The sequence below is a fragment of the Haemaphysalis longicornis genome, unplaced genomic scaffold, assembly GCF_048455015.1.
Source record: "Haemaphysalis longicornis isolate Haplotype H1 unplaced genomic scaffold, Haemaphysalis longicornis Haplotype H1 scaffold_12, whole genome shotgun sequence".
Lineage (NCBI taxonomy): Eukaryota > Metazoa > Arthropoda > Arachnida > Ixodida > Ixodidae > Haemaphysalis > Haemaphysalis longicornis.
Genome location: NW_027526225.1, coordinates 98,744,831 through 98,860,483, shown reverse-complemented (window position 1 = coordinate 98,860,483; position 115,653 = coordinate 98,744,831). Strand labels below are relative to the sequence as shown.

The 115,653-nt window shown below is 49.2% G+C and overlaps 2 protein-coding genes across 2 annotated transcripts; both read left to right on the top strand.

Annotated features, from left to right (window-relative positions):
* The first annotated feature begins 7,976 nt into the window (after positions 1 to 7,976).
* On the top strand, positions 7,977 to 80,782 carry LOC144163058 (ATP-binding cassette sub-family A member 17-like). Its single transcript, XM_077693849.1, has 27 exons — positions 7,977 to 8,285; positions 12,673 to 12,909; positions 13,898 to 13,977; positions 14,708 to 14,857; positions 15,258 to 15,498; positions 20,151 to 20,345; positions 26,806 to 26,984; positions 29,235 to 29,363; positions 31,731 to 31,848; positions 36,994 to 37,148; positions 38,069 to 38,224; positions 40,622 to 40,832; positions 43,645 to 43,900; positions 46,619 to 46,677; positions 47,744 to 48,006; positions 52,892 to 53,070; positions 55,074 to 55,302; positions 56,562 to 56,838; positions 58,395 to 58,520; positions 59,452 to 59,730; positions 61,926 to 62,187; positions 66,934 to 67,162; positions 69,462 to 69,649; positions 70,462 to 70,635; positions 71,863 to 72,079; positions 75,637 to 75,891; positions 80,527 to 80,782. Exons 1-27 carry the CDS (start codon positions 8,000 to 8,002, stop codon positions 80,644 to 80,646), a joined length of 5,250 nt encoding a protein of 1,749 aa, XP_077549975.1. The 5' UTR covers positions 7,977 to 7,999; the 3' UTR covers positions 80,647 to 80,782.
* A 3,030-nt stretch (positions 80,783 to 83,812) lies between these two features.
* Positions 83,813 to 106,769, top strand: LOC144163059 (E3 ubiquitin-protein ligase KCMF1-like). Its single transcript, XM_077693851.1, has 5 exons — positions 83,813 to 84,309; positions 84,394 to 84,478; positions 85,089 to 85,296; positions 85,392 to 85,638; positions 104,931 to 106,769. The coding sequence occupies exons 4-5, from the start codon at positions 85,580 to 85,582 to the stop codon at positions 106,348 to 106,350; spliced, it is 1,479 nt and encodes a 492-aa protein (XP_077549977.1). The 5' UTR covers positions 83,813 to 84,309; positions 84,394 to 84,478; positions 85,089 to 85,296; positions 85,392 to 85,579; the 3' UTR covers positions 106,351 to 106,769.
* The last annotated feature ends 8,884 nt before the right edge of the window (positions 106,770 to 115,653 follow it).

The window sequence follows — 115,653 nt, the reverse complement described above, 5'->3', positions numbered from 1 at the left end:
GTGCCCATTTTGTGGGCTAGCTGCCTACGTTGAAATCATTATGCAAACTAAGAGAACTGAACATTAAAGTAAATGTCCTTCCTCTGTGGGTTTGATGAAAATCCCGTGCCTGCTCCAAATACAGAGGTGGCTGCTCCAAAAGCAGATTTTGCCTGCTCCAAAAGCTGCTCCAAAATGCCTGAGGGCATTCCCACCACTGTAGTGTGGTATGACATCATAGGTTCTGTTGCGGGAAATGAGCTAGTGGGTCGCATGGCCATTCTCTTTTTTCCTAATTATGTAGCTTATTTGAGCGAAGTTTAGGTTAAAAGTGGTGTCAGTATGATTCTTAAGAGGCAATCTTTTGAATGAACCAAACTTGTGTTTTCCCTTGATGGTTCCTTTAAACAATACTGTACAACTACCAACTACTCAGTCAGCTCAGCTCTCCTGTGTTCAAGAAACAGGTTGGTCTGCAGCCGCATTGACGGCCCATGCCACGCAGGATGAGCGAACCCAGGCGGGAACAATCCCGGAATGCCCACCAGTGCAACCCTACGCAAAATGCGATCTGGAGAAATTAACCGCTGGGAGTAAAAGATTAAATGAATACAATAGCAGAATACGAAAGAGAAGAGAGGAATCCTCTTTGGGTGCGAGCCGAGGATTTCATGTTCGCACCCAGCGCCATCTACTGCTCCTCTAGAAACACTCCTGTTCCCATAGAGATAATATACTCCTGTTCCTTTATGCAAATGCCAACGTTTTTAGCTAATCTAAAAACGTTGGCAACTGCGAAAGGAGCTGTGCTGTTCTGCCCAACGTTACTAGAATTGGTTCTGCCTCTGTACCCTATTCATACCAACGTTTATAGATACTTTTTTTTTCAGTTTCGTAACTGCGCCTTCCAAAGCGGGCGCGACTTTACACTATACTCGGTTACAACTCAACATGCAACTCAAGAACGGCACCACCTCATGTAGTGTATCACTCCGCCAAAGCGCCGGACCCGTGACGTCAGTGCGCGCGCGTTTTGAAAGGGGTTTGCTATGAATGCGTGATATCATCTGCCTTGTCTCACGCAGTTTGTTTGTCGTCACTGGAGTCGTTTATAAGCATATTAAGTCCAAAAAATCACGGGAACGGCTCACGCCATGTTCAAAATATTCCCAGTAACGCCCTACTTTGCCGCGCGGAGAATTATCTGGCTACGGTGATCGGCACAGCGGCTATAGCGGCAATGGTTTTCAATGACGCTACCGCCGACGTAGTGTCTATCCAGCAAGGCGAATTACCTAGAGTCAAGGAATATAAATATTTGGGAGTGTGGATAAACGAAGGGGATAGCTACTTAAGTACTCACGAGGAGCAACTTAAGGTTAAGGGAAAGCGAAACGCAGCTATAATGAAGCATAGAGCTCTGTGGGGGTATAACAAATATGAAGTAGTAAGAGGAATGTGGAAAGGAGTAATGGTTCCGGGTCTCACGTTTGCGAATGCTGTACTCTGCTTAAAATCAGACGTTCTATCACGCCTTGAAGTAAACCAGAGAACGGTAGGACGTCTGGCCTTAGGCGCGCATGGAAAAACAACTAACGAAGCAGTTCAGGGAGATATGGGCTGGGCGTCGTTTGAAGTTAGAGAAGCTCAGAGTAAAATATGCTTTGAGATGAGGTTGAGGGCAATGGATCAACGAAGGTGGGCAGCTAAGGTTTTTAGGTACCTATACTTGAAAAGCGTGGACACGCAGTGGTTAAGAAAGACTAGAAGGCTAACGATGAAATACGGAAAGAACTGTGGGGAATCCAAAACAGCCAAGGTAACCAAAAAAGAGGCAAGGCAGATTGAAACGAATAAATGGAGGGAAAAAATGGAAGCCAAAACGTCGTTAGAGATGTACAGGGCTGAGAAGATGAACATCAGAAAGGAAAATTTCTACGATAATTCCCAGGGCAGTGCTTTGCTTTTTGAGGCTAGAGCAGGTTGCCTGCGAACTAAGAGTTTTGTGGGGAAGTATTCACAAAATGATGGGGTATGCGTGGTCTGCGGAAAAGAAACAGAAACTATGCGGCACATCGTGCTAGAATGTGAGGGTATCCATCCAAATCTACATGAAGGGAATATTGGGCTGTCAGAAGCCCTAGGATTTAAAGGTATCACAGAGGAAGTGAACTTCAAGGCTGTCGAGGGGACGAAAAGAAGATTAGAATGCTGGTGGACGAAAAGCAGAGAGGGGAATATTGCCTAGGACAGTTACCACTTGTAACAGAAAAAAAAAGTATTTTGTGCCTAATAAGCTTTTTGTGCCTGCCCTAAGCAGCGCTAGTATTGAACCAAAAGTGTAAAACATAGGTATATTAGTCTTTTTTGGTAAGATGACATGTCATCACCCCGATACAAAGGGGAAACCAATAGAAATCATCATCATCATCATCATCAGCCTGGAATATACAGTATATTCTAGGCACTATACAGCGGCAACTTGCGGTGCCGTTCTTAAGTTGTCACCGAGTATACGCCTCGAGCGCGGCCTGTAGGGGCGCCACTGAAATCCCCCTAGCGGCCCGTTTCGAAAGCAGGCGCGGGAGTCCCCGGCCCGTTCCGCCCTGTCGCCGTTGCTTTTTGGCTCGTTCAAGACAGCGATTTACCGTTTGTCCGCGTTCGAAATACCGAATAACGTGGAGCAGGCACTCTGTTTGCAAGCGTGGTGTGTTCGCGAGAGTATAAACGTTTATGACGCGATCTTAGTGAGATCTATATGATCACCGGGCGTGTGTCACAGGCCGGCGCCCCGAAGCCAGCATTTGCATGCAGCTGATTGCAATTCCGCTGCCCCGAAATTTAGTGGCAGTGTCTCCGTATGCGGCCGTATACACACTATGATTTAAATCGACTTTGTGCACTTACAAAATCCAGCGGAGCACTCATACCTGACAGCACGTAAGTTACGCCTGCCAATATCACATATCAGATATTGATCAGTACCATGAACAAGCCAATGCGGCATACATTTCACAAACACTGTACCAAAGAAGTACGATAGATAATGCAAAATTACACCCCGGAGTCAGCACACGACGACAAATTTAATGATGGGTCGTCTTGTCCCGATGTGAGCGCTCGCAAAGATTCATCTGTTACATTTATCCTCCACGAGAAGCGCGAAGATGGGCTTATAGAGTAATCCGCGTCCGCGTCAGACTCTTCTTCGAAACATCGTCATATGACACAGTGAGACTGCAGAATCTAGCATAAACCGAAATCAGAGACCCTTATCAGATACGACACTCTTCCAACGAGCCCGTGTGTACGAGATTTCGGCGCACGTTAAAGGTGGTCAAAATTAATCCGGAGCCCTCCACTACGGCGTGCCTCATCGTCTCCGTTGCGTCAGCGCGTTAAACCCTGCAATCAATCAATCAACTCTTCCAAAGACACCTCGTATCGCTTGTGAACTGCCTACCCTGCATTCTTCAAAAAATGCGTTCGCCGAGTGATCAGCCGTTCGTTGAAGGCAAAAAACAAACGAAAAGTGAACACGCAGCTTGTGTGTGTGATTACTAAAACGTTCAGTCGTTGATTTCGCTCCGCATTTGTAAACAAGGATAGTTGAGCGTCCTCCTCCTCCCCCCCCCCCCCACCCCCCTTGTCTAGCGAAATATCAGTGCATTTCGCATCTATAGTTCATCTCACAAGCTAGCTGCAGCACTGTGGAGGCTACATTGTTATCAATAGTGCGCCCACTGAGGGCGCCTAATCCGCCGTGAAGGGGGTCCTGAAAGGACACTCCCTTCTCCCCTCTCGGCAAGTGGCACCGCACGGCCCCGGCGCCTTTTGTCGCTTCCTTCGCGGTGAGTTAGGCGCCCTGAGGGGGAAAACAATGTAGCCTCCACAGTGCTGCAGCTAGCTTGTGAGATGAACTATAGTTGGTCTGGTGAATACTACCTTGCTCAAACAAACGTCTTTAGCATTTCAGAAGCTGCACGCGCTGTTTTTTTTTTCATTCCCGTACGAATATTATATTTATTCCTGACTTGCAGACCATTAATTTTCCCGTGGTTTCATTAACATATACCTTGGTTCTTACTATAAGGCATGAGTGGGCATATATCTGACAATGCACAGCCTTTGAGTGCACTTAACATTTTCGCGTGGCTTATATTCCCAAAAAGGCACAAGTTTTTGTCAGCTGTTGGGTTATCACATCCCCGAAACATATTTTTCTACGTCGTACATATTCGAAGCAAAGCCGCATTTGTTGTCTGCGCCGCAAAACGAACCAACCTCTTACAGTGCCAATATCAGGCCTAAACGAGGCGACAATAAATAGAATTCACTTGTGCTGACGTGTTCGAAGGTGACAGCGGTGGTATGCTGCTGCCGTCGCCGACGCCCACAAGAGTGGCCAAGACGCGCGCAGAACCGCCTCCCCGGGTAGCTCTTTTTGGCGTTAGAGCGCTCTACCAAGACGCAGCTGTTTTTTTAAAGTGCCCTAAACATGCAGTTAGCTTACAGACGTCACCATAACAAGTTGTTTAGTGCGCGGAAAGGCAAAGAGAAGCGAAAGAGAACCAAAACACTGCATGACCACCTATCAGCCACGCAGCGCTAATCCCGCTAACGCCGCGGAGAAGCGGCGGCAGGCGGCGCAGCGATCGCGAATCTCGAGGCGTATAGGCGCTGAGAGAGCGCTCCGGTCGCGAGTTGCGCTGTGTCGGTGGCTCCGGCCGGCGGCTGTGTGACGGCGTGCGCGGCCGGTCCGCTGGGCTCAAAGTTGCGGCCGCGGTGTGGTTGCGTGTCTGCTCTACGAGTTTCTTCTTTTCGCTTGCGTTTGTCTTCACCCTTGCCCGAGAAATTTCCCTTTTCAGTGGATTCGGTTTGGGATGCTATTGAACAGTGCGGCCGCGGGTGAAATCATTTCGTGACTCCATCAACATGCTGTGTTTTCTTCCATGTGCTGGGCTTGGTGCAATGCCGACTTGCTTAATTCGCAGTCGGCTGTACGAGATTTTCGAGCCCACTTTAGCAGTGATGCTTTTGAGGAGGCTGGGCACATGCATCGTTCATGGGGCAAAACTGTGAGGAGGAGGACGGGATGTACTATATAGCTCCTCATGCTAAAGAACTATTATTAAAACAAAACAGACTAGTGAACAAAGACACAAATTCTTAATGCTAACAACATAACCAGAAAACATGCAATTCAAATCTCAATACAAAACTTCCCAATTTATCCAGGATTTCGGGTTAGCTTATAACCGGCGGAACAATTTGATTTCTTTGAAACTACAAAAGATACGCGGATGTTTTTCATAAAGAAAGCATGCAATTTCTGCGCACGGCTATCAGGAAATATCATTTGTGCTGCAACGAATTTGCGCGATTGGCATGGCAAGCGAAATCGTGTGCCCACTTGACGGCTACTGCTACGTGAAAATTCATTTAAAATGCTCTCGTTCTTATTGGTATTTTAGCCCCTCGCTAAAAAATCACTGGGCGTACGTACATCTTCTTGCATAATAGGCCCGGTTCAAATTAATCGCGAACTGGAATAGCGCGGCAACAACGTTGAGCAACTTCCGAGAACAGTTTTTTTTTGAACGCCTTAGACTTGAACTAAAAACCAGGTTTTCTTTCATTCGGTGCTAGCTGCCTTGGCAAAGCAAGCAAAGACACTTACTTCCTCCTTCCCGAATCCATCATGGCTACTGGAAGAATTGTATGCTAGCGGATTCGTACAATCATTTATCTAGCCCCGCCCCTAAGGAGTATAGATTTTTTGTCATTAATTTCCAATTCTAAAGAACAATTTTTGAATTATTAGACAAACCTCAAGCATTGACCAATCCCCCTCAGTGGGTACGTGTCATTATCAAATGGAGAAGAAGAAGAAATGCAGCGCGTGAGCTTGCACGAGCAGCGAAGACGAACGACGACAGGCTTGTTCGCAGCTGTTCCCCGACAACGCTGTGTTCCGAGGCCCCAAACGAGCCCCGCAGTCGGCGCAGCAGATGATAACAGGTAAGCCAGGTATTGAAGCCAAATGCTGTAAAGGCTGCACGGCTCTGGGCCAATCCGCGTCCAGTGGGCGATCGTACATGTCTAGCCCGCACCTTACCGACCAGACCCTTCTGGTGGAGAGGGCTGCGCTTGCAAAGGCGGCAGAAGGATTCGTGAACTGAGGGACCACTATCGGCGAATACCACGTTCAGTGAACAGTTTACCTCTTTCTCTAACTCGCCGTGACATTAACTCTACAGAGGTCAGCTGCCCAGCAAGGGGCGGTGTATGGGGGACGGTATACTGAAATGTCTTTTCAAGACCCCGACGACTCTTTCCTCTTTACTTCAGGCGGTCTCTGCAGAGTATTAGACGCGGATTAGCCCAGAATTGCAGCCTCCACAGTGCCGCCGCGGATTGTGAAGACTTGCGGCTATCCAGGCGCAGATGCGGGGTTAGGTACGGGAGACAGCCAATCTTGCGCAATACCTCACGTATGTCCGAAACCGAAGCGAGGGTGAGGACATTTTTTCAAAAAGAGAATGTCTAGGAAGTGCTCGACCCGCCCTATGTTTGAAAAAAAAAAAAAAATTGGAGGCCATTGCGTCCTGTGAAGGGGGTTCGCTAGCGAGGCTGCACTGTGCATACCACAATTCCACCATTAATCTGCGCACAGGCCATTGCGTCCTTTGAAGGTGATTCGATAGCGAGGCTGCACCGTGCGTACCACAATTCCATCATTAATCTGCGCGTTGCACAGATCAGCGCAGTCAACGCCCTCATGCAACTTTTGCCCTTTGCGCATTGCTCTTGCCCTTTAGATACACCGTGACGTCACACGCCAGCGAGTCCGCGCGCAATTGCCACACACCAGCCGAGTTTCACTGTCACGTTGAAACAGCGCATGTCCATGCTTCCGAGATACACAACAGGGGTATTACTCTTATGACGGCATCGTGCGTAAGACAGACAGCAATTACGCCCCTCCTGTCGCTGCGCGGCGAGCGCTGACAGCTGTCATTGCTCATAGGTAGTGTCTATTATCCCGAAAACCATGAGAATTACCGTCAGAAATTTCTCACGGCAGTCGCCTCTCATTGGCTAAGCACGCTACGCGGAGATTCTATGGGATAAATATTTCATACAGAGCCGCGTTTGCAGCTGCTCAGTACGACTGTTACTACACGAAGTTGTGAAAACAAGGACAAGGCCAATTCCGGAGTTACGGCTGGCCGCCTTATGCATTGTATGTATTGTACCAGGTTTTGTTATTGGTACCTTTTCTTGTCTGTAGCGTGTGTGTTTATTTGTAAATGACCGACAATAAAGAAACAAAAGGTCTGTAGCGCTGTGTTATAGTACTTGGTTTTAAACGAGAAAGCTCAGGTTCGAATCCGCCCAATGCCATGTTGTTTTTTTAACTTTCAGAATTTTTCGGTCATCGGGATTTTGTTGACTTTTTTTACTCGGGTTTTTACTATATCAACAGATCGACGCGCAGGACTTCAAGAATGGGTTGAATTACGTTTATATAGGCTGTGTTCTGTGTTGTTTGGCTGGGTTAGATTAGGTTTGTTGCAGTTGGGCTGGATTTGAGTAGGTTATGACGCGTTCGGTTACGTTACGCTAGGTTCAGTGAGGTTATGTTAGGTTACGTTGGGACGTAATATTATTCCGCAAATTTTAGGCCAGCCAGCTTTTATGGAAACTGCCGTGAGAATTTCCCGGAGGTAATTCTCACGGCTGCCGTAAGATTAGACGCAGCCTTGATCATATGCAAGCAAGAACAACGGCCTGTCTTTATGAGTAGACCTCTGACTCCTATTCATCAACCTAGCACTAGCTGAACGCTGACGCGCAACCAAGAACAGTGGCCTGCTTTTACAAGCATATTGATGAGAGTTTTTGCCCACGGACACGGAATGACATCCGAGCCGTACACAGCTTCGCCGCAAAAAATCTCAGCAACACGGCCCCTTTTGCAGGTGAGGAAGGCGACCAGAGTACCGCTGCCGGTGCCATGACAGCCAGCAGCCACGCGACGGTGGTCTTCTGGCGAGTGCTGATCGTGCAACGCCTCAAGCGCCACTACCTGGAGGCCCTGGTCGAGGTCGCCGTGGTGCTAATGTTCGCCTTCGCATACTTTCCCGGCAACATGGGGGGCCGCCCGGCAAACCCGGAGGCCTCGCAATGGCAGCAGCCCGTCGTCTCGCGCCAAAGGGACGAAGGGCAAATCAGAGCGGCCTACTTCCGCCCGAACACGAGTCGAGCCGCCAAGCTCGTCCGGGAGGCTTATCCCGGGAACCGTGAGTGGGCCGTCCTGTGGGAGATGAATTGAACAATATTAATTGGTGCCGAAAAAAAAAAAAAAAAAAAAAGAAAGGAAAGTGGGTGGCATCTTCCTAGTCTGGACAGTCGCAGGCCGTACCCGCTGCCCTAGCCCGAGAAGATCATGGTGATGCCAAAGCTAAGGGCTTGTCAGTCCGCATTCCCACTGTTCCGGGGAAGGGAAAGGGTGGGATACGCATGGTTGGCGCATTCGTGTCCAAACTGATAGGTAGCGTAAAGAAAGGGACGTGCGAAGAGAAGACAGACTGGAGGCCACCGTTCCGAGCTGCTCCTTCTTCTTTCTTGACTACTTCATCATCTATCTTTTTCTACATTCTCTCCATGGGCGTCCGGAAGGGAGGGCAAGGGGGGGCAACTGCCCCCCCCCCCCCTCCCCGCCCCCGGGAGATTCGGTTATTTTTATGCACTACAAAAAAGCTGCCCAGCTTGGTTGGCCCGTATAATTAAAATAACTTTGCCCTGAAGGACGGAAGAGAGGAGCGACGTTCTCTTTAGCTCAAAGCTTTTTTAATTATGTACGTGAACCAACTAGCCCAACAATCCACGCTACTCAAATGATTAGCACACCTGGGTATCCGTATGGAACGCCCTTCAGGACTGCGGTCAACATTGCACTAGTGCACTAATTAGACACTGACTAACGTTGCTGGTCATGTGACGGCAGTGAAACAGACTGCCTGTGCTGGCTATTGAAGATAGCGAACAATTCTGAAAGATTTGACGTTTTTTTTGTTTTTTTCTAAACTCTAGATTTATGCAGTCTTACCGCGAGAACTTCAGTTTTCGGACAATATCAAGCAAAAAATCTTCGCCGCTACACTTAGTAGGAAGGGTGTAACATCCTCCCATGCCGTCCCATCACCTTGTACACGCTTTACTTCGAAATTGCGAAATGTAGGCACCACCCAAGCCCCGAAACAAAACCTATAAATCAGCCCCTCAAAACGCATGTACGCATGTACTGCACTGAAAGTCAGGGAGGCCAGTAGTATCTTTATTGTGTGAGCCATTTCAACATACTTCATCACACATGCCATCTCGCAATTTGCCCAGAAAAACCCGAGGCGTCTCCAGCTGCTATTCAAGGAAGATTGACGGAGTGCAGTTGTATGTATGTGAATGTATTGTGCTGTGTGCTGGTGATCAGTTGGTGTGAGTCGAGAACCCTCACGCAGCGAGACTGGCCACTCATCTTTACAAAGTGACAGTAACTTTTTGCATTCTCTTTATTAGCTTTATTTCTTTGTTCGGTAATAATTAATCCAATGTGTATTCTCCAAGTCTGGTTCTAATTCGCTGTTTGTAATTTTTGTAACCACCGTACCCCCCATCCCCTACCCCCCTCACCCCCCCCCCCTCCCCCGCTAATGGATGCCCCCCTTGCAAAAAGTTCTGCGGACGCCCTTGATTCTCTCCCCTCCCCCAGGAAGATGTAGGCCCAACCCCATGAACCCCTGTTCAACATCCTCCCCCCTGCAGGATTTATCTTAGTAATTGTAATGTTCAGACCCCTCACTGTCTATATGAGCGCCCATCTTGCAAGTCCGTTTTCGTCACACCGTCGTTGTCTCAGAAAAGCTTGACCAGATTTTCAGCGCCCTTCTTCGCCAACTCCTCCTGCGAGACCAAGTTGTATGGATGAAGCTTGAATACCTTCTTGAAAAGCATCTTCCGCAACTTTTGTGCTTGTGCTAGGGGTAGATGTCCCAGCTAACACTTCTTGCGTCCCGGTAAAGCCATTTCTTCCTGGCGTGCTTCCATGAAAGCAAGGACATTTGTGAAGAGTCTGTTTCCTCGCCACACTCGGTTATACCGTGGTGGCACTTCTTGCAGTATTATGGTGATGCCTTGCTGTCAGAGCAGTCTTCAGAGCCGACCCTGTATTCATGTGCACGTTTTGCCTTTCTCGCCTTCCGTTAACGTGAGCATGGCGTAAAGGCGGGATTTTGGAACACGTTTTCCAGCTGAAACATGGATGAGGTCATCTTTCGGTGCGTTTTGTCGAATCTCGCTTGGATACTTGCTGACTCGGTCCGTGAAGGCTCACGGGCGAATGGCGATTCTTCATTCGGGTAGCTTAGACATTACATTCCCGGTGCTGCTTCGGCGGGGACGTTGGTCGGCTGATAAAACGTTTCATCCCCGCTTTCAATGAAATTTAGCTGTATCGCCTCCCAACCGGCCGGAACGTTTCGGTTAGTGACATATCGCTCGGTGGCTGGTTCACTCTGGGTATAGTGCATAGAATATCTAGGCACTATACTCTGTATATACGACGGGCGCCATTCCTTGCTTTGGGACTGAGTCCAATCGAGACATGTAACTTGGCAGCGATCAGCCAGCGATGGTTTTGAGAGATGGCTCCGCAGCCGTCTTGTCCGTTGTTGGATTGCTGGACGCATCCGTGATAGAAGTGCGTCTTTGAAGCTGTGATTGCCTACGGCGCTCAAGCCGGGCCTACGGTTCAATGCGCGGCGCTGTGCTGCCTCGCTGATGGGAAGAGTCACCAACGCTTCCCGTTGATGTTCGGAATTCGGAGGCACAGGCTGTAGAGTTTTTCACTTGCGGTTTCTCCCTTGTGCTGTGCACAACGCTTCCCGCAGAAAAATAGACGATTCCGGGGGCGTTGGCTGGTTACTCGGCTGCTGCGTGTCCCTCCCACAGTTCAGCACCGATTGGCACCCTCGTTGGCACCAGCAGGAAGGGGTGCAGCTGTGGATCACCGGTCGTTAGCATTCCTTCTTGACTGAAGTGCATAAATCTGGCTACTGGTGCTCCTAGGATGCGTTCCCAAGGCGGCTCTAGCAAGACTATCTTAGAATGAAGTTCGGCCGGCATCTCGAGGGCCAGGTCGGTGTGCTAGACTATAGCCTCGAGCCCGGTACCATCCCCCGTAATACGTAAGGCAAACTCACCATAGATCCTGACGATCTCGGCGTTGCTAGCAAAGAGTCTATCGTGCATCTCGAAGAGTTTGTCGGTGTCCTTTTCGTCGTCGAGCATGCTGCGAGCCTCATTTAGCTGTCTGACCAGTCGGGGTACTCTCGTCGAAAGCTTCATCTTGAGGCACTCCATCGTTGTGACGTTCAGGGCCGTACGTTCCAGACTATTACGCTCCCACTCGCAGCGCGATGAGGCGGAGTAGACAAAGAATGAGGCCCCACCATTTGTGTGTAGAGAGAAAAGACCTTTTCCGCAGGAGATTTCGGCACCAAGTGTTAAGAAAGGAACGGGCGAAGAGAAGACGGAGAGAATGAAGGCCACCGTTTCGAGCTGCTCCCTCTTCTTTCTTTACTACGGCATCATCTTTTTCTACAGGTAGTATTGGGTGTGCTGCATCTTGTATGGGTATGTCTCATATTGGGTGTCATAGCGGATATGTAATAGAGGACGGTCGAGTTGGAGCAGGTATGAGTAAAAAACCAGCGCCATAGTATGTAGTCGTTGGTATGGGGCGGGCGGGGAAAGGGAGACAAGGCGGCTTTGGCGATGTGGTGGGAGATGCCTGCGTCAAGATTTCGGCACATGATTAAAGATACCAAGTGATTTAAAGTGATTCCTTGCCCTCCACTACGGTATATATACGCATCGTAGCTCGGGCGTGGCTTGGAGATATAGCGCCTCGATTTCAAACGCTTAGAGCGTGAGCTATGAATCTCGTTTGCAAAATTCTGCCGCGCCAACACAGCACATGTGGCCTGCGTACCGTAAAGGCTGGGTACACAACTTCGCCAGCGCGAATAATGTGGAGAAGGGCCTGTGCACTAGTGAAAGCTCTAGGAACTATAAACTTGAGAAGCGAACTATAAACTTGAGAATGTTAAGTCATGCCACAGGATAACTCACGTGACCTTCAACGAAAGCATTCTCTACAAGGCGTCCAAACTCCAAAATTCTTAAACGGTGAAAAAAGGTTTTCAGGCGACAGGTTCTACGGACGTATTTGGCTAGTTTTGATAGTTTTGAAAACAGAAAACGTACGTCGCCTTCAGCTAGGGTTTCTGTAAAATGGCGTTCTATCAAATAATCGTAGACTAATCCTGGAGTGAAGACTTTTAATATTCTGCATCACATCAACATTTGTAAAGGGTGCACCGTCTAAAAGGCACTGTCACTGCGGCAAAGCATATCAGTTGCATATCTTCACGCTTCATATTCGAAATCCTGGACCAATGTAAAATGACCATCACATCTGCTGAAGCACCCGGCGGCCACTATGCGTGTTTCAATCGCGGACTTTATTTGCTGCAACCGTTACTCCTGCCTTTGACTCCTTCAGAGTCGCAGGGATGTGGTGATAGATGGTCACCCAAAAGTGCCACTCTTCGTGCGTAACCCTTGCAGGCCTGCAAGGATTCGACGACCTACACGACCTCATAATCACTTGCGCGGTGACGGCGAACGAGGTGTGCGTGAGCTTCACCGACTTCAGCGAGGGCCCCGGGCCGGGCGGCGTTGGCCGGCGGCTCGAATACACGCTCCATTACAGCCGCACCCAGGCCGACGGCGGAGATTACGAAGTGGGCTTTTACGCCCCCGACGACGTCTACCCTGACGTGTCCGTCGTGCAGCCGCTCTTCCGTGAGTCACTGACACCTGCGTTGCATCTTCTCCGGTGACTCCTTCCGACAAGCGCTTAGCTGTTGTTTATATTTCTGCTACGGGGTGCACAGACATCCAGGAACAGATTTGCGGCAAGTATTCAAAGCGAAAGGCGTACCAAGGCAGGGCTTTGAGAACTCAGGGGAAATCCCTGACAAGTGTACGGCTCGCCGGTTCTATTTACCTTAATCTCTGATTTTGAGTTCTTGAAGGAATTTACAGAATACCGCAAGTAAAAAAAAAACTAAGGGCGGCTCAACATATGCCAAGAGTAACGCTCAGGGACGGGAGACGATGGAGCTTCTTATCAGGGAGCAAACTCGGGTGGAATGCATATCACCGTTCAAATTAAGGGAAGAAAAATTGAATTTAAAAATGAATAAATTATTAACGGCTGGACACGAAATTCAACGAAATTACAACCGGCGGACCACCGGGGTTACAGAGACTACCGAGAAACGGGACTATAAGTAGGGGAAGACCACTAACTCGATAGAGGGACACAAAAAATTAGGAGGCAAAGAATGGAGTCGGGAGGCGCGGGACAGGAGCGGTTGGAGGTCCATGGGAGAGGCCTTCGTCCTGCAGTGGACCTAGTGAGATGATGATGATGATGATGATGATGATGATGATACAACAGCCGGGTTCCCCACGAAGGGAGAGAAGCCACCAGATCGGCTGTTTCTCCAGACTTGCATCGCCAGAGAAAGCTGCACCCATTTTTACTTTGTTTTTACGACAAACGGAATGATTGCAATGGCGGACATGGTGACGGCGCATGACTCACGGTGCAAAGCGCAGTGCAATGAGGCTGCATGCTCTTCGTAGCCGCGTTTCTGTACACGTTCCAACGAGGTGGCAGACGTTGCTTCTTAGAGTTGATGTGTTAGAAGGCTTGGGTGTCGGAAAACGGCAGGAAATGATGCAACACTGAAGCCTCCTGCTGTCTTTTGTTTATTTCTTACAGTGCAAGCGTTCTGGGACGCAGTATACATAAACAGCGCCTACATTCGCCTCGAGGCAGGGGCCAACCTGAGCGAAGACGAAGTACGTGTCCAATTTCTTGCACACGTCTGATGGCGCTAACTATTTTAATCAATGCTATCGGGTGCAGAAGGAGTTTCAAATAATCGACTCTCTTATAAAATCAATACATTACTGCTCAACCTTACCGCCATCTGTACATTACCGCCATCACAGCCACCCTCCAGCTAAATTGTCCCAACCATGCTAGATTATTTAACTCAGTATTTGGCTTAAATGTTTCCCCCAGACAAATATATGGTGTTCGCAAGCCCGTAGATGGCATGCATACTTCAGTAGGGTGGAGTATTTGTACAAACAACAGTAAAATTTCCGAATTAAAAAAACCAAGATCCTTTTCGAATAGTAGAACATACAGACAAAGGCCAGAGCACTGCCGATATGTGCCAACCTTGTTCTAACCTTCTCGAATTTTCCCCCACGTCAGTGCCTTAACTCGAACTAAGCTCTGAAGCAAAAAAACTTTGAGCCTTACACCGGGTGGTGCTTTATCAAGACATCACACATTTTTCGTGCACGTAACAAAGCAAGTGTTCTATTTAATTTTGCAACAATCCCATCACATTCCAATTCATCCGGGTATTGTCATAAAAAATTCGGCCAGCCAAAGCTCCTAGGTTAACATTAGGCAGCGATTCTTCTAGATGCTAAACAAACCTCACCCAAGCAGGATATCGGCAATCTGTCGTCGTACCTGCCAAAAGCCAAAAACGCCACGCTGCTTTATTTTCAGATTTCCGTGAAGCCCTTCCCATCTCCCAGTTTTCCCCAAAACGTGTCCTTCTACCGGACAGGCGTCATCTGGTTCTTCGTCTTCGTCTTCCTTTATCCCGCCGGCATGCTCATCAGCCGAATAGTCACCGAAAGCACCACGGGCATCAAGGTAATCAGATGTCGCTGGAACGCTGAGCTTTTGCGACAAATGCTCAAGTCCTCGGACAGCGAACACATTAGGTTATACGGGGTCATGGAAGGTTGAATTGATCATGGTATAAATATACAGCACAATAATACATAATTACTACGCAAACATGCACAAGTACAAGAGAAAGAAGCGCTGCACGATCCTAGACTTCAACTAGGACGACGCTAGGCAGTGGAAGTCTAGCATCGTGTCTTTGTTCCTGTTTCGGTAGTAATCATGCTCTATTATGCTATGTAACGACTAGCCCAACTTTCCGCCTTTAATATGCAGGGTACACATTTGCTGATGGTTTGCATGACTGCAAAGGCATGGCCGTTGTAGATGATTGTCCAGCTGATGGTCATTCTCCCTCTTGAAGGAGCAAGAACGGCTGATGGGCTTGGAGGACATGTCTTACTGGGTCGGCAACCTGGCGGCCCAGATGGTCTTCTTCATGTCAGAATCGCTGGTTATCATGTACGTGGCCGTGGCTCAAATGGGATTCACCGGGACCGCCTTCCTCGAGGACACCGACCCGTCGCTGGTGCTCGTCACGCTGTTCACGTTCGCCTGGCTGCAGGTGCTGCAGGCTATGCTCATTGCCTGCGTCGCCAACTCGGGTGAGCGTATCTCGAGCACGCTCTGGGTTACTTAACTATTGACAAGTTCTCTTTTGGTTAGACACGATTAAAAATACGGACCAAAACGAAAGGCGACTGCAAACGCTTAGAATTGTCACAAAAATACAGCAGGAGATGTTGCTGGAATGTTTAGTAGATGCTTGCGTTATTGCACGGTAGAAAGGACTTCTCAAATTTCTGGATTCTGTGGCGATGGATAGACAGCGCACTTCTGAAGCTGCAATCGTAGCAGGGATAAGACCAAGAAGTGTGGTAATTCTAGTGCTAGGTCGTCCACGGTTAAAGAATTACATTTCACTGGCAACAAATACGAGAGACCAGGCGTTTGCCATCCTTTCGCTTGTGTGACAGCACCAGTATTCATCCAGGCTCATTTTATGATCCTTTATACGGGCCTCCTTTTTAAATTCTACGTTTACGAGCCAACGGTGCCGTCGTGGCGTACGCCACAAGAAACTCCCAACCAGGCCAAATAAAAACTACTGGCACCGCCAGGATCGAACCTGGGCTCGAAGAGAAGCGTAGCGAGGGACCGTTGCCTTAGCGACTGAGCTACGGCCACACGTGGAGACGGGGGAGACAGGCGGTGGTTTTGATTCAGCGGCCAAGGCGGGGGAGGGCGCTTTTTTTGACGCAAAACATGAAAGAAGAGTGAGGTAGAGGCAGTGAGAGAGATGACTCAGTAGCCGCGCGTGCCGCCCTCCTCCTCACGCTTTGAAAGACGCTCCTCTCCGTTCTTCTTTTACCCATCATTATGAGCATCTTCATGTTTTAGTCTTCGGGATACATTTTTTAGTCAAAACCATACTCAACTCATACATATTTTATGCCTGAACATTGAAAGACCCCCCAATAGTCTGGCGCTCTTGGGTCATAGGTACCCTTACGCCAATAAACAGATACTACTATACTACTATTTGTGCCGACGCACGGCCAGGCTAGCCCGGCCGTGGCCGACGCTGCTGCGTTCGAGACGCCGCCCCCGTGAATTCCAGGTGACGGCTGGCAGAATTTCTGGTTTCACTCTTTGTAGAGCCACGTGTGTGAATTCAGGTGACGTCGCAGGGGCAATAATTGTGGATGCGGTTACAGCTTCGCCTTCCAACCACCTTCACAGCACGGATTTTGGAGCCAATTTTTTCAAATATAACGGCTTTTTGTAGTTGTGCCGCACGGCGGCACGCGGACTGGTATGCAACTTGATGTACCTAGAGTTTTAATAAATGATTACAAAGGATATTGGCACCATGTTTTTGGCGGATGCTTACTCCTGTGTTTTGCGACACACGATGACAGTGAAAACAAAGCGAACAAGAGAACAATAACTGGAGAATCCAAGCATGAGGAGTGTTTATATAATAATTGCCCATGTTTGTTCTAACAGCAGAGCTGTTTAAGCTTGCGCTTGGTCCGTTGGCGTTCGCAAAAGAAATACCAAGAGAAAAAATTCAGGGAAGCTTACACCCAACCGCAAGACTTGAATGGCGGAGCTGTTGTAGGTGAGCCGTGCCGGACACCATAACTCGCGTTTACATGAATGAGACAGTATCGTATCGCATATTGGTCCGTCGAATCGGGCAAATGCGACGCGTTTGCGTCTACATGCATGCGCATTGGAGACTAGCGCCACCGTGTGTCATATCTGGGAGTTTCGGGGTCGCATTTTCCGGCGTTACCAGCTCCGGTAGCCGGCAAGTTGCTTCTGTTCGTTTTGGCGTCTATCGCGGGTGAAGCGAAACCTCCCGCTCGTTCCCCGATCCACCCGACCAACTACGACGGCCCCTGAGCTAAATTTGTGTACATTCCGCGCGTCGTTCGCAAGAAATGGATACAGTAGGTAATAGTGCCATCTGAAACGGTCCCCGCATACACCGGCTGCGCCTGCCAGTGTATGCGGGGCTCGAACAGGCGCACACCTCGGTAGCAACAGCTTCTCCCCACTCCTCCAAATCCATCTGTTCGCAGAAATTCCACATGCGAAAAAGTAGATGCTAGTGTGCTGAAAAGTTGTGCTAAGGATTGACATCAGCGCTGATTTTAAAAGCGGCGATCAGATATCTGCCGCAATGCTTAGCCTATGCAGACCGGCTGCGAAGATCGACGGTCCGACCCGGCACCGCGGCGCGGTGCGGCGAGCGGCGGAACGATGGCGCTACCATCGCAGAAGAATCAAAACAGGCTACAGCAGATATCTTGGCCACCGATCGCTCAAACGGCAATTAACGCGGAAATAAAGTTCCACATTCGAGAAGGGGGAGATGATGTGGTGAAAAGTTGTATTAAGGATTGTCATCCGCAGTTATACCGACAGCGGCCCCTCAAGTTGCAATTGAGCAACTTTTTTCCGATTTCCCTCGATAAAGATGTGTATGAACATTATGGGAAATAAACTTTCAAATATCCGCCACGATACTACGCCTAAAGCTCCCAACACCCGAGCCGACAGGAGAAATGCGATGCGACTGCTGCTACATGCGTTCGGGAAAGTCGCATTATCGTTCTCGTTCCACACTGGTTTAGCGCATCGGATGCGACGCGTCCCCCAAGCGAATTGTCCTGCTTGCGATACGACGCGGTATGGTAATGCGACAAATCAAATGCGATACGCTACTGTCGTATCCATGTAAACGCAAGTTTCATCGACTCGGGGTATCGGGATGAGCAAGTCGTCTCGGGGAGGATTGGTACACTCGAATCTATGTCTACAATTATCCGTAATGGCTTCGAAAGAATGCGGCGGCCGTGGTGGCATCTCCCAAGCAGGACGTCTTTTCACCTTTAGCATTAGCGCTGGAGGTTTTTTACATGCGCAGTAGCTCTTAATGACAGCGCATGGAGCTTTTCATTTTCTTTTTTTCGCTAAAGCCGCTGCGGGAGCCGGGGACTCGGTTGTCGACGCGAGGTTCACGCTCACAAACGCTTGGCATTTTCTCGCTCCTTGGGGTTTTTGCCAGGTTTTTTGTTTCCAAAGCCACTCGTATGGTCGCCCGGACACACCGCCCTCGAAGGAAACGAAGCGGCTCACGCCGCAGCCCGAGAACATTCACACCGGGCCGTCTCCGAGAGGGAACCACAGCACCAGAGAGATTCATATCCAAAGACTATGCCTCTTCACACATACGCCGAAATATTGTCGCACTACAGACAGTCTCGTCGCAAATATCCAGCGCCGGACCACCGACTAGCCAAAGAAGACTCCACCACGCTACGAAGACTCCAAAAAAAAAAAAAAAAAAAACACTTATCCTCACAACAGCATACTTCACGCCATGTACCCGACACAATACATTGCCAACTGCAAATACTGCCCGCAGACAGGCACCCTATACCACATCGTTTGGGAGTGCTCCCATACGCCGCAACTCACAACAAACCCCAATCCCTCCTTTCAGCAGTGGGTAGAGATGCTGACCAGTTCTGACCTCTCCGACCAGCAAACGTTGGTCGAGAGAGCGAAGAAGGCCGGTAGACTCCAAGGGGTCCTGGACTGAGGACTCCTCTCACCGGGTGGGTGCCCCTGACACCAGCACCTTGCGGTTTAATAAAAGTTTATTCCTCCTCCTTCTCCAAAGCCACTGCGCGTGGCGGGGACTCTTGGCGGTCGCCGCGAGGCACGTGTTCACGAGCGCTCGGAATTTTCTTGGTATTTCTCCTGCAAAAGCGAACTTCCGGCTTGCACAATAGTTCCGCTATTATTACTACTATTATAATTCTTTACTCGGAAGGGGGGACTCAAGTTCTAGTCATGGATGGGGAAGGCGGTGAAGAAGGTGAGGGCGTCTACATCTCTGGTGTATCCCTGTGGTACAGGCGAAAGTCCACTGGGACATGTCTCTTTTGGGTGAGTCCGTCCCAGGGGAGGCGATGCCCACTCTTGGAGGGTTTTTATGTACGGCGGAAGATGGGCTCTTCTCTCCGTCGGGAGCCCCGAGCACTCCCACAGCATGTGCTGTATTGTGGGCCGCTGTTAAACTCACACGACGCCAGGCGCCCGGCACGACCTTCGCCCAGCCGCGTAGGCGGAGGCAAGCCTCGCCTAGCTAGACGTGATCGCGTGCGCCGCCTTTGCTCGACCTTCGGGAACATCCTGCCCAGCGTTCCTGGCGTGATCTCTCGCGTGCTCTTCTACTCGCCGGTTCGTGCCTGAAGCAGAAAGCACAGAAACGCTCGCGCTACGGATGCCGAGCTCGCGAAGGCGGTTGCCGCCGGTTCTAGCGTATGCTAACGCGGTCCACTGTGGGAGATATTTGAAAACCTGCGGACAAAACGATCAGAATCTGCCAGTCATAGAGAATTTTCAGCAGCAAATTCTGAAGTCCATGTGAAATGCAACGACCGGCTCCGACAAAGAGAGAGGGTACCCCAGCTGTGCTGTTTCTCCAGTTTTTGCAATAATGCGAGCTGTGCCTTTTTTTTGCAGAAGAGCGTTATTCTCAATTCTTCACGTTTGCTTTTCCAGCGCTGATGTTTCAGTTTTCATAGCCCAGCAGTTTTCCGCGCGTTCCATTTAAGTTACAGTTCCATTTTAATCGCTAAGTGTGTTTACGTACAGAATGCATTCCCCGTTCGACAAGTGCAAACCTCAGAGGCACGGAACCGGCGACATTTGCTTCGGCAATGCTCTCTCGCAGTGAACCGAGGGCTGCTCGCCGCCGTCGTGCTGCTGGTGCTCCTCCCTTTGTGGGTGGCAGGTGTGGCCCGGCCCACGGGATCCCTGGTCGAGTTCGTGTTCCAGGCGAGAGCCACGCTGCTCCTCTCTGCGCTCGTGCCCAGCGTGTCGGCGTACCACGTCTTCACGCTGCTAGCCATCCAGAACGACTTCGACGGTGCGTGGGCCCTTGATTGATTTACGCTGGTTTAATGTTTGTGTTTTTTGTTTTTGTTTTTCGTTGTTTATTGTTTCTTTTTTTTCTTTTTCTTCTTAGTGTATTGTGTGCTTGTGTCGATCCGCCGTTACTGTGTACTTTTACGGCGAATGATGTGTGCTTACCATTTGCTTTTATTTTTGCCCCGAGTGTGATTTCGTTTATGGCTGCGGTTATTACATTTGCTTTACCAGTTTCTTAAATATTGTTTTATATTTTTGTGTGTACAATCCTTAAACTTTTGTCGCGTGCTTTTGGCGTCTTTTTTTGCTTCTATGTAAGCCCCTCCCCTCTACAATTCTTGTATGCCCTGAGGGTAAAATAAATAAATAAATAAATAAATGCGCCGAATCAACACTTGGGTTATGAGGCGCGTCATAGTGGAGGTTCCCGGACTGTTTTGACCGCCTGGGGCTCCTTAATGTGCCCGAAAATCTCGACACACGGTAGTTTTCGCCTCCATCAAGAAAACAGCCACTGCGCCTGGAAGCGAACCGACGTACGTGGGCTCAGCAGCTAAACGCCTTATCCACTGAGCCCCTGCAGCGGGGAAGTGTGCCTTGAACTGGCGACCTGCATTACTGGGACAGCAGAAGCTACAAGGAGAACTCATGGTTCCAGGATATTCTTTTCTGTCCACCCATAACCTAACTGCAGTTCTGAAGGGAAAGGACCGGGAGCGACTAGTGTTCTGTTAACACGAGTCACTCCCACGTAGTGGCTTCCCTCATAACAGCCCACCAAATAACTGTACATGTGAGGAGCAGGTGTTGTCATCCTTATAGACACGTACTACCGACGCTCCTTTCCACATTCAAACGATCCATCGGGGCGAAATTTGCTCGCCATTAGAGCCTTAGGTCGGCGGTGTCCTAAATGCACAGTTCCTCGTTCTATCAGTGACCAGGTCTGGCTTGAGGTTTCCGCCTCTGAGGTCCTCCTTGACGGTGCCATGGCAACATATGTTTCGTCCTGTCTTTCGTTCCTCAACTTACAGTTTGGTACATTCGTTTACGGTTGCCTTCTTTATTGTGGGGTTGAATGAGTTATTCGTTATGATCTTGTTGCTCAAAGTCGTGGGTCGGCAACCTCGTCGTCAGAACCCCGCTCCTCACCCTGTCACTTCCTATCTGAAGTCACACACGTCAGTTTTGACCTCAAACGAGGTTAGACGTACGGGACGAAGAACAAAGCATTGATCGCTTCCAATTGGCATTGCTCCCGTCTTCACACTTCGTTCGATTATTGCCAATTATTTTCATAGTATTGTCAATTCGCGGACTTTTTCTATTTGCCTGCAAAGCCTTCCCCCTCCTTCCCCCCCCCCCCCCCCCCCCCCCCCACACACACACACAAACACCTCCGATTTGCCGTCCGGCCCTCAGCCGTGTCGGCTTCGTGCAACTCGGCTCTCCACCTCAAAAGGTATCGGTGCCTGCTCCAAGTTGTTCCCCAGCAACCTACTGCATTCAGCAAGGCCTTCATACAAGCTATCGCGCCATGGACGGCTTCACTACACAATGACTACCTCTTCATCTGTGCGGGAATTCTAATCGTAAGGATTTTAAATCGTTTCTAAGGGTTACAATATGAACTGCATGTGCCGCTTTCGTTGTATGGGCACGCAATCCCTGTGACCGACAATTTAGAGGAGAAATTAAAAGGAACAGTTTTATATTGCGTATACTTCGCTTTTCAGAGGCTCGGTTTCGACAAAAAACGGCCTGAAGCATCAATCGGCCGTGAAACAGTAAATATCCACATTCCCGATAGAATGCCTTCCATTACAGTCTCTATAAGTTAAGCCAAGCCTACCTCATTTTTCCACTTACGTCCACCGTCCCTTTTCCTTTATATCCCTTTTCATGTTGGTTCATCTACCCTTGCTAGATGAGGCACATCCTTGAGGTGTTTCAGTTTGAGTTTATTGTTTCAGTTGAAATGGTACAGCGCATAAATTGTGGTACTAACGGAGATGAAACCCTTGGGGGTAGAGGTATACAGCTATGCTGTAAAAGTCTGTTTTTGAAGCACGAAGCTCTCAAGCGCTAGGCCTAAACGAGTGTCCCGGTGTTTAGTGCGCGTTAGCCCTCATTCACACAGCCGTTTTTCACCCCGTCACGTCACCGTCTTCCGTCATGGGCGACGGTTTTGCGGGTGATTTCTCGCCGAAAACGGTGCGACGGCGACGGGAAACTGAGCTCTACGTTTCCGTTCCGTCAACGCGACGGGAGCATGCCCTGTGGTAAACCAGCCAATCAGAAAACAAATTTTTACGGCTAAATCTAGCGAAAAATGAGCACACGTAAAAATCTGAGCCATTTTTTTTACTTTTCAGATTAAGCGCGCTCAATTCTAGGCTAAACTGATCACTAGGCAGACGACCCTGTACTTTGACGGAGAGCTCCACTACGAACGCCACTCCGTTTACGTCTCCACCGCGGTTTCTTGACGTGACGGTGCCGTGACGGAGAAGGTGACGGCTGTGTGAATGAGGGCTTACGAAGCGCGCCAGCGCGAGGTGTAAACGAGTGTTCCGGTGTCTTTTTAGTACGCGTTACGTAATAGCGCGAGGCGTAAACGAGTTTCCGGTGTTTTCATACCGTGACTACATGAGACGACCGACGATTACGACGACGACGTCAGGAGACGCCAACAGCCCCAGCCTTTAAGGGGCTTCGCCTCTAAAACAAAGCAAGCATTGAGGGAGAGAACGATAACAGGGGAAGCCAAGCAGGAAGAGTGTTAAAAATAAAATGTATAATTGCCCATGTTTGATTCAACAGCAGAGCCCTTTTAATCTTGAGGTTGATCCGTTGGCGTTCGCAAAGGAAGCTTATACTCACGCGCAAGACTTGAATGGGCTTAGGTATCTTCATATCTCCATAAATTGTGGTACTTTATATTTACCCGAATATTTAAGAAAGAAAAATTCATTTCCTGCCGGGTGTGGAAAGACAAATGGCATGCTCCAGCCAGCCACTGCCATCATCTCTTCCGCAATTTAAAAAGAGAAACTGAAGGCTTTGCTATAAAACCGCATCCGTGATTTGAAGCGCGACAAAAACACATTGACGAAGAACAGAGTAGACGAGACAGGCGCTATCTCGCTTGGAAAAGATAATGGAGCACATTTGCCCACCCCAATCTCGTGCCTGCGGTTGTGAGCCATGGTTCGAAGAGATAAGAATACTAAACAATAGCAAGAACAGGGCGGTGAGGGAATAGACCTTTCCGGAAAGTTGCGCGCGCCCCCAAACGGCGGCCGCAAAGCAGCCTGGGAACTGTGAGCGCCGCAGCAGCCGCCGCCGCTGCGCCCGGGCCGCTCTTCATGTAGCTCTACCGTGCCAAACCGTGCCGTGCGCGACAGCGCCTGTGGAGGGAGCATTTGTTGACGGTGCAGCTTCGGCGTTTAACATTGTGTGATGCATGCAGAACATCTGCTGTCCTGGACAGCTGACCCGCCGCGGTGGCTCAGTGGCCAAGTCTTTCCGCTGCTGAGCACGAGGTCGCGGGTTTGATTCCCGGCCGCAGCCATAGGCGTGCGCACAGGGGGGGCAGGGGGGCGGCCGCCCCCCCTAATCATCTGAAGGGGGCGCCAAATTTGCCCCATGCCTTGCCGATGTAACACATGAAAGTAAAATTTCTGCTCAGAAATATTTTGCGTGTGTTGCAATTCCATCACATTGAAATAAAAATTTTATAACCATCCCTCTTTGCACTGCGTTCGCACCGCAAGGCCTTCAGTGAGAAGAGGTCGGGAGTTGCTCGGGGGGGGGGGGGGGGGGGGGGGTGCAGCGGTAACCACTTTGCCCCCCCAAATTGAGAACTCTGCGCACGCCTATGGCCGCAGCGGCCGCTTTTCTGATGGAGGCGAAAAGCAAAAACACCCATGTGTACGAGATTTCGGCGCACGTTAAAGATCCCCAGGTGGTCAAAATTAATCCGGAGCCCTCCACTACGGCGCGCCTCATCACCTGCGTTTGCGTCAGCGCGTTAAACCCCATAATCAATCAATCAAGTCCTGGACAGCTGTTTTCTTCACTGGCTTCTTTTTCAAACTTCAGCATTCTTACCACCGCCCGCATTTCTTCAACAAACTGCTGCATTTTGGGGAGTTGCAGTGTGTATCCCGTCCATTCATGCTACACTATGTCTGCATTTGTTTCAAGTACTGGTGCCCAAGAGGTGGCGAGTCTTATTGTGCAATCCTAAGCTCTTTTGATGTTTTCTGCTGTGTGTAAATATGAAAATAGAAATGTTTATTTCAGTCGAAAAAAAGACACGTACACTTTTAATTACTCCGTTAGAAAAACTAACCAATACCGACTAAAAGGTAAAACTGTTCAGAGGGCGCTAATGCAAAACACGCATAGTTGACATTTTGCTTAATTATCAACTGAGAAGTGGTTCATGTGTGAAGTTGCTCAGGTAGCAACAAATTTTCCGTATCCGGTTTGGCTTGTCAGCCATCGCATTTGGGAAAACATACCACGGTATTCTCAAGTTCTTCACTTCTCGAATAACTCGCTCAACGTGTCTCCTTAGGTTGGCGATTTGCCGTGTGCGTGTTTCCTCCGTTACTGTCAGTTGACGCCGACCATTTAACATGGGGGATCTGTTCAATTTAACGCCAAGTTCACGGAGCTCATCTTCGATCAAGAATCCTGGGTCAGCTATGACGAGCTGTCTCCTTTGTTTTCTCACAGGAAGTACACCACACCTTAAAAGTGGGAAATAATTCCACAATGAGCGACCGAAAATAAATAGTCGAAATGCTGAACTTAAACCCCGTTACTCCAATGCCGCAGGAAACGGGCTGCAGGCAGTCGCTGTCGTTGGAGAAACCGCATCGTTGCCTGCTGGAGTGAAAATATTGCTTTATGCCCTGTTACGCCGTTTGTGCTAAAAATCATTACAAAACGGGCGTTGATTACTCTGAGCTGACAGGAGTATCTCGACAGTTCTGCATATCACTAGTTCGTCTTGGATGCCTGGAAGCGGATGCCTGGAATTTACGTCATAATGCTGGGCGTACCTGTCTTTACCGGAGGACACCTCTCGGAGAAGACCCGGTGTGGAAAAATGGTCGCATACGGTTCATGTAACATTTGCGTCTGCTCGCGTTGAAATGGGCTCCACATATCCTGTGATGCGCGGACGGCTCCCACAAAGCGAATCGGCCATCACGACCCTGGCGATTTATCTGGCGAACTTATTCCTCTTTAAGTTTCTTGTCCTTCGGAAACTTGTGCAATGAAACATGCCGGTCTCGTAGCGTATTGTTGTCCCATCCGATCATACAGCACGTTTTTCCGCCTCCTGCAGCTTCCTTGGCGCCAGATCGTCAGTATCGCGTGAACTACAAACGCTAAGGCAGGTCGTAAACGAGTGTAGCTTTACACACGCGGAAATGCATCACGAATAACGTGTGCACACGATATGAGCTTCTTCGTTTTCGCACACAGCTCCCCGCGGGCTACCGGAGGCAAGAGCTGGTTATTTGTATTTTTCTTTGGGAGCTCAAGTGCACATTTGTTTTTTATTTCCTCGTGTTGAGGAATTTCTATTTTCCCGCGGGCAGCAAAAAGCACGAAGACGCTTGCAACTGCCAGCAGCTAGCAGACGACGTTGCTAGCAGACGACAAAAGGTTCTCATGCGGTGCAGGCAGCTTCAGAAGGATGCGGAGTTTATTTCTTATTTTGGGTTCTATGGTTTAAAGAGGATTTAATTGATGCGCAACATAACTTTGCAAGCCCATCCTTTTAAACTTGGTCCTTTGACGGACGCCGCGAACGCGGCGCACGGCGCGACCACCCCGTCGGCGCTCGCCCCGCGCGCGCACGCAGTTCCCATGACGCCTTGCGCGCGCCCGCCAGGGGAAGGAGCGGCGCTGCAGTTTCTGGAAAGGTCTAATAGACCTCTAATAGCCGAAGCGTATTATATCAGGGAGAGAGCGGATGATTCTGCAGGTGATACCTCGATTGCTCTCTACAGTAGCGAAATGGTGTTTCTGGAAAACTTGCTGTAAACATATTTGGTTTTGTTATCATCTGTGTATGTGTACGCTCCTTTTTTCTAGCCCTGTCTTTTCCTAGGGAATATAAGCACATGCGTAGCCGAATAAAATAGCGCCTGTCTCGTCTACTCTGTTCATCGTCCCTGTGTTTTTGTTGCGCTTCAAATCATGGCATCTATTCACCAACTAGCCCAGCCAGAAGTTTTTCTTCTCAAAACCACAGCCACGCTGAAAGCCAGAATATTTTGCTAGCTGAATCCACGGATGCAAACAGCGGTGCCTATACCTTCGCTGTTAGCGGCTCGCAATTCGCTGAATACATATATGCAGCCTGCAGTAAAGGGGGTTGGTCAGGAAGAAAGGGAGTTTCCTTGCTATGTTCATTCTTTGCGCACGCGCAGACGGCGCCCACTGGAGCAAGCTGCACGACCTCGCACTCGGCGTTGGACACGTGAGGATCTGGGAGTTCTGGCTCATCAGCTGGACCGAAGTGTTTGTCCTCGGGTTTTTCATCTTCTACCTGCCCAAAGTGCTGCCATGGGCCACACCCGTCACGCTGCAGCCGCTGTTCTTTCTCTCCGTAAGCGCGGCTAACCCAGAATACATCGTTCGCATGTACGGCAACACCCTACTATCTTACAGGCCTCCTAAAGTTCGTAAAGAGTGCCAGACCCCTATTCTGATGGAAGTTTCATTTTCCGAATGCCTACACCTTTGCAGCCGTCATTGTTTGGAGAAACGTTGCTACTGGCTCCAGCGCCACCACACAATTCCAGCGAAAGTCATTAGCAGTGTGGCGGCTGGAAAGGTGTAGACGTTGCGGCAGGGAACGCCTACAGTTCATTAACTTTGTTTACCAGCTTACATTATACTACATGAGCTACAGGTTTGCTTCATGATGGCAGAATCGAGGACTGCTAGTGAGCAGCATTTTCTGACCCAGAAAAAATTCAGTAAAAATTCAGAGAATTATCTACTAATTCGTAGCATTCTTATGTTGCCTGTCTTGAGTGTGAGTTTTTCCAGCCAAATTTATTGTTTTTTCTAAATTCTATCAGGCTAATTATCTCCAATTACGCTATTATAACTGTTGCAGGTGAAACATTAGCGAAATCTTCATTATTGTCGAAATGCAAGGCGTTACAGCGCTCGCCATTTTCCGTAATTATTTTATATTTTTTCTATTTTTTAGCTCTTCAAAATTTTGTTCGACCGATTATCTCCATTTACGCTATTATAACGATTACAGGTGGAACTTTCGCGAAATCGGCAAATATTGTGGGAATGCCTTGCGGTATACGTTACTCCGCACAGGGGTGTGATGATGATGTGGTGATTATCATGAATGATTTCATTGGGATGAAAGTGCACAAATTTTAACTGTCTGCTTAAGCATGACAAGGTGTTACCCGCCATGGTGGCTCAGTGGCTAAGGCGTTGCGCTGCTGAGCACGAGGTCGCGGGTTCGATTCCCGGCCGCGGCGGTCGCTTTTCTGATGGAGGCGAAAAGCGAAAACGCCCGTGTGTTCGAGGTTTCGGCGCACGTTAAAGATCCCCCGGTGGTCAAAATTAATCCGGAGCCCTCCACTACGGCGCGCCTCATCGCCTGCGTGGCGTCGGCGCGTTAAACCCCACAATCAATCAATCAATCAATGACAAGGTGTTAATAGCATCAACCTAACATGTTAAGCATGTAACTTTCGTGTGATGCCAAGTTAGGCAATAAAGATAAAAAACGGACGTCACAGAATCTTGTTTGTACGACCGGAGGCTGCCCACTTGGGGAAACGCTGTGAAACATGGCTCGGTGACTGTAGTGGGACTTCTAGTTCGCTTTGATAGTATCACTTGAAAGCTAAAATGCGATTAACACACTGATAACTATACGTTTTTAGTGACTTCATTCTGTAGCACGAATTTTTTTTCAGTTAAAACGCGTTTGTCATGACTCAAATGGAGCTGAGTGAGTTGCCAAGTTCTAGTTCTTTCAAATTAAGCAAAGTTGTATTTCGCCTTCAATGGTGCCACAGAATTCACTTCTACAGTAAGCTGTGATCTGAGCCTTCTAAAAACCTAGTAATCTTTTTGAAGGAGTGTTCTTTTGACGACGCGTACTACATTCCTTGCGTTACGCAATCAGTGGCAAGCAACCTGGTGCTCTTATCAAGGGTTTATAACGCACAGGTTCTTTAGTCTGTGTTTTCTGTATACGCCACGTCATCATAGTAAAATCAGTCTTTTTTACTCACTCATTTCTGTTTCGGCAACTCACACTGTGGCACTGCACTTGCGGTCTTCTTCGATATAAGGGGCCGTTAACTTCAGCTCTTAGTCAAGTATTTTGCAGTACGCTTAGACTCGTCAACAACAGTGCAGGCACTTCGAGGGGACAATTCTAGTGTTGAATAGCTTGACATCCACCTTGTGAACATGAAATTTGGCAGCGGTTTTTAGCGAAAAAAAATGAACTTCTCGTTAGAACACAATCTAGTCCTCGCATTTGGCTTCACACTAGATGCCAAAAGTCAAACGTCTTGTGACATCAGCAACATCGCTGTTGGCGAAGGCTAAAAATGACACGTCAATGGTAAGCAGAACGTGGGTTAATTAATACATTTTAGCACATTTAAGTGAGCCGGATATATTTTTAAAGGTATACAGAGTTCCGAGCGGGCCCATAGCCACGACTGCTAATTAACCAAAAGGGCTTATAAAGAGTTGGTAACCTCTAGTACACTATGCGCTGATTACAAGACACTCTACGACAGGAGTCATTGTACATTGAATAATTTTGAAACTTGCGTATTTTATGCCTTTTGTAATGAAACAGCCCAGCTACTGGTTCCCTGTACCGACCGAAGCGAAGAGGGCAGAAACCGGCGAGGAAACAGATCCGAGGCGATTCGAACGGTCAGAGGAAGATTCCACGCCTCTCATTGCTATCAGAAACCTTAACCAGGTAAAGACCCTTTTACGCAATGTTAGTAAAAAGCGTGTTAGTTTGTCGAGTAACCGCAAACAGTGACCAGAACATTTCTATCACGCTGACAATGGCGCCCAAAACACTTGTTGACAACTCGAAGACGACGCAATAAATACGGCTCATCTGACTAATTACAATACTTCCAAGCTAAAAGAAACAAGGAAGCCGGCACGCAGAAACTAAAAGTAAAGCTAGCTTTGCGAGCTCTATGGTGTTACCTGTCGAACCCTCATAAATAAAGTTTAACCTTTACCTAAGGGTCATTGATATCACAACTACTTCACCTAAATGTAATAAGCGCGCACATACTTTTGTGAACTTTTCTATTTACAGCTTATTAGTTTAAACTCTAGATGTAGAAATTTGCATCGTAGATTTTTTATGCTTAGGATATAAAGTGCTAGATTCTAAGAATCTTTGTTACCGATTCAACAAGTGCGGCCATTTAGCCGCACTTGTTGAATCGGTAACAAAGCACTACGACAGCGACAGACAACAACAAACGTATCGATTTGGGAATGGGGGGGGGGGGGGGTAACGCTGTTCGATTGAAACAAATTAACAGTAAAAAGGGAGGAGGAGGAGGAGGTAAACTTTATTTAGCCAAGCTCTGTTACGGGGACGTGGTGGCCGCTGGCTTAAGCCTGGCGGCCCGATTCGTCAGGGAGGCTTGAACCTCCGGATCAGAGCTGCCCAGCGCCCTCTCCCAGTGCTCGTCGCAGGTGATGGAGGGAAAAGGATCATTGAGACAAGCCCACATGGTGTGGGATAAGGTGGCGGGAATGCCGCATGATGGGCAGTTCGGGGAGGGAAATAAGGACGGATTAATGCGATGCAGCAGCGCGTGACAGGGGAGGCTGCCTGTCTGCAGAAGGCGCCACGTGCGTTCTTGCACGTTGTCGAGACTGACGTGAGCAGGGGGATATACACGGCGGACAAGGCGGAAACGTGTCGCTATGTCGTGATAGCTGAGTAGGCTATCTCTAGCTGATCTGGCACCGTGCGAGGGGACGAGGCTGGGGCCGGCTCGGCAAGTGAACCCTCGAGCAGCAGAATGGGCCGCCTCATTACCTCCTAGCCCGGCGTGAGCAGGGGTCCAGATCAGTTCTACTGAGGTGGAGGGGGGATTTTGAGAGAGAATTTTGAGTGCCTGTGGGGATACGAGCCCGTTGGCAAAATTTTGAATGGCCGTTTTCGAATCGGAGTTCACAATTGTGGGAGTCGGCCGGTGCGTTAAGGCAAGCGCTATTGCCGCCTCCTCCGCCGTTGCAGCATTGATGGTGCGGACAGAAATTGAGTCAACTGGCGGGGAATTAGGGCGGTTAATGATTGCTATCGCATACGCATCATAGTGGCGGTAGTCAGCCGCGTCCACATAAAGAATGTCTGGTCGGACGGGGAGTCGCTTATTGAGCGCGCGCACCCTTTGCTCCCGCCGCCCCCTGTGGTAAGTTGGGTGCATATTGCGCGGTGGTGGGCGAACCAGTATATTAGAATGGATATTCGGGGGGATTTGAAGCTTGCTGTCGGTGATTAGCGGAGCTCGTAAGCCGAGTTTTCCCAGAATGTGCCATAGCCGTTGCAGCTGACCTATGCGATGGGCCTCCACCAGCTCCTCCGCGAGGTTGTGAAAAACACGGCATAAGCCTGCACCGATGTGATGGAATAAGACGCAGCGACACTCATTGCTATGGTGACGAATTGGACACAGCTCGCGTCGGGTCAGAAGCCGGTGATAACGGATGCCATAGAACGGCCATAAAAGTGAAGCGCAAAGCGTACTTTGTCTGAGGGTTCGTGCAAAACTTGGCTCGTGTACACCACGTAGGTACTTGTCCCGCCTTACATGGCAGTTAGCTATTGTCTTCTCGGGACATCAAGAGGGAGGCAAAGCATACCGCTGTCCTCTCAACCATTGAGGACGAAGATGATGTGCGTCGCCGGAACGGGCTCTGTCATGACCGCCAGTGTACACTGTGGGGCTCTTCGATTTACAGTGTCGGACTTCCCGAGGAGCAGTCCGACATTCGTTTTTCACCTACATTTCAATGAAGTAAGGAATCCTCGGACTACCCTCGGACTACCCGCAGTCAGTCTGAGGCTGTAAATCGAAGAGCCTCAGTGTAAAAATATCGTTCATCTTTCGCTATCTTGGTTCGTCTAATCTTTGCCTTGCCGCCACGTAAAAATGTGCTCTTTATGAAATTAGGCGCACAAAGGCTTCATTTTCGAATAAACTGCTGCCAGCAAAGGTGCTGAATGAGCAGCTCGACTCCGAACCGATTCAACATTAGCGAAGCAGCTACTTTGGAGTGTGACCAGAGTGGCTTGTCCTTCGCCCAGAACTACGGCGGCTACCAGGTCCTCAAGAACATCAACCTGACCATTTACGAGAACAAATGCACTGCCCTGGTTGGAAGAAACGGGGCCGGCAAGACAACGCTGCTAAACATTATTGCAGGTGGGCGACAATTCCTGGAAATCGGTGAACCTGTTAGGTGTTCTCTCGTCAAAACATTAGCCGTTATCAATGGCTGTTCGAGCGATTAAATACATAAAAAAACTTGCTGTTGCAATCTTCACATATACTCGGTTACAACTCAAGAACGGCACCACCTCATGTAGTGTAACACTCCGCCAAAGCGCCGGACCCGTGACGTCAGTGCGCGCGCGTTTTGAAAGGGGTTTGCTATGAATGCGTGATATCGTCTGCCTTGTCTCACACAGTTTGTTTGTCGTCACCGGAGTCGTTTATAAGCATATTAAGTCCAAGAAATCACGGGAACGGCTCACGCCATGTTCAAAATATTCCCAGTAACGCCCTACTTGCACCGCGCGGAGAAACATCCGGCTACGGTGATAAGGTACAGCGGCAACTTCCGGTGCCGTTCTTAAGTTGTCACCGAGTATAGTAATTTTCTCGTTCTAACAAATGAGTATGAATTAGTTTTAGCTTTGGCATGAAAACCAAAATGAAAACAGAGTAAAGTCCCTAGCTGTGCCTTCTTAAAAAAGAAGCCAGCAAACTATGCCGTATCATGTTCCAGAAAAATCCTAAAATATGCAAGGCATGCATTGGAAAGGCAGACGTCGTGCCAAAGTTTGTCTTCATCTGAAGCGTGCGCAGTCACAGTGCGTACATGTTTAAAATGCATTCACTTGCCAGTTCCTTCTCCTTGCCATATGCTATCAGGTGAAAATGAAACGTTGTACTTACTGGAAAAGCAGCTTCATATGATACACAGCCTCGCAAGGTTTAGCATGGGAAGCCTGGCGGATGATTAATACCTGCCCCTACAAAGTGCCCCTGGAAAGAGCCCCATAGTCGGTATCTAGTCTGCCTGCTTTGCATGATCATTATCATACAGCACTATCGCAGGAGGACGTCGCTGCAAGTACCTTACAGTGTAACATGTTGAGTCGGTGCGTTATAAACAGGAGCAACAACTTAAAGGACGGCCGATACCCTCATAAGGGTAAGAGGAATCGGCAGATTTTGGGTTTGGACTAATCGGTATCAATAGAGCTTCGTGTAGTGTAGAAAAAAAAAAAAACGGACAACCACAGAAAGACCCAAGCGCTAACTTTTAACTGAGTTTTATTGTCGCCAGCACGAATTCAAAATACGAAGGCGGGACAATATTATATACAACAAAGAAGTAAGCATTGGGAAATTTTCACACAAGAGGAGTCGCACAAGGATGTAACGTCAAAAGAGGTGCACAAGGAATTGACTACGGTGGAAGCCACCCCCCGCGATTGAAGCTGTACGCCCCGCTTAAAGTGCTGTGCAGTCGTTGCGCGGATTGCCAATCAGAAGGCGAGAAAAATTATTCAGACGGCTGAGATAGCACGCCTGGGGGACCCTTGCTTGAGCGCACCATCCGTAGCCCTATCCGTGAGGAGATTGGCTCTCTAAATGAGGGGTGGCTTTCACCAAACGCAGTGTCTAGAGTGCCGTCCGACGACATTCGAATATTTAACACTAGGCTAGCACGAGCCAAAGAGTCTGTCGTTGTAGTGCAGACGCCAGCTCTGTCGTTGTAGTGTAGAGGATGAGGATGGAGTGAGTGCCTTATGATGTAGTCATGGCACCGGGTCTCCATAGTATATGGCGCTCTCGTACAGCGTGGTTGTACAATGATGTTGATGCGCGACGTGCAAGTGAGTATTTCAAAGAGAGCATTCGATTTGTTGAAGTTATTTAAGTTCCACCAGGAACTACCGGATTGGCTGCCGCAAATAGAGCAACTAATCAATATGAGGGCATTTTAAATGGACAAAGTCAGCCCTGTAGTGGCTGGCAACTCCACCTCTTGTATGTGTACATATTTGCAATGTTGAGATGTAATCGGTTGTGAAGTGTCAAAGACAGGCAATAAATACAAAAAAGGGTGTAAAAAAATTTGTAGTGTAGAGGTCCGTCTTAGCTTCTTGATCCCAAACTCGGTGTTTCGAGACCTGCTGTTGCCTCGGTTGCTTTTTTTTATTATTTGAGGTGTAATTTTTATGCCCTAGCTTAGTTTTGGTGTTTTAAATGACTCCTTTGTGTGCGTTAGGGTATCTTATGTTATGCTTAGGTTAGGTTGCCTAGCTTAACGTTATCTACAGCTATGGACTGCCAGACGCGGAAATTTTGCCACAAAATGCCGGTGGACGTCCATATAGTGGAGGGCTTATAATACCGTCGGACGGCACTCTAGACACGGCCTTCACCAAAGTCAGTTCCTCGTGCTGCCTGTTTTGACGTTACATCCTTTTACGAATTACTTTGTGTGCAAACTTCATGATGTTTGCTTATTTTCTTTGTTGTGTATGATCCCAAGCAGCAAGAATTGCCGAGCCGAAGCATGGCAAATCATCAGGGGCCATTGTGTCCGAGCTTGGCAGTACCTCGGCCGCCATTATTGGCTGGTGTTTGAGAAAGGTGACAAGCCAACAATTGGCCAAGCTCTGGAAGGCCAATATTGGACAACGCTTGGCAAAGCATCTTGCCATGATAATGCCAATGGGTGGATCCCACGCTATTTTCATGCACATTTTTGGCCTTGTGGCCACTATTTATAGACAATGCCTTTTTTATGAGTTGCCTCGTGGCCCGATTTCTGCTTTATACTTGCTATTATACAGGAAATTATTTAATGCGCACTCGTTAAATAATTTCATGTACCATTGCACGTATGAAACAGACATTGGACCGCGAGGCACAATAAACAAACTGCATCAACTTTGCGAAGCAATCACGGGACTTGCCAAAAACAATTGAGCAACACAACACACCAGGTCTCTGTGCTTACTTTTTTATTATGCACATCAAATTCACAACGAAAAACCTGGCTTAACAGTGGCAAGAATGCGAAATAAGTTTGTACAAAACACAAACACGAAAGCAAACACAAACACAATAGTCGAGAAAAAATGCGCTGCTCATGAAGCGCGATATATGCTTCGTTTAGCTGCTTGAGATGCCTACAAAACGACACATCCTGGTAAATGAAAACAAGAACCTATCCCCGGTAATTCGCCGACCTGCCAACATCACAATATGTCGTTGAACAGCACTATTGTAGAATAGTCCAGCTTCGAAGGCTTGTTCTCTCTGCTGCATCCTCCACTTGTCCACGCGAAACACCGTTGCGTTGTAGCGCCTGTAATAAGTAAAAAAATCGTTCACCACAATGCTAAATGCGCGCTGCCTACGAAATAAAGCACCCAGCACCATCCTTAACACATGCACGTGTGAAAATATTCAGCCTAAACTTTTAGCTTGTTAACACTCGCGATGAAACATGTACTGCACTATTTATTTTTCAATACCGCGTTTTACGGTAGCAGTTAATTGGCTCGTTCTCTAGAAAACAGTCCGGAATTTCACCGGAAATGGAATTCACACTTATTGCAGTCGCGCAAGGTAATATGAAAAAAGTCCAATAGACAAAGCAACACGCCAGCGGTCCGGTGAAATTTTGTTGTGGCTACTGTTGTCACATAAATGAATTAACCGTGACAGAAATGTCGTTTCGTCAACGTTTTATTAGCTTAAGTATTGTTTTCTAACAACACGCGATCAGATTTTGACAAGGCAACGCACTACACAATGAATTCGGAACGCACGAACGTTCGTTTTTTTTTTTTTCAAGACATCTATGCCAACTTGGAGGTAGATGAGAAGCGTTGTGACCTTTCAATGGGTTATATTTTTAAGGAGTAACCAAGTAAAGCGACAATTAAAGCGACGCCACAAACGTAACTGTTTGGGTATTAAACTGCTTACGGTGTTTCTGTCGCCGTTGCTCACTTTTGCCTCGTCAGACACGCCATATGCGAACGGAACCGACGGAGAAGCCCAGCGGTAGTGTAATCGCTTTGTCGCTCGTTGCTCAATTGGGTTGCTTTGGAGAAACGTTTATTGCGCCTGCAGTAAAGCGCAAGAAAATAATGAAACGAAAGCTTCATTTGCAGCTACAGTTTAATGAAGCCAGCTTAATACATCCGCAGCTCTTATACTGCACACGAGTCTTGCTTCAACGCATGCTGAACGTCGTGAACCTCCAGTACGTGCACGGCCCCTTGTTCGGAAAACACAAAGCCGGAAAGACGGTAGCTAGAACTGGCGTCCCACAAATGGAAACACATGTATGTGACCGCTTAATTCTTCGCAAGAACCAACACTAAGCAGCACTCACGCGCGCCAATTGCTCTAAACGACAGCTGAAGTTTTGGCGGGAACGAGCGCAAGCTCTCCCGTACAGCGGAAATAAAAATGAAATGGTGATTCGCGTTTTCAGCGGCCGCCCGCAGCAGGCAAACGATGTTATTCCACCAGTCAGGTATATTCAAACACAACCACCGATACCAAAACGCACATCAAAGAAACGTACAGGAGTACTACAGCGGTTTCAATGCCACAAAAGAGACGCAGTCGTCGGAGCGACGCGTCCATTCACCAGCCCAGCGACGGAGAAAAAGGACGCGCAAAGGCACAACGCTCAAATAGTCCGGCGGACGCCGTTGCGTTAGGACGCACAAATGATCCATTCCTAGAGTACGTATAAATAACACTATCTCGCACGCTATTTTGAATACGCTGCACTTTAGTTCGAGTATGCTTTGTTTCGTGGCACGGTTCTGTGGCCCTTTATGTAACTACTTTTTGCTGCGTTGTTGCCTGTTTACCGCGCTAACCGTCATGTTCGCACGCGCGTGGCCCTCGGTAAGCGCGTGGACAAAATGCGCTTTTATCCGTCTGCTAAAGCTCGGCTTTCGATGGGCTTTCCGTGTGACGTTACTTCCGGTCGCCGTTTGGCGCTCCATCAATCTCTCAGCCGAGTTACCGATGAGTGGCCGGTAGCTCGGAAACCAATAGGGACCCATGGGGTTTCCAATCATTGGCAATCGGCCTCTGCTTCTTGTGGTAGTGTCCCGCCTGTATGTTTCAATTCCTCCCTGTTTGAGTAAAGCTCAGTTGAAAGTAAGTGCCTGTGCCCGTTGCGTCTTTCTGTGGTTGTCCGTTTTTTGCTGCGCTACACGAAGCGTGTTCCAGTGAAAACTAAGCTGGCTGTGCCCGTCTCCCCTGACCTTGCCATCCTCACGCTCTCTCTTGTAGGCCTTGTTAAGCCTACTAGCGGAACAGTTCACGTCTGTGGCTTCGACGTTAGCAAGGATACCGTGGCAGCGCGGAGTTTTATGAGCTACTGCCCGGAGAGAAACATCCTCTTTCCCGATCTGACTGTTTGGGAGCACCTCATATACTTCGGAGCGGTAAGCATGTACTTACAAAGCTGAAGACGTGGAACCATTGTTGAGAAGTTGAGTAGATCGGGCAGTGCTCCCCTGATTTCCATTCAAGGACTGGACGCTACCCGCATGGCACAAGCATAGTTCCAAATCAAGGACTTCTAAATTACAAATACATAAAAATAATTGACTAATTCAATCACTAGGCTGACGGCTGCAACTCTTCTTTCACATTGCGTCCGCCTCAGAGCACAAAACATGTGCAACAAGAAATTTCGGCCTCCTCCTAACCTATAAAAAGCGTTTCCTTAGAGCTCTACTGCATTTTATTTCATACTTTCACTTTCTAATTGTGAACCGCATGATTGCAGCCTTCCTTAATTGAGTACCCAAAAGATAGCAAGTTTATGCGCTTAAACGAATGTCAAAAAGCTTTTCCACCTAATGAGGCCTATTGCAGTTCCTCTCAACTATATAAAGTTGTATAATATATATTACTGTTTAAATTTATAACTGTACTGTTATACTAATAGGTTACAATTGTACAGCTACGTAAATGGACAAACTGACAAATGGTAGCCCAATAGATACCACGAGACGGGCCTAGAAAAAAGGGGAACACGAGTTACTGGATGGAGAGACAAACTGAGAAAATTCGGAGACAACGGATGGACCAGCGCAGGAAAGGAGCGGGTGGTGGTCAATGGGACAGCCTTTCTTCCTGCAGTGAACCTAAATAGGCTGTGTATAATGGTGCTACATACACAACGAAATTTATAAAAACATATGTCACTGATAATCCAGAACCTTTTTAAGAACTAATCGCTGCAGTTGCTCTTTTTTATCCAAAGAAAAGCAGGTCCGAATTATTTTTCTGTTAGGTGCACGTTAATATGGCGTGCGAGATGCCCTAATTGTTGCTGATTAGTTGTACCTCCCTGCAGCTCAAAGGCCTGGACCCCAGGGGGCTCAAAGTGTCGGCCGAAAACGCGCTCAGGATGGTGCATCTTGAGCGGCACGTCAGCGATCTCGTCGACGATCTGGACGCGGGATGTAAGAAGCAGCTCAGCATTGCTGTAGCAGCCATGGGCAGGCCGAAAGTGAGTCTCAAATTTTTCCAAAAAGTTAAAAATCGTTCAAAAAGGACGAGCACATAGACTTTCATATCCACTAACAGCAGCAATCATTGAGCCATCAGTAAATAACTCCCGAGGATGGTCACCATCACCACCATTTATTTCTAAAACTAAGGGCCCTTAATACAAATCATCAACCCTTATAACGCCCTCTCAGGTTATTATTCCGTACACGGTAAGATGGCGACTCATTTAAAAGAGGCCGCCAGTCCACACTTAGCATCATCGGAAGTGGAGGATTGCCGGGAAGCTGGCCTAGAACGTGTTGACATTTATATTTAGAGACACAGTAAGCATCGGTATCTGCCTGTGCAGTCATGGACAATTGAAATACGAACCGCGCAACGCATGGCCGAAGAGACCGGTGCCGTCAGCGGCCGTCGAAAAGAGACGGACATGCGCTGTAGTAATGTCGGGAGCGAGGGAAGCCACCTTAGCTAGGGTGCGCGTCCCACTGCGATATGCTGCCCTCTCCTCGCTCGCACGCTTGCCTTGTAGTCATGACGCAAGAGCGCTGCAAGCACTGGAAGTACTTCCGCCACCGCAGCTGAGGGTGTTGGTCATGCGCAGAGCAACGCGGCCCGTAATTGCTTGCAGCTGCGCTAAGTGCTTGCGCGGGAAGCGCGTGCACGTCTCGGCAGGCATGCTGTTGAGTTAACCACACATTCTTGAAGAAAATCAGCGCACCGAAAGGGAGACAAAACAGCATGCCGCCTAACTTCTGATGGCACTGCAATGTTTTGCGTTCGTGGTGCAGTGGCTCGGGAATAGAACAAGGAAATGGCTGCCAAGAACACGCCTTTGTTTGGCGCATTCACGGCTGAGTCACTTAGCGCATTCGGTGCGTGTAGAAAGCAATACATATACCGCCACAAGTTCCCTCCAATGAGATATATTGACTGCAAGCACTGTGTGAGGTGGGATGATTACTAGCAGAATTGTAATATTAATGAAAATTGAGAAGTTAGGCAGCTCCAACCATTCTATAGGCCAGTTGCCCTTGCACAACAATGTTGGTGGCCCGATCTTTTTCGTTCTTTCGCAGGCACCTCAGTGCTTGTAGAACCCGAGCGGGGAGCATTGCACATGCATGGTTTTGGGCGTGACCCACGTGCCCATCGATATTTGCTCAAGTTAATGCACCAAGCATTCACAGATATGTCGCCAATGTGGCGCCGGTACATATGGGGAGCGGGCGGCGCTCGTTCGCGCCGAGCACGCAGTGCCAGCAGTTATAGCGTTTTAGCTCACCGTTTTAGACAGCCCGCTCCGGTTTCGGCTGCCCGCTCCGAACAACCGCAGCGTCAGCAGCTGAAAGGCTTTTAGCTAAGCGATAACCGTATGTCCCTCGAAGGGGAATCGTTCGCGTCACTGGCCGTGTCCTGTGCGTGTGTAAATCAAAACGTCATCCCAAAGTAAAGATTAGAATTGGTATTTTGCTTGCTCAAATGTAAAATACCATGCTTGGTACCTTATTTCTCCTTTTTAATACAGTGTAGTCGCTGGCGCGGTTAATGGTCCTAAACATTTTAAAAGAAGGCGTTCAAAGTTGGGGTAGCCAAGACAAGGCTGCATAGAAGTACGCTCGTGCCTCGGTCGACGTTTTTCGTACGCTCATTGAGGTGTGTTGCGTGTTTGCCTATTCGGAGGCGCTTTCGCAGCTTCGTCGCTCGTGTTTCAACTCGCCAAACGGAGTTCGCCGTGGCGCGCTCGCCTCGCGGTTGACAGACATGGTGGAATTCCGCGCGGTAGCGTAAGCTGCTTCGACGGTCCGCTAAGAGGCCCCGGCTAGCGGAACGGGGTCCCGCTCCGGTATCGCCATTAGCGCCGTAGCGCGCCACGCATGCGCAGAGGCGCTCCCGCTTGCTATCGGAGCGGAGCGGACCATCAGAAACGGTCAGCTAATACTCTCTATTGCGCTGCATCGCTAACAGAATTGTTTCAGCGCTCTTGCGGCAGAGCCAGAAGACAAGCGTGGGATCTCTGAGAGGAGGGGGCTCCATATCGCAGTGGGACACGCGCCCTCGCCCCCGACACCGATACTGCGCATGTCCGCCTCTTTTCTCCGGCCGCTGCCAGGTGACGGCACCGGTATCTTCAGCCGTGCGTTCCGCGGTTCGTACTTCAATTGTCCATGACTTTACGTCAAAATTGTAAAGTAGCACTGCCGGTGGGTTGGCTGTTGAAGTGACGTGCGAAAAGGCTTGCGCGAAAGCGTACTTCAGAATTTGGCAGCTCTGCCACAGTTCTTGGAGATGACACTCAACAAATTGGCACATTGACGACGCTCTTTGCACTAATCTACTTTGCATTGCAAGCGTACTGAACGAATTCCTTTTGTCTATGTCGCGGCCACACCAGCTCCTGCTTCTGGATGAACCGACGAGTTCGTTGGACACTACGGCCTGCTACGGCGTGCTCGACCTGATTCGTCGGGCGCGCAAGACTAGCACGCTGGTCATCTCGACGCACAACATGGGCGAGGCGGACATACTTGCCGATCGCATCGTCGGGCTCGCCAACGGCAGCCTCCTGTGCGACGCCTCGCCCGCGCACCTCAAGCGAATGTTCCGTGAGTGCCTTCCTACCCTCCGTTCAATTTGCTCCATGTGCAACTTCGATGAAACGCAGCTGGAGGGGAGCGCACATTGGATTGTGAACCTCTGTTGGTTTCCATAAAAATCAAAGCCTATTTCTTAAGGGAGAGATGAATAAACCGCGATGCTTTCTTCATGCAAAACTTATACCCGTGCTACACTAGCGTCCGAATGTCATTTGGACCAAATGTCATTTGACTCAAATGCGAAGTTGCTCCACTGGGTTTTGAAATGCCATTCGGCTCGAATGACATTCGAGCCAAATGAGCACCCAGACAGACATTTGGGGCTTTCAAATGCCATTTCCAGCACTCTCGCGCACAGCGCTCCAAGCCAGCATAAACAAATACATTACTGGCGCACGCGTAAACCAAACAAAATATTCTTGATTGCGGGACTTTGTTTACTTCTCGTTCACTTAAATCATGATATCAAGATGTAATGATTCCATACTCTCAGCACTCGAGCAAGCAACAAACCAGTGTGCCTAGATAGCACAAAACAGAACAAAAAAACCTCGAATGTGATTCAGAATTAAGCGAAAACCGTGTCAAAGCTTACGTTGTTTATAATTTGATATTATTTTAATGCCGAATTCTGCTGCCAAATTTGATTGTTGCATTACTGTGTAAAAACTGAACTCGACAGCAGCAGCGCCTCGCAGCACGGCGAGCGATTGTTAAAGCTTTCAAATGCCATCGAAATCGTAGTGGACCACGGTGGATACCGAATGGCATTCGAGTGTCATTTGAGTCAAATGACACTTGGTTCAAATGACATTCAGACCCTAGTGTAGCCGGGGTATTAGTCAAGCCAAGTCCAAAATGCGCTGTCGCATAGTCCAGAATGTAAACTGCCAAAGTCCAAAGCCAACTTTTCCAAAGTCCAAAGCCAAAGTTTGGCTTTGCCAAAGTCCAAAGCCAAAGTCCAATTAAGCCAAAGTCGAAAGCCAATGCCCGCGTAACGAACCCAAAGAAAATACCGAGTGACCCGAATGCGATGGTGAAACTTTCATCGTAATAATCGATTCTATTACAATGCGAATGGGTCTTCCAATGCCACGCCGTATCGTGTTTGGGGCGTAAAGATTGCCCAATTGTCTCCGTTTGTGGTATGATTGATTTGCCTTTGTGGAAAGCCAATGTGTATAGGCGGCTTTCCTGCAGTGTTTTTGTGTGTTTTGTTGTAACTAAACCGCCATCAATGAAGCATAGAAAGGTTCGCTTCGTAACCACTACTCGTGGTAGCCATAATTCCTGACCTGGATTTGCTGAGCACAAGGCTGACCAACAAGCCGAGCATGGACAACAGAAAAGGGAGCATTCTTTTCCCATGCCTTATATACACCCCTTCTTACTAGAGGCGGCATGGCAAGTGCAACAGCGTGCAGCATGATTCCGGAATTGTTACTGTTTTTTAAGGTTTCGGTGACGTCATAGAGTTTCTCAGAGGAATCTGGCGCTAGCGTCTATGCGGCTCACATCAAGGCCGTCTGTGTCGTCATGGGCCGCGATTATACATCGCGCTCGCCTTAGTTTCATCATTGGCTTGAATTGAAACGTTTTAGTGACCGCAAATTTAAACAAAGTGCCACAGAAACACGAAGAATAGTGTGCAGTGATGTAAGTGGAAAATAAAAACAGGATGTTTTAAAACTAAGGAAAAAGGAAGTGAAACGAATTTTTGCCAGAACGGTTGGGCCTGCTATTCCGCTGGCCAAGGTTGTAGTTACGAACAATGTTAATATTTGGGGGCGGGGAGGGGGGGGGGGTGGGGGTGGAACTTATTAGAGACTCTGATTTTATTAATTTTACCACTTTTCAAATAAAAAGTTGTTTGAAGAGTTTGGAAAGTTTTTTGAGCTTGCCTATGAAAACGTTGCCTTTGTGGTGAACCGGTGCACAGACCGCCAAATAGTTCAACAGTAAAAAGGGAAACGTGGCGTTAAACAGTCGTGCACGATGAAAAGATAGGGCACATACAAGTGCCCGTATCTGTCGTATCCCCGTGGTCGTATCTTTTCTTCGTCGAAGTACGTTTTGTTTCTTCTTTTCGTTGGCTACAAAGTTCGCGGCGGCATATTACCCGCTCAGTCATGCGTCCTTCGACTGCGGCGTGAGCAACGTCAGGTGCGATCACGCACTGCCTGCTGTTTCACCGAACACGGCTACCGCGGCGGCCGCTTTTCTGATGGAGGCGAAAAGCAAAAACGCCCGTGTGTACGAGATTTCGGCGCACGTTAAAGATCCCCAGGTGGTCAAAATTAATCCGAAGCCCTCCACTACGGCGCGCCGCATCGCCTGCGTTGCGTCGGCGCGTTAAACACCACAATCAATCAATCAACCGAACACGGCTACCACAGAACAGGGAGGATTTCGGCTCCCTTGTAGCTCGTAAACGTGTTAATGCATAGTGAAGAAAGCAAATCCCAAAAACCGCTTAAGAATCCAATTGTCATGCCAAGCCCAAGCCAAAAAGGGGGGTCTTCCCATGAACCCCCACGACGACATGGCTTTCTCTAGTATACTTACTAAGAAACTCTATGGGTGACGTGTGAGGAGAAAGACGCCGCGTGCCTCATAAGCTTTATAGCTGCTTTCATAGCTAAACTTCTTTCACGTGACGCCGAAGTTGCAGAGAAGCTCGCGAAGCTCTAGCGCAGAAAAGTTCTTGCGTACTGGTAGGGTCACATCAAGCACCTGAACAGCATTTTAATTTTTTTTTCTCGAATACACTCGGTTAGCCTCTGTGCTGCCGCTAACTGCCCCCGTTCTTTCCCTTTGGCAGATGTGGGCTACAGGGTGAAGATCACCAAACAGCCGACAGTGGACTTCAAGCTGAACAACGTCATGGGCGCCGTGAGCGAGGCTGCCCCGGCAGCCAGCATCGACGAAGACACCGCGGACGACGTGCTCATCGCCCTGCACACTGTCAAGTGCGACGGCTTCGCCAGCATGTTCGGCGTGCTCGAGCGCAATGCTCACGCATGGGGCATCGGCTCCATAGGCGTCACAGTCGCCACCATGAAGGACGTCTACCTTATGTGAGTGCCTCACGTTGAGAACGTAGCCCTCAATTTCGATCCATCTTACACGGGCTTTTAAAGCAAAATGCCACTAGTTCTTACCTTGTACCTTTTCTTCCAGCACCCGCCGCGTTGGCTCAGTTGCTAAGGTGTTGCGCTTCTGAGCACAAGGACTCCGGTTCAATCCTGGCCGCGTTATCTGCTTTCTAATGTAGACGAAAAGTAAGAACGCCCGTGTGTCAGTATTTAGGCGCACGTTAAAGACCCCAGGTGGCCAAAATTAATCCGGAGCCCTCCAATACTTCGACATGCCTAATAGCCCAGACGGCTTCAGCATGTGTACCATCAGCGCGTTAAACCCCCAATATTTCAGTTTGAATTTGAGTTTTCCCTGCAACGCTAAGGTTTTGCTCATCGGCTTAACAATAGCCAGGAAACTGGCGGAGCTGCTGTTGGAGTGCGGAATGAAATGAAGCTGGAGTTTTGAAACTTTCCGCCACTGTACATGCATTTTGTTTCCAAGAAGAAAATCATTCAAGCTGCCGTTTCCCTCACACTGTCCTCTCTGCCTGTTCGCATTGGTCTTCGATGACGACGGCATTGCAACCTGCAGGGAAAAACTAAACGGAATGCGAGAGTGCTAAACAGTGCATAACGCATGCATAAACATGTAACGATTGCAAAATTACACTCTGCTTGTTGTCGTAAACTGTAAAAGATTGCGAGCATTGAAACTAATAAAACCTATATGTTCGCTTTGAAAGAGGAAATGTAGGCGGCAGAGATATTCTGGCACACGTAACTCACATAAGTGCATGGGCTTGGAAGCTTATAAGCAGGGTTAAAGAAAACTGGCGAAATTAATTGACAAATAATGGGAGTGGATTTTGAAAGGTATAGCGGAAGATCATTGTTAGGCTAGTTGGTGCTGCATTTTAAGAGACGAAAACTGCTTGTAAAGAATGGGAGAGGGAAAATAGTCTGGACGGGTGCAGTTCCCAATCACGTTCATATGTGCAACAAGGAAATCGAGAAATTTTGGCCACATACGGACTCTGCACATTACGAAAAGTACTCAAATTGCAAAGCAAAGAACTGCGTCTCGAAAGCACTGCAAAACTGCCAAATAGACCGCTAGCTTAGGCCGTCTGGAGGTGTGATACGAAGATTACAAAAACCTTAAAACAGATTACAGGAAAAGGGAAAACTTTCTCGTCAGGAGGGGTTGTTGCCAAGGAAACACAATATCAAGGAAATTATCTGAGCTTTTCTTGAAGATGTGGGAAGGAAGCTTGGTGGAAGTATGTAAAAAAGCTGCTAGGAATTGCAATCCACAGATGACCCCCTAGAATGATTCATGATTTCTTAAAAAAAGCTCTATGGCAGGCATCACGATAATTAAAAGAATACCAGTACGCGCCAGATCCCTAAACATCAAATGATGAGAAAAAAGGGGTGGACTGCAGCTACGCTTCCATAATTGCCCAGAAAAAAGTAACTGATACATAACCAGGTAAAAACAAGCTTACGGGGGCTGCATTCGGTAACGACTGACAACTAAGAGAAATTTGGCTGCATCACTCTATACAAATGCATGCTTTGAAGGCCCACCTGTTGGTAGAAAAATTATTTGCTCGTTATATATGCACATACGTATATGCACATACCATGTGCATATAAATTGAAGACGGCCCTTTGACCGCTCCATTGTGAACAAGAAACCCGCGGGGGCTCCCAAGCGTCAAACATTCTATTTTGTCTTGGTCAGTGACTGCGATTTGACATTCCCAAATATTACCCCTGACGAGACAAGTTTCGTCAAACACTTGACTACATTCATGGACGACGTAATAAAAGTAGAGCAGCAACTTTAAACCAGGCTATACGCCAGTGACGTTAGACCAGAGAAACTACTGATCGTGGAAACTTAGCTCTCTTTATCCCACCAGTAACGAAAAAAAACGTAAAAAAGCCTCTCAAGGGCGTGAAAAGAGGAAACGCTGCAGGTGACAACGGAATAACCACGATATTTTAAAGGAGGATTGGGATATTGTTCTGGAAAAGCTTGCTGCACTACATTCAGAATGATTAACGACTCTAAAAGTGCCCATAGCCTGTAAAAACGCCATTATTCTGATTCACAAGAGGGGGACACCAAAGGCAGAGCTACAGACCCATCAGCCTACTCTCAGTTGTATACAAGTTGTTCTCGAAAGTATGTATGTAAGTACATAAGTTGCAGCCTAGATTATTAACGACCCTAAGAGCAGGCTGTGCTTAGTAAAGGATGCTCGACAATGATCACATCCATGTCAATCGAGTGATTAAGACATTCTCAGAGTATAACGCGCTCCTTTGCATGGTATTTATGGACTACTGAAATCTTACTAACCCTTCCAAAAGTAACTTGAGAAAGACGGGAAAGCTAGAAGTGCGTTCAACCTTCGCTGAAAGTGCGTTCAATCGACCTTCAAACCTTCAAATACTTGAATTGCAAACGAAGAATGAGCCGCCATGCTATGATTTTTTTTGCACACTAAGTAAACGCATCTACGAACGATATAAAAGTATACCGATGCGTGGTTTATGAGATAACGGTATACGTCGTCATGACCGATGCGTGTATTGTCTTATCTAGAGCAGTTCCTTTTTCGCGATTTTCATGCGTTGTCTAAACAGCTTGTTGGGTATGCGGTGAAAGTTTTCTTCCTTGCATTTTTTTTTCATTTTTCCTAGGCTGAACCTTGGGTCTCCTGCACCGAGCGCATTGTCCCCGGAAGCGACTAAGACACTCTGTAAGAGTCAAAATATGTCTTGTTTACTCTACCTGCACTTAATATTAGTTCCAGGGTACGCTACTCTTTAAGCCATTCTACTATATTTACCCATATATATATATATATATATATATATATATATATATATATATATATATATATATATATATATATATATATATATATATTATTTCTTTCTTTCTTCCTTTCCAAATTCTTTATCTGTTTCAAAGACCTAACACAACCTCCCCTTTGCTTTCCGAGGTTTAGCTTGACTGCCAACCCTTATTTCGGTATATATATATATATATATATATATATATATATATATAAATATCACTTCTGTATTAATTTGTTGTCTTATATTTGCGTAATGTCTTGTTCTTCTTCAACAATGTTGACAAGTATGAACGTTACACCGGACTTAGACGGATAGATTTAGCTGTGACTATATAAGACTATTGCGCAGGCATTGTTTTACTTTGGCCGGGTGGCTGAATCGAGTCACAGACAGACAGACGGACAGACAGACACACAGTCAGACCAAAATATCTGGGTTTACGTAGCCCAAGAAAGACTATCGTCTTTAATAAACTTTTTCTCTAAGAGTTTTACAGATTACTCTCTAACCCTCAATTAGACTCCATGGAGCACGTGCAGGTCGACAGCTTTGTTTTTTCTTTTTTCGGTGATGGCAGAATGCCATGAAAATGACGCCACAAATGACGCCACAAAATGCCATGATAATCCCTCGTGCATTAGAGGGCTTCCTCTGATGCAGGCCATTGCGTATCTTCCCCCTGCGACTTAAAGGCGTGTTACCGAACTCTTAGTGAAGTCGATGCTTTGGTTCCCAAAGAAAACGGCCAGCTGCACACCTTTGTGGGCGTGATTGTAAACGGCAGTGAAGTGACGCCCCCTGACAACTCGCCTGTTAGCTGTCCCGCTCACTATTGTTCTGGTCGGTTCACTCACTCCAGAATCGACGTCTTGGCGAGCGTTATTGTTAACGCCCTTGGATTGCCGCTCGGTGCTATAGCCACAGGGCTAACTCTTGCATCCTTTCTTTCTCGCCTCCTCGCAGCCAATTCGGTGCACAAGCTGATTGCCAGCAAAGGGGGGCGGCCATCGCTCGGCGCCATCATCTTCGCCATCTTCACAAAGCGCCTCAAGTGTCTGTACCGCTCCCCCTACGTTCCCTGTGTTCTGTTCTTCGTGTCGCCGCTGCTACTTGCGATCACGTTCTATGCGGCGAGTGCCCCTCTCTCCCAAGAAGACGTGGTGCTCGACATCACCGTGCCCGTATCCCTGGCACGGCACTACCCGAAGGGGCCCACATTTATTCAGGTGCGCAAGTCACACGAACTTCGCGAAGCCTTGAAGGGGCCCTGAAACATGTATGACCATAGTTTAGGAATGTCGTGCACGTAAGAGAGCATCGCTTCAGAAATCACGTTCAGCAAGGCTTTTTTAAGCCCAGAATGCTATATGCGTCGATGGAGGAAAGAATGCTCAGGAAATGCCCCTAGCATCCCAATGCATAGGAAAAAGTGTAAAGGAAGTGGCGTCATTTTTCACGAGCCCATAGACAGTGTTGCCTAGTTTTTTATGGCTGTGGTGGCTAAATATGGCGAAATGCCACGGACAGTTTTTTTACGGCGCTCTGACTGTGGCTGCCTCGCTACGCTGGCAACACAGCGCAGTCGCTGCGGAAAACGTTTTCAGGTTAGGGCAGTTCGAATTCAAACTCCGCCAACAGCATCCGGCCGGCCAAATCCTTTCCGCTAAGCATTGGTGAGAGCAACAGTCAGTGCTTAGGTCGCTGTGCGTTCCTTCGTTGTGAAGTGAAATTCATCGCAGTTAATGAGACGTAATGCACAAATACCGCCGTGCTGTACGGACCCAAACACTGCTCCTGTCGTATGCGTTCGCTTTCGCGAACCGCTTGTACCGCGAAGCTGTTATCAAACAGGAGAATAAGAAAGAGTGCTGTGCTCAGTGGGCTCATCGACATGGCGCATGCGGCTTCACAAACGTGATGCCAGGGCCTCTCCTAACCTTTTCTTTCCTCCATGTATGCGTCCATCTCGAAGGAATAGTTTGCCCGTTCTCACGTCGTGATGCCGAGAGGTTATCCGCATGTCTCTCTGGTTCGTAAAGCGAACGAGATGATGGGTAAGGTCGTGAGCCCCTAATGAGAAACGGTGACAAAGCAACGGGCTGTTGACTTGCGTTAGTAGCGCCGTAAAGTTCAATCGTGCGCTCATCCACAACTTCCTTTCACCAAGACGAGGGAAACAGCGCTTTACCATGACAGTTGGACATGAGTATAGTCGCAGAGTAGGATGGCATGCCACTGCCTTTTTTTGATCAGCAGGATCACGATCCTCCTCCTGCCATACCGTGTGGCGGGGTGTGTTTTTGTACTCGTCTGACAGGATACGTACAAATGTTCGTTTGAAGGACGGCAAATCGGGTTACTTGGTTGAGACTGATAACTGCGATATTATGTGTCCTCGTATTCTGCAATCTCAGCGATTCCTTCACTAAATGGATCCAAGCTCTTTAAAAACGAAACGTTCATTGGTGCGCTTACGTGGTCTAAATCTTTTTACACCTTACCAGTTATATGAAAAGTAAAGGGTTGGTTAAAAAAAATTACGCCCACCTCCCCTCGCGGGAACCCTGGTGTGATGCGACGCTGAAGGGGGTTCCATTGTGCGTTTCCGTTGGGTCGATTACTCGAATTGCGTGAGCAATCGTCGGGTAATGAGAGAGAGAGAGAGAGAGAGAGAGAGAGAGAGAGAGAGAGAGAGAGAGAGAGAGAGAGAGAGAGAGAGAGAGAGAGAGAGAGAGAGAGAGAGAGAGAGAGAGAGAGCAAGCGTAGCGCGGATGACCGTCAACTGAGAGACCGGCCGGAGCGCGGCACTTCCCTTATATGCGCAGCGCGCTCGAAGGAGAGGAGACCGCGGAGAGAGAGAGGGCGCTGCACATGCGCACAGCGCGCTCGCGTCGCACTGCAGGCGCGCGCCACAGATGTTGGTGGAGAGGGCGCGCTAGCGGAGGAGAGACGCAGCTGTGCGGATGCGGACAACGACGACGACGGACGCAGGACAGGGCCGCCGGCAAGAGATGCTCCTCAGCGTCGCATCTAAAAACCAAACCCCATTCGTCTAACGACAAAGATCATTAATACGCGAAGCTTTCTTCTCCCGCAAACCGAGTCGATTTAAAGTCTAACCTGGTGGGGGATTCGTTCCTTGTCGTCTGCCCATGACGGCAGCCGGCGATTCACTGACTCATGGTCGCGATGCTACGTTTATGTACACTTGTTGAAACGCCTTTCGCCAACGCCAACTTTCCACGTGCTCTAATGAAGACCGCAACACTGATGATCCTGATCTTGAAGTGTTTGGCTGGGGGATTGGCTCGTAAAAATGTGTTACAACAAAATGGAGAGTTGGGCGAGTTTGTACGTATTCATGATGAAATGTAACAGCGCAATAAAGGACGAGGGACACAGGAGAAATTCACAGGACGGGCGTTGACTCGAAATTAGTATTTTATTGAAAAGGAACACAAATTTATAACCGACACGTACAATCTGATGTGGTGAAAACAAACAAAATTGGAAACATCGGATAAAACCGCATAAAGTCCTGAGTACCGCTCCATAGTTAGGAAGCATCTAAAAAAAGCTTTTAGGTGCGGAGTACCTTAGGACGGCACATGTAATGTCCATCCGCGTCCGTGCGCAAACAATTTACAATCGCAAAAAATTCACACAGGCACCGGCAGGATTCCAGCCTGCGTCTTGTAGACCAGACAGAGTTAGTGTCATTCGTCTTACCCATTGGGCTACGACCGGGAGTTAGTACATGAGAGTCAAATGGCTTACTCCCTCGCCTGTAACGGGCGGAGTACCTTAGGACCTCCCAATGTCCGTCCGCGTCCATCCGTGCGCACACCACCATCAAGCGAAAATCAAGCGAAATTCGATTTGAGCCGTGAGTTGCAGTTTCGTTTAGGGAATAATCAAGGTGCAACTCGCACCTCAAATCGAATGACGGTCGGGGCGCAAATCGGATGTCACTCGGGGCGCAACTTGGGTGTCATTGTGAGTCCCCGTATCCTCGCCATCATCCACGGAGTGGAGATGCAGCCATTTTTTCCTCCTACTACAGCATCAGAGAAGGCTGGATTACACACCCGGCTGGCCTGTTGTTGATATGATGAGCTTCAATGACTTCTCGTGTCAGCTGGTCTTTGTGTGAACAAAATGTCGCATTCATCAAAACACGGCTTGCAGCCACGTGCTCGAAAGTGCGCTGATAGGTGGGAAGAGGTGTCCTTTGTTAGATCATTCAAATGTTCCCGCAGGCGCGTGTTGACACATCTACCCGACTACCCAATGTAAACTTTTCCGCAATCGAAGGGCGACCGGTACACCACGCGCGTACGACACGGCACAAACTTGTGAATCGTGGTTGATGCTGCAGCCTCTTTTTGATTTCCTCAGCTTGTGATCTATCTTCGTCTGTATGGCCGGGCAAACACGGCTAAGCCTGAGTGGGACTGAGAATGCGACATTCACCCCATATCTTCCTGCTACATTCTTTAAACCATGTGATAAGTGGTGCACGTATGGAATGACTGTTATTTTCTCCGTCATTATATCTCGTTCTTGCTGATGGTCCAGTTTGCGTTTGACAAGTTTCATTAGCCTTTCGCAGGTTTGCGCAATGGCATACTCGTGGCAGCCGGCTGCGTCAAGCCTATTAACCTCGGCTTCAAAACTCACCCTAAATTCATGCACACACGACTTTGTTAAGGTTGATCGGAGCATGTTCATTAATATGCCGCTCCTAACATTTTTGGAATGGGCGGATCCCTGGTATAGGAGTGGTTTGGGTGATCGGGGACTATACCCAAAACATACATGATCCTCTTTAAACTTTAAGTTGAGGTCAATGTATTGTAGGCTATGCTCCTTGGGAACTTCAACCGTGAAGTTAAGCCCCGAACCATTCGCCTTGAATAGTTTTAGAATTTCAGCGACTTTCTTGCGTTAATCTGCCGCGTCCGTGAAAATCAGGAAATCGTCCAAATATCTAAATATCTTTTTGAGGAGTCCGGCCAAACAACTTTCAATTTTCTTATCAACCAAACTTAGGAAAGGTTTCGCCCAAAACCGGTGCCACGCTCGACGCAACGCATACCCCTGACCTCTGTATGTACAGCCTATTTTGCCAACCCACGGAAGTGGATCGCAGGTAGAAGCCAAGTAGCTCCAGAAAAGCTTCAACGGAAATACCGCATATGGATCGGAAGGCATGTTCATCATTATCCTCTGTAATGGAAGTCTTTACCGCCTCAATGAGGCTACCATGAGGTAAAGAATAGAAGAGGTCTTCAATGTTCACACTGAAGGCGTAGCAATGCCTGTGGTTGTTGTCAGTGAGGAAGTTAACAAGCGCGCTGGAATTGGGAATAACGAATAACCGTTCTCAGGCCTTTGCGTGGTTTCATCAGAAGTTTCAGGTTTTGTTTTCACCAAGTCAGATTGTATGTGTCGGCTATAGATTTGTGTTCCTTTCCAATGAAACACTAGTTGCGAGTCAGCGCCCGTCTTGTGAATTTTTTCCGTGTTTATTGCGCTGTTACATTTCATCATGAATAAAGTGTGGCTTGCACCTGCGCTTGACGTGCCTCTGCGGAAACCCGTTGTGCAAGTGGCCTTTCCTGCATTGCGTTTCGGGTGTAACGATTCATATTTTGGAATTGCGTTTCAACCAGAAAACTTCCCGTTTCAACCGTCTTTCACTTCACCCAAGATCATCATCATCATCGTCCGAGAAAGCTGGCTTTCCTGCAGCGCGTTTTCGTTCGGACGGTCGCCATAAGTGAGGCAAACGAAACGTCGCTTCAAAATCCAATCTGCCTCGGCCATATCAGAAGGGCGCAATGGGATAGGAGTTGGATAGATAATGCGAGGTTCCCTGATTAGATTCCAAACACTGGAGGCGTTTTTTTTTTTTGAGTCACTTGTCTAACGTTGAATTTTGTGTAGTGAGTTTTGCCGCTCGACGGACGCAGTCATTGAGGCATAGATAGCTTAGCTTTAAACAAACTTCGTGCTGAATTGGCCTACCCTGCTACAATACTGGTTGTTGCTTTGACATGCCTTGAGGGACACCTAAATAGTATCCCACAGTGAATTTTCGACATGCAGGAGGACAAAGGTGCCAGCAGCAAGCTGACCCGCACGTACCGGGCTCTGCTTAAGGAGCAGGGAGTCCGCCCGGCAAACATCAGCCGAAGCGCAGAGGAGTGGCTGCTTAAGCTGGCCGACCAAGACTTTGAAGCCTACACCCAGGGATATGTTCTCGGGGCCTCATTCAAGAGCAACAGGTGAGCGACCGTCAGTGCGCGAACGGTTTCGAAGTTGATAGTAAGCGTTCCGCAGCCCATTTATTCAAATAAAACTCCCACCTCCCCTCGCGGGAACCCCTGTGTAGATGCGACGCATAGGTGGAGCGGCGAAGGGAACGCATTTTATAGCGCGCATAACGTTGAGGGGACTGCGTAAGCTGGTCCCAGTCGATGACGACGTTGGCGTACTTGTAAAGCGGCGTGGACTCTAGGTGTTTGAGCCAAGCGTGGATGTTGCTTCGCCGGAGAACGGCACACCGGTTATATGCGCAGCGCGCCCGAAGGAGAGGAAACCGCGGAAGAGAGAGTACTGCACATGCGTCGGCCCCAGCGCGTCTGCCGCGGCTATGACGCAACACAATCCAACACAATCCACTTTAATCCAATCCAATCCAAATCCAACCCAACCGAATCCAAGCCAAGCCAAGCCAAGCCAAGCCAAGCCAAGCCAAGCCAAGCCAATCCAATCCAATCCAATTCAATCCAATCCAATCAAATCCAATCCAATGCCCCTCGCGAGAGAGTGTTCGTTATCGGAGAGGAGAGGGGGTGAGCGGCGGAGAGCGGCGGAGAGTGCAGCTCGCGCAGCGAGGAGAATGGCAGAGGGGTGGACAACGCCGACAACAACGACGACGACGCCGGAGGGACAAGGCGAGTGAATCAGATGCTCTGCATCTAATAAGGCTAGGATTTTTTTCTCTAAAAAATATTGGCCTCAGAGTTTACCCCTGCCGTGTATTTGAGATAAAAACTGTAATGTCCGCTTCGGTGTCGTGGAAGGCAGAGGGAAAGACGCACAGCACACTATCATTTTACATCATAATGCAATTATACAGACACGGGGAACTTTTAGGGCACGGCAACAGCAAGAAAAGCACCTACGCATCAGAAGATGATAGCTTTTGATGGTAGGGTTGTTGTATGTACCATATGCCTTTATGCAGTTGGCTTTCGCACTTTTTTCAATGTGGCCATCGAAAGAAATTTTCTAGCATGTTCTTCCGTCAACTCTCCTTCGGCCTCAAATCGTGACCGCCTTATTACTGAATAAATACGGTGCTGTAAGCTTATATTCCATACGTGTAGGCCACATTTCGGGTTTTGTGTCTCCGTTTTATTTGCACGCTGTTTTTTTTTTTTTGCGTTAGAGGTGCACTTCCTCCTGTGGCCCCCCTTACCGCTGCTCTGGTAACGTTGGTTATGGCACAAGTGAATGGCAAATTTAGACCTCCGTCCTCCGTCAGATGCATCAAAGAGGGAACTGGTGTGAGCTCACCCCAGCGGAAGTTTTTTTTCTGACCACTGGAGGGAGTCGCAAAAATGGGAGAGAGTCGCAAAAAATTGCATATTGAATTTATCACGTCAGAATTTGGAGCCTGAAGCTCAAGATTCCGAGCTTAGTGGTCAGTTTCAGAACTCGTTTTTCACTAGGAAAGCTCGTTTAAGAGCACCGTTACCCTGGCGCTATTCTTCTCACGGATTCGATGTTGTGACAAAACAGTTCAAAGTGATGACTAAGGCATTAAGCCGGTTCAGATGGCGTTTACCTTGCGTAAGCTACGCCTGAACTAACACGAGGCTGACAGTACATTCTGTTTACTGATAATTGCATTGAAGCTATGTCACATGACTGCAGTGACTTGTGATGTGCCCCTGAATGCCCCCGGGCTATTTTTATTCGTCTGCGCATTATACCAAACAGCTAAGCCGCAGTATTCGCTAACATGAGAAATGAAGACTCACAAAAGTTTATGCATGCACTTGAGCAGCTTCAGTTCGGATGAAGGGAAGTTAGAAGTTTGTCTGATTTTGGGGACGAGCCGACGTTGCGCAAGGATGCTGGTTTGGGCCTGTTGGTAGAACATGACAAATAATTGAAGCGCTAGGACAACGGGACGAGCGAGTCAATGCACACTATCGCAAAGAGAGACAGGGCCAGAATAAGAGGAGGGTAGAGAACGAGACAGGTGATGGCCTTTCAGGTCGGAGGCGTGGTTCAACCCCTACGCGTCTCTCAGCCGCTCCCTGACATTCGACCTGCTCAGCAACACCCTGCTCCGGGTGCACACGAATGACTCCGCAGCACGCATGCGCACCGTGGTCGCCCTTCACAGCCAGTTCAACGATATCAACCAGGGCAAGGAGACCTCCAAAGACGACGGCGACGAGGGCAACGTGGCGACCGTGGACACGTCCGGGTTTTTAGACTCTGTAAGCGCCATTTCATTACCCCGCATTTCGGGGGCATTGAAACGAGTTGTAAAAATTAAAGCGGCAATGCACGCTTCCGTGTTCAGCTTTCTTTTCGAGTAGTTTATGTGCATTTTCAACGAGAAAAGAGCGTACGAAAATACTATCCTCTCGCACAATCGCCATCGCGGATTCGCTGACGTCTGATTTGAACACCGAATCGAAGATCCCAGCGCTGGATGTAGTTGATCGCTGGCTTGTTTAACCCGAACAAAGCACCTATATTAAACCGAATGGATGTTAAAAATGAAACTTCATATGGCTGAGAGAGCACAGAAAGACAGCGCGACCCTGTGTGACACCATTACGGTATAGTTGATGCCTTGTGAAATATTGATACACTTGGCCTCACCCCTCAACACTCAGCCTAGTAAAACCAAATAAGTGATCGCAAATTCTCGCAAGGAAAACATCGCAAAACTTAACAAAACTTGGCAAATCAACATCCGCGAATGGCGCATTGCTTTTTTATTTTGTCACCCACTGAACATGATCTAAGGCTGTACACTTGCACAAGATAGTGAAATAATTTATAACAGTTAAAGTGCTCGCTGTGGCCACAGATAAGGCTTCACAAAATTTTTGTGTGTCCCTTGAAGTTAGTGCCCCTTGGTAGGGGCTATGAAGACAAAATACGTTTTTTTATGACAAATACCTTGTCCTTATAACAATGACACCAATTTCACAGCATACATTACACGAAATACCCGAGAAATTAAAGAAAATACTTGGAGCAGTGGCGACTCCCCAGCCATTTTTCTGCGATTTTTTTATGACGTCACAGAAGATAGTTCCATTTCATAGTAGTACTACTTGGACGCTAACCTGCAGTTAAGACACTTTTAACTATGTTTTAACAGGAAAGTGTTTCATTCCTGGATATACCAAGATTTGACTGACGTCATATCCGCCACGGAAATGACGCCAGTACAACGAAGCAAGCGGCCTGTAAAGGGTGCACCCCTTCCCACAGCGTCTTCTTGCGATGAAGCAACCTTTACTGCTTCGAGACAAAAAAGAAGCCATATAGCTAGCTAAGCAAAATAGGTGAGGAACGTCGCTAGCGGCAATGGCGCCGCTCACGGCGGCCCGCGACTGTAGGAAAAGACTACCATCTAGGATATATTAGCATAAAACTCAAGGGGGGTGTCGTCAACTAAGGTTTCAAGTGACTGCTCCGATGGGTCGTCGCCAACATCCGCGCCTTCGCATGGGCGCAGGGCCCCTTGCCGAGCGCGTACAGCGCCGCCTCGAGCATGCTGGCCACGTGGTCTCTGGGCTGCCCCCTGGCGGTGGCCATGCTGGTGACCGGCTTCGTGCACTTTCCCGCCAGCGAGCAGCTCTCAGGCATGACCGAGCTGCAGCTGATGACTGGCTTCTCGGGGTCGCTCTACTGCACACTCAATCTCATGTTCGACGCCATCCTCTACGTGGTCGCCTTCTTCTCAGCAGGCGTTGTCTTCGCCATCTTCTACAAGGTGTCGGCCATCTCTTGGGGTACGTCGCGCTCTGTCCTGGCTCGCGGTGGCTACACCATACAATTTACTCCCTTAAGGGCAATGTGTGTCTAACACCTTAGCAAAAACACCATAAAAACACCCCTTTAAAGGGCGTAATAACAAACGCCCTTTAAAGCTAGTTTCTTGTTTTTATTAAGTTACACCCTTTAAAATAGTTTTTTGTGTATTTGCTAGGGTGTAAGGGTGTTATATACAAAAAAAAATTCCCCTTAAGTGCTTAAATCGTTTGACAGTGTAGAGGCATGTGGACACATAGAATCAATCAATAAACGAACGGATGAGTATACCGGTTATTTATCCACTTTTTATTCCATTCTAAACGAGTAATGATAACACGTTACTACACAGTATACTTCGCAGGAAATGGTTGTCTGCGTGCAATTGCTTTGTTCAAGGCGCTGCGACTGGTTTTGAGCACAGGCTTGTTACATCGCTGCATTTCGGAAACGCGGTAACCAAATATGAAACTCGAATGTGTCTTTCATACGTGAAGCCTTGCCACGTTTTTGCGTTGTAAAGAGAAAATGAAGACAAAACAAAAGTTTGGTTCATTAGAAGGATAGCCATGTCGGAATGATAACCATGCCAACTTTAACACAAACTTCTAAAAGATAAGCTACATAATAAGGAATGCAGATGCAATAGTTGCGGCGCATTATCCACTTTATCTCACAGCCATTATGACGCTACAGGTACCAATTGGTGTAACTGATGGGCGCAGACAAAAGCTACCGCCAATAAGCATGATTGTGCGAGTGGAGCCTGCTGCCCTGTTTGATGGCACAGTTTGAATGCTAGCATGAAGCTAACACTGATTATCGGTTTTGCCAACTTCCCAAAGGATGTCACTGCTGACATCGTATACCTCAAGGTTTGAAAGTGTGCAAGTACTTACAACCTGTTTTCTTTGTCAAAACCAACACTACCCAAACCAGCATTGAGTAAGCAAGTTATCAGAAGCTGGTTGTTTCAAATAAATAAAAGGGCTGAAGCTCAGCGATATCGATGACGCGTTAGATGACATCTAATGTGCTATTCTATGATTACTGGGCTGGCAGGCACCCACAGCAGCGAAAAAACGTTGCACAACAAGTTTGTGTCAGTACTCCTTTAAACAGCTAATCTGCTTCTATCAATGCAATGTAAGAACATATTGATGAGGAGGTATTAACGGGAACGGAAAAGATAATTCAGCTCCGCTAGCTCAACGCCTTTGCACGAAGTATGGCAGATGAGTGGAGTTGAAGCCCTATGCGGGCGCATATCTAGCATTCCTAGCCCACTTGGTTATTCTCACTGGTCACAGTCAACAAGCGGCCGGCAATGACGCTGCACTATAGTACACAATTCCTACCTGTATTTTCCTCTGCGATTGTTTGTGGGCTTAACAGCCCCGAGGGAAAAATGGCTCACCTTTCACAAAGGAACTTTTAATATCCAATTCTTTGGCATAGGAGATTGAAACTTCTCTGAGCTGTCCAAGGAACGATGACAAAATTACCCCAGTCTAATTTTCGTCCTTCCTTTTACCAGCTGCACTGGCCGTCCTCGCGCTCTCTTTCGGTGGAACCGGCATTCTGTCGGCCCATATCATCGGATACATTGAAAACAGACAGAGCCCAGCCGTCATTGGTACAATCTTCGTGTACTGCGTCGGCGGTGAGTGCCACTCAAAAATTCACCGTCGTTTCAGTAGTTAAATTCGAGCTCAGCGCGAGACTAGAGGCTGCCCCTTGCTGATCCTACCTTTTTAAATGGTGTACGTAATACACTCTATTACAAATGGCAACCTCATGTCCACAACGGGCTTTTATGAGCTCCTGTAAAAAAACCCGCCCGCATCTTCCCACGGGGGGAACTCGAGTAAATGCGTCGCAGAGTGGTGGGGGTATCGCGTGAATGTTGCGTAATTGGGTATGGTTTGGGAATGCCTAATTGTTATTTCGTCTTTATTATTCTTATTTATTGAATGAAGGAGAAGCGAAGGCAAGGAGTGTAAAGTTAAAGTCTGTCTTTATTGCTTGGTGCCGTCAAGCAAAGCGTCAAGTCAAGCGAAAGCCAAGCAAAGACGCCCTTGACTGAATTCCGAACGCGCGCTCCGCCGCTTATATACACACCGCCCGCGTTCGAGAGAGAGGAGTACGGGGGAGAGACGCGCATGCGCACACTTCCGTACACAAGCGCGCGAACTTTCCACGCACCCACCACGCCGTTATCACGTGTACACGCCCTGCCGCCGTTACTGTTGAGCGCGACGCAGCTAACGGGCAGCTACGACGCATGCGCGCACAGACGCGCTCCCCCCCGCACCGCCGCAGCTGTTGTTGAGAGCGACGGAGCGCACGGGGTACACGCGCTCCTCCCGCTCCCCTCGCACCGCCGCAGCTGTTGTTGAGAGCGAGGAGGGTACGGGGGAGAGACGCGCACCTGCGCCTCGACGCGACGCGCATGCGCAGTGAGTGTGTGGACGGCGCCGACAACATCGACGAGTGACATCGTGAACCTAAGAAATGCTCCGCATTTAAAAAGCATAAACATTTCAAGGGCGTCTTGTCTCACGCCCGCTAATTCAAGCGCCTGGCGCACGCAGGATGCCTGGTGCTGACCTTGGACCGTATCTTAGAGAACGCCAAATTCCACACGCTGCACATGGCAATGGCCATCGTGGCCAGCGGGTTCCCGCCCACCGCGCTGATTGTGGGTGTTGCCAAAGTGGTCGCCCTAGAGTGGGTTCGGACGGCCTGCGAGGAAATGGCGACCAGGGGGGGAACTGGCTACTTCTGCCACCAGCTACTATCCGCGGAGGACAAAACGCCCGGGTCGGTGTTCCCGGGACACGCCGGATTTGCTGTCCGTCACTGCTGCAGCGGTGAGTGCTGGCGTAACCTACAGCAACAACAACAACAACAAAACGTTCTAGCGTTGCTCCGGGGGGGTTCACAGGTATATATTCACTTGATTGAGCAGGGTACCTCCCCTGAGTCATCGTTTCTTTCGTTCGATAAACATGACGCGTAAACTTAGACCGGGGATGATCGATTGGAGCAATATAAAAAGGCAGCATGGGCAAATAAAACACCACCTGACTTGGACGGACCTAGACGAGGGAAACTGCCAAACTAACACATCAACTAATGAACGAAGGGTGTGTCGTAGCTACCAGCTGCAGTGCACAGGGCCAAAGGACACGGACGCCACGTGCGGAGGGCATGTAACAGCCGATGTTTTTTTTTTCACAGTTAACACTCGGAATGAAGATGGTAGAAATCGCTGAATGCGTTTATCGGCGGTGGTGCCGTAGACGAGGTGAGCACGACTGCCAGGCTGGCCGTGACACTTCTGCAGGTAGCATATAACAGCATGTGTCTGTGTACAGTTATCTCACCACTTTTAAATGGTCTGCTCACTTAACTGTGGCAGTTCTAATTTGTACTTACAAAAATCAATCCTGCGTGTGTTTTTATTTGATAAAGCCCTGTTAAAAGGGGATATCTATTATTTCACCTCAACTGTAGCACGTTCCCTCTCCATTGAACAATGTTGACCTGCACAAACCGTGCAAACATTTCCATATAATAGCCTCTTGTTCATAGGAACAGTAGGGTCAAAGGTGTTTTGTGCGATGATGCTGTTTCCTTGAATTGTAATCGGTACCAAAAAAGAGAAGCTAAAATATTATGCTGCCATCCCGATCATGTGAAAGTGGATATCCAGCTAAACCTTCGAAATCACTACAACTGCCGATGGAGGTTTGCAGTGATGTAATACTTTTAGAACAATGGTAGTGGTCAATTGCGTCGTGGTTGCTATGATACTCCGTAATGGGTTCTGCTGCAACTTTGGCTACATTCTTGACCAACACCAAACCCAATCGTGGTCTGTCCTTCAAGGTTGTCAAGTCGTATCCTAGATTCCAAAGTTGTCCCTGGTAGAGGCCAAGAACCGTCCCGGTCGTCATGGTTTTACAGTGTCAATGTCATAGAAGTCGCCAACAATAACCATTGGCATGGCATCTTCTCTCCTACCATTGTGCTAAGGGCTTCCGCACGAAGATTTTAACGACTGTTTCTAAATGTTGGTCACATTGTGTGAGTTTCGGGATTGGCACGGCATGAAAAATCCCCGGGAAAAGCGTTTGCAAATGCACCTTTGCGCGTATGTGCTGCTTAGGTCGGTATATAACGGTGTGCGAGGTTTGCGGCCCACATGACACGCAAAACTCCCTGGGGTAAGCATTCGTCAACACACTACCGCGGGTATGCGCTGCTGTGCAGGTATGTTACATTTCCTAGTAGTACCTCTTAATGTTTCTGTGATTAACGGAACAGGTGTCCGCTACCAGGTGGCTCTGAGAAAGAATACTGACCTGTACTGAGGGGATCGGCGCGGCAGCGTGGTTAGGGATATAGCGCGGTTTGAGCGAGTACTTGCCTCTCTTTGCTCGTTTTTTGACACGCACGTCAGACGACGCGCAGCTCTGGAGGTTGTCACCAAAGGCAGTAGCCGGTGTATAAAGCAGATATAACCCTTGCGAAAAAATGTATAAAAAGTTAGGAAGAGCGATGTAGGAGGAAAAAAATAGGTTAGGAGATAAAAGCGATAGGTTTGTAGGTATTTCAGTAATGCTGGTTCAGAAATCGCGATATTTGTTTTCAGGAAAGTGTTTTACCATTTGTGGGAAGAATTTCAGATTATGTTTACCAAGGTTATCATCACATTCGCCAATCGGAGCAAACATTATTCATACTGACAACAGTGCCCATATCAGGAAGTTGATAAGGAGCCTTTTTTGCCCAAATACTGCAGTGAAACATTATTTGTGAGTCTGAGTTAGACACCTGTATGTGTCTGGGTGATTTGTTTTAATGACCGCATGTAATTTTGACGACGAGCACACCAATGATCACTTCATAGTAAAAGTTGCGGTTACTCACAAAGTCAAATTGAATATCTCAAACTTTCGCCTTGTTCACAGTGAGGCGAAACAAGATGTTCGTCTTTGTTTTTATGCTCTTAAGATGTGTTGCAGTGACTGAACGCGATGCTTGCATCCTGTGCTCGCAGCAGCCGAGCAGAACACGAGCGCCGACAGCCACTGGAGCCCGTTCAACCTCGGTAGGAGCGGCATTGGCATCGAGGCTCTGGCACTCTCCCTGCAGGCCTGCCTGCTGTTCGTGTGGATGTCTTCGTTGCTCGGCGGAGGCTGGTGGCTCCACGAGCGGCTACGGCTTGGTCTACGGGAACCGAAAGTAGACGAAGACGAAGAACCGGTCGACGCGGACGTTCGGAGAGAAGCGAGGCTTGTGCAACGCATCTGCTACGAGGGGTACGTGTTAAAAGCAGTCGTACCACAGTGGCCTGGTGTACCAGTTCGACTACTCAACTAAACAACCAGGGCGAACAAGACCACCCGCGTTTGTGCGCGAGAGTTAAGTATACAATGAAAAATACATGACATTCGGCTATGAGAACATCTGCCCCCGGAAGAATATCTCGTGGGTGAGCAATGTTACGCCTCCAGACTTAAACTGGCCATGGAGACAGAACACAACTTTGTTTATTTTGAAAGAATTACGCTTCTGTACCTCACCCAGCTCCATTCCAGCCACAGAAGACCTTTCTAACAAAAAGAAACGCAACCCAATCTAAAATGACTGAAGGAATATCGCAAAAACCTAACAAGAATTCCTGTCGTACGACAAAAAAACTTTGTTGTTAGAACAGAAGTCCTGTTGTTATGACAAAGCTAATTGTTATTACTACACACATTTATGTCGTAACGACAAAGTCAATTTTTGGAGCCTACACGGTACCTCGGGTAGTCTACGTGGGTTGACCAGTTTTACCCTTCACCGCCGCTAGAGGTCAAACCACACCCCTTTCCGCAATTGCCTGGCACTTACTGTGCTCTTCCCGCGAGCATGACACCGCGAGGGAGGGACTCCGGGCCACACTCCAGTGACTCGGTGCACCAAGCCACAAGCTGGAAGACTTCCTGTTCCCAACGGGTCTGGACGCCTTTCGACGCGAGGTCTTCCATCACCTAGTTGTGACAGGACTAGTGCAGCGTTCGTAGCCATCGAGCCTTCGACGAGACGAACGCGACATACTGTCCCCCACTCACCCCCTTCTTCCCTCTCTTTCTCTCTTCCTATCCTTTGAAACCCCCTTCCCTTCCCTGGACTGGGTTGTACGAGGGTGAACTCCCCATTGAGTTCAACAATATCCCCAATTTTTCCTTTTCCTTGCTTTCTTAATATATCACCACCCCTACCACGTGGCGGAGGAAGGCGAGGGCCGCCGCCGCAGCGATAAGCGCGGGCCGCGAAGGAAGGCCACGAGGCCACGTGTGGCGCAGAACCGTGTTCGAAGGAGGAAGACGAACATCCACGTGTGATCCCTCGTACAGCGGCGAGGCTAAAACAACGCCGCGAGGCAAAAAGGAGAAAAAACGCGTACAGCTTTGCTACCTTTAAGTCTTACGCATTAGTGTGAGCTTCCCTCATGTTTTTCAGCGACGAACATTCCTGTAGTCATAACAGAACTGCCTGTCGCTACTACAGCCATCATACTGTCGTGACATAGCCGTTCTGTCGTTACTACAGAGGCAGCTGTCATGACAAAACATGTTGCGATACGTGAAGCTGTCCACACAAAAGACAGCAGCCTCAACAAGACATCCGATGGAAGAGAAATATTTTATCCACTTTCCTCTGCACACATTTAATGTAGAAATGAAACATACAGTTTTAAAATTGAGAACGTGGCAGGAGAGTAGAGGAGAACTAGTTTGTCAATTTTCCATTTTTAGGCAACAGAAAAACTTCTATTTCAATGTAAGGAGGGGGCTTGAATGCGCAACATGTTATACTACGTACGTGTAGACTCCATTCTATCATTTATAATTAATTTACCTGGTGTTGTCCGTTAAAATTTATTGTTGCATTTACACCCCCCCTCACTTAATGGGAAATAACATTCAAACCATGTACAACTACTGATGGAAAATCAGGATTAAGACAAGACAGGAATACGGCACTAGGGAACATCACAATCACGGCAGGAGTACCACACACGACAGAACATCAGAATCACGGTACGACAGGAATAGGACAAGACGACAGTACAACACGCAAAAATACGACAAACTGCAGGAATTTTTTTGTCGTCATTTCCGGTTAGAAAGAAACATTGAAAAGCTTTCAAATTTCGATATACAGGGGAATGTTATAGCTTGAGTGACGTCACGTGAGCCAGCACTAAAGAATTGGCTCCAATCGACGCTGTGATTATGGTTGGGAGCAAAGCTTTAAACGACACCCACAATTGCCCAAGCGACGTCACTTGAATTCACACACGTGGCTCTAGAAAGAGCGAAACCGGAGGTTCTACCAGCCGTTACCCTGTAATTCGTAGGGTTCTGCCAGCCGTTACCCTTCGAAAGACGCTTATCTCCGTTTTCTCTCACTTCAGACTCACGGCTGGGCTACAGCGGCGGCGTCGTCCGCCGCTGTAGCCCGGCCGTGAGTCGGAAGGGAGAGAAAACGGAAAGGAGCGTCTTTCGAAGGGTGACACAGCACAACACCTATAGCCACCCTGATGTGCTAACTCGGGGCTACACCACCGCGCGACACAAGCGCAGACGCCGAAACAATTCGGCATGTGAACTTAGTGATTCCGAGAACTGCGAGAAAGCTGAGGGAGCTTTTACAATTGCTAGTGATTGCGCCGTTAGCATTTTGCAATACTTGTTAAACCACAACCGAATTGGTATTCAATTTAGAAAACGGATTCCCATTCGCGACAAGCATTCCGCAAAACGAATTCCATTTCTCAAGCGGCCAGATGTCTGTATGTGGTCTTAACATTTTGTTTTCCCGCCCTGTAAACCAATCCTTAACGTATCTTTGCTACACGACCACGTAATTCCGTGGGGTTCGGGTTACCCAGGAGGTGCTGTCGAACAAGTTAATCAAGCCGTGCGAAGTAAGCGCGCAATGGACACGAAGCACGCCAGAAAGACCAAAAACAACAGTCGCTAAAGCAGACGACAAAGCCGTACCGCTGACGCGCCCGCCAGTATTAGCGCCCTATTGCCGCGACATCTACACTGTGTTGCGGGAGTTGAAACCGCCCTCTCCCTCCCCATCCGCGTTCGGAGTTTCTTGTCCCTCCCGCCACGAAGGAATCGTTGGCTGGTAGAGGTAGAAAGCTTTGCTTTAAAACAATTTTCAGTGTGCTAACTGAACGTTACCATTCAAGTGATGCGATAAAACGGAACTAGAGGCCCCACTACGATCGTCCAGTCATGTCTTTGCGGTGGGTTAATTCGACGACCGTCAATCACCCAAACAAGATTCCTGGCCGCATTCCGAGTCAGTCCTCCACTCCACGCGTTTCCTCGACTCGGCTGATTGGAGGATCCCGCAATGCATTTGCATGCGAAAATCGCTTTCAAGGGTCGCTTCGACTGCAGGCTGGAGTGGAGGAGGAATTCAGAATGCGGGGATTTGTAGCCTCATAGAAAGTTGCCGGAAAATTGCTAGGGAGTCGCCACTGCTTCAAACCTTTTCGTTAAAGTCTCCAGTTGTTCGGTGACGACTTGTTTTATTATTTGTTCGATTATAAAATTGGTAGCGTTGTTACCGAGACAAAGCAGTCGGTTCAAATAACCAAATTTGTATTTTGTATTCGTGGTCCTTTTAATGCAGCACGGCATAAAAACTAAAATCCCGCTCCAGAACGTTGCCGAAGTTTTTGGAAACAAAATATACAGCCCAAAAAAGGCGTGCATTCAAACTTTTTGCCAGCCCCAAAGCGGCCCAGTATGTGAAAACAGTAAATAAATAGACACGCACCTCAGCTTTGGCATGCAGACGTCTGAGGGAGGGGCACATAAAGTGAAAGGCCGCCTCTTCAAGAGCAGATTGGTGTAGGTGCACTCGGAGCGGTGATAAACGCATTGTGGCAACATGTCAACCCTTATTCGACATTGGTTTGGATGCAGTGTTTAGGGCACAGACAAAAGTCCTTATAAGATTGGGCTTGAGAAGGGCTGGACATTTACACGTACAAACAAGTGGTGCTGGCAGCGCGGGTAAGACTACAAATTACGAAGGTTCAGAATACAGCTAATGAATTTAAGAGTCACTTTATTGCACTTTCAAGATAACCCAAATAAAACTACCAACACGTGACACACGCGAAATACAAATTGTTCGATTAAGTGCTATTATAATGAAGCAATAAATAGCAGCGTGGCCATAAATACAGAAAGATATATATTGTCACTTAGCCAAGGAGGACACGGGTTTTTTTCAAGGCACAAACTTTATTTGATGAACTTGCGCTCCGCTAAGAACTCAATACACAAACGGCGAAGGAGCAGTCAACGCGTGCATCGAATCGAGCGATGCACGAATCGGGCCCTGCGAGCATTTATCTTCCTTCGTGATTGTATCTGGAACCTTCTAATTACATCGAGAACACTCGACATCCAAGAAGGTTATTCTTGTCTAGGGAAGACGGGGAGTAACACTCACTCTACCAAATAAGAAACCTGTGCAGTATACAAAATAAAAACAAGGGAGCATGCGCTTGACTCAGAAAACAGATAAGTCAGCGGAGGTTGGCCAGAAGCGGACAACAAATCACCTAAATGAACAAAAAAGGAAAGGTTCGGTCCATTAAAAAATGGACAATACAGTAAAATTTGTGAACATAATGTACTTCTGTCTTCCCACTCAACTCCCAAATTCTTATGCAGTCCATTACATTACCACGGACGGCAGAACTGGCGATAGCAATTCAGAATCGATAATCTATCAGACTTCGATCCTGTCAAAAATTTATGCATCGGGGTCAGTAATAGTGATTCAGAAGTATTAGTTGCGATGGTTTGCTGCGTTCCGAAAAAAAAAAAACGTACCACTGTTTCATTTCGTGTGCTTTCAATGCGTTCGAAAAATGACATTAAGCCTTACTTAGACAAGGATGCCTCCATATCCCTCCCTACCATCCATATTGCCTTGGGAGAGGCGCCACAGGGTCAGGTCCTCTCTTGGCTGTGCAGTAACTACGAGGAGTACGCCATGGTGGTAGAGGACGCCTGCGGATGGGTCGACAATACCTACCTGGTGCGGGATCTCAGCCTCGCCATACGTCGTGGGGAGTGCTTCTGCCTCCTAGGAGTCATCGGCTCGGGAAAGACGACAGTCGTCAAGATGCTGGCCGCACTGACGCCCATGAACAGGGGGCAGGCGTACACCGACCTCGTGACACTCTCCGAGGACCCCAGGACGGTATGTCCTCATAGAAATGCTTTTTAAATGCAGAGCATTTCTTTAACTCACGATGTCACCCGGCGTTGGCGTGCCTCGGCGTCCGCAACAGCCGTTCCAGGTGCGCCATCACCCCCACTCCTCCTCTCCCGCATCACGCTACCCTCCTCGCTCTCAACAACAGGTCCGCACCCCTCCCCCTACACTATATAAAAAAATACTTACCGGCGCCTGGTTTCGATCCCACGACCCTGCGGGCGGAACGCAAGGTACATGGTGCTCTACCCACTGCGCCACAAAGCCGACACAGAATGGAAGGCTACGAACGCGCCTTATATACTTGACTCATTCAAACTACGTCAAGAAGCTGCTCATACAACGCATTCACTACCTGTGGGCGGAACGCGAGGTACATGGTGCTCTTCCCACTGCGCCACAAAACCGACACAGAATGAAAGGCTACGAACGCGCCTTATATCCTTGACTCATTCAAACTACGTCAAGAAGCTGCTGATACAACGCATTCACTACCACCAACTCCCCAAACACTAAACGTTAACGCAATACACCCACCCCCTATGCGACGCATTTACTCGAGTCCCCCTCGCGGGGAGATGGGCCCAATTTTTTTTACCATTTCTCTTATCCCTCTAGTTTTGTCAATCATATTGGCTTTTTACAATCTGTTTCACATCACGCCTAGCTATTGTTTACCTTCTAGTATTGCTTTATCGTCTCCCATGACTACCTTCACTGTTAAATGCGGGGCATTAAACATCTGGTTTGAAGATTTTTAGTATCTTCACTATCGTCGGCTGCGACCTCGTTCACTTTCAACCTCTTATGACCGGTTGTCGCGAATTCGCCTCACACAATTTATAAGCCACGCACCCAGAACAAATAATCGGTAGCTGTCAAGCCTGCACTCGGAGTCTACGAAAGGATGGCTACATATGGCAGAAGCAGCATCATATACCTCCAATCAGTAAAGTGCTGACTGCTGTCATTTCTCCGGTTTATGCCATTGATCACCGTTCACATGTGGTCATCCATTGCAACTCGTATTTACTAAATGAACGTAAGTATTTTGGTTGCAAAAAAAAAGAAACGTCGCACAATAGATACTTTGTTATATAACACACGGAGTTGGCGTAAATAATCTGTTCCTGAAGAAAATGTCCACGTGCTGGTTTATTATGCCCACTTGTTATATTTTCGTGCCATAGTCGTAACTTTGTTACCAAAACTCCGGCATGTGTAAAAGTTCTCCTGTGGCTTCCTTATAAGCAGACTAGACGAATCGAAAGAAAAAAAAAATGTTTTTCGTGCCTTACGTTAAATTCACTCGCACGCACGCATGCACACACTCACACACACACGCACGCACACACGCACGCACACGCGCATGCACACACGCACACGCACACACAATATTCGTAGCCGCACCCAAGGGAAATGCCTCCATCGACTAGGCATGCACGGGATTTCAAAGTGAGCATGGCGCATAAACAAAGAAGCTCCTACTTAGGTATACAAAGTAATTCCTTGACTGAAAAGTTGGCTCCAATCCACACTGTGAAGGTGGTTGGAAAGCAAAGCTATAAACGACACCATGAAACAATTCGGCCCGTGAGCTTAGTGATTCCCATTTATACCGATTTAAACTACGTAGTTATTTTTTGAGAATTGCGAGAAAGCTGAGGGAACTTTTATAATCGCTATTTATCAGAATCAGTTGCTCCTTTCGCCTTTTGTAATACCTCTTTTAAAACACAACCGAATTGGTATTCACGATTTTAGAAAACGGAGTCCCATTCGTGGCAAGCAATACGAAAAAGGTAGCGTTGCTCTAGCGGCCAGATGTCTCTATGTGGTCTCTACATTTTGTTTTCCTGCCCCTGCAAACCAATTCTTAATACCTTCTCCGTACTACAACTTGATTCCGTTGGGTGCGGGTTCCCTGGAGGTGCTGTCGAACAAGTTAATCAAGCTGTGCAAAGGCAGCGCGCAATGAACGCGAAGCTGCGCCAAAACAGGCCCAACACACCGTTGCTAATGCAAACGACAAAGCCGTACCGCCGACGGCGCCGCCGGCGAACGGGGAACGCTGGGTAAATTCGCCGTGCCATGTACCGTGTGCTCCGTGAGTGAAACCCTCCGCCATTCCCCTACCCCACGCCGCCGCCTCCGCCACGTTGGGAGTTGGTTGTCCCGAACGCAACGGAAGAACCGCTGGCTGGTAGAGGGAGCAAGCTTTGCTTTAAAAGCTGGAGGCACAGTCCGGAGCACACGATGCTCGCTCGTTCTTCGCTTCTTGCAGTGGCAATCGATGCTGGGCTACGCACCGTACGAGTACCCTTTCCTGGACTGCCTGACGGGCCTCGAAATACTGTATCTGTTCGCCCGCCTCAGAGGAGTGCGGAGCGAACGACTGCACCGAGCCGTCGGAAGCGTGATTGACATCGTTGACCTCGGCGTAGATGCGAACAAGATGTGCTCGGACTACAGGTGAGCAGGGGGCCGAGACGGCGTGGCTACGAATCCCGGTTTTTTTTGCAAACTGAAGCAATAGGCACCGAATTTGCCCGAGCTATGCGTTCGCTTTTACCATGTCCTCTTGAGACTACTTAGCGAAGCTGTACACCGATACCCTCCCAATGGTTCAATCGTGTCCGGCATCTGTATTAAAACGTGGTCAAAATATCATCTGTGGGAAAGCCCACTTCCTTGCGAATGCCCTTTAGCGCTCAATCTAATGTAGATATTTTGGAAAAAATAGCAGTGATATTGGCCTCTATCATGACTCCATCAATACGGCAAGTTTCTTTTACTCTTCATAATTATCATTTAGTTCATTGTGCAGTTGTAAATATATCGGAATTCCGATCTGCTGCTATTGCCTGAGCTTTCACCAGAGGAGTAAGGTTGAAGAAAGCGGCTCTAATGCATGTTTGAGCCGGGCAATCCCGAAACAAATTATATAATGTCGAGCCGATCAAACGACTGCACAACTGTGAAAAGTTTCCTCAGAACGTGTAATGGATTCCTATCAGTATAAATAACACAAAGTTGCCTATCCTAAGCCAATCTAGCCACATCGAAAAGCAATTGTGAGACAAACAGCCCAATTTTTGTCTTCTAGGGTAAGTCTGCAATCCTTTCAACTTTCATTAACTTGCAAGTATGCTCAGTCGCAAACTATAAAAAGTGTTCTGTGTCGGGCTCTCATTCAACCTTGCTGTCCAACACCATGACACCGTGGATTGGTTGAAGTCGCTCATTCCCATAGGATTGTTTTTTTTTCTCTTTCTACACACCAGTTCCGGTGCCAGGCGCAAGCTCTCGATAGCCGTGGCTTTGGTAGGCTTGCCCAACATCATGCTTCTAGACGAGGCCACGGAGGGTGTGGACATCGTATCCCGAGAGATGATCCACGAGGCGCTGGGCGCCATCCGGAAGAAGTCCAAACGGACCTTTATCATCACTTCGCACTGGTGAGCAGCTCCTTTAATTGCCGTGGCTACCGCGTGACATCATCATTATCATCAGCCTGTCTACGCCCACTGCGGGGAAAAGGCCTCTCCCGTAGATCTCCAATAATCCCGGTCACGTGCTACTGCGACTTATTTCCCCACAAACTTCTTGATCTCATCTGCTCATCTAACCTTTCGCCGCCCCCTGCCACGCTCGCCTTTTCTAGGGGTCCAGTCTGTTACCCTTAAAGGGACCCAGAAAAGCCTTTTGTAAAAGTTACGAAAGGACTTTATTGTCGCGTAGTACCAATATAGCAATGCAATGTCATTGGAATTATTGATCTACATTCAGTATAAACTGCGCCAGAAGCAAATAAATGAACCTATCACCACTTGCCGATCGACTCTTCGTCCCTCTCTGCTTCTTTCAAAGCAGCTGGAAACACTGGGAATAGCCATGTGACATCGCGACGCTCGACTTCCGTTCTCCGCTAGCTACATTCCTGTGCCTAGGCATGCGTCAATCGCTGCAGACCCGCCTTTGCCTCGGTATCGCGCAGGAAGGAGTAAGAGCAGCCGGAAGCCAATGGCAGTGACGTTGCCGGCGACCGACGATCGGCCGAATCAGGGGGGCGCCTCGTCGTTGCGTAGCCGCGATCGCCGTTGCGTCAGCCGCGGTCGGCGTACTGGTGAATAAGTAGTCACATGTCGCCCCCTTTCAGCATTGGGGTGAAATTCATAAGGAACAGCGATGTGCTATCAATGCGCCCATCACATGCAAAACTGAGGAAGCAGCTTGATTTCCTTTCTCTCTTCCTCTCTCTCTTTGTGGGCAACGTCCTTTTCGCTGTTCGCTGAGGGAGGCGAAAAGCAAAAACGCCCTGTGTCGGGATTTGGGCGCGCGTTAAAGATCTTCGGGTGGTCCAAATTAATCCGGAGGCTTCCACCATGGCACGTTTAATAGCCTCAGGGTGTAGCTTTGGCTCGTTAAATCACACAATCAATCAATCAATCAATCAATCAATCAATCAATCAATCAATCAATCAATCAATCAATCAATCAATCAATCAATCAATCAATCAATCAATCGGTCGGTCGGTCGGTCGGTCGGTCAATCAGTCGGTCAATCAGTCGGTCAGTAAATCAGTCAATCAGTCAGTCAATCAGTCAATCGATCAGTGTCAATCAATCAATCAATCAATCAATCAATCAATCAATCTTCCTCAAACTCCTTAATTTCTCTGCAGCGCCGACGAGTGCGAGCGGGTGTCAAGTCGCGTGGGCGTCCTGGTCAAGGGTCGGTTGCTCTGCCTCGGAGACATGCGGCACTTGCAAAAGAAATTCGGCAAAGGCCGGACGCTCACCATCCGCGTGGCTGAGACGAAGACCCGCTACCTGTACCACAAGATCGACGCCTTCGTGCGCGCAGCGGAGCCCGAGGCGCAGCTGGAAGACTACCGCGAGGTGAGACATCCTGCCAACCATCCCTTGCGTTGAGATCACACGGGCCGTGAAGACAAAACATGACCTTGTACATTTCGAGAGAACCAGCCTCTTTTGTAACTCACTCAGCTCCATTCCGGGCACAGTTGTTTTGTCCGCTGAAAATAGTTTGTCCACTACGTATACTGTGTGATCCACCGCCGAGACGTACTGCCTTTCTTTGAGCATCTGAACTCTTCTGAACAAGAGCATCCTTATTTTCCATGAGCATCTGAACAAGAAAATAATTGACAGGTTTCCTTCCTCGACGTACTTATGAGACGTTCGGCCAAAGGATTTATAACCAGTGTTTATCAAACGCCGATCCCCACGGGTGGATAGATACCTGAGGTTCGACTCAGTAGATACCTGAGGCCAAAAACGCTCCGTCGCTGCTGCAATCTTCTCACGCGTATCGAGAATCTGCTCCGGGCCTGGTTTGCACAAGCAAGAGCTAGCCGCGGTATAGAAGGACCTTCGCAGCAGCGGCTACCCTTCACAGATTCTGAGGACGCAACAATTGCGGGCCTCAGTTGCTTGCTCTGAAGGGGTTCCTGAAGAAGACAGGCAAAAACGCGAGGCCGTCCCCTACACGAAAGGCATCAGTGAAGCTCTTGCAAGCGTGTTTGGCACATATGACGTGAAACTTCCACATGTGCCAACGGACAAGCTTTAAGCAGAAGCTGGTTCGCGTGAAGGACCCTTTACAAAAATCGAGATTCCCCGGAGTTCTTTACAAAATACCGTGTAAGGATTGCTACGCATCCTATATACGTGAAACTGGAAATTTTAAAAGAAGAATTCAACAGCACCAGAACTGTCAAAAAAAGCAATGCAAGCTTGAATGCCTTGGCGGATCATCACCTGACTACTAACCACGTCATCGGTTGGGATTCTGCAAGCATAATCGCATCAGGGAAGCACCTCTCGATACGACTTACTGTTAGTATCGGCACATATTTAAACAACTAAAAAAATCGCTCCTATCCACGCTGTAAAGGTGATTGGAAAGAAGCTTTAAACGACACCCACAACAATTGCCCATGCAACGTCACTTGAATTCACACACATGGCTCAACAAAGAGTGAAACCAGAGATTCTGCCAGCCGTTACCTGGAATTCGCGGGGGCGGCGTTCCGAACGGAGCAGCGTCGGCCACGGCCGGGCTACAGCGGCGGACGCCTCTGCTGTAGCCCGGCCGTGCGTCGGCAGAAAGAAAATGTAGAGGAGCGTCCTTCGAAGGGTGAGGCAGCGGAACCTAGCCATCCTGATGTGCTAGCTCGGAGCTACACCACCACACGACACAAGCGCAGACACAACAATTCGGCATGCGAGCTTAGAGATTCCCATTTATGCCGATTAAAACTACTTGGTTTAGTAAGTTTGAGAATTGCGAGAAAACTGAGGGAACTTTATAATTGCTATTCATCACAAGCAATTGCTCCTTTCGCCTTTTGTAATACCTCTTAAAGGAGCCATGAAGACAAAATACAAGTTGGGTTTAGTAGAAAGACTGCTTAGTCCCGATAACAATGACACCAATATCATCGCAATCTTCGAACACATAACGGAGATATTGAAGAAAACGTGTGAAGAAGTCGCGACCCCCTAGCCAATTTCCCGCAACTTTTCTATGACGTCATGGAACCTTGTTTGTGCGATTGGCGGCCGCCTAACTGACCTGTCATGACGACACATGACTGGACGTCTGTCATGGGGCTCTAGTTCCATTTGACCGCATCACTTGAATGCTAACGTGCAGTTTACGCACTGAAAATTGTTTTATTGTTGGCCCGTATGACGTCATTCTTGCTCATAACACGTCACTGTGGCGCAAAATTTGAAAGTTTTTAAATACTTCTTGACTTTTTTTTGTTAAAAAACCATATTTTGTGGCTGTAATGGAGCTGGGTGAGATATTGAATTCTAGTTCTTTCAAATTAAACAAAGTTGTATTTTCTCTTCATGGCTCCTTTAAAGCACAACCTAATTGATATTCACCAATTCAGAAAACGGTGTCCCATTCGTGGAAAGCAGAGCGCGAAAGGTAACGTTTCTCTAGCCGTCAGATGTCTGTATGTCGCCTCTACATTGCTTTCCCACCCCGCAATCCAATTCTTGACGTATCATTGCCTTACGGCCACTTACTTCCGTCGGGTCCAGGAGGTTCTGTCGAACAAGTTAATCAAGCCGTGCGAAGGAAGCGCGCAATAGACGCGAAACAGCGCCAAAACAGGCCCCAAACAACCATCGCTAAAGCAGACGACACAGCCGTACCGCCGACGCCACCGCCGGCGAGAAGGCTCTTTCGCGCGGGGAACGCTGGGTAAATTCGCCACACCATCTACAGTGTGCTCCGTGAGTGACACCCTCTGCCCCTCCTCCCCCTTGTGAGTTTATTAAACTCCCAAGGGGGGAGGGGGAGTTATTAAACTCCCAATAAACTCCCGCATTGGGAGTTTATTGCCATGCACGCTGCGAAAGAACCGTTGGCTGGTAGAGTAGAAAGCTTGGCTTTCAAACATGGTTAACCGGTCGCGGACATGCGCACTCTGCGCCAGCGAATTTACAAATAGTCGCGTCCTTCCACACCCCTCTTCACTGTGAACAAGGGACCCGTAGGGGCACTGAAACGTATTTGCTTGTTTTTAACAAGGTGAGTGCCTGTTTGTATTTCATCCTATAGACGTTCAAGTAGTCAAGGGCAAGGCTTTTTCTTTTTAACTTTGGTGAGCTTGCTCGTGCAGTGAACCATGTTCAGGAATGTGCAGGGTCAAAAAAATCCCCCCACCTCTCCGAAGGGGATCGTGCGGAAATGCGAATGCATTGGGTGCACCGAATTCTTCTTTGCGGTATCGTTGCCGCGAGGGATTCGACTTCACCGACTTCCATCGCTATCAAGGCGCCAGTCGGCAAGCAGTCACGGAGAGAGGCGCGCGCTCCCTGCATTAATATGCGCAGCGAGCGGAGAGGGGTACGCGGAGAGGAGAGAGAGACCCGCGCCAGCCCGCACGCGAGCTCTCTCTCCGCCCCGAGCTCCGCGATGCGAGCGCCCTCACACGCCGAGCGCGCTCCTCCTCTCCACTCACTCTCCGCTACTCCGCCCGAGCTCCGCGATGCGAGCGCCCTCACACGCCGAGTGCGCTCCTCCTCTCCCCTTGCCCTCCGCTACTCCGCACCTGCTCCGGTTGCTAGGCGCGCGCCACAGCTGTTGCTAGGCGACGCCGCTCAACGACGCAAGACAACCTGCGGCTAAGAAATGCATTCGCATTTAAAACAGCTGCGCAGTGCACTAAGACGCCGATTGAATTCTGTATACAAGGTACCACTATAATAATGCTGACAGCGCAACAAACAGACTACGGCCAGTGTAAACAACCACAAACAAGCGCTATTTGGGGTCGTTTGCTTCGGCCGTTGTCTGTCTGTTGCGCTGTAAGCATTATGGTTTACCAAACAACCCTCACAATTTTAGGGTGCCGCGAAGTATCGCAACAGCCCAACGAGACCCCGCGCTGCTGTTGTCGCCCTCATTGCAGGGCGTCTTTTCCTACCTCATCGCCGAGGCGCGTCCCTGGAGCGAGCTGTTCCAACTGGCCCGTTCGCTGCACGACGCCTTCCGGCTCGAGTACGTGCTGGTGTGCGACAGCTCGCTCGACGCCATACTCTTGGGCGTGGCGCGCACCGAGATGGCCGAACACGTGGCGCTGCTGCGGCGAGAGGCCAGGCACGCCGCCAAAAAGCCCGTACCGGGCTCCGACCCCTGGGGACGAGAGTTCAGGGTCGGAAGAAAGGTAAGGAGCACGTTTCGCCTGACAGCATATTGAAATTGAAATTGTTTTATTTGATTTATTGTTCGATAGGATTGTAGGGTTTAATGCGCCGACGCAACGCAGGCTATGAGGCGCGCCGTAGTGGAGCGTTCCGGATTAATTTTGACCACCTGCGTAACGTTAACGTGCGCCGGAATCTCTTGCACACGGGAGTTTTTGATTTTCGCGCTCACCAGAAAAGCGGCCGCCGCGGCCGGGAATCGAACCCGCGCCGTTTTGCTCAGCAGCATAACGCCTTAGCCAGGGAGCCCTTGCGGCGGGTAATGGCTTTATGTCCGTAAAATATACATAATTATATGGCGGATTCGTCAGGAACAAAGCTGCTCTAGGTAGCTTGACAAGCCCTAAAACACATGAACAGAGGCAGCAGCAGGATGGAGACGAAAAAGAAACGAAAAACAAAGAAATGAACTTTACTTTCGATAAAATATGGCAGAAAGGCAAAAGGGAATATTCCCCCTCAAAACGAAAAAAAAAAAGAACCGTAACTAGAGACGTGCAATTCAAGACAGGGTAATCCAATTCAGTATCGCACGTATAACTGCTCGAGCCGAAGTCGGACAGTGTTCAGGCTAGTGACAAGCTGAATGCTCAAATCATGGGGCAATACAGAAACACGGCGATAAACACCATTAGAAGAACAAGAGAAGAACAGTTTACAGCCATCAAACATCGACGAGAAAGGAGGAGTACCACTGGACAATTCAAAGACGAATCCGGTTTTGGCGTGCCGGGAGAACAACAAGATATGAAATGACATGATCATCAAATACGAAAATGGGTTCTTGCGCTAACCTAACAAAAGTATGGAAAATGGAAGAAGTGTTGGTGGTTGTGAAGACGTGCGACTACACAATGTGCGTGAAGCTCATAGATTGTGACGTCTATACTGCTAAAGTCAATTATTCAGTAAGGTGGGAAGAGTAGTAAAGCTTATCATTGGAGTGCCGTAGTGTGTTCTTAGGCAGGGTACGTGCCAGAACTCTGGTGACCGTGTGGTGCAGGCAGGGACGTTTGCTTTCAGATTTGCCTGGAGAAACCCAGCAGAAGACCAAACTAAAAAATGAAGGGAGCTCACGCTAACGCGTAAGACTTCAAGGTAGTGAAGCTCTACGCAACAGCAGCGTTTTCCCTCTTTTTTGTCGCACGGTGTTGTTTAAGCCTCGCCGCTGTACGAGGGACCACAGCTGGATGTTCGTCTTCCTCTATCGCACAAAGTTCTACGCCGCACGTGGCCTCTTGACCTTCCTTCGTGGCGCGCGCTTATCGCCGCGGCGGCGCCCTCCTCGCCTTCCTCCGCCACGTCCCGCGTGCGGGTTCCACGCACGACTCCTTTCCCTTCTCTCCCATCTCTCCCCTGCCGCCTATCTCTCCCAGTTATCGGGCCTCTGCTCCGTGCCGGGTGCTTGCGAAAGGGGGTGTGGTTTGACCTCTAGCACTCAAAGGCAAAACTGGTCACCCCGTGAAGACTGCATGCCCGAGGTAGCGTAGTGTAGCTTTCGCTACAAAAAAATGTCTGAAGATTACGATACTCCCTAATGCAAAAAATGAGCGCGTCTTCTAGGCAACGGCGTATACCTGCTGCGTTTCAGGAAGTTATCGCGTCATCAACGAACGCACGACGACGCGTGCTACTGTGGCATTATTTCGCAGCGAGTCGCCGCCGGGAATGTGTCGCGACCTCGTCATACCGCCTTCCGCTTACACTTTACCCATACTTTCCTCCTCCGCTTTCTTTCTCACTCTGTCTTCGGAGTCCTCTTCGTTCGCTCGGTTACGAGGCCGACGGCGTCGGTCGACGCGTAACCACAGGAGCGGGCGCTTAACACTGTTGAATTCAACTGTGTGTAGCATTCATGGTTGATTCACCGCGGTTCTTGATCAGATTAGGGATGCTGCTATAGTTATTTTTAGGCAGTTCTTTATTCATTACTTTTTTAACCATATTGCATGTGTGTTTAGCTTCCCTCACTAACGGGGCACTTGTGACGTATTCGAGCGCACTCATGATATTAGGCCGGAAAGCCGAATTGCTTGCATGCCTTTGCAACCAAAGTAGTAGCCAACGAATTAGTAGCTAAAACATCGCATGACGATTACTATATTCATGACAATTACGTTACTCCCTTATGCGAAATTTGTGCATAGAGCGAAGTGCAGTCTTCTCGGTCACACGCATAGTTGCTGTGTCTCAGGAAGTGATCGTATGATCAGCGAACGCACGGCGGCGCGTGCTACTCTGCACTTATGTGCTACTCAGCATTTTTCTGCCACCGAGCATGTTGTTGCAAATCGTGTTTGAACCCCCCGCGCAAATGTCACGTGGTTCGTATGAGCCACATACGAGGGAGTTGCGGCGAAAGTGTGAGGGGGAGGCCATGACACATACTGACACGCGGCGACGCCCCGGAAGATGATGATTTAGCAGCGCGTAGCTCCCTTCCCCTGACGAGACTCCGCTCCTCATTTTCTTTCGGCCTGGGGGCCTCATTCGCTTGCTCGGTTACACGGACGCCGCCTCAAATCCCCTACACCTTGCGCCGAAGCGATGCGCTCTAAAAAAAATAATTATACACAAAGAATGCTTCGCCTTTAATTAGGCCACCTTGATCATGCAAACAAACAACGTTGGGGAAGCACAGAACGTGTTGGTCGACGTTAACCACTTTAGTTAGTAGTTGTAGTAGTGTCGTGGGCCCCTTCAACCGAAAGGAGCTTTGTGGCTAAAAGCATGATTCTTTTAAGTGCGAATGCACTTTATAAGCGACCCCAAACCTTCCACCGCCGGCGGCGGCGGCGGCGTCCGCAGTCCTCCTCTCTATATAAAAAAAAACAGCATCGGCGCCAGGTTTCGATCCGAGGACTTTGCGGCCGCAGCGCGACGCTCTACCGACTAAGCCACGGACGCGACGCTGATATCAGTGTTAGTACGCGCCTTATATCTTTAACGCATTCAAACTACGTCGTCAGCGGCGTGCGTTGGCGACTCAGCGGCGTTATAGCGGCTTGATAACTGCGTGGTGTGCACGTGATACTACAAACCCGATGGAAGAGATGGAAGAGAAGGCGGCGAGGCGGTGGGCTGCGGGGGCCGAGCGCAAGCGCCGCAAGCGGGCCGACAACCGTGCATTCGCACTTTCACATTCTCCCCCTCGGGGAAATGCGGGGGAATTTTTTTCCTATAGAGTATGAAAACCCCCGTTATTGCCAAACATCATACAATATACCAATCCCAGCTACACTGGCCTGGCTTCCCAACTTGCTGTCACAAGTGCAGTCGAAATGTCGTAAGCGTTGGAAGCGGTATACACATGCGCGTGCAAACAGTATCAAGCAGCTTCGTGGCAATTTTTCTACGCCAAGTGTCAAACCGCACAGTATTTCACACATTGCTGATCACTAATGTGAAACATGAATAATTCAATGAAAACTCAGGAGGTCCATAAATGGAGGTCCAATTCAACATGCGCTCCTGCATGTTGAACCTGCATTTTGGCCATCATTCCCTTAATGGTATTAACACTAATTGCGACTAAAAAGTCTTTATTTCTTTATCACCTCCCCTTTCCGTATACAGGTAAAATATAAATTGTTTTTACATCTTCCGTGTGCAATAACAGAATTTTGTAAGCTAAGCTCAATTTAAAATTTTGTCATTTCATCAGACCTTCACATGCGCACATCACATATATTTTACGCCAATGTCACTAAATCTGTTTTATGCTGAAAATGGCGCATTTACGAAAAGTTCACTAATTAGATAGTGGGGCCCTAGGGTGAGTTGTGTGTTGCGGTTTTTCGCGCCAACATTTAAAGAATAACCTAACTAGCTCAACAGCAAGTCTTCAAAGTCAGGATCGAACCCTCCACTGTAAGCCCGCATACGAAGCACCGATGTAATTAGTTCAATACTTTTTATGCTAAAAAGGGCGCATTTACGAAAAATTCGCAAAGTGTAGATATTAGGGGCCTAGGTTCAGTTGTGTGTTCCGGTTTTTCGTGACAACATTTGAAGAATCAGCTGACTAGCCCAACAGGAAGTCTTTCGAGTCAGGATGGAACCCCCACTGCACGCCAGCATACGAAGCAGCGATGCAATTAGTTCAATGCTTTTTATGGTCAAAAGGGCACATTTACGAAAAATTAAAGTGTAGATAGTAGGGCAATAGGTGCAGTTGTGTGTTGTGGTTTTTTGTGACAACATTTAAATAATAAGCTGACTGCCTCACCCGCAAGACTTTGAAGTCAGTATAGACCCCACTGTACGCCTGCATACGAAGCACCGATGCAATTAGTTCAATGCTTTTTATGTTCAAAAGGGCACATTTACGAAAAATTCACGAATGTAGATAGTAGGGACCTAGGGGCACTTGTGTGTTGCGGTTTTTAGCGCCAACCCTTAAATAACAAGCTTACTAGCTCAACAGCAAGTCTTTAAAGTCGGGATCGAACCCCACCCTGTCCGACCGCATACGAATAGTTCAATGCTTTCCCATATCCTGATAACTTTCGTGCCACTTTTCAAAGGCACTGCTAAACAGACCCGCGAGTAACCTTGCCATCGCTGCAAATTCGCGCGCTCTATTTCCGCAACAGAGGAGGAAGTCCAGCGACACGGGGGCGAAGGAAGAGAAGCCAAAGCGGAAGAAGTGGCGGGAGGACGACGTGGCGGACGATTGGCCGCGTGGTTCGGGAGAAGAGGACGTCACGCAGTGACGTCACCACAGACCCCACCCCTCCCTGCGGCCGGCAGTGGCGCCGAAGCAACGCGAGTTCAGGCAGCCACCTTGGTTCAAAGAAGAGGAGCGCCAGGATGGACGTTTCATTCTCCTCTGGGCACTCGACACGCCTGGAACCCGGCCGTGATGCCGAGCCACGTCCTCGATTGGGGACATTTTTGCATGCCTAGCGGACAAACAGTGGCAATCGCCTGTACATATTTGTTGTTATTATTTTAGGACTGCCGGAAAGCGTAATGTATTTTTCAACCGGACCCTGTGATAACGTCTTTGTTTACTTTAGTGCGATGGGTGTGAACAGCGTTGGCGAAATCAAATGCCAATTTAATGAAATTTTTACTGATAATATGACTGACTGGATGGTACTTGTGTTTCTTTTCTGCGCACGCTTTATCTGTCTTGGTATTTCAAGAATTCAAGTTTAATATTATCACAATGGAGGATCCCGCCTTCGGACCCCCTCCTGTGCATACATTCTACTGGATAGAGTGGTGAGCTGGGCAAGTTGGTTTGGCGTCATTCTCAGGGCAACAGCGCGAAAAAAGACGCGGACGAAGGGAACGGGCACAAAGAGCGCTGACTCACAACTAGTTTATTCACGCGATCCGTGCGTAAAATAAACGTTTACAACAGAAGAGAGAGAGAGAGAGAAAAACAAAACATTCAAATCCAACACAATCCCTCGTACCCCCTCTCCCACATCGTCAGCACTCAACACCTTAGCATGAAACTCGTGAAGAATTAACAGCGGGCCACACTGGGCTGATAACTGGGATGCAAAACATCGGAACATCAAGAATCACGGCACGTGCTAGCCAAGTGCGCGCATATTCTTTGTCACACAGCGCAATCGACGTTTGGCTTACACAATTAGCTCCCAATTTCCTGATGTGAAACGCTTCAATGATTTACCGGCCTGGTGTGTCTGGAAAGGCACGTGAACAACCTTTCCTTCCAGGCTGGCGGCAAGTTTCCTGTCCACTCTACTTAATAAAATTTCACTCAACCCCGGGGCAACTCTGGACCCTATGCAAACCCGCGGTAAGTAATGTGCCCACGGTAATCGATGTGCTCCGGAAAGGCCCTAAGTACGCCTACGAATCCAACGTGTCCCCTGTGGATAAAGTCATGTTCTCTAGAAACATTGCTTCTAAAGTGCCTGATGAGTATAGACCGCGTTGTCTATATGAGTGTGTGCATGTTGTGGCAAAGACCGGCAGCGACAACCGTGGGTCCACGTCGTTTTCCTACGTTGTCAATTCTTTGGTGAACCAGGGGTTGAGGTTGATGGAAGCTGATAAGGAGGGTATGTTTGTGATAATTCTGGAGGGTCAGTTTAACGAGAAGTCTCTCGGAGCTATCCAAAAAAAAAAACTTCGCACGAGTGCCTGTTAAGACCAAGACGTTTACGCAGAATGCTGTTTCCCTGCTTATTGGATGCGACTGCATCTCATTCACTCGCCTTGTCCCTCCATACAACGTCGTTGTTGTCCGTCCACACTCCTCCCCCATTCTCCTCGCCGCGCGAGATTCGCTCTCCGAAGCTCACCCCCTCTCCTCTGCGATAGCGAACACACTCTCGCGATGGTCATTGGACTGGGTTCGATTGGCTTGGCTTGGATTGGATTAAAGTGGATTGTGTTGGATTGTGTTGCGTCATAGCCGCGGCAGGGTGTTCACGGCACGTTTCACGCGATGGGAGAATCAACCTAACGGAAACAACGGAACCCCCTATGCGTCGCATCTACACAGGGCTTCCCGCGAGGGGAGGTGGGAGTAATTTTGGACCTTAACCTTGAAAGCATGGCAACCGAGGTTAAGAAGGCCGAAAAGTTTTGTCGACATCTTTTTTTACTGCCAAAACCCACAAGAGGGCTGTGCCGTTCCGCGCAATTGTTACAGAACGAAATACATGGCAGTATGTGGTCTCGGGCTTTCTCCAAAAACATTTGAACTCTTTGAAGGTGCAATGTCCCTTCCGTATTAGGAATTCAGAGGCGCTGGTACGCCTTCTTCAGGCGGACAATGCCGGGACCCTGCCACACCATCAGTGTTGATGTAACTGACATTTTGTACTCTTTGCCGCACGATGAACTGATGGAAAGTGTTCGATTATGCATACTTGAAAGCAATGATGAGCTGGCCTTCAGGAACTCCTGCGGCCTACCTATTTCGTCTTTTCTGGAACTGCTGTCCTCCTACCTCAAGTGGACAGTTGTTGGCTATGAAGAAGCACTATTTATTCAAAAGAAAGGGGTTTGCATAGGGTCCAGAGTTGCCCGGTGTTGAGTAAAATTTTCTTAAGTATAGTGGACAGAAAACTTGCCGCCCGTCTAGAAGGAAGGTTGTTGACGTGCTCAGCTACGTTGACGATTTCTGGTACTGTTTAAAGGAGTACTGACACCAAATGTAGAGGCCTAATAACGATATAATTGGCTTCAGTAGTTTGTACAGATTCCCCACAGAAATGTTTGCAGTGATCCGGGGCTAGAAACGCATCTAAAATCGATTTTAATTGCCCTAGCCGCGAGCTATCACAAATCGGCAGCATAGCGAAATCGCTATGGGTGTGACGTAAGACTAGCCGAGATTTGTGGCCGATTCAGCATGACGTCATACAGTTGTTTCCGGAACCGGAAACGATAGCCTGCGCTGTTGTTGTGGGCGGTCTCGCTTCGATAGGAGGCTTGGCTCCGATACCGCTGTGAGCAAGGCTTGCGAACTGCGCACATCACGTTTTGGACGGTTTTGCCAGAGTCCTTCAATACTTCTCTGGTCATGAAACTCCCGGCCAAGTTTCGTACGGGGACAAAGGCTGCCGCGAGGGGCGCCACCGCAGATCGGAGGGCATCGGGCGGCCGCCGCTGCTCTGTAGCCAGACCAGCCGGCAGGAACGCAGAAGCAGCATGCCCGTTCGCACCAAATTTTTTCGCCACTCACAGAATGACAAGTCCATTTGAGCGGCCCACGACACGTAAAGCGAAAGCGCACTGCTGATAAGGCGGCGAGCGTCTGTTTTATCTTACTCCGTGGTCCGTTCCCTGCCAAACGCGCTCTGACCACGCCCCCGGCTGCCCTCCAATCAACACCAGCACCGCGGCGTGGCAGCGTACGAAGCTCTCCCATAGCATGATGGCGAAGTTTCATGACCAGAAAGGCATTGAAGGACTCTGGTTTGGCTCATCAATTCGCGCTTGCTGTTTTCTTGGACTGGTGCGAAGACTGTGGTGTCTGAGCGGCCCGTGCGCGTCGCCGAGCTCGCCGAAGTTCTATGGCACGCTCACGGAGCGCAAAGTATTGCTCAGTGGCAGCCTGTCCTAGTAAATCGACGGACGGCGCCAAGCTGCATTTTTTCCCACGGGACGACGGGCAGCGCGAAACCTGGGCTCACTTCGCGCGCGGCAGTGGCCGCAACAACTGGTCGCCGAAGCCGGGCAGCCGAATTTGCTCGCTGCACTTCTCAGATGAGTGCTACTTGCAGAGCCTGAAGTTGACGCAGGAGTTCGGGCGTCTCCATTCAGATTTGCGCCTCCATACAAATTTGCGTCTTGTGCCTGGTGCCGTGTCCACGATTGGCGTGCCCACCGCTGAAGATCCTCCGCACGGGGGTCCAACACAACCGTAGCGCCGGAAATCCGAGGTTAGTCACGCCTTAAGATCTGAATGTGGCCGTTCGTTTGTTCTGGCTGGATCGTGATGTTTGCCGTTTCAACTGCTCACGCAGGGGTGCATCGACGCTGGTTGCGCTGATGGCAGCTTGTTGGGCGCCGCTGATGTGGACCTTCGCGCAGACGTTTCTGCAAACGCCGGTTCGTATATGCTAGCGCGTTACCCTCAGCTAACCTTGCGCGACGTAGGCGATCGTGCGTCGAGGTAGGCGATACGTTGTGCTCAAGCCGGTATAAAGTTTTGTGCTAGGAAGCCTAGGCTCTAGTCTAGTGTGCATAGGGGACGGGGGGAGGTTATATTGGCTACTTGGGTGCGCAGCAAATGACGCCTCATTTGTGAGGTGCCCAATGTGTTAGTCGGTGCAGTCTGCCGTGTGTCCCACTGTTTTGTCTGTCGATCGGAAACATTAGGCCGTGGAGGAAACAATAATTGAAGCCAGTGATAGCATAAAAAAAAAATTTTTAGCTGGGCGCTCGCCGTGTTACAACTGAGTTTCATTATGTACCGTAGAAGCGCCTAGTTCTGAATATTGGGGCTGGCTCCTATTTCTGCTAAACTTCATAAAACCTGTTGGGAAGTTGACTTCGCAGGGTAATTAAAAGGGCGTTCTGAGTTCAGCTGCTAATGAGAGTGGCAAAATAGCTGGGTCCTTGCTTTCATGACCATAGCCCAAACAGCCGAGCTGCACCAAGTATACAGAGAAGTTTTTGTCTATTAATTTTCTATTTTTGGCCCCTGCCTTGCCTGTAGGCTTTTTGTTATGCTCCAGATTCCGTTGACTCATCGATCAATTTGGTTGTGGCTGCACCATGCCCCGATGAGCCACCACCACATTCCAGGGCCTCCGATGCACAAACACAGTGCTACGTTCAAGTAGCGCTGAAAGCGACGCAAGCGTCCATCAAACTAAAGACAAAGTCGATCAGGACGCAGACAGAAAGCAGGACAAGAGAAATGGGTACGCAGTGATGCATGTCACTACACAGCTTTGATAAGTACTGTAAACAAGCGCAATTACACAGTGTATGAAACTAAATCAACCCTTGCCTGCAGCGTGCCAAACTGATTTGGCCCTTCCGGAAATCCTGCTGCTCGAGGAAACACGTCGAGCGTCTACGCCGGTGTCAGAGTGGTCGGGACCACCGCTTGGCGAACTGTCCCTCACATTTGACGACGACCCCTTGGACAAAAACTTCTAGCCAAGCACTCCAGAAGAGTTGGACAGCTCAGCAGCATCACTCATGGAGCCCTCATCCGGGCAGCCAGGACATGAGCCAACAGCGTCAGAGCCATCATCAGTGTAAGCATCGGACGGCACAACATATTGCCTCTTTATCACAAGGGTTTTATGCATCATGACACTTAGTGATATTTCTGATCGCATTACCTCAGCTATCATTTATTGAACATTGCAGTTGTAAAGACTAAGCTGCCTGTAAACAAACCTGTAGGAAGCACTTTTTTGCGCTCGGTGAACAAGCACAGCGGTCAGCAGCACAACCACACATCTGTGAATGCTTTTCCGTCCAAGAAATGCAATTGCTAGACGTGAGATATTGTGGAAATCTTGGAGACGCTTACTGCACGAGCACTATACAAAAAATAGGTATCTAAGCTGCTTGAAATGCTAAGACTAAATGCAGGTGTGAACTGGTTATACATTATATACTTCTTATTTCAATAACGTCAGCATTGGCTCGTGGCTGAATGGTCCGGAGCGCTATGTATGTTATGTTGCAAGTCGCAAGTTCGAATTCCCGAGACTACATCATTTTTTTTGTAAGGTTGATTTAATCGTTTTGGCCTGTGTTTTCTACACTGAATTCACCATTTTTGTGCGTAACGTTCATTGCTCCACGAGCAAGTTTGCAGAACGCGCGCAGACTGACACTGATGCAGTAGTCAGTTCTCGGTGGTGTGCTGTTGCCATGAGCACCGACTGCTTGAGGGCAGTGGGCACAGGCCTGAATCAGCACACCCTTGGCCTGGTGCCAACACGCTTTTTACGATACAGGCATGAGTGAGGCAAGCACCAAAGATGGAGGAAAAGCGCATCGCATTTGAGCGTCTCCAGCGACGCGGAGGGCGTTAAGCCACTGCGTAGGCCTCGGCTAGTGATTGCTACAGTTTTAAAAGGGCCCTGAAAGGCGTTTCGTGCACACTAAATTGACTAGCGCAATCGTTAGATTGGGTCGTCAACATCATCTGTGCCAAGTATCTCTTTTACGCGCAGCGGAAAGCTCACACCTTTGTAGCAAAGTTTGTCGCTTTTTTCTCACCCATCCCTTCGTGTTTTTGGACGCCGCCATCTTCACATGTCTACGTCATCGATTCCCAGATGTTCGTCATGAGCTAGACATCCTGCTATTGGGCGGCTTTTTCACGCACTTCCGGCAAAGAGATGAGACGTCTGCCCAGCGTCGGCTCGCCGGCTGATCTGCCAGCGGAGTGCCGGAGTGCTTGGACATTTTACGACAAACGAAACAAGTGTAAACAAACGCTTAGCCGTTTGTATTGAATGCAACAGGACCATAACAGGACATGGATATTCTCTTACTTGAGTACGTTCCATAAAGAAAGCGTTGAAGCCCCGTGGCACTTCTTTCGTGCAATCGCAGAGAACGCCCTGAGCCGAATGCCCGGGTTTGACGCATACATTTTATTCAACTTCCAAACAATCCAGAGATGCGTTTCGAACGAATACAACGTCACAACATGCGTTGCAAGTCCGAACCGCGATTGACAGACGATGGGTTGCCTCCTCCTGCCAGTCGTAAATTCGGCACTCACCTCGCGCGCGGTTTGCGGGGACGAAAAGCAAGTCACTTAACTCTGGCGCACAAGCCGAGATGGCTTTTAGCCACGCACACTGCACATACGCCATGCGAGGTTGAGTCGTACGCCGCTTGAGAAATATAATCCAGACCATGGGAAGCACTATCCACCCACAGAAGCACAACGTCGCATTTCATCGCGAAACAAAGGCGTCCACAACACACACACCATCGCCTCCTGTAATGCCGAACGCATCTCGCACTTCCAAATGGGAGTGAGTAGTATGCCTGCAGTGCCCATATGCCGCGAGGTGGGGCGCCAAGCTGAACCGGGATCACGCAACCGTAACTGATTTCTAGAGCGGTTTGTGCCTTGTTGCCAGGGCAACCGATGTTTGATATTATCAAAGAAATGGCGCTCGCTCCAGCGCTAGAAAGCTCAGAGCCGCGGCGGAGCATGTTTTGCCAACGTTGCCGCTCTCCACCACGCGTCGCCCCAAGCTGAACTGGCGTTTTGTGCACGGGTTCTGTATCGGTTTAAAATGTCTTTTTCACGTGCCGCCGGCAGGAATTACCACCACCACAAAATAAGACCCGGCACCAGGGGGGCCACATCTGATACGGCGCTTTTTGGATAAACAGTGCGCTGTGCATACAAGGGAGCGAGCGCACGATCCTCCCCGTGCGGCTGGGAGTTCGCCGCCGATAAAACGTCACGTGCCGCCGATAGCAACTCCATCAACGTACACCGCGAAAGGGCAAACGCCAGGCCGCCGCACACATGCGGCCAGATTTTTCGTTCGCTTTTCCAGCCTTGAGCGGAGTGCGGGATTCATGGTGTCAACAAAGCTTGCCCATAGCAGACGGTGGTCTGAGCTGCGCAATAACGGAAGTACGTCACCGCTGCGGAGCGCAGCATCATGGGAGGGAAGGCTCGCCGCCGTCAACAGCGGAGAGCAAGTTGAAAGGAGGAGGAAACGCAGCGCGACGATAATGCGCGGTTTTTGATTTACGATTTGTCAGCTAATACTCATCGCTTTAACAAAATTCTTGCGGGAGGACATTGCTAATACATTGCTTTATTTGGTTACATGTACATCCATGCATCGGCGGTAGGTATTTCGGGACCCCTTTAAGCCGTCCTGGTTGTCTTATCTGGCACCCTTGACAGCCGATAACATGACAGAAGCGCTATATGGCGATTACTGAGATATCGAGAATGCCCATCCAATAATACTGTTGGATGCCAAGCATGTTTTTTCACAGAACCGAAAATGAAACTTGTTTGAATGCTAATCTTGGACATCGTCCAATCACGTAGTACGTTTACCAATTTACATTTAAATTTCTGCAAGAAGGGGTGCTTCAGTTTCTTGACTCGAACCTGACCTTCCTGACGTCCCATGTGTGCTGGTGCTATAAGCCGCGTGGTAAGAAACCCCTGCTCCCTTACGCCTCTAGTCACTCGAAGGTATTCAAGCAGGGTACAGCTTTTTCATAACTCAAAGCAGCTCTAACGAAGTCGGGCCCACACAGCATTCCAGAAAGCTTTCAACAGCAAGTTCACCGGCTACAATGCGCATGTTTCCCACGTCATGTACTCTCACGCGCATGTAAAAAACTGGTTAACCGCCTCCCGGCCTCGGGCTTGGCCGACGCTCTGGGCCCTGCCGTGAAGCCTGAACGGTTTGCTGCTGTTCCCTACGCACATAGGCTGTCCCATGGGCTAAAAAATGTAGCCCAGCGCTAAGTGCGCAACCGTGCAGAGGGCAATCGCACTGAAGGTGCCTGTGGTGTGAAACACAGACCAAGGTTTGTTCCGTGCAAGACGGGTATAGTTTATCGGCTTCCTCTGTCTTGTGGCAAGAGCTACGTAGATCAGAGTGGCCGATGTGTCAACACTCGCCTAGGCGAGCATAGAAGGTCGCTAAAAGCGACCAGCTACTCCCGGCTGGCAGACCACTGCCGCGCATGCGCCTGCTATCCTTTGCTTAAAGAAACAACCGTTCTTTCCAGACACGCCAGGCAGGCAGGCCTGGAAATTATTGAAGCGTTTCACACCAGGAAATTGGGAGCTAATTATGTAAGCCAAACGTCGATTGCGCTGTGTGACAAAGAATATGCGTGCTTGGCTATCACGTGGCGTTATTCTTGATGTTCCGATGTTTTGTATCCCAGTTATCAGCCCGGTGTGGCCCACTGTTCATTCTTCACGAGTTTCATGTTAAGGTGTTGAGTGATGACGATGTGGGAGAGAGGGGGTACGAGGGATTGTGTTGGATTTGAATGTTTTGTTTTTAGATGCGACGCATCTCTTGCTCTGAGGCATGTCCCTCCTGCGTCGTTGTCGCGGCGTCCGTCCGCATCCCTCCTGCGTTCTTCTCTCCCACAGCTGTGTGCAACACTCTCACTCCGGCTCATTAGCATACCACAGCTGGCGCGCTTGTTTGGGCACGCTTCGCTGCGTAACGCTGCATTAACAACTGCTCCGGCGCGCGCAAGTGCGCGCATGCGCGACGCACACCACCTGCTCATGTGCAACTCTCCCCCGCTCTTCTCCCGACAGCTGTGTGCAACACTCTCACTCCGTCGCATTAGCATAACAACAACAGCTGCGCGCGCGCTTCGCTCCGCTCGCGTCTGCTCCGGTGCGTAAGTGCGCGCATGCACGACTCTCCTCCGCTGTCTCCTCTCCTTTCAGGCGCTGTGAATATAAAGCGGGTAGCGCGCTGCGGCGGTTCAGTCAGCGCTCGCTCTCGTTCGGCTCCGCGTGACTTTGCTTGACGACTCCGTGCTTGACTTGATTCTTCCGATGAAGACGTGATGGAAGTGACGGTCCCTTCAGCGAGTGGGCTGACACAATCCAATACCAGCGTCAGCGCAAACACTCAAGGCAACGTTACGACCAATTGAACCCCCCGATGCGTCGCATCACATCAGGGTTCCCTCGCGGGAAGATGGGCGTAATTTTTTCTCTCTCTCTCTCTTCTGTTGTAAACGTTTATTTTCCGCACGGATCGCGTGAATAAACTAGTTGTAAGTCAGCTCACGTCCTGTCCGTTCCCTTCGTCCACGTCTTTTTTCGCGCTGTTGCCCAGAATTCTACTGGACATTCGTTACTGCTAATATAGCTTCTTTGCACCTTCAGCCAGTGGTGCCGAGGATGCTGTGAAGTGTGTACTTGACCTGCGTATCCATACGCACTTCCAAGGCACGCTTCCTCCACTGAGCAATCAGCCTTTCGCTGTGGAGGCAATTTTGAGACCACGGGCGAATCATTTTCACAAAATGCGACCAGAGCGATTTATTGGGTCAAAAGGTCTGAGCGTGCAAATGCATCGTTGCTCTTATTCTTTCGGACCTCTTACCGTCTTAATTCCTGATATTGTAACAGTGTAGAATACTGGCCACTACACCAGATTAACCTGCAAGTCCGCCCATTCCCTTCCTTAAAACGGTCAGCGATGCTGATGCTCGCACTTTGATTTGGTGCCCTGATATTTCCACCGAGGGCTTGCGCAGCAGGTAGAATTGGGAAAACCCCTCAAGGGAGAATTTAAATGAGCGAAGCTCGTAAACTGATTCATTAGACTGGGGTTACATGTTTTGTGTTTAATGTGAGGTCGTCAGCACAAAAGGCGTGATGCTGATCGGGGAGGGGAGGAAAGAGTGTGGCGGGAAGTTGGATAAAAGCACGAACGAGTGGAGTGAAAGGACGTGGGAGGAGTGGGAGGAATTAACTTTCGTTGTGCACAATAGGAGCTGTTGGAGGTCAATGGGAAAGGCCTTCGTCCTAGCAGTGGACCTAGAAGGCTTTTCTTGATAATGATGATGATGGTAAAATGCAGCGCGGCGTAATGATAGAGTCGCCCTAGCGGTCAACTTCTGAATGATTTTTTTCGATTCCTATATTAGAGCATTCACCAGAAAGTTCTCTTTGCCGCAAGGTGAAGTTTTGTCAACAACTTTTTTTTCTACACATCCTGTCGCCGCCCGCGGTTATTGACTGGGTTCCTGTCGGTTGGAACCTAGTCAATAACACTTCCGACACAATTATGACTGCTTACGTACAAGAATTTTATTTCGAGCTATAAATACAATCCTTGATATCTAGTGGTAGGTCTGTCGTGGTTTTGTCACCTTCTATTTCGACAATGTCTTCATCAGCGAGGTAAGCGTGGCGTATAATCTACGCGTCGTAAGAACTGTATGGGTGCCGACTGGGGGAGGAGGGCGGCTGGGTTATGCCACCTTTTATTTTGACCCAGGTCTCTGTCATCACAGTGGCATGCATGGCGTATAATCTAGGTGTCGTCTGCGGGGTGAGGTGGTTCTAGCTGCAGCGGGCGCTTTCCTCTGTGTATAATACACAGTGCACAGATTTGTCCTAAATTAAGTAATGAAGGTTAATCTATATTTGGCATTCATGTTAATTAGTGATTCTCGCGCCCTCCAGTGGACAACAAAATATTTATAGAACAAAATGTAAACTGGGTAAATAAAGCAGTTTTTGGTGCAGGCGAAATCGAAATCGGCATAACGTCCATGTATGACAGATTACCAAGTCGTTCAAGAAGCGTTCCACGTAATCCTCTTCCGATGTTTTTCGTTATTCTAGCAATACAGTAGGTGTAGTATATGTAGGTGTATTCTAACAATACAGTAGAGAGAGTAAACGTGTTTATTGCGAAAAGCAATTCGGAGGAGTTCTCAGTCCAAGACCCCTTGAGTCGAACAAGCAGTGATTCGAAGGTCAGAAAAGAGCACAGCCGCCCGTCATGGCGACGAGGCAATCGCAGCCCTCAAGTAATTAGCCTTGTCTTTGCAGAACGGCATTAAGACCGTACAGGGGGAATTAAAAGAAATGCGGACAACCGAGCGCACGGCCTCCGACGCATGCTGCACTATCTGCCTGTAAAGTCAGTAAAATTCGCGCGCGCGCACTGCCGGTCGTTTATTTTGAGGAGCCTTTTCACGCTGCGTTGCCACTGTGCAGGATGATCGTTGAAGGGCATCATGTCAGCTGCAATCAGCCTGCTGCGTGCTTGGCTTCAGAATGTAGTAGATAACAGGACGATTAGTGGCTACAGAGCACCAAAAGACGCCTCAATATAAATGAACGCCGTCGCTTCATTTTCATTTCCCCCTACTTTAGGCCACACTCTCAAACGCCCTGAAAGAACTAGGCATGCGCGCAGTTTACTGACAGTGCAGCCAGACGGCACGGCATGAGTCGGAGGCTGTTGTGCTCCGTTGTATTCTTTTAATCCCCCCCCCCTCCCCTTACGTCCGCATAATAAATGACAAAGATTTTGTAGCGTAAGCTACACTGGCCGAGCCTTGAGCAGTTTCGCGTGGACCTTGAAGCATTGGATTAGATTTGATTTGATTGGATTGGATTAAATTGGATTGTACTGGATTGGATTAAAATCCAATGGAAGTGCGGGTGTGTAGAGAATTGGGTCTGCACATCCGCCGGTCTGCGCATTCCAGAGGAGTGACGTCATAGCCGCGGCAGACGCACTCGTGCAGGCGCGTGCCCAGCTAAGCGCCTCCGTTGCGCAGTAGCCAAGTCTGACGCTGTGCCGGAGCTGCATGATAGCCGTTTCGCGTGGCTCCTGGAGAGCCGCGCTGCGAATGCGCGAGGAGCAGTGACTGGACTGGATTGAATTGGATTGGATTGGATTGCTGAACCTTAGCTCACGCGACGTATATCCTGGCATAGCCGAGCTAAGCCACTGCTAATTTTTTAGTAAGTTGCAGTAGTATCGCTGCAGTATTATCGGGAGGGCCTTATCAGTTCTTTCGAAGGCGTAGAGGGGGACAACGCATGAGAAATAAACACGTATACTTGGCATCGTAGCCAACATAAATGTAATTGATTGATTGATTGATTGAATGTAGGGTTTAACGCTTCGACGCTTCGCAGGCGATGATGCGTGCCGTAGTGGACGGCTCCGGATTAATTGTGCCCACCTGGGGATCTTTAACGTGCACCGAAATCTCGTACACACCATCAGAAAAGCCTTCATCAGAAAAGCGGCCGCCGCGGCCGGGAATCAAACCCGCGTCCTCGTGCTCAGCATCACGCCCACATGAATGTATCAGCAGGTGCTATAGTATACATAGCTTGCACATGACGTCATCACAGCCCTTTGTTGTGACCCACTTCCAGCCTTCCTTTCGCCGTGCTTGTGGGTCGCAAGCATGACAGCTATGGTGACGTCAGTGCAAGCCATCTACTGCTTGCACTGACCGTCAAAAGCCGTCAAGCAGGGGGACCGTCAAGCAGGCACTGACCGTCAAGCAGGGGGAGGAAACAACAACAAAATTGATGGCGCATCTAAAGTGACTCCCCGAGCAATCAATAACGGCGGGACAAAAGTGACCATATCAGTCATATCAGAAGCAACATAGCAAGCACTTGCGCTGCTGAGCACGAGGTCTCGGGTTCGATTCCCGGCCGCGGCGGCCGCTTTTCTGATGCAGGCGAAAAGCAAAAACGCCCGTGTGCACGAGATTTCGGCGCACGTTAAAGATCCCCAGGTGGTCAAAATTAATCCGGAGCCCTCCACTACGGCGCGCCTCATCGCCTGCGTTGCGTCGGCGCGTTAAACCCTACAATCAATCAAATCATTTCGAGGAGCGCCGCAGCATGAACGGCTGGTCATTTCATCGATCGGCTCTTGGGAGTAGAGGTAAGAAGACAACGAACGTATTAATAGCTATCGCTTTCGCGTTATCAGCGGCGCCTAGACGCGCGGTGGTGCGACGCTGGGGCTTGGCCTGGTGCCCCTGAGGACGATCTGGCGACGAGCGAGCCCCCCGACAAGAATGTGTTCGAGCGTGACATCACTTATGGACATCTGGGGAAGCCGCAGGTCGTGCTTGATGGTCGTCATCTTGGTGAAGATTTCCGCCCAGCTCGTGTACGACTTGCAAACGCGGAAGTTCATCACGCCCTGCGTGAACGGAAGAGAAGGAACGCCCTGTCTAGGGCTACCATCGGGAATATCTAACGCCCCTTACTGGAAAAAAGATGGAAGTCCACAGTCCAATGACCCAATGTCCAAATCTACGAGAATGATGAGCTAAGTGAATGGGATGTGATTTTGCTGAGCTAACCGAATGTGCTGATTCGGTTAGCTGAGCGTCGTTCTTGATTTGAACTTTGGCTGAATGAATTGGGGTCTTTGTATTTGTTTGGGAAAAGCTTCGATTTTCATGATAACGATCAGCATCATAATCGTCATTTGACCTTCCTGGAAATCCGTTGTGCAAAGTTAGCTTTCTTGCAGTGCGTTTTTTCCGCCACCGCCAGAAGTGAGACACAGGCGGCTACATTTTAATAACGCGCCGAGTTATGAACTGCATAAACTGATCATGTTACCCGTTGCTGGCAAGTTTAAGTTGTGTTAAGGGCAGTTCTTGTATTCATAATTCGAGAGGCAAACAAGTCAATCGATCCATGATGGTACAAGCTATTTGCCGGATTTCTCCTCGTCTTTATGAGAAACGGTTACAATGAACCTTAGCTACGCTTGCTTTCGGGATAGTTGCTTGAAGGCAGTTTGAGTGAAGTGCACCTCAAACGGTCCTGTAAAGGGCGGAGAAGCAGAAGTGGGATGGGTGCAACTAAAAACTTTCATTCTCCCAAAAGTGAGAAAATTTATTTTAAACTAACAAAAAATGGGGGTGAATTCCTATATTCTGTGTTTAAAGTGACGAAGGGTAAAGAGGCAGCTAACAGGCGTAGTTACGACCGTTTCTTACGTGGGAATCGCGACTATTCTTTAAATGAAGAATTAGCTATGTATCTGCTTGCTTCGCAGAAAACACCGCCAAATCGCCAAAAGGCGATAGTGTTGTGCCACCCCTGCCATGCGACTTGTTGTGCTCTCTTTCTCTCTCTCTCTCTCTCTCTCTCTCTCCCAATTCCTGGGGCTCTTTCCCTCCCCTCTTGTTCCTCCCATGATGACCGCAACGCAGGTTTGTTCAAGTCACTTCTATTCTCCCACGTTCGCACGACTCGTGTGTGATCTCAGACATCCTTCCTTATTGTTCCGATATTTTGCTTTTCTGTATCTCGCCTTTATTCGCTATCGTTTTTAATTAAAACATTTTTTAAATTTGCTTTCGTAACAAAAACCAACGGGTATTCTTAGCGAAAAAACGTTGATTCCACAGATATTTTTCTTTTATTTTGCTTCAGCAAAGCCTGGTATTTTCTTTGGGAAGAATTATGCTGATATATGAGCCGTGGCAGCAGTTTTATCAGTTTGTAACGGCTTTCGGGTGACCGACCGACCGACCGACCGACCGACCGGACGGACGGACGGACGGACGGACGTACTGTAGACGGTGACAGGCGGAAGGACAAACGGACGGACAGACGCACGGGCTGTAGCCGGTGACAGGCAGGACAGACGGACGGTCTGTATACGGTGCCAAGCGGAAGGACAGGCGGACGGACTGTATACGGTGCCAAGCGGAAGGACAGGCGGACGGACTGTATACGGTGCCAAGCGGAAGGACAGGCGGACGGACTGTAGACGGTGACAAGCGGAAGGACTGTAGATGGTGACAGGCGGAAGGACAAACGGACGTACTGTAGACGGTGACAGGCGGAAGGACAAACGGACGGACAGACGCACGGGCTGTAGCCGGTGACAGGCAGGACAGACGGACGGTCTGTATACGGTGCCAAGCGGAAGGACAGGCGGACGGACTGTATACGGTGCCAAGCGGAAGGACAGGCGGACGGACTGTATACGGTGCCAAGCGGAAGCACAGGCGGACGGACTGTAGACGGTGACAAGCGGAAGGACTGTAGACGGTGACAGGCGGAAGGACAAACGGACGTACTGTAGACGGTGACAGGCGGAAGGACAAACGGACGGACAGACGCACGGGCTGTAGCCGGTGACAGGCAGGACAGACGGACGGTCTGTATACGGTGCCAAGCGGAAGGACAGACGGACGGTCTGTATACGGTGCCAAGCGGAAGGACAGGCGGACGGACTGTATACGGTGCCAAGCGGAAGGACAGGCGGACGGACTGTAGACGGTGACAAGCGGAAGGACTGTAGACGGTGACAGGCGGAAGGACAAACGGACGTACTGTAGATGGTGACAGGCGGAAGGACAAACGGACGGACAGACGCACGGGCTGTAGCCGGTGACAGGCAGGACAGACGGACGGTCTGTATACGGTGCCAAGCGGAAGGACAGACGGACGGTCTGTATACGGTGCCAAGCGGAAGGACAGGCGGACGGACTGTATACGGTGCCAAGCGGAAGGACAGGCGGACGGACTGTAGACGGTGACAAGCGGAAGGACTGTAGACGGTGACAGGCGGAAGGACAAACGGACGTACTGTAGACGGTGACAGGCGGAAGGACAAACGAACGGACAGACGCACGGGCTGTAGCCGGTGACAGGCAGGACAGACGGACGGTCTGTATACGGTGCCAAGCGGAAGGACAGGCGGACGGACTGTATACGGTGCCAAGCGGAAGGACAGGCGGACGGACTGTAGACGGTGACAAGCGGAAGGACTGTAGACGGTGACAGGCGGAAGGACAAACGGACGGACAGACGCACGGGCTGTAGCCGGTGACAGGCAGGACAGACGGACGGTCTGTATACGGTGCCAAGCGGAAGGACAGACGGACGGTCTGTATACGGTGCCAAGCGGAAGGACAGGCGGACGGACTGTATATGGTGCCAAGCGGAAGGACAGGCGCACGGACTGTAGACGGTGACAAGCGGAAGGACTGTAGACGGTGACAGGCGGAAGGACAAACGGACGTACTGTAGACGGTGACAGGCGGAAGGAAAACCGACGGACAGACGCACGGGCTGTAGCCGGTGACAGGCAGGACAGACGGACGGTCTGTATACGGTGCCAAGCGGAAGGACAGGCGGACGGACTGTATACGGTGCCAAGCGGAAGGACAGGCGGACGGACTGTAGACGGTGACAAGCGGAAGGACTGTAGACGGTGACAGGCGGAAGGACAGACAGACAGACAGATTTTGTGTTTATGTAGAAGAAATCATCATTGGAAAAATTTGCAACAACCCATTGCTGAAATTGAGCCACCGCGAAACCTAACCGCCCACTCCAAGCATCCTACCCCGTGCTCAATCGAGCTGCCTTTGCGCGTCTGATTGGTACCTGTACAGCTTTCTGAGCAGCTGTCACCTCCGGATAACGTCCTTCAGACGATATATCGTGCAGTCCCTGCTCACTGCAGACGACGCCACTGCGCACGTACGTGATCTCACGACCTGAAGCATCCTCTTGATTCCCTTCTCCCTGCGTGGTGAGTGAGAGCGCGCACTCCGGACAAACGATACAGGGACCGAGACCGCACGGTTTACACCGACGCCGCCGACTATGCCAGAAGGGGAGCCGTGTCCGCCGTGGTTACTTCAACGGCGAAACACCTCACTAGCATCACCTTGCCCTTCGCAACCACTACGCAGGTGGAGGAAGCGGCCATTGCTCTGGCCATGCCCCAGAGAAATACGAATACCGTTATTACGCCTTCGCAACGGGCTTTCCGAAACTTGCTTCGTGGTAGAATTGCCAAGACGGCTATGGAAATTCTGCAAAAGCCACCCGAAAGAAAAGTAAGGATTGTTTGGACACCAGCCTACTCAACACTCCAGAGCAACACGCCTCCCACGACATCGCCCGAGATCTATCCCGCCAGGCGACACGAGGGCGTTGGTTAGAGACTGCGTGTCCCTTGGTTACATAGCAAGAGATAACGGAGTACTATAAGTACCAAAGAATGATCATTCCTCCCTGTCGTGAATCTCTAACCAAAGGGCAGGAGCACTGACTCCGCTCCTCCAAACAATACCTTTCCTCATCCGACCGAACTCCACTTGCTTCATCCAACGCAGTACTTCCCGCTGTGCAAATTTTACCCTGTACCACATGGTATGGGAGTGTTCGGCAAACCCCAAAATACAAAGAATCGCGCACCTTTCCCGTGAGCAGTGGGAGAAGGAGCTGTCCAGCTCCGGTCTCGATTCCCAGCTTAGGCTGGTGGAAAGGGCTGTTGCGGCAAAGGTCTCCAATGAAGTGCTGGGCTGAGTGCCCCAAACCACGTTACGATGCTCTTAATAAAGTTTGTTCTCCTCCGCCTGGAGCGTCCTGGTGTCCAGGCCCGAAGGGTTGGACGGCCTGTACCGTACTACTCTCTCCTGGCCGTTGCTATGGCGACCAACCGCGAAGCGCACATACGGGAACCCCGTTTGCTCCTCTCTCACACCGCCTTTGAAGACGCATGCGCGGGAATGTAAAATATAGTGAGCAAGTCTTGACTGAGCTATTGACAGCTGCCGCAGCAATACAGGGGAAAGACGCTTCGATGGACATCCCAGCAACACCGCAGACCCAAAGAACGCCAGGAATATTGAGTTGAGGTTCTCTAAGGAAAATGTACCACTTTTGAAATATTCGCTTTTATTACCTGCGGACGTAAAAAAACTCCACTATCAGAGAGAGCTGTGAGGAAACGGCCTACTCGAAGCTACGAACTTGTGTCCCTGGTAATTTTGGACGGACCTCTAAATGCAGTCCTTCAGGGCGAGTGCAACTATTAAGGCACAGAATCTCGGATAACTGCACCAACCTCGTAGAGCTGCTGGAGGGAGGCATCGTGGAATTCCTCTTGAACTGAACTTTAACCAGGACTTTGCTCTGCAGGTCGTAGTCGAAGTGTCGACCGGGAGGAAGGCGAACCTTGACCTTGTAGCAGCGCCCCTACTTCTGGTTCATCTGTTGGGCGTCGCCCAGCGCCTCGACCTTGGCAGCCTTGATCACCGCTACCCGGTCGCACACCAGCTCGCAGAGAGAAATGCTGCGCATGTTCAGAAACCCCGAACGGTTATGAAGGCCCTCGCACCGAATTGATTGATCAAACTTTATTATGCGAAAGAGTGAGCCCCCTCCGGTGGGGGGGGACCCGTCGATGGGAGCGGAGCCTCATTCCCAGGCCCCGTACCGGGCTAGCAACTCCCGCCCACGGGCCGCTAGGCTCGCATGGACGTTTGCGGAGGGGCTGAGCCGAAGGATCTCCCATCGCTCATTAAGGGGAAGGGGGGAAGGGGAGGGTGTGTCGGGTATTGGTGCCTTTAGTGCGGTGCACTCTAGGATGACATGTTTTAACGTTCCTTTGCTAGTGTTGCAGAACGGGCACAGCTCGGAGTATTGGTGCGGATACATCTTATGTAGTAGTGTTGGGTGGGCCAGAGACCCTGCCTGTATTCCGCGTATTATCGTCTGGTCCCTTCGGGTGAGGGAGTGATGAGGCTCAGGTAGCGTTTGTCTATTTTCCCTGTACATTGTAATGATATCTTTATACGCAGTGATTGGTGTCAATGAGTCGACCCCCGTCTCCTCCACTTCCCGGCGGGACATGTCTCGAAGCAGCTCACAAAATTTATGCATGGTAAACCCCGTTACAATGAAATTTCTTTATTTGCCATCTCGCGGTATTCAGTCTTTTTATACGTAGGCATTACGGTATTTCGCCCCTTGTTTCGGGTATAGTATTTCATGCTGTTGTTGGGAACGCTGGTAGATTTGAAAAAAGCCTTTTTAGGCCTGCTGGCCAGCAGCGCTCGAAAAGTCACTGCAATTGTGGTTGAAAGTTGACCCACTTCCAATCTTACCATTGCTTTTATACTTGAAACTTTACATTTGCACTCCGCAATCATAGCACACGATGGCTCTTTGCATACGACACTTACGAGTTAACCTGCCCACTGGACTTAATATCTGTGGCGAATTAAACACTGCTTGCAAAAATAGCTCCTCCTCGAGCGTTGCGGTGAAGTAGACCCGTGGCATCTCCTACAAGGTAGGTAGAAACTTGCTGAGGCTTTCCCTGGAACCCGAAGGGGTAATAACCACCTTCCTTTCCTTTCAAGGAACTGGCAGAAGTTAATGACAAGGCAGTTAAAAAATAATAAAGAATAATTTACATCTGTTGACAAGTTTCTAGCCGCTTCTAGAGCCTTCTGTTTAGGAAACCGAGCGTTTATAACAGGAATGCGATTTTTATGGGTGTATTTTTTTGGCACTATGTTCTTATCTGCGTAGCCGCTTAGCAGAAAGACGTCAGAAATCTGTTGGCGAGAACATTCCGGTAGGTTACAGCTAAACATTAAAAAAACGTAACAGTTTAGAGTGGGCTGTGGTATATACTGTACTCCACCGATGATTTTAGAGGCATACACTGAATCGGAGTGCCGCTAAGAACGAGGATTTTTACGAGCTTATAGGGTCGCATGAAAAGGAAAACAGGATAAGGCTTATTTATGGATTGGCAATCGATTATGCGCTCCGTCCATAGCATGACATTGGTATGCTACATTCGTAGAAAATTTAAGGTTACGTGCACCACTTGGGCTGGTGTGCGCACAAGTGCAAATTGTTAGACTCAGAATGGGGAGTTATAGTGCACTGAAAACCGGTACTTCGTCTGGTTTAAGGTTAGCGCGAGACGCTTGATTGCTGCGGCAAAACGCTTCTACTGAGAAGTCTAGTACGAGAAACAGGAGGCGACCGAAGTTGCGCAATGCCATGCCCCGCCAAAACAGGAGTCAAATGGGAGGTCTGGCGAAGAATGACTCCCTGTGGAGGGAGTAATGTTTCCACTTCGGTGCGGGGAGCGGAATTCCCGTCCCCCGCTTTACCCTCCTCCTCCTGGACTAATGCCAGTTTAAGGCCCTCGTCGATATTGAGGAGGTATGAAGACGGTGCAACATTGTGAACGACTGAATGAGCTCTAAAGCAACGCAAATTGCTTCTGTTGGGGCTATGCCTTCTTTTAAAACTTTGAATCCTGTACGTCGGAGGCGTCATTGGCATACGGGATACGGTGTAACTAGGTGGTGGTGGTAACACGCATTTATTTTATGTACAAGGGATAAAAAGATGCATGTTACGCTTTAGCGAATTTCGGTGTCTAGGGGAGAGGGATTAGGTGATGGGAGTTGGGGAAAAAGTATGATACATTCAATTGGGTGTGGAATTAAAGGAAATGGTGAAGGCCAGAGTTCTCGACGAAGTTTCGTAGAGCGGCGAGCAGGCGCCGTTCTTCGCTTTGGTTGGAACGACTTGGATAAAGCCAATCATTAATGCTGGGTGGGCTGGCCAATCCTACGTTCTTGAATGCGTGTTGTCGACAGTCGGCAAAGCGAGGGCAGTGCCACAAGATGTGTTCAATGTCGTTATTGGCTGAGCACCGTGAATACTCGGGATCATATAGGCTGCCGTATCTTATAGCGCGAAAGTGTGATGTTCTTGCCGATCCAGTTCTGATCCTGTGAACGATCGTGTGCCATTTTCTGGGCCAATGCTTAGGAATGCCTGGACGCTTCACTCTCAGAGCCGCTCGTAGTTGCAACTTCCTTTCCACCTTGCGGCGGGTGTAGAATTCCGAGCTCGAAGTAGGTGAAGGTTCCTCCGCTGTTTTCACAGTTCTCATCTGTCTGCTCATCCTGAGATGCAGATTATGGTGCTATGACCGAGGCTGCGTGCCACTGGGCTATCGACGGCTTTCGGTAAAGGGTGCACAGAAGCCAGTAATCAGGATTTAATTGATTGTAGGGTTTAACGCGCCGACGCAACCCAGGCGATGAGGCGCGCCGTAGTGGAGGGCTCCGGATCAATTTGGACCACCTGGGGATCTTTAACGTGCGCCAAAATCTCGTACTCACGGGCGTTTTTGCTTTTCGCCTCCATCAGAAAAGCGGCCGCCGCGTCCGGGAATCTAACCCGCGACCTCGTGCTCAGCAGCACAACGCCTTAGCCACTGAGCCACCGCGGCGGGTATCAGGATTTCGGCTTGTAGCATCGAGTATCGCTGCAGTAACCGCGTTATCGTCAATCCTATACTGGAAGCACCAGTCGCAGAGTAAAGAAGGTGAAAAGTTGGGCCGCTTGCTTACTCGTTTTGTCCCGAACAAAATGGCGCTCCAGTTGTTGTTGTTTCTTTGTTTGTGGCGCATACCCACTTGAGGGATTGGCAACGATTCACACTGCACCTCGCGTGCTCGCGTGATACTGCCCCTGGCGATGATTATGCTGGTGGTGGTAATCACCAGCAATTCCGGTCCTGGTCCAGCCGATGATGATTACGTCGAAGTGGTTGTGGGGATGATTAGTGGAGTTAGAATAATGCGAATGATATTATACGAAGCTTCCTCGTTCTTACTGATGACGGGGTCGTAACAAAAACGAAATGCAAGAAAGCCAACCTTACAAAATGCGAGGGCACATATATAATGATGATGATGAGACAAAAAATCTTCGCATGGCCTGAATCGTACCTGCGTGCATCCCGTTATAAAGCCGACGTCTATTCGACTGCGCCAGTCCTGCACGGTCGAAACACTTTGGATTTTGGACTGACTTGCCCCTCGCTACTTTAACTTCTAATTAAATTTAATTCAAACAAACCGGTCCTAAACGCCGATTGCGATCGCGAATACCCAACGCAAACGTAGGGCCTCCCTTCAAAAACAGTGGGTAAACCACGAAAACGACCGGCCGCAACAATACCCGCTTGTCCCTCGATTCAGCTTTCCGGCCAAAAGAATTTTTATGTCATTCTGGCTCAGAGAATGGAAGAGTTCTTTTCCATCCTTCTGAGAATGGCCTTGTGATCACTAAGGTGCATGCAATTGGCTCCGCCACAGCCGCATTCCCAGCAAACAGGGAACACCTTTTTATACGTTTTTTATTCCATCTTTTTTAGTTCGATTTTTTTATTCGTATTATTTGTTCGTATTTGAAACGCGTATTGCAGTGCTTTCAACGCCGCGACCAAGCGCCCACGTGATAGGCGGCTGGCTGTGCGCGTGGTCGTCGTGGGACCTTCGAACATTTTGTCTTTGATATGTTCACGTGGTCTTCTCCAAGCGGGTCAATGGGGAGCCGTTGCGGGAGCGCATGTCACGTTCATTCTAGGCTTGTTGCTTTTCGGACGCACGTGAACGACAGTGTCGGCTTCGTTCTCTTCGCTTCCACCTCGTTTCTTCACGCGCAGTCCAGTGAAAAATTCCGGCCAACGAGAAACGAACGATTCCGCTGCAATATTGTTCGTAAAAAGAAACGCCAATTTAAGGAGGAGCAACGTATTTCCCCTTTCTGACGACGCACTGCTGCAGTACCGGTTTTGAAATCGCGGCACAGAGCCGCAGTAATAGATCGAGCCCGATGTCACTAGCCAAGCACGTGACCCAAAGCTGGCACGTTCTGATTGAAGGAAGCGAAGGAAGCGGTCCGTGGCCCAATATCCATCGTAATCCATTGTAATCGGTCCTGATTTTTTTATCTCGCTTCGCCCGAAGACTTCAACTGCTCAGCTTGCGTATTCCCGAAATGTCCAGCAGAAGGCAAGTGCGGAATTTGAGCTCTTTCTCAGTTTCTCGCGTCCTTTTAGAAGGCGACCCAAGCATAGCGTTACTGCTGCATGGCCGCGGTTCGAAGCCAGCGGCCAAGCGGTTCCGGGTGCTTTGGTGACCAAGCGGCGCCCGGTTGTGCTGCTTACACAGCTTTTTGTTATATTTATATTTGCTCTCCTGGCCAAAACTAAGATTCAACGCCAGAACTGATCGTAATTGCGCGTTTTTTTTTTCGGTTGCCATAAATGTGAGCGTTTCGTCATGCCTCTGTTCCGTGCAAGTCACGGGACGTGGCGGTTGTGGAAGGCCGGGTTTAAATTCAGGGCCGCATGTTTAACAATCATCAGGACTAGTTGCTTGCGGAAGGGAGCATTCCGACAAAGTTTACCAACGCTTAACTTAGCGGCAGGTATTCGCAAAGATCGGTCGCGATTCAGGTTCAGGTTCTGAACAGATTTATGATGTACCCATAGTCGTGAATTTAGCCATACTGCCTACTCTGTGTGTCATTAAGTGCGTGCCTAGAACGATTTCCTCATATATGGATAAAAATGCCTCGCGATTGTTATTGCGACGATTGTTGCAGTTGAGTTGTTTTAACTTAATTTTCGAGGTTACCCTGGTTGCGTTTAGAATGCATTGGTTTTCGTAATACCATGGGAGGCTCAAGGGCTGGCTGACAGTTTCCCGTTGCTTTAAAGAGGCGGCGTTTAACGTTTCATTTTCTTGGGTGCTGCTCGAAATGGCTTCGTGTCACTCGTGCGATTTTTGAACAAGGTCGTGATGCACGTACGAGCTTCTTGTATAGTTGTCCAGAACAGCCGCATCAGAGCAGCCGAATTACCACCGAATTGTTGCATTCAGGGGGAGAGATAGCGAAGGGTCCGCCCACTCACCAGACGGAAAGGCAAGGTTTCAGAGAGGGGATCACGTACGAGGACACAATGAAATGACTACTATAGACAATTATTTTTGCTACAGGCCATGCGCTAAGCTTACGAGGCGGTGATGTCTGCTCTCACCATAACCATAGGGAATTTACGAACACCCCTAAAAGAAGATATGAACAAAACTAATAACGTTGCACAGAGTAGCCAACTCATGATCCTGAACGTTTTAAGGGCCTTCTGCAGCCGTAGAAGACGCCTATCCTGCAGAGATGTCTTCCAGTTCGTACACGTATTGGCCCTGCCTAATTCTAGGCCTTGATTATCAGATATTTAGAGACAATCATAATCGCATGCTGCATTTTGCTCTTAATCAAAAATGTGTATAAACATATTTAGAAGGCGAGTATTTCTTAAAGCCCTTCTTATGCTCATCCGCGATCACTGAACACGGGGGATTCCGTCATGGCTGCCCGATTTTTCCCTTTTCCGTCCAGGTTGTCTGTGCACGAAGGGGTGAGCTGTGATGCGTGCTCACGGTCAGACTTCCGGGGAAAGCGCTATAAGTGCCTCATATGCTACGACTACGACCTGTGCGAGACTTGCTACGAAGAGGAGGCTACCAGTAAGGGTCACAGTACCGAGCACGCCGTCCAGTGCATCCTGACGCCTTCGGACTGCGAGCTCTACTACGCCGGGGAGCCGGCCGACCAGCCGCAGTCCTTCACCTGTCCCATGTGCGCCACCATGGGCTTCACGCTGGCTGGTCTCCGGGAGCACGTATCCTCCGAGCACACGGAGACCGCGACGCACGTGGTGTGTCCGGTGTGCGCGGCGACTCCCGGCGGAGAGCCGAATCGCATGACGGGAGACTTGGCCTTGCACCTTAGCACTGACCACGCAAGGAACCGACACCTCCAGGATGAAGAGCCGTTCTCGCGACGCCTGCTGAGAGTCTCCCAGTTTCGCTTCGGCGCAGTTGGAAACCCCGTGCCAGGTCGGCAACCGCAAAGGCCGTCGGCGTTACGCGTTACCATCCCGCCATCGTCGCCGCCTGATTTGGATTCTCCTGGCACCTTCTGTGACCTGCAGTCCCAGGCATTGGCGGGAGCCCGGCGCACTTCGACGCAACCCCGGGTAACTTGGGCAGTACCTGAGATTCAGGAGATACGAATGAGACTGGAAGCTACACGGCAGGAATTACAGGCGGCGTATCAGGAGCATATTCGACCTCGCGTCCGGGACGCCCCTCCGGCCGTGACTTCGGTATACTCTCTCCCTCCGGCGCGCATTCCAGAGCCGGTGGACGCGCCTCCGAAGGCCACGTTGGTCGAACCGCCGCCTCCCGATGACCCTCGGTTCCTGCTCAACGGGATCATCGAGGCGAGCGTCTCGGATTCCCGGAAGCAGGCACTGGAAGTGGAACGAGCTGACCGCAGCTTGTTCGTCCAGGAGCTGTTGCTCAGTGCACTGGCGCTGCAGACTCCAGTTGGTCCCGATGGTCCTTGGGGAGAGTCCAAGCCTCAAGGTGAGACCACACGCCCTGATGCAAGTGCTACCATAGCTCCGGAGCCGAGTTCTGCCACAAGCTCGAAGAGACCTGCAACCACAGGCGTGGAATCGTCTGTCAACGCTATCCGTGAGCACGTTCACGCCACAAGCCAGGACAAGCCGGGTGTGGCCACCTGCCTGGAGCCTAATGTGACCACAAGCTCTCAGTCGGCGGCGATCATAAGCCAGGATAGTCCCCCGCCTGCAAGTTTGGAGCCCGGTGCTGGAGATCTGGCGCCGATTACGACTACTACAAGCGTGGAGCCAACTACACCTACTACTCCCGGGCCAAGTACTTCAGCCAGCTCCGGGCTGACTGACCAGAAGAATCAGGTCGACAGCGACCAACTCCCGAGTTTCGAATGACCCAACCCGGACTACCCACCCGACCCGGCTTGCTAGCCCGTATGGTGACTTCCTGGTGACCATGCTGATTCCTTAGGCAGACTTTAACCTTTTCTTCAGCACTGATTTCTTCCGCTGTGTAAAATTGCAATAAAGTGCCCACACTGTGGAAGCCTTGGGAGGGCTCGTACGGTTGACTGCCTTCAGTCGTGTATTTTATCGAACCTTTCTCAGTTATCGCGCTACCCGCTGGTGCCAACGGTCGTCTGTGACTTCCCTGTCACCGTGGTCGTATGTGATTTTCGTGTTGCCTCGTTCATTTCAAATTCCCGTGGTCAGTGAAGAAAATTTCTATAGTGTATACTAAGGGATTATTACAGTACAAGGAGCAATAACCAAACGGCCTTGTTTGGGCTCGACCATTTCCGAAAAGCAGAGGATTTGCAAAGTATTTTTTTCTCAAAACAGACCTTAAAATGCTTGATGACCTTAGGGTACGCGTGAAGTAAGCTTTCCGCTTTATAATACTGTTTTCGAGAATAAATAGAATAAAAAGTTCAGTTCTCAGAGCGCGTTTGTTTTGCCATTCCTCTTTTTGTGTTTACGATAGCGATATTTCTAAAAGTTGAACGTTGTACAACATGGCCACCTTTCTACATTATTCTACTTGAGCCACACTCACAAAATTTAAAGGCGAAGCATTACATGTAATCTGGTGCAACTTTCCTGGTCGCCCCTTCCCCCAGCCCCATTTGTGTCGCTTCCCTGTCCCGTAGGGCGCGATACTTTGTGCTACAAAACCAATTGAGTAACCCGCCCAGAACGCAGCAGCAGAAGCCCTCGTAAAACCGACTTCGATTTAATAAGAAATGGCGCATTTTACGTAGCCCTTGTAGCGAAAGAAGGCCAGCGTCTGGCTTCCGATATGATGATGGCGTCCACTAGCGACGCAGTGAGCGCCTGTGATGCTCCTCTTCCTCTCCTCCTACTGTTTCCGCCTGCATGCGCATCTTTGTCAACATACTCCCGCCGCCGCCAACTTGGTTACGAGCTATCTGGCAGCTGCACGGGCGGTCACGGGCAACGTGCGCTTGCTGGGTTGCTGGGCCAAAGTGACTTAGAGCTAAAAATGAAGACTGCGAATGTTCATATTTTTAATGTTCATGTTCACCCGGGAAAAAAGAGACCACGCTCTGGGTTTTCGGCCGGAAGGCAGCCGCCGGGACCGAAAGGGAACAGCTGATGCGGACGGCCGAATTTGCAGAGCTCATGCGGCGAGCGTAGTGGCATTGTCGTTGCGTCCATGTCTGATACCGCTTCTGTGAATGAATCGGTGTGTTCCAGCAGCACAGCCGGTTTCTCTGCGAACCATGGGACTTCCCTCTCGTCGGAACTATAAACAGTGTAGAAAGGCGCGTCCAGAATCGAATTGTTCTTGCTAAACAAGGGGTCCTCTCCATCGAAGCATTTGTTCTGCTTCGCCATGAGGATGGTTTGCCACCGGGCCTGGACAAGCGCGGCTGAAGCTCGAATCCGGCAGTGAAGCTGGCGCACGGAGCGCCGGAGAAGCAGGCTCTTCGCCATCGCCTTAAGCGGCACCACATTCTGCATGGGCCGCGTTTTCGTAGCCGGATCCAATAAAACTGTCTTCGAAGTGCATGAGGGCTGCTGAGGTGGTTTCCCTACGAGACCCTGGTGGGCAGAAAAAGGGTCGCAACAGGGTAGCTCGGACGTCTCCAAGAAGAGAGTCACGTCATCGACGCTAGGATCGCGGCAGGGCCGGTCAGACGTCTCCGGAGCAGAAATCAAGTCAGCGATGCTAGGGTTGCGGGAAGGCCGCTTTGACGTCTTCAAAGTGGGACTCGCGTCTACGACACCAGCGTCCGGCTGGGGCCACTGAGACGTCTCCAAAGCAGAAGTCTCGTCGGCGAGGCTAGATTCATAGCACGGGCGCGGAGCTTACTCCGAAACGATAGTCGCGTCAGTGATGCCGAGGTTCCGGGAGGGTTCCCGAGACTGCTCCAAAACGGTCCCGGCAGTCACAGAAGCAGCAAGTTTGCGCAGTTGCCAGATCTTCTCTCCGTGGCTGAGCCCCTTGGGGTCTTGCTCGGCGTCCTTAAAGGTCGCAGCGCCTCCGTAGTCGTCCTGTTCTACTAACCGCGCACCAGTCATTGCCCAGACGGGCGGTACGTCACCAGAGACCATTGTCCGCCAGGTCTCCTCAGAAAACGTCCACCAGGCCTCCTCAGGAAACGAGCAGATTGTCGAAGTTGCGCGGCCGGTAGTAAATAGGGCCGCATTGAGGAACGCGGCTTGCGGATGAGGCTTGGCTTACGGAAAAGCGTACGCGCGTTTTCAAGGCGCAGATACGCTCGTATTCTCGAATCGAATTCTTCGAATTGTTCATCGAATTCTTCATACTTCAGGTTCTCCTGAATTTCAGCGTCGAGTTTGTGCAGGCTCACCTGGTCATACGAGGTGAGGTCGAGAAGATTGTCAGTCTATGACCGTTGCTGCCCGACTCCGCAGCAAGGCGTCAAGCACAGTCATGGTCCTGGAAATGGCCGCTCGCAGAACATATCGGCGAATGCGAACAACGTCCATGGCACCAATCGACGAAGCAAGACGCTGGGGTTTTCGATTACCTAGGGGACGAGGGCAGCTTGGGCACGAGCTGGAAAGGGCGGCGGTCGAGGGCAAGTCTTCAAGGATAAAGCAGTGCGAAGGTAACCAAGCCTCGCGTGCCTCGGAGCCGCTGCGCCGTCAAACTTGGGTCCGCTCGTGCCTGGTTTCACGGATTTCGGCGCCAGAAAATGTGTAGTGAAAGAAGGCCGGCGTCCGGCTTCCGATATGGCGATGGTGTCGACTAGTAAGACAGTGAGTGCATGCGCGAAAAGAAGTGAACCATGGCCCTGTCACTCTGCAACGGCTCTCTTTTTCAATGTTCTCTCTCCCGTTAGACTGGCTTTTGGTCACCTCGAACGTTCCTATTCGGTAAGTGGACTTTCACTGCTCTTTACTGTCATCTCTTATCGCCCACTACTTCGCAGTTGCATCGGACTATCGTCCTAAACAGCGACGCCCGGCCGTTAGGCCTAGTGAATGCGGCATGTCGTTCTCAACGCCATCTGGGCTTTTTTGGCCACCGTTGCTGGTGTATCCATGCCCGCCGACCAACCTGAAGGACCCCCGCACGCCTTCGCAATCGTCTTCAGAATCGCAAGACCCCCACCTACCGCCCCGCCCCACCACTCTCCAACGCCGTCAGACCCGAGCCCTGCTAACCGCCCGGTCACAGTGCAAGACGTCGCAATGAATGAAACAGAAACTGTTCCTGCTGAAGACACCAATCCTGGGCATCAACTCGGCTGGAATCATCAAGGCGCCTTCAACAACTTCATTCAGACTGGACAACAAGGCCCCGATCTTCGTTGCAAGTCAGTCACGTGGAAGAGATCCTCCACTGCACAACAACCTCCTATCAACCAAACCGACCGGGTGAGTAGACCTCGTCATCTGCTCGTGCTAAGACCGCTATCAAAATTTAACTTTAACAACATACCCAAACAAACTCTCGCCCACCTTATCGGTAACACCGCCCCCTAACCATACCTCGCAAAACTAGCCTCTCATCGATACGATACTCCCGGAAACTGCCTGCACATCACGACGAACGACGAAACCCACAAGGACCGTCTTCTGACAGTAACTCACTTCAGTTTCCTCAGTCTGGCACCACTTTCACGCTCCCAGTCGAAATAAAGCCTTCCCTCTACCGGCCCAACTCCTCTCGTGGAGTTATCGAAATCGCACCCAGCGACTCCAGGGATGAAATCAAGCAATGGCTACGATGTGAATAGGCCAAAATCCTCGACTGCCACCGCCTTGGCCGCACTAACAAAGCTGTCATTACATTCGATGCCTCCGTGCCCCCAAAAGTGTTCAAATACTATATCGACATTGTGAAAGTGTCCCCATACCAACCACGCAGAATGGTGTGCTTTAATTGTCGCAACATTGGTCATATGTCAAAGTACTGCCCCTCCCCAACCGTGTGCCGCTTATGCGAAAAAAATCACCCAGAATCAGACGACTGTGGCCCGACGATTTACTGCGTGGTCTGTGATGAGTTCGGCCACATTTCGTTGAACCCAACAAGCCCAGGGCGCGTACCTCTAACCACCCAGAGCTCTCCTTCCAAAGATAAAGCCCAAGGAATTTTGTGGGTAGATTGTGTCAAGAACAGCGCCAAAGAAATAGACTTTTCTCCAGTTACAGCCCCTTTAAACAAAACATGAAATGCACCCAAGACAACCGACCAAAATCCACAACTCACCGCCATCCTTGCTCAGTTGAATGCTCTTCGAACTGAAAATCAGCAACTCAAAGCTGAAATCGCTGAGCTGAAGCGAGTGCATGTGCCCAAACGGAACCCCACAAATAACCCCGCGTCAAAACAATCTATGGCGCCGCTCACAGTTCGCGGCCGCAGCCCCAGCTCTAAGCAAACCCCTACCTCTCAGGCCAAAAATGACCCCCAGATGACCCAGACGTTGCAAACGATTCGCACAGAGATCTATCAAGAACGGCTTGCACCGTTGGACGACGGTCGTCGCATGCAAGAATATTTTGAAGGTAAACTCAACCAAATCAGAGACCTTCTACAGCAAGTCCTTAAATCTATGCGCCCTCCGGAACCCATCCCCGAACCCCCAAGAAAAGTTCAACCTCGATCCAAACCATGACTCCCGCATCACTCACAGCCCTACAGTGGAACTGCCGAACCTACTCTTCAGCGAAAACAATTCTGACCAGTAAAGTAAAACAACTCAGGCCAGCTTTCCTCCTCCTTCAAGAAACTTTGGATACCCCGAAAATGTCTGGCTACAAAACTTTCGTAAATCTCTCCCTATCATCCCTATCACGAAAAGGAGCAACCCCGGGTATGCAGCAATATTGGTCGATGCGTCCATTCCGGCTGTACAATTACAGGTTCCCGCCTCGAACTCGAAGATGCACGAAGTTGTGGCCATTGCCGCCCAGCCACCCCACGTTAGAAAGTTAGTCTTGGTGTCCGCCTACCATCAACCTTACTCTGCCTCCACCGGCACCGGCCCTTTCACATGACTTCAATACCTTGTCAGCGCACATCCGAATACCCCCATTCTCGTCGGGGGTGACTTCAATGTACATCGCACAGCATGGGGATATTCAACAAATTCGGCTTGCGGAGCGAAGCTCGTTGAATTTACTGAAATCTAAAATCTTCAACTAATCAATGATACTGTAGGAACGGGAGCCGTGGACTACTCGGTGATGTGCTGTAACCTCCTACATTTATTCAGGTCGCGTAGGCCCGGCCAGAACGAGCGACCGCCCAGCTGCTGACTCGACGTTCCATTTTGTGGCGCGCGGCACTGCTGACGCCACCGGGCAAACACCGCTGATGATGATGGTAGGCAGCTGTCCATGATGAGGATAGTGGTGCTGCAATCAGATGATGATGATGCGCCACTACAATACAATATACCCTACCCGCATCGGTCTCCATCCATCTTAAAAGGATACCACACCAGACCTTACGTGGGCCTCTCCAGGTCTTACGAAATCATGGGTACCCTGCTCTACAACGTGGGGCAGTGATCACTTACCTATTATCATCACATTTTGCGGCAAACGAATCCGGGATGGGCGGAACAAGAAACAGTGCACCCACCATAATTGGGCTGCCTTTCGAGATTGTCTGCTTCAATACGACCCCTCTACATCACTTGCACCAGTGGCTGAAATTATACGGAACTCTTCTGCTGCTGCATTGGAAACTATTACATGCAATGAAGATTCCCCTACCTTTGACAATCACCTCGCCAATCTTTGGAAGCGAATGGAGTACCTCACCCAGCTCTACCGCTTTACTGGAAGACGGCACAACATACTCCGACATATTCGACATCAGTACAACGTCATTAATCAATACCAAAAAGAACTATGAAGCGACAACTGGGTGAATCTGTGTCACAACCTCGGGAAAACACCAGGTTATGTTTCATTATGGAAACTTTACCGAATCCTTGGGGACAAAAAACGCAGTAAGACACCAATTATTAGCACCATCAAGCTGAGCAGCGCGAATCCCACACTGAAGAATTGCTGCTCAAAAGCTTCTTTCCACATGTATCACTAACTCTCCGGCCCCCTATACCCGAAATCCCGATCCCGGAACCATGGTCCGACCTTGAGAGCCCCTTCACAATTGCTGAACTTTCTACAGCTATTCGCCAAGGCAGACCAAAGTCTGCCCCCGGACACGACGGCATACAATGGACCCACCTCCGCAACCTTCCAGAATCAGCACGTTATAAACTCTTAAAACAAATCAACGATTCCTGGGAAACCGGGCAGGTACCTCCACATGTCAAGCTATCCCTCATCTATCCCATACCCAAACATAACAAACCAGAGACCTCTCCTAACGATTTTTCCCATCTTCGTCCAATCTCCCTCACACCGGTCCCTACCTGGAGTATGTCGCACTTTGAATTGTACCCAACGACGCGCTCTCAATGTTATTCACAATGCGACTCTTCGTACCATCACTGGATTACCATGCCATACAAAAATCTCTAACCTCCAATCTGCGGCTGCCCTTCCACCAATTGAAAAAAATCCTTCAAGAGCAAACCAGCCAATACAACTTCAAGCGAAAACTTACCCATCAAGGAGCCATACTCACGGCCTGGGATAAGCGAGATAGAATCCCCTTACCTGATTTCCCGATACCCATTCCTCCGTGAGAAGGACCTCTCCTGACCAATAAGAACCCACCCCATAACCCGCACAACGGCTGTTTCTATACAAAAACGTTGTCAGAGGCTATTCACCAGAAAACAACCCGACGAAATCGACATTTACACTGATGCCAGCCTGACACCTCCAAATGTTGGAACTGCCTGGGTCCCCCCAGAGAGAGAGAGAGAAATAACCTTTATTGATTAGTCCTGCGAGAAAGGTGCGGGTCAGGCCACGCAGGGCTTCGCCGCACCTCATCTAACTACCTGCGCTAGGTAGCGGGTGGAGCCCGAGGCGTCGTGTCCGGCCGGCCGCGCGGCTAGCCCGTTTTCTTTTGAGTCCGACAAGTCGGATCCAACATGTCAGGTCCGACTTGTCGGTCCGACACGCGAGTTTGTGTCGGGCGGCCGTTTTCTTTTGCATTCGGGAGCAGGACCCCGACAGCAGTGTCGGGCCAAAGACGTCACTTGAATCGAATATTGTGATTGGTTCGTCCGACCTTATAGTACTTTTTGTTTACGCTCAAACAGCTATTATGGTCATTTGAGAAAATTTGAGTTTATTTCCCTCAGCATGGCGCGAATGTTGATCTCGCTAGACTTAATCAGCCTGCAGCCGTAACGTCTATGTAGACGCAAGCGCATTGGAGAGCTTCCCATAACCAGTGCATGCCCGGCGATGCTGCAGCTTGGCTCGGGCAGGGTCACTCTGGCTTGGATTATGAAGCGGCGACGGCGCAAAATCTTCCCGTTTTTCCGAATCTCATGCGGCAAGACTGTTCTTTGAAGCATAATCGCTCTCCCAGCAATGTAACATGCGTCCACGTACGTAGCAGCGCTCTATGATTACGCAGAAACAAGCTCTTGACCGTTCAGCGCATCGCATTCTGATACGGTGCGCACGGGCTGTCTATTTGCGTCGTTGCGGCAAATGTTAGCGCTTCTTTCGTCAATTGCAATGAGCACTGGTATTTTAAATTCTGCGACACAGGGTACAAAATTTTGGTATGGGAATATCGGCAGCATAGTTGTTGCCTTAACATCATGTCCGCATCTCTTAAACACATATTTATGTACTCATTTTGCGATTACGTGCCTGTGGAACTACGACAGTCAGCGATCGTATTTAGGAACTGGCAAAAACCGGAGTAGTTCCACCGACCGTCACCGCAGTGTTTTCCTTTTTTTTTTTTATGGCGATGCCGGCTTTGACCTTTGTGTTCTACAACGAGATTACCTTTTCTGGACGACTGTACGAAGGCTCCCATCCAGGTCAACAGTTTTACTAATAACTTCCACAGAAAACACAGCTAGGCACATTTAACGCTTTGCTGCATGTTTCAAGTACATTTGTTTACAGTTAATTATGCTGATTCCGACACAGATTTTGTTTGCAAATTAGCACAGGCTTAGAACCTGGTCCGGGGTTTGTAAAAGCAGGCGTCCGTACACGTCTGCATATGGTGGCCATATACCAGAACGCATGAGCGATTCATACAGCAGAATGGAAGTTTTTTTTTTTTTATCCCTCACAGGAGCAGGCCAGTCCCACCACCTGCACTTACTGAGGGGACCAGCCGTCTGGCCAAATTAATTTCAAAAAATCAATTCACATACTGCCTCCCACCCTCCCCGCTCCTTTCTTGCAGCCTGGGTTACTGCTTGTTCATCGGATTGGAGTGAATAGCTGACACTCTCCTCCTACTTCTAATGGTCCCCATGGTAGTGCCCTTGGTCTTTCCTTTAAATTTTCTGTAATTAATTATTTCCATTGTAAATGAGCCTAGACAGATTTCGCTATATGCTGGCAATTTCACTATTTCTTATAATATCCCCTCCTGGAGTCATGTGTGGGCTACGGGGTTAAAACCGGATGACTGCAGTCTCCCTTCATATCGTCAACAAAAAGAGTCCACTCACACTTTTTTACCCTTTTTCAGGAAAACTTGCCCGAAGCTCAGAAATGTACTCGTCTAGCTATTGTATAAACTAGCAACTTGAGCTGAAGTCACATATAAAAACCAATGTTTCCTCATCTTGTCATGAAGTCGGTTTTATAAATCATAAACTCACCGATACTCAGCAAAAGTTAGATTACTTTTGTACCCTACTTTAATTTGATTGAAACTTCAGTATGCCTGCACCGTCTCAGACCCCTATAGAGGAAATAATATCGAATTGGTTAAAAAGGCTCTAAGAAAGGCTGTTGACTTTATTTATTCTAAATATAATTGCACAAATTCTTTTTGTGAGGTCATATAAGATTATGGGATTCGAATATTAGTCAAGGAGAAAGTTTTTGCATCTTACATTTGTTCACTGTTTAGAATTCTAACTATGGGCACACGGATTCTGTTAATGAGCTCATGCAAACTGGTGCGATTGAAACACTAGGGAAAAAAGAAATCTTAATGCCTTAAATTTTTTGCTGTTGTTATGCTACAAACTTGGCCTAGATACAAGACCACGACATACTTCAAAATAATATTCATCATTACCATTTTCATTCTTTCACCCGTTCTACACACCGGTTGAA

Coding starts and splice junctions, on each gene's coding strand:
- LOC144163058 (XM_077693849.1), top strand. CDS start 8,000: ATGACAGCCAGCAGCCACGCGACGGTGGTCTTCTGGCGAGTGCTGATC. Junction 12,910..13,897: donor CGTCGTGCAGCCGCTCTTCC/GTGAGTCACTGA, acceptor TATTTCTTACAG/TGCAAGCGTTCTGGGACGCA. Junction 38,225..40,621: donor CAGCCATGGGCAGGCCGAAA/GTGAGTCTCAAA, acceptor CGGCCACACCAG/CTCCTGCTTCTGGATGAACC.
- LOC144163059 (XM_077693851.1), top strand. CDS start 85,580: ATGGAGCCCTCATCCGGGCAGCCAGGACATGAGCCAACAGCGTCAGAG. Junction 85,639..104,930: donor GCGTCAGAGCCATCATCAGT/GTAAGCATCGGA, acceptor TTTTCCGTCCAG/GTTGTCTGTGCACGAAGGGG.